Source organism: Lepisma saccharinum, chromosome 3, assembly GCF_977018435.1.
Source record: "Lepisma saccharinum chromosome 3, izLepSacc3.1, whole genome shotgun sequence".
NCBI lineage: Eukaryota > Metazoa > Arthropoda > Insecta > Zygentoma > Lepismatidae > Lepisma > Lepisma saccharinum.
Window position 1 is genome coordinate 109,030,258 of NC_139231.1, and position 127,472 is coordinate 109,157,729.

Below are 127,472 nucleotides of genomic sequence, written 5' to 3' on the forward strand. Positions count from 1 at the left end.
CATAAAATAAACGTTGGTGTTTTATTTTCTGAGTGTATAATGATTGTTTTTAAGGCTACCGGTAAAAGTTCATTGCGGAATGCTTATTCAATGGCGTAATCATTACACTGTTGGGTAACAGGTTTTAGTTTCACAATCCACAGCAGATGTTACCAAAGAACGATTTTATCTGTTGGGAACGAGTTGAGCGAAATGTAAGAAGACATCTCCATGTATAATTACAAGAGGACCAAAAAGGTTCAAGTTCATAGAGCTTTGCGATTTACGTCATGAGTAGTTCAGAGTCTTGGCAATGAACTTCCTTGGTTTTAAACAGATCTTTTGCAGAGAAGAATTCTATCACCTCAGTATATTTACATTGGATCACTCTAACCAATGGAAGGAAAGATGGAAAGGGTGTGGTTTTTAGGAAGCGCTGAAGAACCAACCTGTCTCCATGGAAATCTTGATCCAGGCTAACGGGGCTCTGCGACGGAGCAGTTGCATCCGCAGTTTTTATTCTTGGTCCTGTACCGAGTGGCACTGAAATTAGTTTTAGATGGTTTTCTACAATAATAACAAGATTTCCACCAGTATAGGTGTTATTTGCCACTACATGTGTACCATTATTATTGTTTTTTATTTTTAATACAAATAATCTCCATGCATCAACCAAGCCAAGTGCATTTTACAGAGTTTTGAAAAGCGGTGATGAATTTTCCTCAAATGCAAAACCACATGGGCATTCTATGGTATCTACTGCATCTGCTATGGAGATTGCAGTTCAAAGGGTCCACATTTACGGCAGTTATTATGGCCACAAAATTGATAATTAACTACAATACCCGCTTCTCCTCCTAAAAGTTCTTATTATCAAATTGTTTCTCAAGTAATGCCTTGAAGTTGCTGTGGGTTTATTGGTTGATTGATTGAGTTGGTGTTTTAAGTCCACTTTGTGCACAGTAAGGCTAATCGGGACTGGGCCTACAGTTTAAAGTGGGATCCGAACCACTATGTGCCTCCACCGGGTATCCAACCCGGGACACCTTGATTACAAGGCGACGACGCTACCACTGCGCCGTCGGGGAAGCCCTGCTGTGGGTTTACTTTTTCAATCTCCGAAAATGCAATCTGGACAAAGTTTTGAAAATATAAACAGAATTGTGATCGCTACCAACACAGGAGAAATCCGTATTTCGTCCATTATTTGCAGAATTCTTGGTCAATTTCGCCCAAATTCAATCTTAGACCTATCTTCCAAGGTATCTAGCAGTATTTCAGTTCAAGATCTCTTCATTTGTGGCATTTTCCTAACATTTATGTAACAATCTAGGTATTTCAGGTATCCTGTAATCATGAACTCATGTGCCGACCTTCGTGGCGGAGTGGTTAGCGCAGAACGCTACGGCGTCAGCTGTACCGTGTTCGAATCCCGACCGGAGCATGGTGTTCTTTGAGGATTTACTTTGATCAGTTGCATCATATCACTCCTCATCTTCACGATTATCCAAGCGGGAGAAAGGTGACATAAAATAAACCAAAGCAATTAATCAATCTAGTCATATGCTAGATTCCGGTGTGGGTTCATGTGAGAAATTTGGATCCCACTTTAACCTACGTGCATTTCATTACATTAATAACAAAATTTCGGAACAGTATAACTTGTGTTTCAAGCGTACACAGCAAAAATGCTGTGCAATAGAATTTTTGAGATAAACCTTTTTGATTCAACATGGTGTAATAGTTGTTTTCTGGTCTCTAACGGGATCTCTTTTTTTTAAAAGGGGGAAATTCCCTGTGTGTTTCAAAGAGTGCATCTATTTTCTCATAATTTTTTGTCGTGAGATTGACATAAACATGTTATTTTAACATGTTGTGTTAGTTGTTTGTTATTTTCTGGGGAGAATCTTCTTTCTTCTTTCTTGAAAAAGGAGAAAATTTCCTGTGTGTAAAAGAGTTGATTTATATTATCTCTCACATATTAATTTGTGACATTTATTCCACTTAGGAATTTGGCGTGCAATGTTGATGGGTGAGTTCGAAGTCATTACTTAATTCTTGAAATATTTAATACTTTCCAAGTTTACAGAATCCTGTTAGGAAGCCTGATGGTAAGGGTCAGGCCGATGATAGAAGATGAATGTTGAGATATACTTACTTAATTACATTAAATTAATTAGTTTTCTTCTGTTTTTAGAAGTTATAGAGGCGCTTCCTCTGGATGTTAGGCAGTACCCTTCCCAAGAATATTAGGGATATGTAAACCCGAAAGAGAAGTTATACCTGCATGATTTCATCTCAAATCATACTGGTGCTGTCGACTCACCATCACGAATTTTGTTGAAAAAATTATATGTGAAAGGACCACATGATGCACGTCCAACATTTTTATTTCTGTTGATTTGTTACAGTGTTACAAGCTCGAAAGAAAGGCACTATTTGGTAAAAGAAAATGCTCAAGGAAAATAATGCAATATTCAAACCACTATAAATCAAAAACAAAAAATGATAGATAAGACACTCAAGGCTTCCTTTGTTTGAAAGCTTGTCCAAAATATTTCCAAAACCTTAAGGAATATATTTATAAAACCCCCTCAGCTCTAAAATTAAAAATCAAAATACAATAATTTGAATTTATTTTCAAAGAACTATTTTCTTTTTATAAAGTAAAGAACTACAGGGTATGAGTTTTGCTTGCATAATATAATATGGGAACTGGACTAACTACTGGCAATGCCATTTTTGCACTAACTTTTAACGTTATGTAGAAAATTCTTTGTAAAAAATGAAAAAAACCATATCGACCCTTTTTCAGAAATCATTTTCTCAAAAACACCCATCTCAAAATTTCTGAAAATTGTACAATATAGTCTTTAGATACTGTACTTCATGAGGTGCAATGAGACCTTGCAACATTTTTGTGTGTAACAGGGGAGATTTTTTTAAAAAAAAATGTCCTCCATGTTCCATATTTTTTTGTTTTTACTGTAACACTGGCAACACTGTTTCTGACTGCTGCTTATCAGGAAATCTGTAGAGCATTAAACATATTATTGATAACATTTTGTGCATGCATGCACGCTCGCTCGCGCGCACACGTGTGTGTAGTGTGTGTAGTGGTGAGGAACTACTTAAAATAGGGCCATTCCATAACATACAACCCTTGTAGCCTCATTCATAGCTTTATAACCCTCCATGAAACTGTATAGGTACGCCGCTGCTGAGAATGATGATTATTAACGGAAAGTTAGAATGGCACTGACGTAAGAATATCAAAGCACGGTACACGAGAAAAAGCTTCCGTGTATCTTCCATTAAGAAATCATGAGAGCAAAAGTTGCTCTTGGCAACAATGCCACGAACGGACGAAGACAAACTTGTTAACAGCAGTCTTTTCTGCAGAAGTTTTGCATCCTTCGTTCATTTATTTTGAATGGGTCATGTATTATCTACAAAATCCATTTTCTGCGTATAAAATGAAGACTCAGCTTTGTGCTCTAACGCTGCTTTATCTACGATCCATTCTCCGTAGTACAGGTCGTGTAAAGTGGCGTGCATAAGTATTGCAAAGCAAATTGTATATCACCAAGCTTATTGTCCTTGTTTTGCGTAACGAAGGCTTCAAGAATTGAGATAACACGCCCGATAAAGAGCCTCCTCGACAGCGTAGTGGTAACGTCGTCGCCTTGTAATCAAAGGGTCCTGGTTCGATACCCGGTGAAGGCACAAGTGGTTCGGATCCCACTTTAAAATGTAGGTTCAGTTCCGATTAGCCTTACTGTGCATAAAGTGGACTTATACCAAAACTCAAAACACGCCAGATAAGCTGCTGACGTCCTCTGCACCAGCTACGTTTAAATCTATTTTCAATAGATACAGAGAATGCAAGAGAAAAAATTGAAAATAGTCACTTTAGTCAATAGACAATTTTACGAGCAATACTTTTGTATCCCACTGTACCCAGTAAACGTATACATTTGGTGGTGGAAAGTTTGCATTCACGTATCCGAAGCACTGTGCCCATCGAGGTTGTGCAGTAAACACACCTCCAACGTATTTTAGAAATCAACATACTTTGTATTTTCACTTTTTCGTAGCTTGGTAAATTCTCTAGACAGCTTGTATTCGGCTCTCAGATAATTAATATGTGAACATTAAATCGATGTTGCTTGTCTGCAGTAACAAACAAATCGTCACTCTTCAAGAGCAGGAGGTAAGAATGCAAAATAGGACACCATAGCAATTCATGTCGATTTAGCGATCTGCGTAACTGCACCGAGACAATGAAGATCATCAGTTGAAGGTCTTAGTCAAATGCATGTCGCTGCATGGCCCTTTTGTTCAAGACAAAAGCTGATTGTTTGCAATAATACGCTCTCTCCCTCGTTCTTAAATATAATGTGATTCGGGGTCGCGTTTCGCGTTAAGAGAGAAAGAGAGAGGCATACACATATACATACATACATACATACATACATATATATACACATGCTTACATACATATAAATGTCCTGAAAAAGGTTTTTAGATGTGATCTACGACTGGAAAGTCAAGAGATTTATAATTAGGGCAAGAATGGACGGCGATTGATATGTGCTATTTACATGCTAAATACTTAACTGGAATGGACTTATAATAATGAATATAGATTATTAATACCAAAAGAAAAGAACCTCAATGGTTGATTTTTGAAAACATTTATTCTTCCAAGCTTCATTCATTCAAAAATTAAAAATATGAAACCCTGACTTACCCTAGTTACATAAAATGTCACCGCTAGAAACCTGTGCCATCTTCTGTTAATTCCTTAATGTTCACTTCACGCGTCTCTTTCTTAACTTGATGATTGGGATGCAATATAATCGAAACAATAAAGCATTAATTTTCACGCTTTTGTTTTTTATTCTAGTTTTAATACTGGCAAAGAATATGTATGTTTGCATGTATGTACGAGGGACGGTCGAGAAAAAAGGATACAAAGCCTGTAACTTCCGGTAGGTATTTATTAGACCAATACAAACGGGCTTACGTGAAAGGATACTCCATGTAATATCAAAGTACAAAATATGGGCATAAATATGCTACAATAATTGATAAAATATGTACCTAAATATGTATTATCGAAAGGATATGTAGTTAAATATGTAGTATCAAAGAATATGTAATATTAATAGTTATCTAGTATCCAAGCAATTTCAAGATTTTCAACAAATTGTAAAAAAAATAGTCTACAGAAATTTGTACTTTTTGTACAAGGAAACATATTGTGTAACTCCTTACGTACAGGTAAGTAGCTTTCTTGTCCACCGATGGCAAGTTTCTAGGTGTTTTGCCTAAACCTAAAAGCGAAACGAAATATGTAACCAGAAGGGGCAGGGTGGGGGAGGGGACTCCAGCAACTTTCGATAAATAACGGTTCCAGTATTTTTGGGGGAGGGGGGTTCAGCCTGTTTTTCAACTTGGCAATCAATTTTAGGCGACCGTAAGCACTATGCATCTCATTGATTAGAAAATATGACATCACACGAGATACAAATTTTCTTATTCATGTTTCAGAAATCGAAAATACATAGGAAAGAGGATGAAAATAGGAAAATATTACCCAAATATGTTGTTTTATGTAAAGTAAATTAGCCAGTATGTAAGATATGTAATACGTATCCCGGCAAATATGTAAAACTATGTAACAAAATCATGTCATTTATATAATTCGTTGACATTTTCGTGTTCAAAGTACGTATCTAGAAAGGAATACAATATGTAATTACAATCAAATCCGAGCTGTAATGGCCTTCTTCCCGGATCAGGCATTTATCACAGCGCTTCACGAGGTTCATGATGCCTGTCTCATAGAACTCGGGGTCCTGTTGTCGGAGCCAGGCCCTTACTTTGTGCTCTACATCATCCGAGTGAAATCGGCATCCTCTGAGATGCTTCTTCAAAGGAGCAAAGAGATGGTAATCGCTTTGAGCAAGGTCCGGGATTTATGGTGGATGTTGGAGCACATGCCACCCAAAACCCGCTTGGAAGTCACGAGTATTGTGAGCCGTGTGTGGAGTCGCGTTGTCATGAAGCAGAACGACTCGTGAGAAGTGCGCGTCTCTTTTTTTTTCCGAATCGCTCTTCATAGGCGCAACAATAACACCTGTTTCACTCGGATGATGTTGTCAAGCACGAAGTAATGGTTGGGCTACGACATCAGGGCACAGAGTTCTCTGAACCCCGTGAAGCTCTGGGATAAATGCCTAAACCAGGGAGGAGACTATGTTGAGAAGTAGTGTATGAAGAATCCTTTCACGTGGGTGCGTTTGTATTCGTCTAATAATACCTACTGGAATTTACAGGCTTTGTATTATCTTTCCGATCATCCCTCGTATGTTTCACGAAAATGAAACGTGAAACAAAAATTTCAGCTGAAAAACTCCAAATTTAAGGCTTACCCTGGCTACAAAATTCGCAAACCTCCCTCTCTTCGATACCCGTCCCACTCCCCTCTCAAAATAATGTCCTGAACAAAAATACTTCACTTTTGTTCTCTTTTCGGTGCGTTGTTCAAGCATCGTTTGCTCTTATAGGACTAGGGACGCAGCCTTTATCATTTACCAACACTCACGTGAAGAAATCGTCACTAAGCATATGGTGTTTACGTTGACACGGATGTCTTCGCCACAATGCCTCATGAGGTCACCGAGTGAGAAGGCGACGAATTAGCAAACAATGGCTTTTGATTGTATGCTCTGTAACTTTCTTCTTTTTGTTCGCCAGGACCCTCAATGACTTTGGAGGAAATCGTGAAATTCAAAACGATTTCCCGTTCGATACGTTGCGGAATATCAATGGCTCGAAACGGAGTCCACGAGGTGCTGAAACCGTTAGGTTCACGAACCACCTCATGCTTCTCGGCTGACGGCTTGGTTGGACCTTGCACAAGTGTCTGCAACGGGGGGAAGGGCACCATGTGGGATCTGGCCTCCAAATGACTTACACAAGGATTTTTAGAGTTAAGAATATAGAGAAAGTGACATAAAGATAACATTCTTGTTTGATTTATTTTACTTTGCTATTCTGCCACTTTTGGCTAATCGCGAAGATAAGGATGATTGATGATATGATGAAATTGATGAAGCGACACTCACAAAGAACACTCATGTCCAGACCAGGATTCGAACCCGAGACCCCTTGTGTCGTGGCGCGCTGTGCTAACCACTCCACCACGGAGGTCAGCAGTCTTGACAGAAAGAGATAAATAGATGAAGATAGAGAAAGAAATGAAGAAATAAAGTATTGTGGAAACGGAGAAAGAAAGAAATAAGCTGATGAGGAATAGTATAAGAAAGAAATAGAGAATTAAGATAAACAGAGACAAAAAGAACTGCAGAGAAATAGGAAGAACAAAGGAGGAGAAGAAATAAAGAGAAAATGAAAGAAAAATGGAGAAACAAAGAAAGAATTATTAACCTATGGAGCAAGAAAGGACAAATAAAGAAGGAAACTGAGAAAATAGGAAAGAATTATGAAGCTGTGCAGCAAAATAGGCAAAAGAAAGAAGGAAACGGTGAAAATAGGAAAGAATTATGAAGTTATGAAGCTAAATATGAAAATGAAAGAAGGAAACGAAGAAGATAGGGAAGAATTATGAAACTTTGAAGCAAAATAGGAAAAAGAAAGATGGAAACTGAGAAAATAGGAAATAATTATGAAGCTATGGGGCAACATAGGAAAAAGAAAGAAGGAAACTGAGAAAATAGGAAAGAATTATGAAGGTGGAACAAGATATGAAAAATAATGAAGGAAACTGAAATTATAGGTAAGACTTTTGAAGCTATGAAGAAAAATAGGAAGAGAAAGAAGGAAACGGGGAAAAGAGGAGGAAAGAAGCAGGGAAGGATAGAAAGAAAGAAACAAAGACAAGATGAAAGAAACTGTGATAGGTAAGTGTTAAAAGGTAAAAAACAGTGGAAGAGCGGGAAGGGGAAGAAACGAAAACAGAAAAAAGGAGCCGTGCCCACCGAAGACAGTAGAGCCCTCCTGGAAATATTTCATTCTCTGAGACCACACGAAGGAAATAACTAAAATTCATTATTGATGATAATAGAGAAGCTACCGACACGAGACGAGCACGTTCAGTACTAATGATTCCAGCTTCTAGTTGGATAGGTTTTCTTATTTCAATCTCTTGTAATCATTCATCCTGATAGTTGCCATAAGTAGGAACGTGAAGTTTTCGTTTTAACGATAACACCAAAAAGTTGAGGAAAGCAAAATAAAGTGTTTAAAATGTATTTCGATAGGTTAAGGAGGTAAGTTTTTGGTGTTTCGAAATCGCGAAATGACGCAAATTACGCCATTTTTCAGAATAACGCCGAATTTGCACTTTAACGCGAAAAACGCCGCGAAATATGCAACATAAACTGGGCTTAACACTTCTTCTGTTCAAAAAGAACTACCAGAAGTGCTATGAGATTTGTCCATTTCTAGTCTAGCTAGTGAAAGTTCGATTCAAAAGAGTTTGTCATGCTTTGCGTATTGCAGTTTGGCGCAGAAATGGCTGACAATGCTTTGACCTCGTCCTGAAATAGAATTCGCCGCGGGGATCTTCTCAGAAGGGAAGTTTCGCAGGAACGGGAACATTTTCAGGGAGAAACACCTGTTGTGTGGGGAGGGGCATAGGGGTGTGGGTGTATGTGTGTACACAGAACGGTATTTTGAGCTCTGAGAGGGATTTTTTGCCATTGTTAGGGAAATTTCAGTCAGTCAGAATCACTGAAGCTGCATGGTTTGTGCAGTGTCTTTCATTTCCTTTTCCTTCTGTGGTGTAGGTACTCCGCAGCATCCCAAAGCCAGCAGTGAATGCATTAGTTTGCTTCTGATAGAACTACATTATTTTGTAATCACTGAATTTCGAACTAACATGGGAGCGGAAGGATTCCTTGATTAAGCGCAATGGAAGCGAGAGGCTGTTTCACGTCCACTTTATGCACTAAAAGGCTAATCGTGACTGAACCTACAGTTTGTTGAATCCGAACCACTGTGGTGCCTCCACCGGGTATCGATCCCGGGACCGCTTGATTACAAGCCGGCGACGCTACCACTACGCCGTCGGGGAGGCCCGAGAGCAAAAGTAATGTGAATGTAACAAACCGGCAACTTTCTGTCGTCGAAGGCTTCGAGAAGCTTAAAGGAAGGAAAGAAGACAAGGTGTATACATCACACTTCGAACTGTGGAAGTCTTTGTTAAAGCAATCATTCCATTAGAGTGAATGGAGAAAAAAAACTGGTATCTTTCTATTTAGAAGTTGTTTTTTCTTTGGAAGTGTGGTGAGTGAATACTGTGAACATTTACTACGCACCATCTGTGCGTGGAAAATCATCAATGTTATTGTAAACTGAAAAGTGAATTTAAGGAAACAATTTTTGAAAATTTTATTCTGTGAGAGTGAAATGTTTGAAATATGATTGTGTTCAAACATACTTCAATAAACATTTCATTACCGATGAGATGAAATAGTTTCCTAAATGCAAGAAAATTGGTCATTTCTCACAAAGGTTAGCCTTCGATTTACTTATTTTTGTCATTAAAACTAAAATTTGCCTTAATTTTCCATAACTAAAGCACTGTGAAAATCTTAAGCATAGAAGGAATAATAAAAAGGAATGAATGTAAAAATAACACCAAATTGCAGTAAAAATAACCCGGAAATTTAGGGAAAAATAAAATTATAACTTCACGTCCCTAGCCATAAGTGAAACAATAAAGCCACACAGTAACTCTTTAAAGTCCGTAAGGATGGAAAAGATTGGACTGATCTTGCCCAAGATAGGGACAGATGGAAGGCTTGTGTTGCTGCAGCCACAGCTAGAGAGTTTGTTTGCTAGTTAGTAACTTTTAAAGGGACAAATACCTCGTACTCTGCTAAATATAGACCGTGCAACCAACACAGCAACTTTGTTCTTTTGATTACTTAGAAAATAGGACAATGAAGACAAGGAGATTCTGCCGTTCCTAGGAAGAGCAAAATGTCAGCGGCCAGTCATTTCCACACGATTACGAAGACCTAGTTAATATCCGGGACAGAGGAAATGAAGTCCCCGAGATTCGCTGTTATTTGGGCGTCGGGTGACTTTTCTACGTTTCCAGTGTTTCTGTGACGTCCCCAGCGCCCTCGTATAAATAAGGAACAGAAACATGAACCAAGATCAAGGCTTTTCTCACTGGAGGGGTGTTATTTTATTTTTCTGCCTGTGTTTGTTAATTTTCACAGGCATTCCTTGCTGTTTTCGATGGCTGTGCTAGAGTAGTACGTGCAACGTGAAGTCTGCTTCTAGATTCAAATACTCGTACATATTGTCGCGTTGTGAATCAGTCGTGTCTGCACAGGCTAATGACTAGGGGTCGGAAGTTGAGGAAAAATCCTTTTTTTTTTCCTAGTGTCCGAAAACGAGGCCCGACACAATATATGTTAATTTTGGGTCATTGTAGGCCAGAAAAAGGTGTTTTTCTTGTCCTTTTTTGCCTTTTCGGCTTTTTTTGGCTCATTGGTCCTTTTTTAGTCTTTTTTAGGTCTTAACGGCTTTTTTTTGTCACTTCACCTTCTTTCGACTACGTTTTTACTGCCCATTCTCAATTCAAATCATCATCAGTTCATCACCTCTTAAACATCCTTTCTGTAGTAAAGAAATAAAAAATATATATATTTTTGGACGACTGAAGCAGGTACGGTACAAGGTCCTTTAACCGTAACTTGTCTGGAAGTTCGCGCTGTAAGTGGCAACTTTCTCTTGTTTTGAAGCTTTCAGTTTTTCGCACAGTGTTCCATACCACCAGAATTTTGTATTTTTTTTATTCATTAAATATGTAATTAAAACTGGTTATTAATTAATTTGGATCACATTTATACGTCCTTTTTTCGCTCTTTAGGTCTTTTTTTTATTTTTTTATTTTTAAGGTCTTTTTATAGGTTTTTTTTTTGCTATTTTAAGGTCTTCAACTTCCGAGCTCTACTAATGACTTTTGTTAATATGCACGTGTATTATGCATACTTTGGAACAGAAAACCGCTCTTAGATATATGATGATGATTTTAATCTCAAACACTTCAGTTTACAGATTCCATCCCGGATTCCTCCATGCTATTAACAATCTCGCAAGGGCCTCACAGATAGCGTAGAGGTAGTGTTTACACCTTGTGATAAAGGGGTTCCGGGTTCGATAGTCGGTGGCGTCAGTGGCAATAATAAAATTGAACACGTAGATCTTGAAATATTCGCTTCCGTGCAAGGCATTGTGTGTATTACCTAAATCTACGGATGTGGTAGAAGTTGACATAGAAAATTTGCTATTAAAATCCACTAATCGTCCTAGTTAGACAACACACACAACGTCTTCCAGAGAAGCTAGTATTTCAGAACTTAGGTTTTCCATTTTTATTGCCGGTGATTGTACATTATGGTTCGGTTTCCACATTGAACTGTAGGTTTAGTCATCTGTGCATAAAGTGGACTTAAACCTCCATATCGCCCGAAACTATAATTTTCTTTCGTGATCATGGGCGTCCTCTTGGAACAAGGAAAATTGCCAACTTATTATTTTTCTTGTTTCCTCTTTGTAGTTTTCCTTCCACTACGGTCTTAGTAGCTCTTCGTATTTATTCGTCTCTTCTTGATCAATTCCATATCTACGATCAATGACACATTCAACGAACTTCATGAAACCTGAGACCTCCTGATAGCCCGTCATCGGGCAAAGTTCAAGCAGAAGAGAACAAGGCTGCCTATAGAAGTACTTGCACTTTTAAGTGTAGACAGGGAAAGACTTGAATATAAAACTGTTAATGATGCAAATAGTGATAATTTGGAAGATTTTTCCCCTTTCACTGCATGTTACTGCAATTAGGACTTCTTTCTTGATAATAAAAAATCATACAGGGTGTCCACATGAAACCTCCCTGATTTCAAATTACAATTGTGAGGAAACTATTCGACGTGGAGTCTTGCGGTTTGCGGCATCATGTAAAGCAATCCAAAAAGTTTTTTTTTTTTTTTATTTATTTAGTACATTCTACGTTGGCTTCTTTCGAACCCCTCTAGCCGACACTCGATCTTAACGCATGTGCGCACCAGTATCTCAGGGGGTGATGGAGTTGATGTCATTTCCGATTCTCCTGCGGACGAAGACGCTTATGCAGCACATTGTGAACTGTTGACCGTGCGATGTTCAGGTCTGCGAACTGACATTGACGGGTTTCTCTCGAAGGCCAACCAGATCCCCTCTACGTTTCATCAGATGTGCGTTTTCTGCCTGAACCTGACTGTCGGTAACACTCTCAGTGGCTAGGAACTTGTCATACAAAGGCTTAATTCTTGAAGATTCCACAGAGAGAGGTAAAATAGCGGCAGCGAAAAATCAGGCGACGCTCGGTAGCTCAGTGGTAGAGCATTGGCACGGTTTGCCAGGGACCTCCTGGTCGAGCCAGCATTTTTCGCTGAAATTTCTACAGAAGCCTTCATTGTCTTTACGTCTGGAAGCTCCCGTTCAAACGCACATCTGAAATGTTTTGGACTGAAATTGGTGATTTCGTTTTCCCATACAACACCATACACTGCGCTCTCTCTTGTGCTGTCGTCATCGTTCCTAATTACTCACCATCTAAAAAAAACAAAAAAAAACCTCTTTGAGTTGCTTTACATGATGCCACATACCGCAAGGCTTTGTCGAGTAGTTTCCTCACAATTGTAATTTGAAATCAGGGAGGTTTCATGTGGACACACTGTATATTTGACACGGTAATGTGTGTGTGTTTTTTGGCGGGTTCAGGGGTTTGAGGCATTTTGAACTACTGTGCGTTGGTACCCATGAATGCCACCCCCTCCCTACCTCATCATTGGTGTCAGTAGTTGCAGTTGAGAATATTTCCACTGGGCAAGCGACACAGTATGTTTGGCCTTATCGTGTTTTTATTCGTTTATCATCTTATTATGCTCCTTCAGTCTTATTGTCGTGTTTATTTCCTGAATCGAACTGGATTTTCATGGTCAATTTGTACTACCATATCACTATAATTCCTAATACCTCTTTTGATTTCTGTGTACTACAAGAAACGTTATTATCTGTCGAATGTCGCATTATTTTCTACCGTGACCTTCCATACCTTAGGCTAGTTAACATGACATTGGTGAGATTTCATAGTAATGAAATTTTCACTATTTTCACCCCGTTGAACCCTCGGAACTTGAAATTTTCGGACCACATTTCTTTGTCTCCAATTTCCCTTGTTCCCATTTTTTTTTTTTTTCCTTTTTCCTTCCAACACTCGTCATCTAGTTCCAGTGATATGTTGTATGTACACTCTTACAGCCTTCATTCCCCTCTCTGCATCACTAAAAAAGCACAAGTATCTTTATCCTAGCGGAATTTTTTTTCGGACCGAATTTCTCTATAATTCTCTTCATTATTCCCTCTCTTACACACACTACGTAGAGATTTGTATTCCCAAAATTCCATCCACAAGAAGTTTAAATTATCCGTATATCAATTCGTGAATTTCTCTAATCATTCGTTTGTGTGACCCTAATGGGTCGTTTATCTGGATTGTATTCTGTCAATTTAGATTCGTGTTTTCTATGTTCTGTCTTTTCCACTTGTCCTAACTGTGTGGTCCTCTACACGAAACATCACACTAGCCCCTTTTCGCATGTTGCTTTGCCGACCTCTGTGGAGGAGTGGTTACCACAGCATGCTACAACGCCAAAGGTCCTGGGTTCGAATGCCGACCTGGGTATGGGTGTTCTTTGTGAGTGTCCCTTCAGAAATTTTCATGTGAAATTATTATTTCAAGTTCCAGTAATAGAAGAAGACAAATTAAGCTACCTAGATATATTGATGAAAAGGAAGAAAGGACAAGAAATTGAAACCGCTTGGCATCAGAAAAAGTGTGCAGCAGGGGTTTTCTGCCACAAAAGAATTGATGTAAGTGAGGTGACAAAAATCAATTTTATAAAGAATATGTAGGACAGAATCAAGAAAATATGCACAAACGAATGTGAAAAAGAAGGCAAAATAAATAGCCTATGGAAACAGCTGGAAAAAATGGCTAAGAGAAGGAGGATAGGCTGGACATAAATAGAAGAAAAGTGGCAGGGGAGAATTGGAAGAGATAGAAAAAGAGGAAGAGAAAGAAATAGAGAGGAGGTTTGGAGTAAGGAGTATGGGGAAGACCACAGAAAAGATATGCAAAGTGCTTAGGAAAGTGGGCATTAAAACTTACAGGAAGGGAGGGAGAAGCATCTTAAGAATAGCGAAGAATGCAAACAAGAAAAAGGAAAACAGAGAAGAGGAAGATGAAGGGATTATCTACGAAGTTAAATGTAAAGAATGCCAGAGTGTGTACATAGGAGAAACGAAAAAGAGACTGAAAGATAGGTTGAAACAACATAGTGATGATGTACGACTTAAGAGAGAGAGAAATGCGGTATTTAAACACACGAGAGAAATAGGACATAGAGTGGGATAAGGCTAAGCAGATAGGAAGGGAGAAGAGAGTACTAGTGAGAAAATGGAAGGAGGCCAAGGAAATAGAGAAGAAAGGTGAAGAAGACACAATGAACTGGAATGGGGGGCTGAAGTTAAGCAAAGAATGGAAGAAGGTGTTAGAAAGAGTGGAAAGGACAAGAGAGAAAGAGGAGAGAAGAAGGAAGAAGAATGAAGGAAAAAGAGCATGAGATAAAGAGTCCAATCACATTCTAGATGGAAGTAAATATGTTTAGCCATTTAGGTGAAAGTGCAGTTGACAAGGGAAGGCCACCTGCTAGAATGTTCCTGAACAACTTTCTAATAGTCTGGAGGAGAGTAATGTTTGTGTATATATATCGTCCTGTTTTTGTACCTTGTTACATTTGTACTTGGTACAGAGTCTGAAGAAGACCTTTCTAGGAGGTTGAAACATTACGTTTAGTTTGTTTCATAATAAAATAAATTACTGCCTTGGTCAGCATATTGAGTTTTTCTTATCATGGAAACAAGGCTTAATGGTGTTAGAAGTAAAATAGATCAATCTGTCTGTCACTTTTTTGTGAGTGTACCTTCATCATCAATGTCATATCATAATTCATCATTATAGTCGCGATTAGCCAAAAGTGTCAGAAATGCGAATCTAAATAACAAAAATCAAAATTAAGTCCCTTACGGAGCAAATTTTTTACACATTCTTACCACTTCACAGCATCCACGGAACTGTGGTATCGATTTGACTGCATTTATGGTGGGAGGGAGTCACGTTTGTTGTATATAAAATATCACCTTTATTTGGGGGTAAACATCTGGTTGAATTTACAATCTTTTTGTTGTGTTGGCCCTCTACCCCTCTGGTGAAGTAATCTGTACACCTAATGTTCAGAATGCCCCTTCGGAATCCTTTGGTTAACTCACGCCCATTAAATAGATCAGAACGTTGGTTTCATTTGATTTGTTATATATCGTCGTCGCCTTTCTTCCACTTTTGGATAATTGCAACGATGAAGATGAATGATGAAATTGATGAAGGAACACTCACAAGGAACACCCACGCTCAGTTCGGGATTCGAACCTGGAACCTCTGGTGTCGTAGCACATTGTGATAACCACTCCACCACGGAGGGGGGCTAATAGACCAGGATACAGTTACAAGGTCCTTTATTAGGGAGTTTGTTGAGTCGGCATATGTTAATTAATAGAAATTCATTTTTACAACATGGGCCTTCATAACTTTTTGATATAGATAGATGACTTCCTTAACTTCATGCAAATTACATTTAACTCCCGCTTTTTTTATTAGATTCTTTTTTGCTCGTGTAATCGGAAGAGCCCCAGCCTCCCTCCACTCCCCCCCCCCCTGCATGACCTTGGCCCATTTTGATCTTGCAGGTTATCGTTTATAATCTTGCGGTCAAGGACACATACTTACAAACCATAACGTTGCATCAAGTTCTCAAAACAAGTATGCTAATGTTTAAGAACGCTCTTTCCTTATAATTTCACAGCCAGTGGATTAATATATTATTTCCATTTTTATTTTTATCATCATTTCTACGTAGTGTGCGTGTTTCTTTCGCAGTCTGAACAAAATCTGTGAGAATTTCTCAACCAACTTGCGACGTCGAAAGTTTCTTCTAACATGAACATTGTAAGAGAGAGAGAGAGTATTTATGCAAGGTTTTCTGATTTGGGTATTTCCCAGTACAGTTGATTTCCAGATTGATCCATAGAGATAATTGAACATTAGAAATAGTGCAAGTCAGAGTGAGTTATCTTTTACAGTATGTTAATTTCTGGATAGAAAACGAGGAACGAAGTGTTCTCAGGAATTTAATTCGAATTCCTTATGACTGATACATGTGAAATTACTGTCCATATTAGTGTTATGCAGAGCTCTATGGATTTGCGAAGACATAGTTTCCTTGTGAAAATTGCCTCCCCGATGGCGCAGTGGTAGCATCGTTGCCTTGAAATCAAGGGGTTCGATAACTGGTGGAGGTACACTTTAAACTGTAGGTCCAGTCCCGATTAGCCTTACTGTGGATAAAGTAGACTTAAAACACCAAATCAATGAATCAAACCTTGTGAACATTGAGATGTGTGTTGCGTTTCAGCAAGGGAAATCCCCTTATCAAAAAATGTACGTTGAATTGTAAAAATATGTTAAAATATGCTCAACGAAATAAAACCGTAAGCTTTTTGGAACCTACATTTGAGAAAATAGATTCTAAGTAATATATATATATATATATATATATATATATATATATATATTGTTGGCATATAATCTGGATAAGGGACACTAGAAGACCAGGATTTTGTCAAAAGATGAAGGCAACACATGTCTAAGTACTCATCTAGAATTACATAAAGGGCCTTCCCCATGGCGCAGTGGTAGCGTCATTGTTGGTAGCCTTACTGTGCATAAAGTGGACTTAAAACAGCAATTCGGAATGTGATATTAGTAGCAAAGTGACAAATATTCGTAGTTTTACGTTGTGTTTCTGCAAAGACGCGGATGAATGATGAATAGATAATTTTATTTTTGTTATTCAGCGTCGCTTTTCTTACACTTTCGGCTAATCGCGACGATGAGAATGAGTGATGGATGATATGCTGTCCTTCTCAACGTTTACGTAACTGCAAAATCAGTTTTAGAATAATTAAATGACCATCTAAACACATCTAAACACACATTGGTGTGATTGGTGATCATGAAAGCAACAGCCCTATTCCAAAATTATGACCAGAAAACTAAAATGTCACCGGCTTGCTGTTTTTCTACTAAGTGGTCCTTCAAACTAAACAGATATTGTTTCAGAATTGGCTAATGATTGTAACTACTAAACTAAACCTACGTCATTGATGGTAAATTTCTAAAGAAATATAAATTTGCATAATAATTAATATATTCACCTAGAATCAAAGATATTGAAGAGTTTACAGTATTTTTTTTTAAGTTTCTTTCAGTTTTGGTTACTGTTCTGCTTGCATGTATTGCTATTATTGTAGTTATTAATTCATTATTATTTTGTGAAAACCATTTAATATAAATTTACCAGGAAGGTTCCGTGCATTTAAATATTGCAAGCAATGCTTACAATTAATGTAAGCAGTGCAAATACCGCATAGTTTCCAATCATTTTAAATTACGTAATATTTTCCCGATGAATATTCCAAACTGACCATGGGCGTCCGCAATAAGAGTAAAGGGGTCACTTACCACCCTGCCTTCTCGCCGGAATAAGAAGAAAAGTGTATTCCTTCTTCTTTTCTTTCTTCTATAAGAATCGCTCTTTCTCTCAGTTATTTCTTTTCTTAGATCTTCTTTCTACGTTCCTATCTTTCTCTATCTACGTACCTACCTATCTAGCGCATATATTTCGCTTAATAGTTTCTCTCCCTCTCCATTTCTTTTTCTGTATGGCTTCTTTTCATTCCTTTCTTTATCTTTTTCATTACTTTGTTCTTTTTGTCTTCATTTTCTTCCTTTCTCTTTCTCTAATATGTTATTTCCTTATCTCTCTTTCACTTCTCTTTCTTGCTTTCCTTCTCTCTCGTTTCATTATTCTCCCATTTCTCCCTTTCTCTATATTATTTCTTCTTTATATTTATTCTTTTCTTACATTTTCTTCTGTGTCTCTATCTCTCTTACTTCTTTATTTCTTTTTCACTTTCCTTGCTTCCTTTCCTTTCTGTTTCTTTATTTGTCTTCTCACCTTTGCTTGTTTTAATTCTTTATTCCCTCTACTGTTTCATTATTTCCCCTTCCTCTCTATCTGTTTCGCTTTCTTTACTCTCTCTCTGTCTTGTATATTTTTGTCATTTTCTCCTTAGCTTTGTCCTTTCTTTTTCTCTGTCTTTCTTTCTGTTGTTTCTTTATTTCCCTTCGTCTCTCTCATTTCTTTATTTGTATTTCTCTACCTGGTTTCTTTTCATCCCCCTTCCTCTCCCCCTCTCTGTCTCTGTCTGTGTATGTATGTGTGTGTGTGTGTGACAAATCCTCCCTTCTTTTATATTTCTGTCTTCTTCTGATAACACAAAGGTGACGTCACTCGGGGATTTCGATTTTGACACCCCAATCCCCTTTAGCTTAAGAAAACTTCCTTCACCTTGCCACAGAAAGTGCGTGTTTGGTTTGCGTGTATTAAATTACCATGCTTTATCCCTCCTGCCTCGTTATTTTTCAGGAGGGGCATAAGTTTTGCAATAAGTATGCTACCTGCCCGAAATAGCTTTCCTTCTTCGCTTCAGCATTTCACCTTGGTGCTGAGTTATGCTCCCTGTTGTGATTGGCTCATATGACCTCGCATGGGAATACTTTACTTCCACGCATAAACCAATTGCCGTTTCCTGCAAGCGTTTGTGTGCGCACCAACTTCGACACGGAAACCTGTTCTTGATACAGCGTAATACGCTTGTCATTCTACCTTTTGTCGTCTTTGGAGTCTGTCAGTTTTGTTAGTATTCTCCCAGCTGGCGGGAAAGTCGTACGGAAGAACAAATATTTCTCCCTACTGGCTAAAAGCTTGGCGCGGCCGACACAGCATAACTTCGTCTCGGGGTGGAAAGAGACAGTGATTATTCCTTCGTCCTTCTTCGTTTAGGAATCTTCAATCAGAATGCTGAACCAGATTTTGGACTGTTTAGGAGACATGTCGGTTAACCCGCCAACCGAACAACAGAGGATTGTGTTAGAGAATGGTTGCGATAGCAAGAAGAAGAATAAGTGTTTCAACAATAACAATAACAACAATGAATGTGACAAAGATAATTACGAACCAGGTAAGATATCAGTTATTTTATCGTCTATACGTCACACTCAAGTTGTAATTGATTATTTTGCAGCTGTTGAGATCGGGGCGCTGACTTCCAACGCATTTGAGGGGGGAAAGTTTTGGCATAAAATTTACACTTGTGTTAAATGATAAGTTTTCCAAAATATATCAGCTAAGTTGACTCAACTTCGTGATAAAATCGTCTTTCGCCATCGGGTAACTTTTTTAAAAAGTAAAGTGCTCCCTTGTGCTTGCACCACACCATGAAGGCGTGTAGGGGGTATGGAGTTAAGGTCCCACACTTTCTTGATCACGGCCAAAAGTGGGGTGATGTGATCAGCATCACCCCCCCCCCCGAGTTTCCTCCAGGTGCCCACTTTTTAAAACGCTGGGTGGGCGTCGGAGCCGCTTGAACAGGTGATCCCGCCGGGGATCGAATCCGGGTCTCTCTCATGGTTGTAAAACGCCCTAACGACTTTTTTATTTTATATTTTTTAAGGAATACCACTATGCGGTAGTATTTCCGTCATTTGCCATTTACTCAACTTTCGCACATTTCAATTTTTACTATATTCTCAGTATTTTCTCATACGGACAATCACAAGCATCCATGTCCTAGCCGGGGTTCGAACCCAGGACCAACGACTGAGCTATCGCGGCTGTTAATTCATTTATTCAATCTAATTTAGACAGAGTCTAGTTGGTAAAGCGTCTAACTGCCACGGGGGAGACCCGGTTCGATTTCCGGGTGGGTGATCTAAGGTAGGGATTTTCTTCCGGCCTTGTCCCCGCATAAAGCGGCTCTGGGGCTCACCTAGCCTCAAATCAATGGGTCTCTGGGGTGGGAGGTGAAGGCTGCCGGAGCGTGTTGCTGATCACATCACCTCCAAAATGGCCGGGATCGAGAATGTACCACATTCATGGTACGATGCAATATGCATGGGGAACTTTACTTTTCACCTTTACCTTAAAGTCTAATTTAGACATTCTGAAAGTATGAAGAAATTATCTAAAAACGAATATATGCTTTAGAGAAGAAAAGCTTAACGGCGTTTGCGTTGTATTTATTTATTACGTCTTGTTTCTCATGGCGAAGCCTTTTCCTCCTCTGAACCATGCTTATATACAATTTTTTGTATGAAAATTAGCAAGCAACATTTAAGCCATTATATCAAGGGGAAATATTGAGAAAAAAAACCCAGAGAAATACAACTTTTTAAAAAAATAACATAAAAATACAAGTCTAATCTATACGCATAGGCACATAACAAACGCGCTCGCGATCTCTAGTATTCCTGACAATAATTCTAGGGTGTTCGCGAAAAGGCACATAAGTCACAAACTGCTATTTTCGGTTTCTTTCATCTAAGTCACATTGAATAAAATAAAATATTATAAATATAATTTTACATTGGGCATGTATAATGATTCTAAACACTGATGATTCAATCTTATATAACATGTCTGTAATGTTTGCTAGTACAAGAATGAACACGAATAATTGTCTGCTGTAAAATTGCATTTTTTTTAATTAAGTACTTTTTCTCTAATAGTCCAGAATTTGAAAGTTGGAATGTTATGTTGATTATGGGTTTTCTGAACTTAGATGCATTCAATTTGTCCCCAGCGTAAGCTTGCTCAGTAAGAAATATATTAATAGTGTCTTCAAGACATATACCCTGAGATAAGTTCCGGATTTCAAAGAACAAAGAGTTGCCTAGACGGGAACTGGAGACAGTAAAAGCTTCTGTATAGAAACTTGAGTTGTGAAGGGCAACTAGTAGCTCTCTCGCGCGATTTCGTATCGTCGTTTAGAAATAAAAATGAATAACTGAGAGTGACTTTAAATATTAGTACATGCATAATAGCATTGTTTCTAATTGAAAGTAATTAAATATTTTTCAATATTCTTTTAGACAAAGCGCGCAATTCGGGATAAAACTGTGAAATATGTAATAAACACGAATAACCTTATATCAGTATAGGATTGCATGGATTCATGCAGCTACGGTTAGCCCGGTGGTAGAATAAAGCGACGGAAATTGTTGTAAGAACAAATTTCAGGTGATCGCTAAACATGACATTTATAAAGAATCAATTGCAAACGTTTCTCCAGGATCGGACATGCATGGGCGTCGGGATGGAGGGGTTGAACATGTTCGCCGACCCCTCCCCTCAGGAAATTGGCATCGATAATTTCATGTTACAAAATAAACAACATAGCCCTATTGGTCGATAGCAGATAAAATTCAGTTCGTTAGTATTCGAGCAGAAAAAAAGATAACGTAAAGACTGGGTTAGATCCCGAAATATGAGTGTAAAATACAGGAATCATGTTATTTTTTTCATATTCTCCTATTTCCCCTATATAATCCATAGAAAAAATAATTCCACATTTTCCAAATTCCAAAAAATAAAGTTTCATGCGAGACGTCACGCAACATAAACTTGACAAATATTTCCCCCTAACTTTTAGCTTTTTCTGGAACGAGATGTGTAAATGTTAATAACAAATTTTAATTTTAACTATGTATATTTCACTACACTAACTGTATGTAACATTAAAAAAAGTAACAGTTGTGCTGTATATTCACTCATGTTGTGGATCGAGTAGAAGTTTATAATAATAACAAATTTGGAATAAAAGTAGTATATTTTAATACTTTTAGTAGTTAATATTGTCATTATTATAGCAATCAATCATAACAATTATTATTATTTTTCCTATTCAAGTATTATCAATAGCCTGACATCCCCTACGAAAGTTTCTAGCGACGGTTATGTATGTTTCACAAGAGAACGAATGCGACTTTTGGAACACCCGGTTCAAAAAGAACAACCCAAAGAAAGTAAGGTTCAATAGGTTTACTTGAATTATAATAATAGCAATGTTAATGCTATTATTTAAAAGAAGTTATATCCTCCCCCTCCTCCCCGCACACAAACAATATTGGTCACGCTACGAGGCAACAGTGTAATCCACTTGTATCCATTTGAATGCGTGGGTTAATGTGCGTGTTTGACAAAGCTGCACATGTCCTGTAGTACACAGTATAATTCGTATACAACACATAACAAACCTAGCAATGACGCTTTCGTAAGAAAACAGGATACAACATATATTTTTTTAGTTTGAAAAGTGTGCGGAATTATTATATTCTGCGGGAATATAAGGCCATGTTTTCATGTAAATAATATAACATTACTAGCTTTTTTTCAATTTTACATTCCGGGTTGAGTTGATGTGCACATCGTGTGATGCAACGTTTGGAAAAAGAAACTGACGTTGGCCTTGTAAACAAAAATGATTGCATCCAGTGCGTCAGTGGCGTCCCCGGGGAGTTTCGTTTGGGGAAGGTGGTTAAAGTTGAATTATATATCTTCAGGTAGTCGTTACTTCGGTGGTGAATCCTAATGTTCCCTGTGTCTCTCTCTTATTATTTCTTTCCTTTTCTCTTTTTCTATCCCCCGCCTCCCCGATGGCGTAGTGGTAACGTCGTTGCTCTGAAATCAAAAGATGCCTACTTCAATAGTGGTTGCACTTTCAACTGTAGGTCCAGCCCCGATTAGTCTGTGTTTAGAGCAGGGTTTCGGAGCGGAGTGCGGAGCGTACTAAAGGAGCGCTCCGGAGCGACTTCGAAGCGTCAGTTCTACTCCGCTCCTCGCTCCGGAGCGAAGCGTGGTACGACAGCACTCCGATCCGGAGCGGAGTGGTTCGACTTCTTGAGAAACACGCTCCGCTCCGGAGCGGAGTGGTTCGACGTTTTGAGACGTACGCTCCGATCCGGAGCGGAGCGTGATACAACAGCACTCCGCTCCGGAGCGGAGTGGTTCGTATTTCTGAGACACACACACTCCGATCCGGAGCGGAGCGTGATACAGCAGTACTCCGCTCCGGAGCGTGGTACTTTTGACAGCACGCTCCGATCCGGTTAGGTTTTTTTTTTACACGAATGCTGTAATGCAACTATGAATAATGGGAATGTGCACATTAAAGCCGACTTCCGTGACGGAGTGGTTATAGTAGAACCACATAAAAGAGCCTGCAGTCCTGTTTCCACGTACTCTAGTTGTTTGTCTGTATGATCGCCCCCGCTTGGAGGGGAGGGACAGAGTGGATCATGCTTCTTAATGGCCCTAGTCGAACGGGTGAAGGGGGAGGTGCGCGGGGACTTTTGGCCGAAGCTTTTTTGTTTGTGGTCGCTCGACAGCACAGCACACTATGACGTCAGGGATCCGTGGGGTGGTTCAAATCCCGGCATGGGCTTGTACAGGGTCAACGAAGTTAGTAATAAGTTTGTTGCAAATATGCTGTATAAAGAAACAAACTGCCGGAGTACCAAGTGAGGCGAGTGTACAATCTTTGTGTGTATCGTTCATCAATTTAATCATAACATCCATCATCCCCATCTTTGCAATGAGCCAAAAGCGACAAAGAAGAGAAGTAAAATGAACTAAATCAATCAAACAATCATCCACATTAAACATTGGTAAAACAATACAAGAATGTTGTTTTTGCTCAATAGAGAGAGAGAGAGCTATAGTACGTAAACTGTTCATTTGATGTAAGTTGAAATATGAATTACGTAAATAATATTTCTGTATTCGGATGTACTATTTTGTATTGTGACTCTTAGATATAAGAGTTTGAATGTTATGTGTTGAATGAGTTACGAATAATTTCAAGCAATCAGTTTTTCTGCTTTGCAGATTTGTCCGACCCACCTCCCCCATACAACAGACAGCTTCGTTTTGTACCGTATTCCGTGTTCCTTGCAGGTGACTCAGTGCAATCGGCTGGCGCATTGGGCTTGTGCCCGTTTCAAGAGGGGAGGAGGGTGAAACTGGTACATAGCTGTTTGTGTGTGCTTTCAGGGTTGAGAACTTCGTTCGTTGCGCTGTACGTTGCGTTCGACTTATCCGTACATGGTAGAGATATCGCCTTTGCCAGACAGATCTAGTGTTGCCAGTTGTATTAGAATTATGCTACACCAATTCTGGCTAGATTGTTCTCTTTTAAAAGTATTACTTGCGCGTGTTGTTCTTCTCTTCACTGTCATTAAAAGAAGCCTTTAAAAGCTGTGTTCTCTTGTATCATTACAAGCATATTACAGTATGTGTGCTTGTCAACGGTGGTGTATGGACATTTAATGAAATTTTTGACGCCGCTGATACATGGACGTCGTCAGGATTTTTTTCCAGAAAGGGACAAGCAAGGTATTTTTCCAAGGGAGGGGGGTGGAATGAGGCAGAATTTCCCCAAAATAGTATTACTCCCTTTTAAAAAGATCTACAATTTGAAGTTATCATGTTCCTGCAACGCCCTTGCAATAATTAACATATATTACTGTGACTGAAATGAAATTATATGCGTGAAATATGTACTTCTTCATTGACTTTCATTTCCGGGTGGTATGGCCCCCTCCCTTCCGGACGTCCATGCGAATGGAGAAATTATTCCAACCAGTCTCGGTTAATGGAATTATAAGGTGACTAGATTTGTTAAATAAATATACAAGAACAACAAATAAAAATCCGTAATTGTTAATTGTATGCATCATAAGCCACGAGAATCATGGAAGACTAGATTTGAATAATAATGAATTGAAGGAAACCATGCCGAGTTTTTATTTATAGTCTACCTGTTGAAGTAGGAATGGAAAAGTGCACAAAAGGAATTACAAAAATGTATGTAAAAGAAAACAAAGTATTTCGATCAAGTTATTTATATTATTGTAATCAACAATGACCAATTATCCTTTCAACTAAGTATAAGTTTAAATTGTCTTTTCCGGACTATTACCTTTGCCTTGCCTTTAATCGTATATTTCTCATAATCCGTAATTTTAAACAAATTCTAGATAAGTCGGTAAAAAATAGGACACCGAAACTATGGAAAAGAAATATACTGTGATAGAGAAACAAACACAAAGGAAACACCAATGACATTAACGCGGATCAAACCAACACCATTTGTCGTTGAGAGCTGAACTCACATCCACGAACTCGCAGAAATATTCCCATGGAATTCGTTATTCGTCTGATATTCAATATCCAATGATGATTTCTGTAATGTAATGGACACTTATGAAGTGAATATATTATTAGGACTTTGCCAGATTTCAGAAAACACACACACACACACACACACACACACACACACATACACACACACACACACACACACACATACGTAAAAGATATGAATAAGAGGTTGTTCATTTGGAAATTAATTTCCAAGTTGTATTTTTATGCTCTTGTGAATAGATATAAAGGAAAGTGAAGTCTCTTATTGTTAAATAGAATTAGAAATGTATATTTGCTTAAGGATTAATTTATCACAATATACATTGCAATTATACATTCAACATACGTTGAAGCAATGCCTTTTTTTATGGACGTTTGGTGGATTTAAGACTCAACAATTCACAACCCTGTATTTCATACTATTTAAATTCCCCTGTTCGGCTGTATACAAACAGCATTCCGATTTTCGACTTTATATCTTCATAAAATTAAACCAAATGTGGCAACTCACATTTTTGGTTAAGCCGGTTTTCAACTTTCTAGTGTCAGGATTTTTAAAAAGTTAGATATGAAAACTCTGTATTTCAAATTAAAACGTTCCTAATTGGCCGTGTTTACGGTAACATTAATAAGCATGATTCCGATTGTCAACTTCATACATTCAAAAATCGAAAAGTTAAAATTAGCAACCTGAATTTCCAATTACTTTAAACTTTTCCCTTTCGCTACATTCAAAGTATTATACATAACCAGCGTAAAAGAAAGTTAGATATGGCAATCGTGTACCAGCGAGTGTTTTGCATGAACACCTGTCTGCCTTTTATCTTCCTCCGTACAAGTTGCTTCGCCTTTCCTCTGCGTGCTCCTGGCTTATAGAAGGTCGAATGGATTATCTTAGTTTCGCTAGTGTTACTCAACCAATATTCCGGAATAACTCACTTATCCCGCGCCGTGGACTGTAACGCCGGGCCAATATGCCGAAGTGCTTAGTCCGAACCAGAAGTTGAACCGAAATGAATTTCAGTCGCGATACCTGGTGGCAGGAAATGAGAGAGTGGTTCCATTCTCTCAACTTATAAAACCACAGGTGGCACACCTGCTATTGAAATATATTGTCCCCATAAGTAGTAGTAGAGTAGTAAAAGTGATAATGAAAATGTAATAATAATAATAATATCGCTCTCCACGAAAACAGTCCAGTGAAGATCGAAGCTTCCCCTTGCCTCCTTCACACCCCTGGCCCTCCAGGTTTGCCACACTTCTACGTTTCACAGTTGACACATTGCGCGTTGTACGTATGCTGTTCATTGTGCCTTCCCTGGTGTATGGTGTACTGTGTAAGGATTATTCCTTGCTTATTGGCAACACTGTAGGTGAGTGACGTAATCTTGTCTGGACTGTTTCCGTGGCGTTTTGTAATAATCAGTTTTATAACAACAATAACGGGCGATTTTCAAATGCCGTACAAATTTCACAAACAAAATTACTAATGTACTCGGAACCTTTGATCGTTAGTTTTCTGTATACACTCGTATTATCCAACCTCGGAGCGCTCCGGAGTCGCTCCGGAGAGGAGTGGGCAAGTTCCTTGAATATCGCTCCTCGCTCCGGAGCGGAGCGTCACAAGGTATCGCTCCGCTCCGGAGCGGAGTGAACCGTTCCCTAAAATTTCGCTCCTCGCTCCGGAGCGGAGCGAAAAATTTTCCAACTTCCTCTGCTCCGATCCGGAGCGGAGCGTGTCAAGGTAGCTCTCTGCTCCGATCCGGAGCGGAGCGTGTCAAGGTAGCGCTCCGCTCCGGAGCGGAGTGAACCATTTTCCAAAATTTCGCTCCTCGCTCCGGAGCGGAGTGAGGAATTTTCCGATTCCCGCTGCTCCGCTCCGGAGCGGAGCGGGCTAAGAAAACATTTCGTAGAATCTCGCTTCTCGCTCCGGAGCGTGGGCAACAGCCAGAGCGTTGATCCGCTCCGTCCGAAACCCTGGTTTAGAGTGGATTTGAAACTCTTTTCCTTTATTTGTTCATCTGTTTTCCTTTTCCTTTTTTAGCCTTTCGATCTTTTTATTTCTTTCCTCCTCGCTCTTCCTCTCTCTAACCTTTTATCTCTTTCTAGCTGTCTCTTCCTTCCTTTCTTCCTCACTCTGTTTCTTTTACCGCTTTCCTATCTTTATTTCTCTTCCTCTGTGTTCTCGTATCTCTTTCTTTCTTTTTCAGTCTGTCCCCCTGTTTCAATCTCTCTTTCTTTCTCAGTCTGTCCCCCTGTTTCAATCTTTCTTTATTTCTCAGTCTGGCCACCTGTTTCAATCTTTCTTTCTTTCTTTCTCAGTCTGTCCCCCGATTTCAATCTTTCTTTCTTTCTCAGTCTGTCCCCCTGTTTCCATCTTTCTTTCTTTCTCAGTCTGTCCCCCTGTTTCAATCTTTCCTTCTATCTTTCTCAGTCTGTCCCCCTGTTTCAATCTTTCTTTCTTTCTCAGTCTGTCCCCCTGTTTCAATCTCAGTCTGTCCCACTGTTTCAATCTTTCTTTCTTTCTCAGTCTGTCCCCCTGTTTCAATCTTTCTTTCTTTCTCAGTCTGTCCCCCTGTTTCAATCTGTCTTTCTTTCTCAGTCTGTCCCTCTGTTTCAATCTTTCTTTCTTTCTCAGTCTGCCCCCCTGTTTCAATCTGTCTTTCTTTCTCAGTCTGTCCCCCTGTTTCAATCTTTCTCTGTTTCTCAGTCTGTTCCCCTGTTTCAATCTTTCTTTCTTTCCCAGTCTGTCCCCCTGCTTCAATCTGTCTTTCTTTCTCAGTCTGTCCCCCTGTTTCAATCTTTCTTTCTTTCTCAGTCTGTCCCCCTGTTTCAATCTTTCTTTCTTTCTTTCTCAGTCTGTCCCCCTATTTCAATCTCTCTTTCTTTCTCAGTCTGTCCACCTGTTTCAATCTTTCTTTCTTTCCCAGTCTGCCCTCTCTTTCAATCTTTCTTTCTCTCGCTCTGTCTCTTTCTATCTCTTTATCTTTCTCGCTGTGTATCTCCATGCCTAAGGAGGGTTGGATCCAGTATTCCTTTAAAAAATAATTAATTGACCGCCCTTTAAAAAATATGATGACCCACCCGGTAAACGTAGAAGTGCAGTTGTATAAAATATTATGACATATTAGTATGTTTCATTATGCTTTCATGCTTTTGTGCCTGATACTTCATTGCGACGTGCTGAAGTCCTTCGTTAAATGTCATGATGACGGATGGGGAGTGGATGAGGGATGATAAACACGAGATTAATATCCTGCCAGGCTCGATGTAATTTGTTATGTTTGCCTCGATGCTGTTCTTGATATGTTGTTATCACGATTCTCGTTGAAGGGAACATCACGTTTTGGTGTATTGCAATATTACCTGTATATTACAGGAAGGTCCATCTGCCTAGTTATTCGTGAGGTACTAAATACATACTTGTTTCCTATTAGCTGTATAACTTTTCTCAATATGCTAAACAGAAAAGAAAGAAGGATGGAAACAAGGATAGAGAAATACACAAAGAGTAGAAGACGAGATTTGGAAAGTAAAGAGATGGGAGAATGAAGAGACTTACAAAAGAGAAACAAGTTATTGAGAAAACAGAGAGATGGGAGAAGAGAGAAATGAGAAATAGGAGTGTGTGTGTGTGTGTGTGTGTGTGTGTGTGTGTGTGTGTGTGTGTGTGTGTGTGTGTGTGTGTGTGTGTGTGTGTTAAAGAGATAGAGTTTACAATACGTCCTCTTTTCTCCGTATTTTTAAAATAAAATAAGCGTCCGGTCGCATTTTCTTTCCCGAATAAAAAATGTCCGGGTTTTCTGCGTATACAAATTCTTTAAATAATTAAAACATTAAAAATAAGCATAGCAAGTCACAATGTGATCGATAGATGTCACGCTGGTTCGAGTGCGAATATGATCATCTCTAAGCATACCTTGTGGGGTTTCAAGAGTTCTATTAAAAAATTAGAAATGCCGAAATGAAAATATAAGTTTACAGGTGAATTTAAAAACAAGTGCAGTTGTTTTCAAAACGGACGTTAAATTAAATATTGGTATCTGATATATATGATTGGGGTAAAAACTGAATGATTAGGCGCTGTTTAAAATGCATTTTTTCCCGGGTTAGATACCCGGTGGATGCACATAGTGGTTCGAATCCCACTTGAAACTGTAGGGTCAGTCCCGCTTAGCCTTACTGCGCATAAAGTGAACTTAAAACACGAACTCAATGAATCAAAATACCTTTTTGTGAGAAGTTTTATTCCACTGTGAATAGATAACTGTAAAGATAACCCATTTCAATGCATAAAGCATAACAAACGTGTTGATACAGGGTGTAATATATGTATTGATTCATTTATTTTTTGTTGAAAATTAAATTTAAAAAAATGAGATGTCCTCTATTTTACGTCACAAAATAAAGTAACCCTGAGAAATGGTGCGCAGGAAAATAAAAACGATGGGAAAAGAGAAGCAGGAATATAATATAAATTAAGAGGGAGGGGGAGGAAGAGAAACAGAGACGTGAAATAAACAGAATAAATAGAAAGACAGAAATTAAGGAACAGAAAGTTGCTAAAGTTGAAGTTTACTTTATGATCAGATAGGCTTGTCTGGACTAGAACTACAGTTTAGAGTCTAATCCGAGCTACTGTGCTATGTCTCCATCGGAAACGAACCCGTAATCTTTTGATTTTAAAAGTTTGCAACACTTACAGAGCGAAGCAGGGAAATCGGGTAACTCCCGTCGCCCATTACGCAATCCTGTTTTTCTCACTGTTCATTGGTGGAGCCGCCTCGCGTCACTACTTGCGCAGAGACTTGTTCTCGTTCACCTGGTCTACAGTTAGCTGGTACAGGGTATAGACCGAACAACCCTTTATATCCAATCTATGCTCCACATAATGCTTGGAAATCTGAATCGAAAATTAATGTCATGCAAAGTCAAGTCCTTCCAACCCTTTGCATTGAACCGTGCACAATAGACAAAATACAAGCGTGTTGAAGTCGAGCTTCACACATTCTCGATTTCGATCATGGTGGAGGTGAAGGTTTTCCTTTTCTTGGAAATTCTTTGTTTATGCAGCCCCTTGCGTTGGGTATAAAACTCATAACAAAATTCATAACCATAACGTAGGTTATGTTCTTAGGCGTGTGAACTTTTTGTCCACTTGCACGTGGAGAAGCAGCAGAGTTACGTAAAGGCTACGATTAGAAACTAATGAGGGAATTAGTTGGAAACATTGCAGAAAATATAAAATTCTGTTATCTTGTCATGCTTAAGATCACGTAATTGGAGAAAGAGAATTAATGACCTGAATATATTTTACACATTTTCCTTCAGATTATACGGCTTGTGTACTTTGCGTGCGGGAAAAATAATAATTTGCACGTGAGGTGAGATACCGTGTGAAAGCCATGGTTGCAATCATGCTCTGCTCCTCCTGAACAGTGAATAAGGGGATAATTATGAAATTTTATACTTGTTTCATACAATACATTCTGTGACAATGCAGAAATTTTTGTAGGCGCACAGGCCATTGATATAACTTGAATAGTTGAAATAATAACTTCTAAGTCTTAAGAGATTTAGGCTCTGGTTCGGGATCGAAGCTCAGGCTACGTGAAAGCCTGGGGCTAGAGGTATTAGCAGCGAGAGGTACGCGTAGAGAAACAACGTTAACACGTAGCCAAGTAAAGGGAGGCTTGCCCCTGTGAAATAAGAACAACACTTAAACTTTAAGAGTTTAACACTTCGACGGTTGACTGGTCTGGCAGAGTTAAGAGAATGTAAGAATGGGGATAAAGAAACGTTCGTTGCCTCTGGTTTCCTGTAGCTTGAATATCTCGTTGAATCAGTAGATCATATTACGAATGACGACACGGTCCCTAAATTAAAACTACGCTATCGCACACTGCCCGCGAAAACTCTTTACGTAACAATCGATACTCAGCCCATAATTTGGGGAGACAAGCACTGTTCTCGCGATAGATTTCTAATAACAACCGGGGGGGGGGGAGAGAAATATTCTCTCAAGCTACATGCTATAGGGAATTCGAACTTTCGATCGTTAAAACCGTTGACTCGACCGCGTCAGTAGTCAACGGTGATTTTTGTGGACAATGCTGATTTACTGTATTTCAATTTTTTTTTCCGGCCTAGTGCAATGTCAGCGGAGTCTTCCAACTCCATTGAAGTTCGCTGACGTGATTTGATTTTAGGAAGCTCTTTTCCAGCGCTTTTAGTGCTAAGCAAGGGAACTCATGGACTGAACTGGATTAGATCGTATCTTCTGTAGTTTCCCCATCTCTGATATAATCTCTGCGTTCGCCGCAAAGAATGCGAAGGCTCATTTTTACCTTAATCTCAGACCAGAGGAGTGTCCTTGACTTTTATTCATCCTACTAGATATACTATCTAGAAATGAATTCTAAAAATAATAATGACAGTACCATTGTTCGTCTTGTAAATACGTCACTTACTTACCAAATTGGTATTTTACGTGAGAATATAGACATCATTTTCACACGTGTATCTGCAAAGTTTTCCCTCGCTTTCGTATACACAAAGTAATCAGTTTTTTCCAAGGTTGCTATAAAAGAAAACAAGTTTAACAAATGTTGTTATAATTATTATTATTATTTATTATCTCAGTAGGGTTACAATTAAGCCATACAACATTTCATTTAGAACAATATTAATACAAATAATGACTTGATGTGGTAAAAAATATATACAAAAGCTACATCTAAGAAAAATGAGATGAATTTACATGAGTACGTGCTACAGTAGCAATGAAATAAAGAAAGTTTGAGAGTTATACACATTTAGAAGAAAGGAAAATATAAGGGTGTGTGGGTTTAGGTATGAGTGTGTATGAAATTAATGTTCGAAGTACATGGATGAAAATTTTAAAACGTGGGAATGGTGGCTGAAGCACTGAAAATAATATTACTGGTGTTAGAATTTATAGGCATGTGAACGTAGAAGACGACAGAACTGCGCTTTGCTGGTATTGAGTTTGACCTTCGTCGGGAGTGAATTCCAGGTTACCGCTATGCGAGAGTTTAGTTTCGAACTTTTGACCAGGAAGTGCCGTGGCGTATTCATGCACTGTAAAAAATATGGTGCAAATTAACGCCGAACGTGTTCTTAGAAATATACAAACCTAGGTGTAACAACGAGTGGCACAGGATTACAGGGGTATATTCAATGCTCCAAGTGAAGGGGGATGCGGGGGATGGTATCTCCCGGCTAGCAAAACCACCCCTCCAGCTAACCCCAAGACTTGACCAAACATCCCCCCCCCCAGCTAATATTCACTTCAAGGGCTGGGTATACTAGCTACCACGATAACTTTGCCCTCGGAAAATATGCGAACTCTTACTCTACCCCGGGAATCTCTGGAGCAAGGTCGCGCATACCGGTAAAGAAGGGGAGGAAGAGAGTGGACGAAGCGAAATGATGCACGCTGCTGCAAAGGCTGGTAACTGCAGTCGCTTTTTCCCCTCCACTCAATCCTGTTCCCTCGTACGTGTTTATTGGTCAAGGCGTCTCGAGTTAGTACTTGCGCAGAGACTTGATTTCGTTCGCTTGCTCCAGAGGTTCCCGGGACAGAGAGTAAACATTGGCTTAACATTCAACACTAGCGCCACAGATTAGAGAATACAGTACACCTCAAACCCTTTGATCAGACTTATATCCATGTATCCTTCTCAAATAATTTGAGACTCGTGATGCTTTCTCCCTTCATTGAATCTCATTTTTTGTAGTTAAACGCAAAAAGTTTATTTGTCCACATTTCTCCAAAATAATTTAAATTGCCTTGAACCTATAAAATTGCATTCGTGGTACAGTGGGATCCCTGGGTATTACCGTGCAAATTGTCCATCACCATGTTCATGCACTATATTTGATCCAATAAGAGCTTCAAGAATTAAATGAAAACAAGCTGTTGACAACTTCTGCACCAGCATACATAAAAACCGACAAATGATAAATAAAGGATAACCACGATCGTAGATAAATAATAATCCGTCTTGATTTAATGAATGATGAGGCTGGTCAGAATAAGTATGCTGAAAATGCCGTTAAACAGCACATAGGATGTAAGAGAAAAATTAATGAAAATAGTCATGGACAATTTGCACGGTAATACTCATGGATCCCACTGTACAAGTTGCCTTTCTTGATCTGTGCTTTCGGGAAACCTTATAACAGCTGCTTCCAAAATGAGTACAAAACGATAGAATGAGATCAATAGCTTTCATATCCCGAAATGTGTGTTAAGTTATGTTAAATACTAGCCATAAATAGCCATTTTTAATATTGTGAATAATGCTTCTTGTATTGGCAGCTACTATGTAATGCATATTTCATTTTAAAAACTGAAAGCTGCTTGGCCTGTTCTAAAATGGATTATACACACACATATCCACACTCGAACACACATACAAATGCATATATACAGTGGCGTGCCCAAGGGGGTTGGTGTGCGTCATAACCCTCACTCACCCCCTCCTGTTGGTTCAGTATTCGTAAAAGAAGAACGTCTAAGGCAGGGAAATATGGCAAAATTAGGAATGAATACTAAAATGTATATATATACCCCGCCTTTTTCGAAAATCCTGAGTACGTATTTGCATATACAGGGTGTCTCAAAAGTAATAGCGCAAACTGACAGAGGTGAAAGTACACGATAATAGAAGCAAAAAAGGATAATTAAACATGGGTCTGCAAACGAGCCGTTTTTGAGATAATTGCAAATGTGTGGTTACAAGCCGCCACTGACTTCATTGTTTGTAAACGTCGTCCTAGTTGGTAAGATGCTAATAATGTGTGCGAATGTGTGGGTAGAAGCCGTCACTGATTGCATTTTGTAAACACCGAGTGCTTTACTCCTTGCGCGTTCCGAGGTTTGCTCTTTGTTTACAAAACAGAATATTTCCGAGAGGTGGCGTTGTAATCAAACAGGATGGATACAATCAGTACACAGTCTCATCGTACTGTGGGAGTCACGTCAGTTGGGCTGTACTGCGTAGTGAAAATGGAACCTTACAGCAACGAAGAGTATGCGGATATGCATTTCATGGTTTGGCTAACGGCAATGCACAGGAGGCTGCACGCTTGTACCAAGAAAAATACCCTGCTCCAAGACACCCCGAGAGTCGCACATTTACAAGGGTACATCAGCGCCTCAGAGAACATTATTATTACTGTATTATTAGCATTTTACCAACTAGGACGACGTTTACAAACAATGAATTCAGTGGCGGCTTGTAAGCACACATTCGCGATTATCTCGAAAACGGCTCGTTTGCAGACCCATGTTTAGTGAGACGTTTTTGCTTCTATTATCGTGTACTTTCACCTGTGTCAGTTTGCGCTATTACTTTGAGACACCCTGTATATATGGAGGGATACATTTCTGTCCTACTGGTAACACAATTTTACATTTAATTCTCATTCGCTAGTGGATTTGAGAAAGCAACTTGCACCCTCATCGTCCCCTTTTTATGTAGGTCTTGCTTCAGTAATAGAGCCAGAATTTTTCCCCTATTTGTACCCGTGAAAAGAATTGTTGTCTTTCAATAGAGAACTTCGTTTCTGGATACAGTTATCACTATATTTAATTTTATTGTAACTAAAATTTCCTATTTCGATTCCTATTTCTATTGTTAGTGTTTAACCCTAGCTTACCCGTACCGTACGAGAAACTTAGGTTACCTGAGGAGCGTCTCATAGAGCCACCCTTTTTTGTCACTTATAAGTGCAGTTATCTATTAGTTATAATAATTGAAGATTCAAATTGGTAAACGCTGTAAGTGCCACAAGAATTCAAACACCGTTTTCCACGTTAAACTGTGAAATGTGCCATGTTTTGTAATGTGGTAAACGTGAAAAGTGTCTGGTAGCCCTCTAAGTAGTTCAAAGGGCGTATAAAGAGGTCACTAGTGTGAACGTTCGTACGGGCTGATGTGCGGAACGATGCGATTTCCCAACACTTTTGCTTTTGGCACTTATCAACGTTTACCAATTTTAGTCCTCAATTACAATTTTCACCATTACCAACCAATTACTAGCATTAGTGTCTGGAATAAGATGCATCCAATGGGGGGTGAGAAATACTCCCAGCAAGTTAATTTTGCCTCCTGTGTGCAGCACATATATGTTTGTGAATAAAAGTAATACAGAAATATTGGAAACAATATAATTTTTTTTTTTCAATTTTTTATAAAGTTTTCTACAGTTGAAAAATCTATAAACTAGAGGTGGTGGGCCTGACAGCCTCCCCCGACCCCTTCCGCCCCTCGGATAAGATAGTGTTAACCATGAGGGCATATAGGAGGTGTGGAGGCAAGACCTCACACATTCATGACTCGGACAGCTGTGAAGCCATCAGCAACACGCTCCGGACTACTTTAAACCCCAGGCAGTAGCGTATGCTGGTTTTAAAACCTTGGCTATCTCTTCTTATCATAATGTTCAAATGGGAGGCTCTTTTTCGTTCAATGTCTTGGATTTTAAGGTGATGTGACATTGCGATTAAAATACATACATTACAATTTACTAATAATTATAAAAATATCACTGTTTCATTAATATAAAAACAATAAGGAAAACATTTCAAATATTTCATGGTATTTATAAAATATAGAGGCCCATATTGTGAAATATTTATGTAGGCCTACGTGCGAGAATAAAATATACGCGTATAATAAACTCTTTACCTTGAATATTTAATTTAGACAGGAACTCCATTCTTCTCTTGGCAACCTCTATGGTAAAATGGTTATTAGCACAGCGCACTACCACGCCAGGGGACTCGGGTTCAAATCCAGGCATGGACATGGATATTCTTTGTGAATGTCCCTTCATGAATTTAATCGTCACTCATCCTCATCGTCGAGATTAGCTAAGTGGCAGAAAAGCAACGCAAATAACAAATCAAATCCATTCTTCTCTTCTTTGCGATGCCAGAGGCCTTCGCGATTTGAAGTTTATCCTCGTGCAAAAGCCGAGTAAATTGTTTCGTCAATTGTTCGTTAATTATGTCACTCATTTTCGTTCACTACACGACGCAGCACAGATCATTCAAAACATACGACGTAATTAAATCACTCAATACACTTAAGAAATCCACGCTGTAAGAAACCTAATTTTCTTAAACTTCCTTCAACGCGATTTCCACTCGCAAAATGCCCTTGTCATCTCCGGCCAGTCAGACTACCCCAGCCAGTCAAAAAACAAAGCAGCAGAGGGGTTGAAAACATCGTAAAGCGTTGTTGATTGAAGGTCAGCGGCCTGTGAGTTCTGCATGTGTTCGATGGGACAGCGTTGTTTTGGCCTAGAGGACAAATTCCCTATCGCATGCCAGCCACCCTTTTCCGTTCCTGTAATAGTAGTTTAGTTTCAAAATTTCCCTTACCTGGGAAAATCCCATGCTGGTTAGCGCATTGGCATCGCTGTAAGATTTTACCGCCGTTGTAAAACGAAGAGTTCCCTGTCTAAGAAGCCACTACAAATACGTCACCGACCTCCTCCAGGCGCTGGTAGGGGAAGAATTTAACCGCTGAAGTCTGGTGGTAGTTTTAAAGGAAAGGAGTCCATCCCCATGTATAGAGCGAGCACTAGGAAAACAAACCTTGGACAAAAAATCCCCTCGCAGATTTTTCTTCCGATCAGCTCGGGCCATAAGGAAGCATGGTCCACTCTCCTCCTCCTCTCCTCGCGGGAGTACATACGGTGCACAGGAGTCGCGGGTTTTATACTATCATTTTTTCCCCCGCGGTCGTTGTTTTAGAGTGAAGCATCAGTCACATTTGATAGTCGATTATTTTCTGTATTTAATCTGGGCTTCGGCGATAGCCTAGGTAGCCTAGAATATACGGGCCTGACTCCAGGGTTACCTCCAGGTACCTACTTTGAGACTTGGTGAACACGCAGGAATAATGACGGACAAGACACGTCACGAGACAAGGACGTGTAGTTAGCGAAACTCTACTCGTTTCTGTCCACCCTGTCTAGTGAATTGTTTTTAGATATCTCAATTAGAAACAAAATCGTGGCATTTGCTGCTGTCCGTCAAACAGTCAAACTGGTTTCCTTAGAACTTGTAGATAATAGTAACACGTGCACAAATGTTTATTTATTTACGAACACTCTGCGTACAGGACTTTTTCTAAAGTAAGACTACTTTGGGCAAGCAACTATGTTCAATTTATTATGTTACCTGTATTTACATCCTACAAATTTTGAAGTGAGGAAACAAAAATAACTCATAAAAGAAATAATATAGGTTAAAAGTAAACTTCTCCCCTGTGTTTTGCACCACGTGTAGGGGATGTGAAGTTAGGGCTGATTACGGCTGAAGGTGGGGTTGATGTGATCAGCACAACGCACCTGTTACCTTTACCCCCCAGACGCTGGGTAGGCGCCAGAGCCGCTTGAAGAGGTGGAAAAAATCCCGGGTCCCTCTCATGGTAGTCAGACAATAATATAGGTTAAAGGTTCTGATGATTTTTTAAAAGAAAGTTTAACATATTTAAGAATAGGACTTAGTGTCTGAAAACATCTTTAAAAACTAGGAAACGTAAAAAGAAATCCAGCAGTGCGCTACTAGAATATATCTCTGCCAAGTGTAAATTTCTCCGTCGCATATTCTGACTTTGATCTCTTTGAATGTGCGCCCTAAGCTTCGGCACTCCTTGCCTACCTATCCCTTGCTACGGGCCTGCAAGCCGTTAATAGGTAGTTGGTTTTAGCAGCAACTATGGCAAAACAAAATATTTCCTGCGTGGCTTCAATGAAGTCACAAACATATAGACTATGGCTATTTGAACAACAATGATGAGGTTCGTTTTCAATATAAGGTATATTACTCAATACACATAGGGCGAATTGATGCATCTCAGTTTTTCTCGCTGAACGCTCTTGCCCTCTATAACATGTATTAAATTGCCTCTGTCCGCTGGGCTAATCCACTACATGCAAGTATGAAGTATACATAGAGTCGAGTCCATAACAATATTGTCTACTGTAGGATACCGGAGGTCGAGTTGAATTTATCCGTGGGAAAATACGTCATTACATTCAAAGTTGAGATAATTTCGATCCCAGCAAAAAATGAAAACAAAACCAAGGTCAATAATGAATTTCGTTATGGTGGGCTAAGCAAAGCGAGCTTCAAACAGGAAATTACTATGATAATAATGCTCCTTTCTGCTGTAACGGTAATACCCATCCTGCTCCTTAATCTTTCACATGTTATGTAACGAAGAGATGCATCTTTGGAATGCAACTCCATTGCTAATGTAAATATTGAATCTTTCGAATAAAATCCACACTCTTAATAGTGTGGATCAAAGCAACACCAACATCTTTCTCTCAGATTTTGTGTAACAGAACTCTTCCTTTGGTGTTATTGCGAAACTGGCGTCGTTCAACGCCATCTTTGGTGCCTTGCTGCACTATTGGCTGTCAAACAACATCCAAGTATAGAGGCCTTTAACACTCGGTTAGGTGTTACATATGGGTGGGCACGCATAAATCGGTAGCATAATTTTAAAGAATGTGGGAAGCCCAGAATTGTATGGCACGAACATTTGCTAACAATAAATTAGCAATTAAATTGGACTTCTGAAAGACACAATTTTCATGATATAAACTGTTTCATTCGTCGCTAAATATATATTTATAATCTGTGGAATTATATTAATGAAGGAGATCGATTTTCTTTTCTTTTAATTCTGAGCTTCTTTTTAATACAATGTGGGCACATAGTAGCTTTCCCCATATTTGATTCAAAACCTATTCAAAATAACCTCTCGCGGATTTTGCAAAAAACAACGTCAAACAAACGAAAAGAAACAAAATAAAATATTTGAGTGAATGAAGATGTGGAGTTTCATTTTGTACTACTTTTACCTCCCGCGAAGAGAGGCGTTGATCCATTGTTCAATCATGATAGCGAACAGGTTTGTGGAACTGCTGAAGATTAATACTGACTGACACATGTCCTCCAAGGAAGCCACTGATATTTACCAGCCCCTATAATGTGTGCGATATCAATATTCTAACCGGCTACAGAACCAGCTTGTTTCGGAGCCACAAGGGGAAAATAGGTTATTGTAGCAATCTACGATTTTTCAACAGCAAACATACATTAACAATAAAAATGAAACTTTATCAGTTTATTCGTTCTTGATTTTTGTAACGCTGCCATGGTTACAAATAGGAGTATGAGAACTTGCAGACTGTTTAAATAACATTTTCTTTTAATGTCCGTTTCACGTTCTTTTTCCGTTAAGTTCAGTGCAGGAGTATAGGTGTAGTGGTGCATTAACTTCTGCTTTTTCTGGCAAATCGCAACCACGAGGACGATATATTCAGAGACATGTTTGTCCAGGCCAGAGTTCGTACCCCGAATCTTTGGTAGCGAGATCGTGTGTCGATCATTAATTGTACTCGGTCACCAAGGCGGTTCACTCAGTGAGGTTTGTGTTGTCTTGTGTTTTGTAATTGGGTATTCCGAGTGTCCTATACAGCTCAGCCCTTGACATAAGTATGGAATATTTAGCTTTAATTCTTAATATGGAGTTGATCCCTGTATTAGTTTTAATGTGTGACTTAATGTTTAAACGCCTTTTTAAAAATATATATATATATATATATATATATATATATATATATATATATATATATATATTATTGCAAGACTCCAGTAGTCTTCAGTTTGCCCTCGTATTATGTGACGGACTCGATTAGCAATTGCACTAACACATCTAGGTATAATTTACAAATAAATAGGTACAACATTAAGTCTTCATGTTCCAAACGAGGCGACGAACATATGCTTGCATTTGTCCGTTCGTCGATTTCATCATCTGTCGCACGTGTCTCTTGCGTTTGATATTTACATGACACACTAAATATGATGGAGACATTTTAGAATGAACAACATTAATTTCGCTCCACGTATATTGGAAATTCATTGTCTTAGTCAGTTTGTAAATAGGCCTACTGTAAATACTTCTTACAACATCGCAAGTATCATTATTCTTCTCGCTCAGGTAAGACTCCCAAGTTGTTTTTAAATCATCTCCCTTAAACAGAAACACTAGTGGCAACTCTGCCACGCTTCCCTGAAGCTACGTCAGAGCTATCGTTTGCTGTGTTGGTTTGTATACACAGAGGTTAGATTTCCAAAGTTTACAGCGCAGAAACTAAGCGCTTTCGGGGTAATGTTTATAAGGAAGTTCCTTGTTTGTATGATACCTTATACTAACGCCCAACCGTTGTTGTTGAAGTTGTTTTTCGACACCATTCACCAAGCCTTCCGCAAATGAACTTGCAGCCTAAAATTTCGCAGTCTGAAAATACGATTCTCGCAGCCTCATGTGCAGATAATTAATTTAAAAACAAATTTAAGGGATTTTTTTTTTAGATTACATACAAGAAACCTTCCTCTTGTCCTCTTGAGAGTGCATGGAAAACTTGTACATTGAATCTATTTAAAATAACAAGAATGTTGTGTAGCTAGCTAAAATGGTTAGAGGCGTAGCTGAAAGTTCCATCTGCGTAAATCAAGAGAAAAGTTAAAAATGTTGCAGACATGTCCACTGCATAGTGTGAAATAGCGAAGTTATATGCTACCGAAATGAAATGTGTGCGAGTCATCTCATCTCAGTAGTTTCGTAACGATTTTGTCGGTTATTTTCGTTTTTATTAGTCAATTTTGCCACCTTTGTCTGCATTTAAGGAAAACTTCTCTTAAGGAAAACTGAGCAAAAGGAATTTCCATTGGAGAACTCCCGTTCCTCTGGGAACGCTACTGGTGGCACGGCGTGACGTCCTCGCAACCGCAAGCAATCCTAGTCATTTACCAGCATCTGCTCAGCAACTTCAACTAACGTAACCAGTTAAAAAGTAATGGATTTCACAAAAGCCTACATTAGAGATGGAATTAACTATATTTACGTGATAATAGAGCATTCCAGTGCATGGAAATGTGAAAGGGGTGAAGGCATCCAAAGGTCAACTTCACTTCCACTCAGTACACACCGGTAACTGCAATGTTGTAGGCCCAACGAGGTTCTTGCTTCTGGATCTACAGTCAGTAAAATCCTCTGTAGGGCTAGGACTTGTGTTGTGTCGTCCATATACACTGGCGTATGCAGAGGGGGGCTGATGAGGCTACAGTCCCTCCGAAAGTGTGAGAAAATCAACATTTTCAAATAAAAACAGCGAAGAACTCGGGAAAAGCCAGAGTGGTAAGTGCAAACGCCCCTTAAAATGGCTCGTGGTTGCCATATTTGAGAGTGAAAAGTTCTAAAAATACGAAATATCTTATTGTGTATGCTGCTTCTCTAGAAAAGAGCTATGTACTCTCCATCTTTACAATTCCAGCGCTTTCCGATAAATAAATCCTTCGTACGCCAATGTCCATATATATTTCGTAATTGTCCGTTCATCCATTTCATCTTATCATCTTTCATCCCCATCTTCGCCATTAGCCAACGTGACAGAAAAACGACGCAAAATCACATAAGTAAATCCGTCCAGTGCATGGACTGCGCGTACATGAGTTTTAATTCTGATTAATATTAATAAACAATACATTAATGTGAGAAAACATAATAAAGAATAACTAGATATTTATAGCTGTATACTAGTTATATGTTAAACGTATCTGAAAGATGGTTGTTAAATGTTTGGACAATTTCAGAGCTTGCGCTGGGAGCAATTTTTCTTCTCTGGACTTGCGTGTCGTTTGGAATTTCAATTTAAGAAGGGATTGGTATTTTGTAATAAGCTAGTCCTCGTCGGGTGTTATCTAGGTTAACTCTGTTGCCATGGTACTCTAGCGTTTGCTGATTTATTCGCTGCAGCTTGAAAGAAGCGACGAATCGCGGGAGCCATTCTTGGGGTTTTTGATGCTTACGTTGAAACATGTCTCTTGCAGGGAAACAGTGGCGCAGGAAATGTTTACAAGGGGGTTACGGCAACACCCTCCCATCCCCGCAATGCATCAATCTAAATTGTACTCTTTGCGCAGTATTTGGAAAGTTACTTTATATTTTTTCCAATTTTCGAAAGATTGGTAACCAACCCTAATTCACACTCCCACTCAACAAGACAAAAGGATTTGATCTCATTGGCATTACACAGAACAGCGCTGTAATCTATCAATTCGCGTATCGAATTCGAAAGAAACATCAAACAATAGTTGTCAGAACAGCAGCGGGATGAAAACTCCTCACAGGACCACTTGGGATATTTATTATTTATTTTCTCATTATTTTTGTTGTTATATGCTACTTATTAATTCATATTATACGTACTTTCTCCCTACCGTATTTTTTTCTGTGTTTGTATTATTCTCACTTTTTATTAATCCTGTATTATTTGTCCTCGTTTATTCTTATTAGTGCTATTACTTCTCTCTCACACTCTTATTGACATGCGTTAGTGTAAGAGCAGCCCAAGAAGCCGAAACACGCCTGCATTACTATTGTTATTATTATTGTTCCCTTTGAAAAGTAACTCGCGTACTGTTGCCATTAATTTAAAAAGTTAATACGAGTATATTCTAGATTATTTACAACTTGTAGAACGTCTTACATGTATGAACAACTGGCTGTTCTCTCTTTTTACTTGACCATCTAACGTTATCTTTAATTTTCATTAAATCTTATGGCCTTGTCGATGTTGTAATGATGTTGCCTTGTAATCAAGGTGTTCCGTCTTCGATCCCCGATTGAGATCTTCACAGTGGTACCAATCCAACTTTAAACTGTAGGTCCAATCCCGAATAGTCTATCTGAGATAAAATTGATTCAAACAAAACAAACTTTCCATTACATTTCCTGCAAACTAAACCCTTATATGTTAATAATGAAATTGAAAACATTTGTTCGTTCGAATTGTAAGTTCACTTTATGCACGTGTAGGCTAATCTGGACTGAACATACAGTTTGAAGTAGGATCCACTATGTATCTCCACCGCGTATCGAACCCGGGATCCCTTGATCACAAGACGACGACGCTACCACTACGCCTTCGGGTAGGTCCATTTGTTCATAACAAATGTGTATGTATGAAAATTAATATTTTGTTTCTATTTCTTGTTTTTTTCTTTCTTTAGTAAACCGTAATCCTCTCCATTTGTGTTGAAACTTACAGAAAAATAACTGTTTAATTTCGTTACTTGTTACCTGAAAAAGAAACTGAGTTACTTTACTCATTTTAAAAAGTAAACATTTAACGTTACTTGAAAAGAGTTCTGAGAGATAGTCACAGAGGGGGTGGAGATTGAGAGAGAGAGAGAGAGAGAGAGAGGGGGTGAGAGAAATGTGAGTAATGCAGATATTTTTCTGACCATCTACGTATTTCATCAATTCAATATTCATTCTCATCTTCGCTATTGAAATAGTAATACTGCATACAAGAGCCAAACTACGAGTAAATAATATTAGCAATACTTAGAAAAACCAATAAATTGTCAATAACGTGTCCTTTTACTCAATAGGCAATCACAAGATATGTATTTATTATAAGATGGTGACAGCATTATGGTTTTCTCAGGCTACTTGACGGATACATTGTAAATGTAATAAACAATTTCCACGATATTTAACTAGTTTTCAATGTAATATAATGAGTAAAATATACGTTAAAAAATATGCCTATTGTTACATTTACCGCAATCTGTGTTAAGGGATTGATCTTTTGGCAATCTCATTTCCGCGCAGTACAACTGCAATTTTGCAGACCAATGAGTCTTTGTCGCCTGGAAACACAGTCAGTATAATTCTCTCCGGGAATTTTGTGTTGTGCCGTCCATATTTCATCTTATTACCATTCACCCCATCGTCGCGATTCAAGAAAATAAAAGAAATACGATGTTATATAAATTAAATTAATTGCGTAAGAGGCTACATGTTCCGTGCCCTCAACGTCACTTCCTAACCTGTAGCTGTGTAACAGAGTGTTACAGACAGGCTACATGTTTCCATACTCACATTATCGTTCGTATTTGAACGCCATTTGTAATTCAGAACTGGAATGATTAACAAGGCTGTGTTTTAATCTTCTTATCTGCCACGAGGGAACACTTTTCAAGGTTAGGGAATGACGAATCGTGGATATTAACAATGAATTGAGTTCACACGCATGAGCAAGGTCTTGTTTAACGAGGAGGAAAGATGAGATTCTTGAGACACCCTCCCCTGCCTCCTCATTTCGTATGCTGCAAGAAGTGTGTGTAAGATCACGGGGCTACATCACGATATAGTTAAGAACAGACAAAGCAACTCTTGAACAGTACTTGGTAATTTGAATAACTAGAGTCAGGCAGGGAATTTCTTGAAATCCTGGGATTGTTTTCTAATTCTGCATGAATTTAAGCTACAAATCGATGAAATTTTTTGAAGAGAGCCAAATAAAGTAGACACTGCTTCGCTGAATAGATAAAAGGCATGGCAGACCGCCCCCCCCCCCCCCCCGCCTCTGTTATGGTGCTAAAGGATGCAAACGATGCCCACTCTTTTCATAAGAACAGTCTTATTCATACGGTTATCTCTAACACACGTATATTTCTGGATGCCCCTTCTCTCCATTAATTCTCTCTTGATTGAAAAATGAAATTCCACTTTAAAAAAACTACCTGCCAGAGACAGCTTTATCAACTTGCAGATCTCAAGTCAAGATTGGACCTCACCTACTCACGTTTGGCAAGAATAAGCATGTGAGTAGGTGAGTCAGGTTAGGTTTGGTGCTCTTAGAGTAACGTGCACAGAAGACGATAAATACTTGTCGGAACAATTTATCCTGACATGATGGCTGCAATTTGATAAAGCTGTCTCTAGCCGAGGTGTTAGGGCTGGCCTTATGAAAATGCACCAAAATGCCACATAGTACATCGCGGACTGCATTTGCAGACTAGCAAGGCTCTGGTGTCTTGACTCACAGCCAGTATAATACTCTGTGTGTCTTGTGTTGTATTCTGTTAATGTGTGTTTGTAATTGATTGATTGATTTAGTTTTATTTTACTTCGCCTTTCTACCACTTTTGGCTAATCGTGGAAGTGATATTGACATTTAGGTGCTCATGGGAAGGCCACCCCATACACCCCGTGTGGTTTTAATTGTCCCTTTATTCGGTCCCGGACTCGAGACCCGTTGCATGCACATAGTGGTTCGGATCCCACTTTAAACTGTAGGCCCAGTCCCGATGCACCTACCTGTGCATAAAGTTGATTTAAAAACTCAATTGTCCCTTTATCCGTATCACCGTATCGTCATCATTCATCCTCATCGTCGCGATTTGCCAAAATGTAACGTAAAATAACCTATCGCAATCAAAAAACTGTAAATAGCTACTCATCGTTAAAAATTCTAGACTTGCATTTTTCGTTCATATGGCAGGACAAGGTCATGAATCCTTTTTGACAGCATTCTAGAAAAATGCCGTATTTTATGTTTACAGCAGTAAAAAATTGCTATTCAAAGTGGCAGTTACTGTACATTACAAGTTGTTTTGCAGTATTATTTTCCAACAACAAGTTTCCTTTACAGTTTTTGCTTTTATCGAAGGATAGCCCGAACTGAAAAGAATTCTGGCTACCTACGCCCCTGATGTTGTACCTAAATCTGAGAAGAAAACGCGTGTTTAATATGATAATAATAATTCACGGTTTAATTTCAATTATTCTGAATGAATATCTCGATGAATTCGTATGGAAAGTTATGAGGTGATCAAATTTCCGGTAAAATAGTTAGTCGGCTATTGAAATTTGTCGAGCAAGTGGGGCGGGGGGCTAATAAATACCAGACTTAGCCTTCTTGTAGTATGGCGAGGTATTATTCAAGGCGTCGTACTAATGAATTCGACCACGCTATTAGAGTTTCCAGTTAGGCCCTGATCAAGGAGGGTTGAATGAGGGGTTCAAAGCTCCTCCAAAGCTTATGTATATTTATAGCCCTTTGTGTATGTGTAGTAGCAGGGAAAAAAATTATTTATATAGTGTAAAATATTAATTACATTATCCATTGTCCTAAATACATTGGAATGGAAAATGTCAGATTAATTAGCAAGTTAACAGTTTCCATAATTAATAATTGCAATCTGTTCCTATACAATTCCGATCTTCATCAGTGTACAAAAATACATCGGTTATTGAATTGCACCAAAAATATAATTTGAAAGTAAAGTTAAAAATCTGTTATGGGTATAATTTAATCTCTGTCCCTCTTCTCTTATTTCGATTTTCTCTTTTTTTCCGTGTTTCTGTCATTTTTCAAGCTCTGTATTACCTTTCTTTCTCTCTTAGTTTTCTCATCTTCTTTCCTGTTCATCTCTTTCTATCGCTTTCTCACAATTTCTGTCGTTTCTTCTCTCCCTGTGGAGTGTGGGTCTACTACAAAATAATGCTGAAAATGTATTATGTTCCACTCATGAACGAGGGTGCCGTAATGCCGTTGCGATATCTCGTATTTCTTCAAGTACTTCCCGACCTGCCTTAACATTTTCTGTTGGCTTAGTCACCCCCCAGACTGGATTCCAACTGCCGAACACTTCCGTACAGAACAGTAAAAATTACATTCCCTCGCTTTTGATTCTACCGCCGTAGGAGATGATGCTGCAGTATTTGCTCTTGAAATAAAGAAGGGGGAAGTGGGGCGACCATGCACAGGAAATGTTTTGCTATGAATACAATCGGATGCGAGGTCTCGGGTTCATGAACACGGCCTGTTTTCCGAACGCACGGACACAATGATTATCACGTGGCTGTAGGCATCATTGAAGGAAATGACTCTCCTACTTGCAGCCTCGTTTGCATCCGGAACACAATCGTTTCTTTTCTTTCTGCCGTCTGAATATACTGGCATTGGCAGGGAACGGATTTATGTGTCATTTCATAGTCTACCTTAATGTGACGCTAAAATCAATGTTATTTTGTATTATATTTGCGAATTTTGGTATGTAAGCTCGAAAAACGCAATTTTTATTTTCCACATTTTTATATATATTAGCTTTGAACACGTGTTTTACATATTTTAGTTACTTTACATACAATTTCCATATTTTTAAACATTTTTCTACATGCATTTCATATTTATATCTTGTGTTAAATACCAACTGTTTTCCGTTCATCTGTATTCTGTTCGTTTTGTACACTCTTCTTACTTTAAATCTTGTCAATAGACAATGCATCTGTTATTCTAACATTCTTGTTAACAGTAGATAATAAAATAAATTCATTGCATATTTTTAATATACGCATGCAATATTGAAAGCAGTTGCAGCCAGTATAAATCTGCCTTTAGGTTTTACGTTCGATTATATTTTTCAGTCGTTCAGATCACAAATCCAGTCCCTGTTATCCTATATGTGCATAAATTGGCTTTAAATATGGTCAAATCGTTCGAGAGATGAACTACAAACTGGTGTGTTTATGAAAAAAAAAAAGTCTGGTTAGATTCCTTGTGGGAGCAGTGCACGAATTGGTCACGAATAGAAATATTGCGTAAAGTATCTCCCCAGCTGTGCCATTGGGATCGTGTAGGCGTCGGTCAAAACATATTAGCACCCTCTAGCTTGCCCCAAGACGCAGCAAAAGCAAACAACCCCCTCACCTAACAGACTTAATTTCAGTGACAAGTGTAAGTCCAGCACTGAATATCCTACAAATTAAACTCCTAAAGCTCATTTGCCAAAGTCTGCTAATGAAACGTTTAAATTGCCTTACAATAAATCTATCTAATTTCGCTTAAATATACGTCCGTATCATCAACCGAAAGTTACGATTCAAGGTTGAAATTCTAAACTTAAACATCTTTACACCTCCTCCTTAGAAACGACCTTAACCCCCTTCCCCCCTCTCTCTCTCCATGTGGAATATTGTGGATAAACTCCTGGGAGGAAGTCTGTTTACAAAGAACGCTCCTTTTCCTCTTTCCTCAAAATAAATTTAAGCATAATCATAACGAACTTGGAAATTTGCAAACCTTTGCGAACGTATCCTGTAGTCTGTGAACAAGCGTTGTGCCTTTACATAAGGTTTTTTATTCTTTTTCACACGCGATGAGACTGGATAAATGTGCCAGTGTTATATGGTGCCACGTGCTTTGTGGATTACGAATCTTGATAAGATTCATTATCTCTCTTTTGCGAGGGAAAGCTCGTAGTCCGTGACCATCAGGAATAAAACAGAAAGAAGTTTTCCCATACCGTGAGAATATTTATTGCTAGCGCATGGCTGAAAAGCATGTTCCATGAGGTCAAGGACGTTGTTGTGATGTGCAGTCATTGTTACAAGGGAACATGGCGATGTGTGTTTTACCCAGTTTACGGAAAGTTTCTTTCTACGTACTTTTACAGTTACTTTCTGCTGCAAATTTTCTTGCAAACAAATTACACACAGTCGAGAATCATTCATTGAATAAAACGATATTTGAAGACTTCATGTGTTTTGAATAAATGGTTGAATGAAATCAAGGGCGCCGACTTTCCAAAATTTCTGTGGGTGCATATCAATGGCGGTTAGATCTGTAATTATCAAGTATTGTATACTTTAAACAACTTACATGCACAATGATTGCAAGAGGCAATGATATTATCAACACGTTACTAAAAGAAAATACCATATTCATAAAAATTAAAATGAAAAAAATCTTCATAAATGCAAATAATTGTAATTGTATTGCAGAAAGAACTTTGCAAGGATTTTGTTGTGAACAGAAACTACAAAATGACTAACTTTATGTACCAAATAATAATAATAATAATAATCATGACATGTTAACTTTTAATATAAAACACATTCCTTCTTACGTCATTTGCACTTATGAATTTTTTTTCAATTTTGGTAATGTCAATATGTTTAGTCATTTCTTTATGAACATGCAAAATTTCCAAATCATTCAATCTTTTTTGGGCCATTGTACCGCTCAGAGGTACAACAAGTAACAGGTATAGTTAAAATCACCCGTACAAACTTCACAAATTCTGTGAACATTTCACGCATGGGACCACTGTTTTCTCTACTTAAAATATTTGTAATGTCTGACAAGTTGGCCACTTTTTCTTTGTTCGTTCTGCACACGTCTAGAAACATGTCCCTGTGCAATTTTAGCTTGTCTTTATCAAAGTTTGTCCCATATAACTGCAGAATTCGATCAGCACCAATTTGACCGATATCAAAAGCTTCAAGTTGTGAAATAAGTTCCAAAAGCTTTGCTTGAAATCTACGATTTAGCGAATCCACAGCCACATCAATTATTTCAAAAAATATTTGTCTGTATATTTCCTCCGGCGTTTGATACGTATGAGGATCAGTACCTTCGTCGTAGCGTTTTGGCATCTTCCTTTTTCTAGGCAAAACTGGTTCATCATTGTTCAGTTCCTCAGCTTTCCTCATGGTTTCATTCCACAACTCAAAAAATATATCCCTTTGTGAAGCTAAACTTGCAGAAAAAGTTTCCACCAAAGTTTTGATTTCTTGGTATGACAATGATTTCTTCTGAAAAGAAGAATGAAGTTGTTCAATCCTGCCGAAAACTGAAACAAACACATTTGAAACAATTTTGTTTTAAAGGTTACAAATTTCAACTTCCATCTCAATGTTTAATTGCTTATTATTTTTTTGATAATGGCAAGTGAGGAATATTTATTTTATTTTGTTTTTATCAAACTAAAAATCTTGTGGGTGCGGCGCACCCACAAGATTATTTATGTGGGTGCTCGAGCCCCGGAGCACCCACGTAGTCGGCGCGCATGAATGAAATACATATTTTTGTGCTTCAGCACTTTGGTTACTTGCACGTTATCGTAACTAAAATCAACACACGTTGTAAAGGGGCACTCAGCACATATGTGGAGTCCACATTGTGGACAAATACAGGACAACACACTTACATGTCTTTTATTTATGTTTCTGTTACATAATATAAGTCTTCATATATTTATATTATGGACCTTCATTGTTGAAGCGCTGTGCGCCTAGCCATTTCTTCATTTGTGGAAAAAGGTGATAATCACTAGGGGTCAAATCTGGGCTGTAAGGAGGGTGGTCAAACAATTCCCACTGAAAATGTTGGAGAAGGTCCTTGGTTCGAGCAGCAGTATGCTGGCGAGCGTTCATGCACAAGAACAATGCCAGAACTCAAAACATGCCACGTCGCTCGTTTTGAATTGCTCGTCGCAATTTCTTCAAGGTTTCACAATACACTTGGGCGCTGATTGCTTTGCCTCGTCCAGGAACTACACCAACAGTGTCCCTTTTCTGTCCCAAAACACAGTTGCTCAAGGACAGTGTTACTGCATGGCTGAATGCACAGGCGACAGATGTCTTTGACATGGGTATTGTAAAACGTGTTCGCCGATATAATAAGTGTATCAACAGAAACGGTGCTTATGTAGAAAAATAGCTTAGAGTTGTCTCTTTCAGTTGTATATAATAAAAACTCTCACAATGTCCTGGAGTTTCTTTTATACCCAAACGGAAGTTACTTTCCGAATGACCCTCGTATACAATGCACCATTCACACAGAGACATACAGACACACACATGTGTGTGTCTTCCTGTCCGCTAGAGGGGATGCGGAGGTTACCTCAACAATTTAAAATAGGGTCGAAGCACACTTCCATTTTACGAGTCACTTAACTTCAAAAAAGCTTTGTACCAAACATTTTTTTAAAATATAGCTCATAATTTATTAAAAGTGGACGAAAAATTGCCGATTTAAATTTGTATCTTGACAAAAGAGAAGTTCAAGCTCACTTTACGATCAGAACTGCTACAGTGACTGGGCCTTCAGTTTAAAGTGAGATTTGGCACCCCCACAAGAAATCTAGTTCCAGACAAATTTTGAATACAAGGCGATAGCGCAGGGGGTCGCGAGGGGTGCTTGTGCGCCCCTTAATTTTCTTCCGCACCCCCTTCAGTAACCCCTACATTCAACTGAAAACACTAACATTAATATATAATATAAAGATCAGCGGCCGTTTTTTTTCTTTTGTCAGCATTGTTGTAATTCTTTTTTTTTCTTCAAGTGGTCTGTTCGTGGTTTTTGATAATTGCCTATAGCTTAATTTGAGTTGTTTTATTCTTTTTTGCATTGTTGATAAACTGTTTATTTTCCGCCTACTTGTTCTTCCTTACACTGGAGCAAAAATTTAAGCTGCTTATAAGGTATCACGAGCAGTGGCGCAACCACAGGGGAGGCAGGTGTCATTGCCCCCCAACCTTCGACGGAAGTCAATTCTATGGTAGGCAAGGGTGGGCATAAATTGACGGCCAAGTGTACCTGCAGGGGGCAATTACCGGCCACAACTTCAAATTTTATGAAAATAAAAACATTAATCGTAAGATTTTCTTGCTCGCTTCGCTCGGAATGCCTTGTTTTTCTGGTCTTATCAAGTTCAGGACCGTAGTTAGGGGGCGGCAGGAGTCGGCTCTGGACGCCGAACGATCTAAATGAAAATAAGTTGTAAAATTGATTGATTGATTTGTGGTTTTAAGTCCACTTTACCGAAAGAAAGGCTAATCGGGACTAGACCTACAGTTTAAAGTGGGATACGAACCACTGTGCCATGTGCCTCCACCGGGTATCGAACCTGTGACCCCTTGATCACAAGGCGACAATGTTACCACTACACCATCGAGGAAGCACAAAAGTTGTAAAAGAGAGAATGCATTCGGGTCCCGTGAAATTATTTGCGCCCTATTAAATCAATATTGATTTCAGCCTGGATAAAAATTCGATCCAAAAATTTTCTTACTTGCTTCGCTCGCATTATATCATTGTTCTTTGTAATGCATTGTAAATTCCCAGACAGAGAAATAAGACTTGTTTTAATTAATTTTTGTCTTAAATGCATAAACAATTGTTTTGAGGAAAGGGAGCGTGCACATTTGAGAGACAATTTACGTAATTTTTGCTGTTGGTTTATTGTGAGATGGATGAATTGGTTGTGTAATGTATTCAAATAATATATGTTGTATATAATAGCTATGTATTAAAGAAACTTGGAATATGTACACAATTTAGTGTCCACGTGGCTCCCTGTTGCATATATGTGAGACATATATCGTGCATGAAAGTTATACATGTTACTGTAAAAATAATTATATTTGGAATGCATTTATCAAGCATTTTCTGTCTTTCAAAAATAGTTTGTGTGCTTGTTTTCCATTATTAATGTGAAATTGAACGTGTTGAAGAAATAATTCCAATAGTTTGTTCGAACACAAATGCTTTAGTACCAACTTTTACCCGCTTTTTGCATAATTTACATGGGTAATAACGTCTTTGATACTACTACTACTACTAATAATAATAATAATGTTGCTCCCTGGTTCGAATCACGGCTTGGGCATGGCTGTTTGTGAGTATCCATTCATCAATTTCATCATATCACTCATTCCCATCATCACAAATTAGCCAAAAGTGGCACAAAAGCGAAGTAAAATAAAGCAAATTTATAACAATAACAATGTTATAATAATAATAATAATAATAATAATATTAACATTATTAATATGAGCATTATTAATATTAAAATTATTATTATTATTATCGGTACGTTTATCCTGGTACTCCCCCAAACAAAAATTCGTCGTTGCACCTCTGATCGTGCTCGGGAAATTGTTTAATGCGAGTTGAAGGGTAATTTTCTTCATAAGTTCTATGTATATGTTCCACGTAACATATCTAGTAAACGTACCATTTCAAGCTTTTTCAAAAACTGTACGGAAGAAGCCCAATGCTCACGAAGAAATTTTACAGTTCGTTGTTGGGGATAGTGCGGCAGAAGGGATTTTAAAGATGACCCAGTTGCTGTGCTCTTCGCGTTTTGTCTTGTGGCAGATGGAAAGTATAATGTACTATGTATTTTGTGCGTCCATTGGTTACATTGAAAAGGTTCAAAAATTGTGTTTTTAAGGGCAGGGTGATTTTATTTTTTATTTCACTACATAGTTCAATAAGACTGCAACGTGTATCTGAATGTTTTCACTGTATGACCACTTTCTTGGAGTAGAAGACTTGATACATGTCATCATGGACGTCCAGGGGGAGAGCAGGGGGGCAGCATAATTTATGTTAATCAGTGGCGGCGATTAGGGATGCAGTTGCCCCCCCTTTAAGTTTTGGCACCTTGCTCCCCCAGTTTTGAAAGGTTGCATGCGTGTTTCATGTTTTCCTTATTTTCAGAATCGCACCCCCTAAATTTCTTTCCGCACCCCCTCAGCAATCCTCGATGAATAATCCTGGCGCCGCCACTGCGATAGCGATATCCACTACGATAATTACGAGGTTCATCTTTGTGTACGTAATTTCATAATTAATTATTGTTTTTGAACTGGCAAGGAATTCAATATTGATTCATCTGATTTTAGTCATGATTTTTGTTCGCTAACGCTACCAATTTGACAATGCATGCTACAACCGAAAAATATTTCTAACAAACAATACCACCTTCCAACTCGCCTCACGTGATGTTGAAAGATTATGTATGTGCTTCAAAAACATTATCTACTTACTAAGTTACAGTCTCTCACTGTATATGCAATATAGTTTGTGCTCGCGTGTGTGTATGTGAGAAAGAGAGGGGGGAGAGAGCACTCATAGAATGCATTGATATTGAGAAGACTCCCTCACTATACAATACGTTTTAGAGAACTTACACATTATGAAAATATATTCTCACAAAGGGGATTTTGCCTTGGTCAGCAACTTTAGTGTTCTTAATTATGTGTTATCAATGAATGTGACAGTGACATTTTAAACTTACTTCTTCAGTTCTCCCTGAAACAATTACGTAAACAAGCGAGAATGATGGCTAGGGTCTTCCTAATTCGTTCGTTTTCCACTTGAGTGTTGTAATTCACTGTTGTGTTAATAACAATTTGATGTGTATTATTATTATTATTATTATTATTATTGTTGTTGTTGTATCCAAAGAAAATATATAAACACTAGATCTGTCACGTCTGTAATTTAGGAAATTGGTTTCTCATTTACATTTTAAACGAATAGGACTTACCAAAATCTATTTGATAAGTTCGAGTGAAGGACATAATAATGTAGGTTAATACGAGGGCTGCTGAAAAAGTTTCTGGAAACTACCACCAACAGTGGCGCTAGTGTTCCGCTATTATAAAAATCGGAAGAATAGACCTTTTCTATGCTTAAATTATCTTTGATTGTTTGTTTAAGCCTATTCGTTTATTTTTCACAGCAGTTTGAAGAAGTATATAGTTTCCTGTGATAAATGGAAATTTCTCCTGAACACTTTCGGGCAATAATCTTTTATGATTTCAAATGTAGTTTAACACCGAAACAATGTATCGAGCGACTTCATTTGGCTTTTGGGGATGAAGCAGCATCCAATAGGACTGTGTACAATTGGTTTCCGAATTCCAGGGTGGTCGCACATTTCTCAGTGATGAATTTCGTGAAGGTCGTCCATCCACGTCTGTTGTTGCCAGTAATGTTGATGCTGTGGGTGAAATGATTGAGAGAGTTCGGCATGTGACATACCGTTTGTGAGGTATCAGCTTCAGAGTGGAAAAAAATGCTTTCAAAATTGGTTTGAGCGTATGCAAAAGTGTATCGATCTTAAGGGTGAATACTTTGAAAAACAATAAAGCCATTTCCAGAATTTCACATGTCTTTTTTCATATTGATTGCAGAAACTTTTCCAGCAGCCCTCGTACTAAGTTGCACAAGATAAAAACCAGACGGTGAACAAACAACATATTTAATTGAAACTGGACTTTTGTCCGAAATATTCAAGTACATTGAATCACGCTACAGAAAGATCAAACACAGAATACATCTGCTTACGGTTTATCTTCTTCTAGCCGTGAAGGCCAAACCTTGTAGCCATACGCTTAATAGCTAGACCGTATCACTATTATTTTTTTAAAATTTCCAGAAATATTGAATAATCGTAAATAAGTTAATTCTAACCGGAAATATTTTACTTCCATTATCAGAAATTGAGATAATTAAATCACGTAGAAACTTTTACATTATTTCCCATTCTTCTGTGCACTTACTCGCTATCGTGTTCTTCAGTTTCGTTTACAGTACGCGCCTCCCCCATGGTGCAGTGGTAGCGTCGTAGCCTTGTAATTAAGGGGTCCCGGGTTCGATTCCCGGTGGAGGCACACAGTGGTTCGGATTCCACTTTTAACTGTAGGTCTAGTCCCGATGAGCCTTACTGTGCATAAAGTGGACTTCAAACACCAAATCAATCAATCAATCGTTTACAGTACCAGTACAGTCAAGTTCTTTCATATTAACACTAAAATACTATGTCCTTCTTTGGAGGTATGTGCATATCACCTTGGGCACTGAGGACTTCACAACTAAAGATGAGACATAGGACAAACATGTCACCATGAAATGCCTGGCACCTGGTGCCTGCTAACCGCCCACTGATAGGACAAATTTAGTACAAGAACTTCCTCTTTTTCTATTGTTTGCAAGAATTAATGTAGCAAAGGATGGACTTTTGTATATCGCATGAAATAAATAAAATGGTTGTCCACTGTCGCAGCAGAAACAGTTCGGGCTCACTTTAAGCTCGAAATCGCCAATAATTTGCAACACTTACATAGCAATTTAAGTGTCGTAAAGTAACTTAAAAGTAACTGTTGAAATGTTACTTCTGCTGGAGAAAAGTAACTCTGTTACAGTTACAGCTACTTGATTCTAAAAGTAAACATTTACAGTTACATGTCTTCAAAAAAAAGTAACTGTTACTTTTATACAACGCATTAAATTCCTGTTGTACAGTTTGGTTTTGCTGACAATTTCATATTAGTTTGCATAATCATCATCTTAGTTTCCGGTAGCAAGTAACAATGTAAGTAGTTCAGCGGATATTTCTTGAAAAGGAAAGGGGGGGGGGGCATATCGTCACAGCTTGAAAGCATGAAGTCAAAATGAGTGCAACAATGACTTTTTAATTTTTTTTCTAATTGTACGATATATTGACTTCTTGTTGGTTTAGCAATATTGTTAATACTCTCTTTATGATAGATATGGTAGATTGGGAGAAAACAGATTACCATTACTAAATCAAATTCACCCTTCTTTTTTTACATAAGTTTGTTTGTTTGTTGTGTTTGTTTTCAAGTCCACTTTATGCACAGTGGTTGTTGAGTTTGTTTTCAAGTCCGCTTTATGCACAGAAAGGCTAATCGGGACTGGACCTGCAGTTTAAACAGGGATCCGAATCACTATGTGACTCCACCGGGTATCGAACTCGGGACCCCTGCCCCCCTGGCTAGCACATCGCTCTACGACACCAGGGGTTCCGGGTTCGAATCCCGGTCTGGGCATGGGTGTTTGTAAGTGTCCATTCGTCGATTTCATCATATTCCCACCTTCGCAAATTAGCCAAAAGTGACACAAGAAGCGAAGTAAAATAAGGCAAACCAATCGATCGATCAAAAACCAGGAACCCCTTGATAAATTATATCAAAAGAAGACTTAGATGAGCAGGCCATGTGGCACGAATGGCAGAGGAAAGAAGAGTTTATAGGATTCTTGCTGGGAAACCTGATGGTAAGAGACCTATAGGAAGGCCAAGACGAAGATGGGGGAATAACGTTGAGGTGGCCGTAAAGTAAATGGGTAGGGATTGAAAAGATTGGATTGATCTTGCCCAGGATAGGGTCAGATGGAAGGCTTGTGTTGCTGCAACCATAAACCTTCGGGTTTAAGAAGGCTAGAGAGTTAGTAGTTAGTTAGTTGGACTAGCAGAACAAAGAAAACATGACAACCGTTGTTATCAGTCAATAGGATCAAAACAGGGTACGTACGTACACCCAATAGAGTTTCAGGACACAGGTTGCGTCCACGGAACTTTTGTAAGAGGATTCTTGTCAGGGGCGGCCGCTCATAAGGACGATACGGACGCCGCACTGCCGTGTGTAATCACAAGTGAACAAACATACTTTAACATTTATATATTATCTTTAACATTGTCTGAATTACAAATATTCCGTTGCTTATAGATCGTTGGTTAGTCGGTTCTGTATTCATTCTTCCGCGACAATTGCGAAGTCTGCACGCCACCGTGCGGGGGAATACGGAACTTCGAGAGAAATCTGGCGGGGCGCCGTCCTCCCACCTTACGAGACGTAGAGCATTTTCAGGCGCGGCCGCGAGGGGTAAGAGGCGAAGGAACTGGCGGAATAACACGCGCGGGATCTGTGGCTGGGAATGGGCTGGGAGGACGGAGGGTTTGTCGTCCGAAACCAACCCCCTAGGCGAAACTGGCACTCTCTCCGGAGAACGGTAAACAATGAAGAGTTGCCAGAAGCAATGAAGTTAACACAAGAAGGAAAATTACCAACCGTCGAAAGAAATCATTCTGTATTCCATAGAGCAATAAATAATGCAATTTCCAATGAGGAAAGAAAATATCGGTAACTGAAAAAGTACAGACAGGTGCTTGATATTTGTTGTTTACCGTCGCTTTCTGCTACTTTTCGGTAATCACGACGATGAGAATAAGTGATAATTAAATGATGGAAGGGCACTCACAAAGAACACCCATGTCCAGGCCGGGATTCGAACCCATGATCCATGGCTTTGCAATGCTGTATGCTAGCCACGGAAGTCGGCTGCAGCTTCGTGTTACTCACAAAATTAGATTTAATTACATGTTTTGATTAGCACGTTTTGAAAAAAAAACCTGATAGTGTGACAAAGTTTCACAATTTCTTTTCAAGCCGGCTGTGAAATAAATTAGAAACTAGTCATCTAAACTCACCAACAGCCGCTACAGGAACCTGTGTACTACGAATTTCTGAAAATTTGGCAAAATTGTCTGGCAACCCAGAGGCAATAAAATGACTGCATGGGAAGACGATAGCATAGAATAAATAGTTTTCTATGACGATAGCATTGACACTTGTTGCAAAGAGAATACTCGAATCTCTTTGCTTGTTGTTTCTTCGTTTTCCATGGAAAAGTGAAGCTTTTTCGGTAGTGTGCTGTAGTTGTGCGTTTGTTGCGATGAGCTATGTGGAGAACTTGTTGGTGCGAAGTTTTTCTACCAGAAGTCTGGATGAATAAAATAAACATAAAAAACCTAGGCCGGCCTAGACCGAATTTGAATCTAGAACAAGCATGTCTGAAGAAGATTTCTGGTAAGTTTGAAGTTTTACTGTAGAGCTTGAGCTTCTGGTAACGCAGTATATCACCTTTCCAGTGAGATATTTACTTTGCTGCCCTATTTCATATATCAATTAGTCATGTTGGACAGGAAACTAGTAATTTTCACGTTCAATGCACGTAAATATTCGTCATTGTGCTTATCAATTTTCCCCTCTGTTAAGTTAGAAAACAAACAACTAAATCTGTTAGAACTCTATTTCTTCTTCCATCTTTCGTAATCTTCGCATTACTGTTAAATAATTATTAATTTATCATAATATGTGCAAACGTGCAAAACATGATATTCTGTAAAGACGAATATATCAATTTCTTATCATGTTGGCTGTTATATACGAAATTAATCAATTAAACTCACATTACAAGTAGAGCAAATTTGTGACCTGTCGACCCTCCACTTTGGTTCACCACGAGCCGCCACTGATTCTTGTACTGAAAATTTTACTGAATAACTCAGCGACTTGAATAGTGGATAAAGTATTATTTTAAGGGGATAATATCCAACTTTTGCATATCGATCGTACATAGTCGTGAATTGCCTAGGGTATTCCAAAGGGGATTAGGAGAGGGACATCCAACTTTAGGATATCGAGATTTTTTCGTCAATGTTCTCGTGCTGGAAAGACGTCTTTCCTAACCAGTGCAATCAGGTCCTAATAATTCTTTAACTGCATCTTAGTGAAGTGGAAATACGAGGAAATGCAGTAATCATTACAATTCACGTAAATTATTATCTGGGTTAACTGCCAAGAAATGAACCATTCCCTTTTGCTCCAGATTCTAATTCGTATGTTTTTGTATGAACCTATTTCTAATCTCATTGAATTTTTATTTTGAAATTGCTTTAACCCGAGGAAAATCCGCATGATGTTGATAACTGACATTCTATGAATTTGTGTTTTTGTTCGGAAAATCTCTCTCTATATCCATCAATAAAAAATTTCAACAACAAACTATAATTGATATAATTAGTCGGAGGAAGAGGAGATGTTAACACTTGTAAAATAGTACATTCCAAAATTTTTAGTTTTCAGATTTTGCAATGGTTACAATACAATAGGGATAGGTGTCACTGTCTTAAAGGAACCCTATTATTTGAAAGAAACTGTAATAAAGAAAAATACATTTAACTGGCAAATAGTAAGGTTGGTAGGCATTTTTTTCATATTTTGATTGTTCAGTCCTACGTTTTGTGCGAGAGTACGGTATTTACACAATCAACAGTGCTTTTCAATATTTTTCAAAGATTGTGTTGTGGCATTACCATTCCAGAACAGCTCGTAGCTTTTCTCACCCACGAGGGCCATTTCTTACTGGTAAACTCAAAGTTAGGGTTAGCAATATGCGTCTACACAAAACTGTCATATTAGTACATCTCCGAGCGTGAATCTATTTTTTGCTGTTGCTGCGCAGTACAATAAGTCAAGGTCCTCGACCGCTATTTCCCCCCGCAATTCTGGTAACATGGCTCTTCAGCAACGGTAGAAATTTCAACTGGGCGGAGGAGGAAAATATGAGCTTGCAATAGATGCGGCATCATGGGCAAACTTCGATTCTCTGTTGTTTAGTTCCGCGACTAACATTCGGCACCTTAGGCCCGAAAATGAACGCTGCCACCCTAACATAAGTGAACCGATCGCTTATTTAGCTTTCCAGTTGGAAAGGTGGTCAGTTTAAGGAGCAGTTAAAAAGAAAAACTCTCTTATCAGTTGTGTCTATCTGCTTGTCTGTCCATTGTTTTAATTGACGAGAATAATATCCGTTACTGGAGAAAAATTAAAACAGATTTTCCAAGTAAAGTTGCGGAAGGTATGAGGTGTGTGATATGTAAACAACATTGTAGAGTCATACTCTGAGGAAAATAGGGATTTCAGGGTTCAGAAAAGACTTGGAAGTCGTAAACGTAACAAATTATACTTCTTCAAGACTGATTCGTAGTTAACTAAATGCTGTGTGAAAACTTTCTGAGAATGTTATAGTAGGTTATTGTTTCTTCATCTGAAGGTTATTTTTTAGCTTCACGACGAAATATTAATTTAATAGGTAATTAGCAGTAAACTCTCTAGCTCAACAACCTTTTGAAGGTCGCTTCCTACAAAGTGTTTTTCATTGGATGATGAGGAGTTCTAACTCATGGCAGCCCCTGTGAACAGGCGTCAGTGAGCAGTTTCTGATGAAAGTCTGTTCAAGTCGGGCCAACAAATATCAAAACCCGAATAGTTTCTTTAAATCATTTCATTGCTGCTCAGATAATGCAAACTTTCACAGATCCCATGGCGAGGGTAAGCAGTGACGGCACCAGAAAAAATTAAAGGGTAGTCGCATATAGTGTACACCTACAAAATGCATATTTGGGCTAAAAGAGCATTTATTTATCTATATTTTCCTGTTATCTTCGAGAGGGGGGTTGCTTATTCGACATGGAGCGACAGGGGTTGATCCAGAGGGGTGTAAGTTCGTATTTAGGTGTAGTGTAAGGGTACCGGTAAATTTACAGGCAAAAAAATCGTCGTGTCTTTGTGAAAAATTTTAGGGGGTGGTGAGAAAATCTGAGGGAACAGTGTCAGCTGGGTGTTGAAGGTGTGTGTGTATAATTCAATTACCCTACCCTCGCTGTGTTTCTAAGAGGTCATTCAGCATTTTAGACCTAATGCTTTCATATTTGAGAGTCTTCGTGCGTGAAAATAGCCTGTGAAGTCTCGTTCTGCTGAAGGTAAAGAGAAAATAAATTTTAAAAAGAGAACTGACTTTGAGTCACCGCTTTGAGCATATAATAGAAAAATTTTCATCAGTGAAGAAGCCAAGGAATGTGTCAGTTGTAATTTTCATGTACATGAACCCAGTTTGCGAATTAAGCTTTTTGCTTTGGTACTCAGTGCCGTATTTTTTATTTCCATTCCGGGGGGGAGGGGGTAGTTTTTTGTATGTAAATTTGTATATGTTACCAGTTAGTAAACTCTACTATTGCCTCCTAGTTCTAAGTGTATACGTGGGGCATTAAATCGTGTGATAACACTTAGGCGTAGTTTAAAAACAGTATATTTACATTCTAAGAAACCCATACACAAAAAGAGCTATCGAACTAGTAATACCGGGAAAACTTGGCCAATTATCTATTGGCGTTCTATTCCATGACGGCGTGACGAAATCAGCTCTTCTTGCCATGGCGGCAGGCTTTCGTATTTTATTTGACAATGGGCACAGCAACGGCGTTACTCTTTCGTAAAACCCCTGCACCCGACGGCAATAAAGAGCTATTTAAAAATAGAACTTCAGGCGCGAAGTAGGATGCAATTGTTTCAAAGGTTAATTAACTGTTTTCCCAAATGATTTTTCAATATTGCTCACGCCTACGATTCGGTCCACATTCCCATATTATACCAAATACTCAATACTCTTCACATTCATCCGGGGGTAGCCCAATTAATATGGCACTTATATCACGAACGAATATTGGTTTTTTGGTTCTCCCATAACGTTACGGGACCACGAATAATTCGGAGTGGTGTCCCCCAAGGCTCCCCACTCAGCCCAATTCTTTTTAATATATACACACTAGGGTGCCAAGGAAATGCATGGTAAAAAATAAATATATATTTTTTGTGAGTCTTACCCCCTAATTTTTTTCCTTTTGACCTAAAAATAAGATAAATGCCTTTTTCTTCAAAATTTTTTAATATTTACAGGTCCCTCAAAAGCATTGAACTTTATAATTATTACCAGAAAAAGTGCTGTAAATGAAATTTGACGAAAAGAGGGAACTGCTTGTGATTTTTTAAATATAGTTCAAAAGTTTCTATATGATACAGTTCAATAATTAAAATATCCAATTTTATGTTTTTAATAAATTATCAAAGTTTCTCTTCTCTGAAATGGCAGCACAGTGCTTTCAAAATGGCTACCGTCCACAATCACGTTTTTGTTTTAGGTTTTATTTCCAATGATTTGATAATTTTAGAAGATAAAGCACCAAGACATTTTAGAAGATAAACATTTTAAAAGATAAAGAGTATGAAGACTTTTTTGAAGATGAGGACATTTTAGAAGATAAAGAGTATAAAGACTTTTTAGAAGATAAGGACATTTTAGAAGGTAAAGACAATAGAAATGAACAAATCTTACACAATTTTTTGTTTTATTTAAACAATATTTGTAAAGGATATTGATAAAGTTACCTTTGTTTTATGTTCGATCATAACTAATTAACTACGCAATATGTATATTTGGATAAGTTACTTTTGAAATGAATTATGAAAGAAAACTAACCCTAAAAAAATATCACTTATTTAGTGAATGAGAGAATATTTAAAATTTTTGAACACGTTTTGAATTTATAATCAGGATCTATATTTTTAACATATTTATACGCTGTTACAAATTATAAATGCAATAATTAGGTGCGTTTTTGCTTTCAGGTAGATAGCTGCCATGACTTCACAAATTGGAAAAGACCGTGGAATTTGGTTGATTGGTGGCACTATAGATTTAATTACAGGATGCAAATTGCCATCAAATAGACAAATTTTAGCAAGATTCTTTCATTCTCACACAAATGAAAAGCAGACCATTCAAGAAAGTGCTAGGAGGACAACGATGGAGCTTCTAGAATTGTGGGAAAAGGCGAGAATACCTACTCGTCAAGAATACAATATCATTGTGAAAATTAAAAATTTATATGGACAATGGCAAACATTACAGAAAAATGCCAGTCGAAAAAGTGATACACAGAAACATAAAGAAGAAGCATTTACAGAAGCTTTGGATGATTTGTTTGATGTTGCCCATGCTGATGCCATGAGTCTCATAAAGATCAAGGAAGACAAAATGTTCTTGGAAGCACAGCGAGAAAAAGGAAGGAGGGGAAGTATGGGGCCGGTTGACATAAAGTTAGCCAGACAGGAAGAACGGCGTCATAAGCAAGAATCTTTACAAGATTTAAGAAAGCGCAAAGAAGAGCAGAGAAAGAAGGAGTTGGTGACAACTGATGTTGAAGTGCTTAGTGGCAGCAGTGAGACTGAAAACGATAGTTCATCAGATGATATGGTACCAGTTTTTAGTGCTTCAGCTGAAGATGTCTCACATTCTAAAAAGCAACGCGTGACTAATTTCTTTACTCCAGAGCTGGGCGCTGCTCTGGATCGTACAAAGGTAAGCGACAGAAATGCTACCTATATTTTGGCTGCTGCTGCAAAATCTCTAGGTCACAATCCTGCTGAACTAACTTTAAATAAAGAATCCTGTAGACAGTTTCGAAGACGAAACAGAGAGAACATTGCTACTCAAATCAAAAAGACTTTCTCACCAGACACACTATTGACTGTTCACTGGGATACCAAGCTATTACCCTCTTTGGAAATTCCTCAGTGTGGGGGTTCTGCTAAATCTGTAGACAGAATTGCAGTGCTTGTCTCTGGATGTGGTTTAATGAAATTGCTAGCTGTCCCATCATTACAAAATGGTACTGGTGAAGCGCAGGCATTCGCAGTGTATAACGCACTAAGAGATTGGAACTTGACTGATTCTGTTTGTAGTATGTCATTCGATACTACTGCAAGTAATACAGGGAGCAAAAGTGGCGCATGTGTATTGCTTGAGCAGAAGATGAATAAAAAATTGTTATCTTTGGCATGCAGACATCATATTCATGAACTTATCATTGCAAGAGTATTTGAAACATTATTTGAGACCGGTGGAGGTCCGCAAATAAAACTGTTTCAGAGATTTTCATCGGTGTGGAACATTATCAATGTAGAGGCCTATGAAAGCAGTATTAGTGATATAGAGCTAACTGTAAAATTGAATCCGATTAAAGATGACATTTTGACTTTTTTGAAAAACCAGTTGCACATACATCAACCCAGAGACGATTACAAAGAATTGTTGAATTTAGCAATTCTTTTCCTAGGCGACCTATCTAGTGCTGCTAATATTAATGCGCCAGGTGCCTACCATCGTGCAAGATGGATGGCAAAACTCATTTATTGTTTTAAGATCTACCTGTTTCGCTCACAATTTCACCTTACAACCCGTGAACTTTCCCAACTTCGGCAGTTTAATCTGTTCGTTGTGTCCATATATTTGAAGGTGTGGTTTACTTGTCCTTGTGCAGCTTCTGCTCCACAACAAGATCTGGAACTGTTGCAAAAATTAGTTGAATACCGGATTACAAATAAAGCTGTAGCTAATGCAGCACTGAAAAGTTTCCTGCATCAACTTTGGTATTTAAGCGAACACCTAGTAGGTTTGGCATTCTTTGATGATAATGTGTCAGTGGAGAACAAAATTCTGATGGTCAGTGCTCTTTCACGAGATGAAAAAAACGAACCTGCTAAGAGAATCAACCTTGACATTGACAATTGTGACATTTCTTCAAAGCGATTATCTGATTTCGTTACTGTGAACACAAGACATATTTTTGTTGCACTTGATATATCGCAGGACTTTCTTCGAGAGCATCCATCCAAGTGGACATCACTTAATAGCTATTTGGTTGCTCAAGTCAGAGTTAAATCACTTAAGGTGGTGAATGACGCTGCAGAGCGTGGAATTTCACTAATTCAGGAATTCAATCCTATACTAACAAATCAGGAGGAACAGAAACAATTTCTACTGCAGGTTGTGGAAAAGCACCGGCGTGAATTTCCCGAACCTAAGAAGTCGAAACTCGTAGAAAGTGTAACTGCAACAAGTTCCATTGAACATTGAGTTGATGGCTACAAAAAGTTTTGTAATTCACTTACTGACTCTTTACAGTACTTTTTGCTTCAGAAATACTACATTTATGGCTATTAATAACTAGTTTTCACACGTTTTTGTCATGTAAATAAATTTCCCTAAAATTAGTTAATGTAATAAATTTCAAATGCTTTGAGGAAGTGGTAAATATAATTTTTATGTCCTAATATTTTTGGTAGATAATTACTATGCCAAAAGGAACATTTTTGAGGGGTAAGACTTTAAAATTTTTAAACTTCGTTTTTCCTTGGCACCCTAATACACACAATACTTGCATCAAACACTAAATTCTAATCATCATATACTGCAATATGCTGACGATTTTTGTTTTTACAATAGCACATCAGATGCCACTCGAGGCATCTTAGACCTACGCAAATTTATCATTCAATTACGTGATCAACTAGCGCTCCGCGGCTTATCATTTTCCCCGGAGAAATCACAGATCATTATTTTCAATCCGTATACGCTTACCCGCTATCCCAATACGTTAACTCATTTGCATCAAATTCCGGTGGTCCAAACCTGTAAATACTTAGGTATCCATTTCGACCGTAAATTAACTTGGCAACCGCATCTTACATATTTGCACACAAGAGGGAAAAAATTGATCAACATTTTGAGAGGGCTTGCCACTACCAAATGGGGGGCCACCCCTCCATTATGTTATTATTTTATAAGAATTGCTTCCGCTCACTTTTCGACTATTCGGCGCCCGTACTGGGAGGGATGTCTGATCGCTGGCTCCAAAAAATGGATATCTTACAGCGACAGGCACTCCGACTTTGCCTCGGACTAATGGCATCTAGCCCCAATGTGAGCGTTTATGGAGAAAGTACTGAACTGCCTCTCTCCTTCCGATACCAATATTCTACCACGAAATACATCTTGAAAACATGGGAACGACACCCTCACCCCTTCAATACCGTATTCGCTATTCAACGCCAACTGAATGCAACTCTAAACCTCGATCGCTCTCGCCCTCGGCTTTTCTTTTTATCTTGTTATAATATTGATAGCGACGCCTACCATCTCAGCTTTACCTTTACATCCCCTTTGATATACACTCTCCCAATACTCATCACCCCTCTCCCTCATATTAACTTTACTGATTTCGGTCGACATGAATATTACAAAGAACTCTGGCCCGACCATATTTTTATCTACACAGACGGGTCCAAAAATGCCGACCGAGTTGGATGTGCCTTTTATGTCCCCCAATACAATGTTGTACGCCAATTTTCCCTATCGTCAGAAGCATCTATCTATTCGGCAGAGTGCTATGCCATTTATCAGGCCTTGATACACGCTCGTGAAGCACAATACACGCAAACTTTAATTCTCACAGATGCCCTCAGCGTATTATTCACGATCGCTCGTTGCGGTAAGGATGCTTATCGGTTGCAACTCTTTCCCATCTTAATCTTACAAGAGTACTTTCACCTCCAAAACAAAGCCCAACGCGTACAGTTTACCTATGTCAAAGCGCATAGCAATCTTAATCCTCACCAAGACCTTGTGGATCATTATGCCAAAACAGCTGTGGACGTTCCTTTCCCCTCTCCAATCCGACTCGCCTATACTGATCTTCTCCCACGGGTCAAAAAAAAAAAATCACTCTCAGTGGGAAAATTGGGTTCATGACGCAGTGGCAAAAACCACTACTTACAAATGGTTTTATGATAAACTCCCTATTCGACCTTGGTTTCATCATTTAAAAATGCCCCGTGAAGTGATCACCTGTATCCTACGCCTTAGAACGGGACATGTGACCACAAACGAGCATCTGGCACGCATTCACCAAACTCCCTCTCCCAATTGTACCTGCGGAGAACATAAACAAACCCCCACCCACTTATTTTTCCAATGCCCGCTATGGAACACACAACGCCAGGCACTTTTCCACAGACTCCTTCGACAAAAGGTTGCTTTTCCCTTCTCCTTGCCCACTCTCCTTTCATCTCCTTCCCCCTCTACTATGTGGATTCTCTATGGATTTGCCCGACAGTGCGAACTTCGCTTTTGATTCCCGCCCTCATCATTACTGTATTATAGTGACAGTGAAGTGAAGTGTAAAACAATATTGTGCTGTTCATCTTAGTGCGCGAACTCCTAGCCCTCAATGTTCTCAGACCGTTGCCCAAGACTGCTATCATTTAAGCGGTGAGGGGCATGAAGAAGAAGAAGAAGAAGATTTTTCAATGCTGTTTGTTCCATAGTTAAAATATCGTTTAATATGCTTTCAATTCAATTTTCCTGGGCGGGGATAAAAACATCCCTGGCAGGGATTAATTTTTTTCTTCTGCTGGGGATAAAAAAATATGTGTGGGGGAGATCCCCGGCACGCCCCCCCCCCCCCCCCGCTAATTCACACACTGCATGAGCCCAATATGGCCTACTTAAAGTTTGCGATTGTTTATAATGGTGTACAAAGTCAAGGCAGGTAAAACTAGTGGCAAAATTTAAAAGATGGTCATTTCTCTACATATATTGAAAATTGGTGCCAGTTCCATATAATAACATGGGTACAGTAAAGATTTTGTTAAAAAGTAATGTTTAGGCCGTATTGGGTACAATTATATATGGTCTACCCAAAATGGCCTAGTGATATATTTTGTTCATTCTCACCAAAAAATGAACATTAATTGTATAGAAAGTAGCACAATAGGTAGGTAAGTATGTGGACCATGACCATACAGTTTAAGGCGTTGGGCTTTGGGTTCGGGCTATGGGATGCATGCTGGTCCTGGGGAAAAGCGTAACAACTTTTTTCTTGAGATTTCAGCCAGGGTATGAGACCGTTGTTACACACCACCATGAGGAAATTAGGGAGCTACGAATGAGTATCATAAACCTGGTCATGGAAACCTACAACAACAACTGGAGGTTCGTCTTGCTGACCACATGTCACCCCGTTACTGGTTGGATAATCGCCTACCTCTGTTGAGGCATGTGGGAGTGAGGCTAATAGTTGGTAGATGGGTTCTGGCCCTCAAGGGTTGTTTCACCATGGGTTATTGTTATTAAGGATATTGACACACTTACAGAATGACATTTGATATTTACACAAAGAAATAACATCGTTTACAAAACCAAAAAACAAGCAAGTGATATGTCACAATTTGTTACCACAAGACCATGGATTGCACATCACAGTCTAGTGAGTCTCACAACTCACACTGCATTAAATAGCTACCCTTGAGCACTGAAAGGGAAATAGTTTTCTTCCTCTTTTATCAAGAATTCAATCTCTGTTCATTATTTGCTGGGGTGTGCAGATAAATTGTTGATAACAGTTGTGAAAAAGTAATCTGCTACAAGGAGAACTGCAGAAACATTGATTTATGGTTCATGTGCAATTACTGAAAAGTTTTGTAAAATGTGTTATGCCTCTGGATCCAAATAAATAATGGTAAATTTGTGTGTGTGTGTGTGTGTGTGTGTGTGTTCATTTAATATTTTTTCCTTTGTGTGTAAAATAATCATCATCTCTTCCAGAAGTTATCCTGAACAACAACCCATTCTTCAGTCGCAAATACGAAGAAGCATACAGAAGATCCTTGAAGGACCCTGAGGAATTCTGGGGAGAAGTTGGACAAGAGTTATCATGGACAAAACAGTGGACGAAAATATTGGATGACTCGAATAGTCCCTTTACAAAATGGTGAGCACATACTTTAGACAAAAATGAAAAGATGCACTACATATATTAATGTAATGATACATAAGTGGATGTAGAATATATAAGGTATATAGTGTTTCAGATCCCACCTTAAACTGTAGGTCTGGTCCCGATTAGCTTATCTGTGCATAAAGTGGATGGACTTTAGAACTCCTACACGTAATTCTTGAAACTTTCCTGGTGGTGAATGATTTCCTATATACATATTCGCATCAGTAAAATTACAGGCAGTGGCGGCGATTGAGTTCCAAAACTGGGGGACAAGGTGCCAAAACTAGGGGCAGGGGGGGGGACAAAGATAGTATATTTCCCTTTGTAGATAAGGTTTAGCATAGTGCGGGGCAAAAGTGATGAAAAGTGAGGGGCAACTGCCAACCTCGCCCCCCTAATCTCCGCCACTGATTACAGGTTTGTTTTAGGTTCAGTTTGTGGTCAGATAACCAATCAGGGCTGGATGTTCCAAGTCTTATTCGATCCACTGTAGTACAACAATATACCTCCACCAGGAAACAAACCAATGGATCCTAATTAATTACAAATTGAAGTAGGACAAAGCTGTAAAAACAAAGGTCAGCACTAGAAAATACTATTATTGAATTATGCATTGCAAATTAACAATAATCAGCTTAATGTAGTGTGAGTTACCTTATCGGCCCATGCAAAAATGAGAAAATACGAGAAAGATGTAACAGATATTTTACTGTAACAATTTACTTCTATTTGTGAATATAAAGGTGAGCAGTGTTTGTAACTGCTTTGCCAATTAGCATTGTATTTATCTTCATTCATTGTTTGCTGTGAGATAATTAATTACTTTTCTTTGATTTCAGGTTTGTTGGCGGAGAATTGAATGCATGCTACAATGCCGTGGACAGACATGTTGAAGCAGGTTGTGGCGACAAAGTAGCTCTTATTCATGACTCTCCTGTTACAAATACAGTGAAGAAGGTCACATACAAAGAACTACAGGACAAGGTAAGAATTCTCTAGAGACAGAAGCTGGCTGGAAATGTACGATAAGAAAGAAGGTTGAGTTTCATTTCCTCTTGTACTCGTATCTAAGATCATTGTTGCTTAAATGTGAAAGAAGAGTGCCACTACTTCCACATGCAACATCAAATTTGCATGGCTTTAGGCAGAAAGAAGTTTGGCAGAAGTTCAACTATAATTAGTCCCATACTTAACAGTATTACATACAGCCACTACGCACTATACAAGCATGTGTTTTATGGAACCGAATATAGATTATAAATCTATATTCTATGCCAAAGGAAACATGAGTCTAACACGTTATGAAACCAGAGGTCCCAGGTTTGAACTCTTCTCAAGGGAGATTAAAACCATATCCAAAAACACAGGGAATTTAAAGGTTGCACAGGGAAATTTAGAGCAATCGTAAGCAAAATTTACAGACTGCACTAGGGACAACACTGGAATTTAAAAATGAGTTGCTAATTTTGGTTTCTGAATTTGCATTAATCCAACATGCAAGAAATTTTGAGGGCTTTGGGCCCCATACAAATGTGGAAAGTAATAGTAATGTAAGATTAATGTACTCTTTCAGGGAAAGGAACCCTCAATTTATATCTCGGGTGGCACCTACAATGGTGGGTCCAAATCAGTGCTAAAAGTGGGGAGAACACAGTTAAGTTAAGTTAAGAAAATGTTTACAATGCATCCCCACCTACTGGATTGCCTCCATGTTGATCCATTCAAGTACTTCCCCACTTATCCCCAAAATTCAACCAAGGAACAGCAGTGAACACAGTGGCTGCTTTCCCACCCCCAAGAAGGCAAAATCTATTCTATCAGTTGGGAAAGTGATGGTGAAAATGTTCTTGTAGTTCTGGTTGACAGTCTCCCAAATGGACAAAGCATCACCATGCAGTATTATGCTGACTGTTGAGAAAATTACGAGAAAGTTTGAACATCAAGCACTGAGGGATGTACTCTAGAGAGGTGATTTTTCCTCAAGACATTGCCTCTGTCTACACGTGCCTCGTTGCCATGGCTACCACCATGAATGCAGCTTGGAATTACTGGAACACCTGCCATATTTACTCGAGCTTGCACTATCGGATTACCATATCTTTCTCAACCTAAGAAAGTGTTGGCTGGGGAGAGTTTTGTCTGTGATGTGATGTGATGTTATCAATATTGTGCTTGACTACTTTGACAGCCTTCAGAAAAGAGTCTATGAGATTGGGATCAGAACACTCCAGAAGCATTGGTAAAAGTGTGTAGATCTGAAAGAAGACTATGTTAAAACATAGGTTGGGCATTTGGTCTTACAGGGTTTTCTTTCTGAATGATGCTCTGGACTCATGGGAGGAGGCCCCAGACTTTTTTTTTGGGAGGGGGAGGGGGCAGCAGTGCTCGAAGTGGGGAGAATGTGAGGTGATGCTATCCTCCCAGTTAGGAAAATTCTCATGAAACATCCCATCAACAAGATAATTTGTACACACTGCATTTTTTTTGCTCCATCATGTTGCAAGCATCCCCACTTTTACACAAACTGAGCAAAGGCATCCGCCATCCCAGGCTAGGAATTTTCACTTCAAGCACTGGGGGCAGACACATGAAAACTCATAATTTGTCTTATGTTATTATTATGTTTTATAAATCAAGTTGAGACTCGAGTGCACTATTTAAATTAAAACTGGATTCACCTTGCTTCCTTTCCATAAACATCCAATTTCATATATTGATGAATAGTTGTCTTTTTTTGTACTTCTGTGAACGATGCACAGATATCAGAGACCACACAATCCGCTCTCTTTCATCCACGTTCTCACCCTACAATTTCATAATTCGAATTATGTGATTTTTTTCCAGATAACTCGGAGGGGAGCACTTGCCCCCCCTTACCCCCCTCTGCAGGCACCCTTGGGGATGATCCTTGCATTATCTCCCACAATAAAACCAGGACACACGGACAAATATGTGTGTGAAGTTGAAAACTATTGGCATGACAATTTCCATGACTAAATTGCGAAACACGCTGATGTGGAATGGGTCATGTACTCTCCAGATCATAATCCCTGTGATTTCTTTTTCTATGGTATGCTAAAGCAGGTGTATTCAGTGAAAATCAATGATGTCAGTCATCTAAAGTAACATATCACTAATTAATGGGCTAGGGTGGATGGCATGCATTATCATGTTCAAGCCAAAGTTGCAAAGTGCACAGAAATGTCCATCAAAATGGTGTTGAAAATCTCGTTATTTAAAAATGTGTTCAGACTTTATGCGCATTCTGTATTATATGGATATTTATTTAATGGATTGACCATTGAACTGTTTGTATAGTGTGTATGTAGCCACAGTCATAGCAAAATAATTTCAAACTGTTCTTCATTTCAGTTTATAGCTCTTGAGAAATGTGTACGTGAAGTGCATTAAAATGCTGAGCAAGTGAATAACAATGTATTTTAAACTTCCAATTGGAACTTACAACATATTCAGAAAAAAAAATGTCCCAACAAAAAGAAAGAAAAGTAAGAAATGGTCTGTAAGTTCTCTGTTTATTTCTTGTTTTATTTTTACAGGTGTCTCGACTGGCAGGGGTACTGGCTAATCTAGGGGTGAAGAAAGGAGACAGGGTCCTCATATACATGCCAATGATCCCAGAAGCAATAATGGCCATGTTGGCGACAGCAAGGCTTGGAGCCATTCATTCTGTTGTATTCGGTGGTAAGGGAATCAGGTGAACTGTTCAAGTGAATTTTGTTCAAATAAGAATTCAGAATTCGTTCCTGACTTTAAGAGAACTTGGAAGTTATTTTGCCCAAAGTGCTAGTGGAAAATATGTAAAGTATTTAAGTTGTTTATTCATGGATTAATAAGTAAGAAGAGGAATGTAATGAAAAGTCTCTTTCTCCTAAGTTTTCTCCCCTTCTGCATTTTTCTATATTTCAATGTCATTTCTTTAAAATTACAATTAGTATTATATTATTATTATTGCTATTATTGACAATTATTGGCTATTATAAGTTTATGTAAAATTCTATGTTTTTGCACTTTTATTTTCATTGTTTTTCTTGTATTCGTACCTACTTACAGTATTTAAGTGTGTTCTTACCTATGTATAGGGTTACCAGACGTCCGGTTTTTCCCAGACATGTTCTACTTTTTAATCTTATGTCCGGCGTCCGGGAGGAATTTGAAAAATATCATAAATGTCCTACATTTTGAGCGTCACATAAGATGAATTAAGAATATACGTGTTTCAGTTGAACAAGGAAAATCATGCAACTTAGAATACAAGTTTATGGACTGCACTTCTAAACTCAATAGTGAAATTTATTTTGATTCAGTCATTGTCCTGCTATAACAAAAAACAAAAACGGAAGAAATTTATAATTGATAATGTCACTGTTCTGTGCATGAGCGAAATTTCTTGCCTTGAAGCTTATACTGATGGAATAAGGTGTTTCGCATTGTTATTCAATATTTTGATTGTAAAGCAGGGGCTATAGAGAACAAAGTTATTGAACTAAAAACTACGCCAGATGGAACTGTTGGAATCATTTCATTGCTGAGTCACGATGCAAATGTTAAGAGAGTATTTTCATTACCATCAGCACAACTGACTCATGAGAAATATTTTTTTCAAGAAGTCTGTAAAACATTTGGTACTGGTTCAATATATTTTCTAAGAGTTTTACTGTTCCTCAGTCTCTCAGAAATATATTTTGACTAAACCTGAAATTTTGAGAAAAATTGGTTCCTCTAAGAAGTACCAGTTAAAACATAGTAAGAAGTGTATTGTTTAGTTTTGATTACAAGTTTGGGAATTTTGCATTTAAAAATTCATTAAGAAATCATACATATATTTTTAAAATTACTGAAAAGTGCCAATTTTAAATTACTTTCTAACTTGTTCTAGAAATATGTATTATTTGTTGCAAGTGTTTTGCATCCTACATTTTGACTTCAAGTCCTACATTTTGGAACATTTTGTCCTACATTTCCCTTACAGTGATCTGGTAACCCTACCTATGTAGGGCTAGGTGGTAGAAGCTATGGCTGAACCTCATTTGCTAAGTAAATGATTATTATTATTATCATTATTATTTTGTGATAATTTTCACTATCTTGTTTTGCCACTCTAAACCAACTAGTAAATAATGCAACTACCATATTTACACATGTATAATGCATGTGCATGTAGAATGTGCACCCAGGTTTTTGATGAGGAAAAGCAGCAAATAATTATATCTCGTGTATAAGGTACAGTACAATTCGGGTTCAAGAAAAGGTTTTCTTAGTTGTGGGTTGTAAAGCTGTTGCTATGCCGATCAATACCAAGTGACATCATACCTATTTAAAGAGTCACCTAAATTGAATGAATTGTTGTTTTAAGTCCACTTTATGCAAAGAAAGACTAATCGGGACTGGACCTATAGTTTAAAGTGGAATCCAAACCACTATGTGCCTCCACCGGGTATCAAACCCAGGAACCCTTGATTACAAGGCGACGATGCTACCACTGAGCCATCGGGAGGCATTAAAGAATCACCTGTTGTTATGTGGATGAAGAGGAGAATATCATCAGGTCACCAACAAATGCCACCCCTACCCTTCCTGCACTGTGTTTAGCATCCCAAAACTTTCCCTTCTGTAACCACCTTGTTTTTTCTGTATTCTGCATTAGAATAAAGCATGTTCAAAATTATGTTATGGATTTGCAGTGCTCAGGAAGTTATTTTCTATTACTTCTTGCGCGACAAATACCACTGATACACATGATGTGATGGGAAGTGCATGCTCGAATTCTGCCAGAACGGCTGCTTTTCTCGGTGTCACAAAATGTTCTGTTACAAAGTGAAAAATCATGGGAAATGGCAATTTTACTTTTATCGTGGTTTTTTTTTTTATGTATTATTACAAAAGAAATCCAACCTGGTAATTTGTATTTTCACCTGTTGATATATATGTGTCATGCGGAGTGACATAGTGAAAACATGCGTGGTTTCATGTTGACTTCTGAAATATTTCATGCACAATATGCACCATAGTTTTGGGGTCAAAAATTTTGGAAAAAGTGCACATTATACATGAGTAAATACTGTAATACTGACATTTGAAGTAATTTAGTTCCATTTAGTTTCCCTATTTCTTTAATTTAGGCTTTGCTGCGAGGGAGCTTTGTGCCAGAATTGACCATGCTGAACCAAAAGTTATCATTGCTGCAAGCTGTGGAGTGGAACCTAATAAAATAGTCAAGTAAGTTAATAAAACAGTACTTTCTTCCTCACCAGTGTTGCCTTTACAAGAACGTAAATGCCTGAAACTTGTATTCAGAAGGTTCTTGGTTCAATCCTGAGAATTGGCAGCTTGGCTGTGAGTTTTTTATCCAAGTAAAGTATCGGTATGATATAATATTATATATATATATATATATATATATATATATATATGTTTGTGTGTGTGTGTGTGTTTCATGTCTGTTAGTAAATCTTTACCTTTACCCTTTAATCAGTATGTTAGTTTTAGCTTCTTTTCCATCTCTTGGCAAGGATAACAGGTTGAATTATCAAGTAAAATGAAACAGCATATTATAAATTAGGTCTTGTTTTATATCAGCAAATGTCAATTGTACTCCCTACTGCTTTGTTGCACATTTCTGAACCTGAAAGAAACACTTTTTGAGGATAAAGCAGAATTAAATTATGTTTAATTTTAAATTCCAGGTACAAGCTTATATTGAATGAAGCCATTAGTAAATCCCATGCGAAACCACACAAGTGCATCATCTTCCAGCGAAAGAATGTGGATGTAGCTGACTTGGATCCTCAGTACGACTTGGATTGGGAAGAAGCCATTTCTACCACACTACCTCATCCCTGTGTTCCAGTTGAAGCTAACGAACCACTTTACATACTCTACACATCAGGAACAACAGGTATTGATGTTGGTTTCATTATCTTGTCTGGGAAGTAGTTCTTGCTAATTTTAATCCAAAAACCATTTGAATTGAGTATTGTTTTAAGTCCATTTTATGCATAGATAAGCTAATTGGGACTGTGCCTACAGTTTAAAGTGTGATCCAAACCACTGTGTGCCTCCACAGAGAATTGAACCCAGATCCTCTTGATTGCAAAGAGAAGATATTACCACTTCACCATCGGAGAGACATTGTAGCACCTTGAAATTATCCCACCTTGTGTATATTCTAAAACACTGAATTACAATGTACAGCTTTCCAAGAATCCTGAAAAAGGTAAACATACAGAAGTAAAGTGATACATACACATGGAACATCTTTTTCACTTCTTGAAAAATGAAAAGGTTGCTAAAATGTATCAAATCACATGTGTTAAATTTTTGCAACAAAATTTAGCCAAATACTTTCTAGCCAATCACAAACCTTTATAATTTATTAATGAATTGCCCTTTTTTATCTTGTAGGTGACCCCAAAGGAATTGTACGCCCTGTGGGTGGACACATTGCTGTTGTATCATGGACAATGAAGGCTATTTATGGAATGAATAAAGATGATGTGTGGTGGGCTGCCTCTGATATGGGATGGGTAGTTGGGCACACGTATATATGTTATGGACCTTTAGTATATGGAATGACGTCCGTCATGTATGAAGGAAAACCTGACAGGACACCAGATGCTGGACAGTATTTTAGGTATGTGCATTACTTGATTTTTATTTCTCTTATCTTAATTAGTTGCAGGCAAAAAATGCATTGTTACCAGTTTGCCACTTTATGATAACATTTCAGCAAACCTCCTAGTTCAGCAGTTACCGTAGTTCAGTATAATCCATGGTGGTTCTCCCATTTAATACCTCAGTTTATCATTTGTCATCATTATGCTGATGCTAGTTGGTATGGTACGTACATCCCTGGTCTATATCATTAGTGTTACTTATGAAGCTTTTATCATGTTAAATAATGAGGCTTTGTGAGCAAAGGCATTGTGTCTTGGTGTAACCTGACAAAAGGTTCATGAGTAAAGCTTATAGGTTGCTACTTATAATGTTATCTGCTTGTTTGATACATATCTTAAAAATTATTGATTCTGACAATCAATGTAGATGGATAGATAAAATAAAGTACATAACACACAATCATGTTTCATGAGAACTCTGGTTTGTAAAGACATACCAAACCTTAGTTATGTCTTTCTCCCATTCAAGCTGACCTCATTCGCAGTATGATCAATGTAATACACTATGAAGTCAGAGATCTCAGGTTTGAACCCTGCACAAGGCATTTTGTTTCTCCCTGTTGCGGACTGGCAACTATGCTCACATTACGCGGGATTGAATAGTCTGTGTGTCGGTAGTATGGCGGTCTCGGGGTGAAGACAATATAGAAATTGTACAATTTTGTATCTTACCGTTTGGCAGTAATAAATAGTTGTTATTGTTAATTTATGCGTCGTCGTATCTGTAAGATCCTAGAAACGGAACTACACTCCCATCATCTATTTTGTCAGTTCATCATCCATCCTCATTGTCACAATTAACTCAGAAGGTGAAAAAGAGACATAATATAACATAAATAGAAATAAAGAAAGAGATATTCTTTTCAAAGGCCAACGTTGATAAACAAATTAGTGCTGTAGGATAGAAACTACGACTGTTGCCCATCAAGACAGCCCACAACAATATGAGAGCCGGACCCTGTGGCCGAGTGGTTAGCACATCGCACTGCGACGCTAAGGGTCCCGGGTTTGAATCCCACTCGGGCTTGGTTGTTTGTGAATGTTCATTCATCAATTTCATCATTTCATTATTCATCCCCATCTTCGCAAATTAGCCAAGAGGCACAAAACGCGAAGTAAAATAAACTAAATCAATCAATGAACAATATGAGGTGTGTCCATGAGAAACAACCAAGTCAGCAAAACAATCACCACCACCCTGTTGATATTGTCAGTGGCATCTGCATGTTATAGCTTTTTGTCCTGTTGATGTACAAATATCTACACAACAGCAAATGTATTCCACAAGAAGAATCTCTTGAGTGGTCTAGGAGAAATTTAAGACAGGTTGCATTTTTCAGAAGTTCTTTCAATATGTAATTTCAAAAGAGACATTTGAGAGAGAGGTTTCAGCATTCAGTAATATCATAACTCATTAGACTGGAATAATAAATTGATATTGAAGAAGCTAGTATACAGTATATCAACAAGATTATCAATAGAACAGATCACAGTGACAAAAATAATTCCTAGCTCTACATGTTCAGCAAGAAATGCCGAATTCAACTTTGCATGACATAAAGCTTTCTTTCACATCACCATATTTAAGAACTTTGTAAACCAGGTAACTAGGCATAAAGGACTTACATCTAATCATAAAAAGAGTTCTGTGGTGGAGTGGTTATCACAGCATGCTACAACAGCAGAGGTCTAAGGTTCGAATCCCAGCCTGGACAAAGATGTTCTTTGAAATTCACCAATTTCATTGTATCATCACTCATCCGATCATCATCATGATTTGCCAGAAGTGGCAGAAAGAGATACTATCATCATCATCATCCTTCGCCGTTTCCTGCCTCTGGCTGGGTCAGCATAGAAGTCAAGCCTCTCCATTCTTTCCTGGTCTTCCACCACTCCTCTCTTTCTATGGTGTTCCAATCTTGTCCTCTTCTCCTAACACTCTCTGCTATCTGCTCTTTCCACCGACATCTTGATGTCCCCCTTGGCCTTATTCCCACTTCTTGTGCATGGTAAGCTCTTACTGGTAGTCTTTCTGCATCCATACTCTTCTTGCATCTCAACCACCTCGTCTGTACCTGATCTATCCTGTCCTGAAGCTTCACCATGCCCACTGTCTGTCGGATCTTCTCATTCCTTATTCTATCCCTTCTAGTCTTCCCCAATATACTCCTTAAAAATTTCATTTCCACTGCCTGCATCTTTCATTTGTCTCTCTCTGTCATTGTCCAAGTCTCTGCTCCATACATAATTATTGGCACATACTATGTCTTATATATTACCTTCTTACATTTCATAGGTACATCCCTGTTCCATATTAATCTTCGAACGCTTTGATATAGTCCACCAACCATTTGTCCTCTTCTGTTTACCTCCTCATCTATTCTTCCATTTCTCTCAATTATGCTTCCTAGATATTTGAAGCTCTCCACTACCCTCAACTCTTCCATGTCCATGTTTATTCTTGGTTCATTCTGGCTCTGTTTCTTGTTGTTATTAGCACCTCACTCTTTTCTGCACTGAATTTCATTCCTGCTCTTCTGATTTCCTCATTCCAACTATCAAGCTGTCTCTGTACTTCTTCTTCCCTGTTCCCCCATATTACTAAGTCATCAGCAAACAACAGGGCCTTCATCTAAAATAACAAAAATGAAATCAAATCATGAAAAGAGAACAGATATAAACAAGTTGTACTCTAACCAAGCATTTTTTGAATCTTAGTATTTCTCAAAGAAAAGTTGCCAACAATTCTCTCACTAATGTGACTGTCAATATCCAGAATTCTTGTCTCTACTTGAAAGATTTGTTGTATTAGGTAAATTTGCATATAATTATCATGTATTCTGAAATGAAAATAAACTAATTTCTCACATTTACCCACAGAGTTATCCAAGATCATAAGGTGAAAGGTATGTTCACAGCACCTACTGCCTTGAGAGTAATAAGAAGAGTTGATCCTGATGTTACAGTAGGAAAGAAGTATTCCACTAAGTCGTAAGTATCTTTCAGAGAAGAAAATTCCCTAAATATGCATATCTCAATATTCATTTGAAATTAGCAGTACGTAAGTAAGATTCAGAGAGACCTCGACTTCAATAAGTAGGCTGTTCAGCAACTTCTTATTTAAATAAAAATGTATGTAATATTCCCTCTCCTTTACCAGGTTCAAATAATTAACATGCATGAAACACACAAGACTGGATACCTACCTTATCTGGCTGCACCAGAGTGTATGTAATGAAGATAATAGTACATAAGCACTATCCATAACTAGTGTGTGTAATATAATTAAGCCTTGTTTCCATATTAAAAACACTTGATACAGGGTTGAAACGTTACCTGTTATTTTTTTTATATTAATAAACTGCCTTGGTCAACAGCTTAGTGTTTTTAGTGTGTGTGTTTTATGGAAGTAAGATTCCATATACGAGGGTCACTATTTATATTTTGAGCCTAACAATGAAAAAACAGGAATTTCGCATTGAAAACTGCTTTATTGTTTTTTGAAGTATTCTCCTTTATGGTCAATACACTTTTGCATTCGTTCGAACCATTTGTCAAAGCAGTTTTTCCAATCTTCTTGAGACACCTCCATAATACGGTTTTTGAACGCATCAACGGCGTCTTCCGCCAACGAAAATCGTTGTCCACGCAATTTATTCTTGACATTCGGGAACAAGAAGAAGTCATTGGGTGCCAAATCAGGACTGTATGGTGGATGACCCATCAATTCGATTTTTTGACTGTTCATAAAGTCGGTTGTTAGACGAGATGTGTGACAGCTGGCATTGTCTTGATGAAGAATGATCCGACGGCGTTTGTTTGTTTTCCGTATTTGAACGAAGACCTCTGGCAAACAAATTGTTGTGTACCATTCAGAGTTGACCGTTCTACGTTCCTCTAAAGGCACAGTTGCCACATGACCAGTTTTCCCGAAAAAACAGGCGACCATTTGTTTCGATGTGCTTCGAGCGCGAACAACTTTTGTTGGATTGAGTTCATCTTGAAACACCCATACAGTCGACTGCTGTTTACGTTCCGGCTCATATGCATATATCCATGATTCGTCACCTGTTACAATCTTATATACGTCTTTTGAAGCACCACGATTGTATTTATTGAGCATTTGTTTGCACCAATTGACGCGAGCATCTTTTTGAGTTTTTGTCAAATTGTGTGGGATCCAACGAGAACATACCTTTCTCACAGCTAAATGATCATGTAATATTTTATAAATGCTGGTGGAACTAATGCCTATGGTTGCCTCAATCTCGCAGTATGTCACATGACGATCTTGCAGTATTAGGTTTTGCACAGCATCAATGTTTTCTTGAACAACAACTGATTTTGGATGACCTTCGCGAATCTCGTCGGTGAGCGAATGGCGGCCACAATTAAATTCGTTATAACAGCGTTTCACAGTGGCAAAGGATGGGGCTTCATCGTCAAATGTGGAAGTAAGTTGATCGATGCACTCTTGTCTTGATAATCCACGTCGAAAATTGTAAAAAATCATCGCACGAAAATGTTCACGAGTTAATTCCATTTTATTGCTGTCGCGCAATCTCCAAGGCAACATAAACAACACAAGTGAAGCTATTGACAAAACATTTGAAGTATGTTATGGTCAATAATGCCAGACGATTCCGTGCAAACGTCAAATCGTGCCTAACTTCAATCAGTGTTGCCTAAATAGTGACCCTCGTATCTTAAGGTCTGCCTGTAGTTCTGTGTTGAATACAGTTCACAATTAGTTGTAGGTGACAATACTATATTTTAAAGAAATATTAAAATAGGTAGTAAGTAAAACAGGAGCTGCAGCCAGCATTGCTTCATTAATTGTATGTTGCTGCATCATGAAGTGATCATATTTTTTTTAATATTACTTCATAAATATCAAGATGCATGTTACCAAACTCTGTATTTTCTTGTGTTTTTTACTATTAATTATTTCTTTAGTGATAAATAATAATTTGTGGGTTCTTTAACTGAGAAAATAACTGTACAACAAATCTATAAGTTTTTATAATCATTAGAAAACATTTTAAATGAGTGATGTCTTAATTTTTTTCAACAGACAGTTCGCTTTGACAATAATGGAAGGATTTTTTTTTTCCTTCTCCTCCTCTCTTACATAGGTGTGCACAGGCCCTCTGATTTGGGGGCACAAAACCTGGATGAAGTTCAATTAGAGAAAGAAAAAACATTTCATATCACTGTGCATTGATGGGTACGAAAGAGGGGCATATATATAGTGTCGAGACCTGCCGAACATCACTGTATTAGAAGAATTCAAACTTCCGTAGCACCAATGTCCTCCCACCCTTCCTTTATTTCCCCTCTATGTGCTTGCGAGATTAATTTACATGTAAATATGGTCTCCTACAACAGATTGAAAGTGACCACACATAAATTATTCATTTCCAGCAGTGACAGCTATTATGGGGCATGAAGATGTGGTTCCCCCTCACTTTCTGTTCACACATGTTGGCCTCTTAATGCTAAGCTTTGTCTACCAAGAAAAATTAAACTGTCCTTGAACCCCCCAGTTTTGGCACCCAATCACCGCTACTGATTTCCAATGTATGGACAATTTATTCCGCAGCCACATGAGGTAACAACTAACGAATAAAGTGTGTGGGAGCGTTAATAACAATACATTTGCTAGAGAATGAAGTTGGATAGGTCAATTGCATAGGAAATAATACACCCCTTCCGAAGTTGCTTGAACTTTCATCGGCTTGAAAATACTATTTCTTTAAGAGCATAATATTGTTTAATAATGGTGATAAGATTCCTCTACACTAAATTTCTAAATGAGAGTCTTAGGGGACGGGGGGGCATGTGCATTCCTACTTAGTATCATGAGTATCACATTTTTCTGTAAATCAGGTTCATCTATTTAATAGTTACTTATTTGTTGTTCTTATTTTGTAGATTGAAGTATTTGTTTGTAGCTGGGGAGCATTGTGATCATGAGACCAAAGCTTGGGCAGAAAAAGTTTTCCAGGTATATAATTTGTATTGTTCTATTGCTAATTCTATATGTGATATCAAGTGACAAGCTGCGATTTTTAAAAAATACATGGATTTCATCATTCTGAATATTTAAATAAATTAAACATGAATTATGTATATTTAAAACTACTTTACAATCTATGATATTCCAAATTACAAAAAATTACATCTGTTTGGAATTTCTTCCAAAGCATCCAAGCAAATCTATATGTTGTTTACTTCACTATTATAGAAAATAGGCTTATGCTGCCATGTGTTGATTTTACTTAGGTACTTTGTCATATACTTGGCTAAAAAAAAATATAGTTTATGTGTATTCTTATGCAATTAATGACTTTTTGCTGGTAATGCATAATTCTCATATATTTAGTGGAAAAATGTAACAAGATTATCACATTTTGATTTATAGTAAAAGTTTTCCCAGTTTAAAAAGAACATTTAATTATTTTTATGGATGTTTCTACCATCATTATAAATTGCATTTTATAGTATATTTAGTCAATCACTTATTTGGACTTGTTGTTGAAGGTACCTGTATTGAATCATTGGTGGCAGACTGAGACAGGACATTCTATAACAGCCTCTTGTGTTGGACTAGGTCATAGTCTAACTCCTCCAAAATACAACACTGGCATGCCGTTTGCAGGTTTTGATGGTAAGCATACTGTTAACACATATATTTCAATAAGCATATCATATTTATGCCTCGGTCTGATTTTTATAGAACAGGATTGATCCAGTATATAATAAAGTAAAATAATGCATCTAGCTCTGTTTAATATTAATGCAACAGTTGTCTCAGAATTGACTCTTAACTAGGAAAAACTAATGTTGGTATCATGTGCCTGAAGGCCATAGATTGTAATGGTTGTTGGGCCTGTGCCCAAGCACTACCGTTAGGGGTTATGTAACTCAAACGTCTGGGCTTCGAGCTGAAAGAAAATGCAATATTATCTAGGTAGAGTCTTAATCCTAAAGAGGAGAACCTGTAAGGTAGAGACATAATTAGGTGCATAATAAGGATTAACAATAACAAGGTTTATTATGGAGAATAGGTGTTTCTGATATTTGAAGAATATCTCAACCTATATGTTAGGGAAAGGGAGCTGCTAGGAAAGACGGGTTGATTAGCGATACTTAGTAAAGTTGAAGTGAAGATCCTTGTCCATCTTTTAAGTACCTGAAGACAGCCTGGACTTGGCTGGGTGGATAGTCATCTTGGGTCCGAGACTGGACACTGCCTCCGGCCATACTTCAGATCTGCTAGCCGACCGACTACCACACCTCTAGTCTTGTGACTAGGGCTTATATACTTCGGGTGTGGCCAAAGCAACCTTAGGCAGGGTTATTTCTGTTGCCTGATGTCATTGTCAGGAAGTGTAGAAAGTCAGGCAGGCATGGTCAGAGGACTGATTGTATCTAGTGTCCTTGCATCGTGTCATCGGGTGGTTCGCATGTGGTGTCCTCACATGTGGAGCTCTCCACACATGGAGTAGCTGATCGTATCTGGTTCCTAGAAACCATCGCAGTAACCGCAGCTTTCTTTTGTTGCTGATCTTACTTCACTTAAGGGTAGAGAGTGCATGTGGACTGAAGACAGGCGAAGATAAGATCCACAGTGCCTTGAGTGCGTCCTGTTGCGAACCGCACCCATTTCCAAGTTTACAGAAAGTCATGAACGTACTGAAAATTGCACATTACAAGATTGAATAATAGCTAAGATCTGAGGGTTTCACAGCCTTCCAATGTCCACTCATCATAAATTTTCATTGTGATTTACAAGATATGTAAAAACAAATGACATAAAATGTATATATGTATACATAAAGAAATAAACCTATTTCAAAAGAAAGCTCCTGTTAGCTTAGACCACTGACCTTTGGTTGGAGCAGTCCTGGATCTGATCCTGGTATGAGCTCCAAATGAGGACAATTGGGGATCTACCTGATGCCAATAGCATCAGACTCTGTTCACAAATTCCAGAAAATAACGGTGATTGGATTTGGTGCGCTGACTACGCATCACCCAAAGAAAGCCACTTGACAGGCTCTGGCCCTAAAAGGGCTGTTATGCCACAAAGTTAAGTTTTACTTAAAAGGAGAGCATGCTATTTATCTGCACACATAACATTCTGAATGCATTTAGTTCCTTATTTAAGGTCAACTTTAAGTTTATCATTATTACACTGTTCTGCAATGTTATTGTGCATTTCTGGTCATCATTATACTGGATTCATCTCTTATTCTGTAATAGTACGAGTGCTGAAGGAAGACAGATCACCAGCAGAGACCGGAGAGCTTGGGAGGATAGTGTGCAAGCTTCCCCTTCCACCTGGTACCATGTCTTCCTTGTACAAAGCTCCAGAAAGATTCAAAGAAATCTACTTCTCGAAATATCCTGTAAGTAAACTCATTTAACACCTTAATATTTCATGCATGTGAATTCTATATGTCTACGAGGAGGAATATACAAGAATATAACATACAGGTTAACTAGCATATTGTCCATCTGATATTATTTGCCTTGTACAATTCAGGAGAAAAGTATTGATTCAAAGCTGGTGTCAACCAAGAATTCTGTTGTTCACCTGCACAATGTTCATTAAGTTCAAAGTTTCTAAAATAAGGTCTCAATAAAAGAAGTAGTGTATACTTGTGAAAAATAATTTAATTTTATGTATACTTTATGTACGGATGCTAATGAAGACTAAATCTACTGTAACAGCACTGCATGCTAAGTTTTCAGGGAGATAGTTGTCCTTGCCCTCATAACATAAAATGAAACATATATGTCAAGAACAGAACTTCATAATAAAATATATATTAACTCTTTAACTAACCTGATTGATTGATTGATTGAGTTGGTATTTAAAGTCCACTTTATGCACAGTAAGGCTAATTGGGACTGGACCTGCAGTTTTAAAGTAGGATCCAAACCACTGTGTGCCTCCACAGAGTATCGTACCCCGGGATCCCTTGATTGCAAGACAACAATGCTACCACTGCGCCATTGGGGAGGCTTAAATAACTTGAATATATATGTACGTACTTCTCATATAAACAATATACATAAACAAGGTTCATCTCTCAATAACTGGTTGCTGTGTACAGAATACTGCACCTGGCTATATACAATAGTTGTCAATTGATTGATTCATTTTACTTTGCTTTTTTGCCACTTTTAGCTAACTGTGAAGGATGAGTGATGATACAATGAAATGAAGGGACACTCACAATGAACACCCATGCTCAGGCCAGGATTCAAACCCAAAACCTGTGTCATTGTAGCACACTGTGCTAACCACTCTGCCATGGAGTATACAGTTATCACTTACCCATGCATAGGTATACAATATTTTGAAATATCACCTTATGATACATAATAGATACCACATAGAAAGTAAGTGCTGACTAGATATTGCTCAATATATTTTGTTGAATACATACTGATTCTGTACAGCAGTATCACATTTATATGCCACTCTTTTTTGTCCCACTTGAAGGGTTTCTATGATACAATGGATGCAGGATATGTTGACCGGTTTGGGTATGTACAAGTGACCTCAAGGGATGATGATGTTATTAACGTAGCTGGCCATCGTCTGTCAACGGCTGCTTTGGAAGATGTGATCCTCAGCCACCCAGATATTGCAGATGCTGCTGTGATAGGTGTTCCAGATGTAACAAAGGGAGAAGTTCCTCTTGGCTTGTATATTACGCGGGCAGGTAGGTGTTGAATACGAAGAGTTCGTGTTGCATTATGATGGTGATGAGACGAGTTGAGTGATAAAGTTTGTCTGTGTTATTGCACTTGTCATGAAGAATCAATGATGAAATGTTGATGTACTTAAACATTTTACTTGCTATGCTGCAGCAGACACGTTTTCTTTCCATTTATTTGTCATACAACATATGTTAAGAAATATATTTACAATTCAATTAGGTCTGAGCCGATTATATGCCAAGGTATTGGTATCGGTTAGATTTTATATACCAATACTCACGAATTTTCAACACTTTCACGGAGTCTAATTATCTTGGATATTATGCAAAATTCAATTCTGTACAAATATTATGTTCACACAAACTATATTGAGATTACATAACAGGTATTTTAATAATATTCTGATGTAATTTATGAATGTTTTAAAAACAAAACTTTGTAAATTGATGCTTATAATTGTAGTGAAATATTCCGTATTCTTAATAATTTTCAATTGTTACAATTTTCAAGCATCAGTATCAGTATCTCTGGGAATCAGTAAGGGTATCAGTATTACTAAAGTGGTATCGACAAAGACCTAGTTAAAATACAAATAAAAAACTAAAGGTAAGAGTTAGAATATCATATTCTCTTTTCTTATTTTAAGTTCTGAAAATTTGCACCTGTTTTGAATTCCTCCCAATTTAATTTTTTTAATAGTTTCATGGCAGCATAAGCCTATTTTCTATAATAGTGAAGTAAACAACACATAGATTTTCTTGGATGCTTTGAAGAAATTCCAAACAGATGTATTTTTTTGTAATTTGGAATATCATATAGCGATTTGTCAAAATGACAGAAATTTTCAAAAAAGGCTTTGTTGAAACTGATCAAAGGTTCAACATCACCTACCTTAACATTCAATTCTTTCATACAGTAAAACTATTGTGTACTGTGTACAAAATAATTACATGCTACAACTGCAAATAAAAGGAAGCATTGAATTTATATATATATATATATATATTACATTGTCAAAAATATTTATCCTATTAAAATTTATAACATTGGTAATGAACACTATTTTTTCCCAATTCTTGAAGCATGTAAGAAATCTGAGGAATCTCTTAACAAAGATGTTATCCGCATGGTGAGAGAACTCATAGGTCCAGTGGCAGCCTTTAAGCTAGTGGGAGCAGTTAGAGGACTTCCTCGTACAAGATCCGGCAAAACATCACGAAAATCCATAGCTGAATTGGCAAGGAATAAATTTGTCAAGGTACATGGAATCATTTTCTTAATTCTTGTGTTTAAAATTTTTGTTTTCAATAACCAACTTAAACTTGCTTTGTTCCTGTGTTTCCAATATTTATAATATTAAATGTCCAACTATTATGTTTGCTGCTAGTTGCACAGATATAGTTATAGGTCGAATTAAATTTCTAATTATTTCAAGTTTCTTCTGTTGATTCATGATCTCTTATATATTTGTAAGTTATGAAAATTACAGAATTCTTACTTAAGGTACCTGTTCATAATCTATTGCACTTTATAGTGGTAATGTTGTCACCTTGCAATCAAGGGGTCCTGGGTTCGATACCTGGAGGAGACACATTGTTCAGATGCCACTTTAAACTGTATTTCCAATCCTGATTAGCCTTTTTGTGCATAAAGTGACTTAAAATAACAAATTCCATCAAACAAACAATATATTGCATTTGAATACAACTGTAATGCTGCAAAACTTAGATTTTTCTTGCTTCATTTGTGAGCCACGATGGTCTAGTTGGTAGGGTGTCTGACTGCCATGCAGGAGGCCTGGGAGCCCTTTCCTAAAATTTTGGGAAAATCTAAATTTTCAAATGAAAGCAGTAAAGAACGTAGGAAAAACCAAAATGGTAACTGAATCCCACCCCCTTAAAATGACACCCGCTTACCATTTGTGTCCTTGAACAACTTTGAAAACAAAAGTTAAAGATGGTAACTTTGGAATATTTTATTGTGTGTTCCACCCCCCCCCCTCCCCCTTGCAGAATGCAGCTATGTAATATCAGATTTTACAATTCCAGCCCCTCCGAAATAAAATCCTGCGTACGTCAGTGATTGTAATGGACACTAAGTTCAAGGATTTTCTTGAGGAATTTTAAGCAATTGGTTCACCGGAAGGATGTCTTTATAAAATCTTTGGTCCTGTTTGTAATTAAATATGTTACATTGTGAAAATGTTCTGAGAGACTTTTTTCTAGCTTCTCATTCTTTATATGTTTCTTTCTCTGTAGATAAATGATACCCAATGCGCACCCACATTACCTAAATTCAGTGTCTGTCTAAAGTACAAGGGAACACAATGAGATTCACATCACTGGTAAATTTATCACTCAATTAAACGTTACCTGCCAGACTTAAACCTACATTAAAGTTGTCTCATTGGTTATCACAGCACATTTTTTTTTTATGAAAATTGTTCATTTAGTTCCATTTTTCTTGTGCAGTTGCCTGGAACAATTGAAGATCCTACAGTGTACAAGGAAATCAAGCAGGTTTTGCAAAAGCTAGGTTATGCTAAAACAGCACCTGATCCACAGTGAGGATTCAAATAAAAGAGGTAGGTGTGTGATAACAGGAATAACGATAATTTTTGGGAGGCAAATTTTAGTCAGAAATATATGGAAAATGTTGGATATACAGTAAGTTAGTTTATGTCATAGAACTGTAAAGATAAAGATTAGCCATTGTACACTCCTGTTCAGATAGTGGCACATTCTTCAACTGTACAGCCCTATAAAGTGTGTCACGTTATGTAAACAGGAGTGTACATTTTTTTTTTACAGACCACAAAATAGAAAACCCACAATAAAAAAAATTCTGCTTGCTGTGAATATCTATATAATAGATGAACAACTAATCAGGCAGATTTTTCATGAGCATTCCAGTATATTTCAGTGATTTTACAACAGTGCAGTAAATTAATAGATACCAATACAAAATACTCTTTGATCTGGACTTCCACATAGTACATCCTGGACTGCATTTTGCAGACTAGGGAGGCTCTAGCGTCTGGACTCTCATCCTAATATTCTGTGGGGTTCATGTTGTGTTGTCCCTACATGTTTGTGATTGTCCCTTCATTCATCTCACCTTATCACCATTCATCCTCATCTTCTGCCATCTCCATTCATTTTTTACAGCACCATCAATGAAAAATTTATAAAATGTGAGACAGTAATTGTACACAACATTTACACTGAATGTTAAGAAGCAAGGGCGCCTGCAGGGAGGGACCAGGGGCATGCTTGAACCCCCTGAGATTTCTGGAAAAGTTAATGTAATTCGAATCGTGAAATTGTAGCTATATTTCATAACAAAAAAATATTGTCTTTTATGAGTTACAGACCGTAAGTTACAGCAACTGTTATTATTATTATTATTGTTGTTTTTAAGTAGGGTTACATTTAAGCTTACAGTCTATTTTACATTGATTATCTGTATATAGATATACAGAAACTGGAAATTGCAATTGTATGTAATTTTACACTAGTAGTAGTAACATAAATAATAGAAATAATAGACCCTAATAATAATAGCAATAATAATAATAATAGTAATAATAATAAAAATTGTATGACGCTGCCCCCATCCCCTGAGAAAAATCCTGTGAGGGCCCTTGTTAAGAAAAGTCAATGCTTTAAATCAAAAATTCTACAGAGTTATGTTTCTTGTTTTCCAGAACTATGAAGAAAAAGATGGGACAATCAACAATTGCTTGATTGAATATGAAACCTGGATTATAGGTGTGCAATTTAGGAGTGCCGAGCACTTAAGCTTTCTGCCCATCAGCAAATCAGGGAATATTTTATAGTCTTCCTTTAGATCGTTAACATTATATATCAGTTTATATTAAAGATAGTTTCCATAAATATATATATGAAATATTCATGTGTACTGACTGAATTTTCTAAGACATTTTAAATCGTTTGAGGTTAGTTCTTTGTATGTTAAGATTTAGTATCATTGATTTTATTTGAAACCTGCAAACATGTATATCCCTCCCCAAAATGTAATAATAGAATAGACCTGGTCTGTATCCAAAATGTAATGTTTTTAAATATACTTCTTGAGCTGTATCAAATATTATTGGTACTCCTCAGCACATTATTCATATTTTAAAATAGTATTGTAAGGTGGTTTTCTTCTGTTCTTGAAGAAATATTTTTTGCATGTTTTACATTGATTGTCACTTATGGTCATGAAGATGGTATTATACTACAGAATGTAATTGAATTTTGTTTGATAAAGTATATTCAGCTCATACATTGTTGTGTTGTGTGAATGATAGCAAACAAATACTGTTTTCTAATATAATTTTCTTTCCGCTTGCAGTATTTCTTTCTTCTTGTGTATATCATTTTACGCTCAAGACCCTCTGTGTATTTGTTTTGAGAGGGTTTTCTTTTTTGTATTATCTACATTGGTAAATATTACATCGAAATCTGAAATTAGGACTAAGATGGTGTTGGTGAGTGTTATGTAATTAAAGAGCTATGTATACATGTAGAACTCGAGCACATTTTAAAAACTAAGTAATGATAATTAATGAAAATACAGCATTGTAAATATACTATCACCAAATCTAATGAAAGTTAATTTTTAAATCGTCAAAATTTATATTTGTTATTATATTTACTGTTATTTATTGTGTACTTAGTGTTAAAATGTATTTGCTCTAGATACTGTCTCGCTGTAGTTGTTTTGTCAGGATGAAGGTGTCTTTTATTCATTACAACTGAATGTAAATGAAGGTTAGGTAAGCAATAATATTTCTTCCACTTTTCCACTATTGTAGTAATTTATGTATTATTTGACAGTAAATATATATTTTATGTTAATAAAGGTACATTGTTTTACTTGAGAAAGTTAAAAAGTATTGAAAAAATTCATGAAACCTTGGTAAATTGCATAGAATATATTGATTGATAATTAATTTTTTGTAGTTTATTTGTATATTATTTCATATTCTGATGTGTGGTCAGCAGGATGAACCCCCAGTCATTCTAGGTTTCCGTGATCAGGTTACACTACTCATTCGTAGATCCCCAATTTACTAATGATGGTGGGTGGCCACCAGTCCCACACACAGGTCGAAATCTCAGGAGAAAAGTTGTTACGTTTTCTGTCACAAAGAGACCTGCACATGAGTTATTTTGGGGATTATGTGAACTTCATTTCTTGTTCTCCTTGAAGTTTTGTGGACATTTCTCTTAACCAGTTTTTCTGTTTGTCTCAGAGCCAATGTTGGAAAACATTGATTGGGTGGGTAGGAGCCATATGTTGATAAAATAGCTGGGCAGGTATAAACTGTGTGTTTCTCTCTACTTCACTCCCTTGCATTTTATTCATATTTCTTTCTCATTTTCACTTCCCTCACTGTCTTTCCTCCTTGCCTATTCTACGTCTTCCAATTTATCTTTTTCTACCGTTTCGTATGCTTCTGTTACCCCCTCCCTCCTTCTCTCAATCTCTCTCTCTCTCTCTCTCACACACACACACACTGACATGTGCCAATAGGAGTATGCTTATTCTATATGTCAAATCTCCTAACATTTTTTTAAATTTGTATTCTCTACTCATACCAATTGTAGAAAACAGCAGTGATGGTACTTCATGAGCTGATCATGTATGTGTCACCTATTGGAAAGGCGATTTGTACACAGAGCTATTACGTCTCAGAATTTAGTTTTATTCTATCTTCCCTGTGTCTATCTTGACTTCCTCATTTCTCTCTTATCTAAGTTTCCTTTTCCTTCATTCTATCTCCCTGTCTTTCAATCACCCTGTACCTTGGATATGTTTTTCACATCCTTTTAAATTAAGAAGTCCAGCACCATGGCCATGCAGTCTAAGACGTCATGTTTTGGCCTCCGGCTTTAGGATGCGTGCAGGTTCAAGTAACAGATTTTTACAGTGACGTGCACTGAGGAGTAGCTAGTCTAGCAGAGATAGATCAATCAATCTCAAGTCTCTAATTATTTTCAAATCACAATATTTGAAGCCTCAGTTCATATGCAACTTTTCTTTCCACGTGCTTCTCGTCCCTCGATGTGATCAGCTGGCAAGACTGAATACCCTAGCTGGCTCTTCTTCCGCCTTACCAGATCCAGGTATAGACAACCGCCCGAAGCGAAAGGGAAGATTTCTGCCTGTACCTCCCTTGTCCCCTCACCCCCCTCTCCCATGGTTGAAAGTCCGTGGTTTCAGGTCCTCCAGTCTATCTCCTATAGAACAGATAGGGGATAGGTTTCACTTCGATTCCTTTGTAAATCCTCTAAAGGACTCAGGGGAAAATTTTCTGCAGTACTTATGTTCTCTGTATTTACACAACCTTTTAAACATTGTACAATATGTATGTATAATATGGGATGTAGTTTTATTTGTATATAAATGGGAACGTACTTGTATTATGTGCAGAAAAAATGTTATGATTTCTTTTATGTTTTTTCAAATATGGAATATATAATGATTAAATAACAAATATTTGCTCACGCTCTCTCTCGCTCTCGTTTTAGTAGTGTTTTATTTAAATATACTAATAATTTGGCCTCCAATAGAAAAAATGGGTAAGCTAAACAGTCATAAATACGGATGTATTAATTTGGGCAAGAAAACGTGCGTTCTAATTGTTGTTGTTTGTTTGGTTTATTTTACTTCACCTTCCTGCCACATTTGGTTATCGCGAAAGTGAGGATGAGTGATGATATAATGAAATTGATGAAGGGACCTCACAAAGAACAATTCAGGCCGGGATTCGAACCCGTGACGAGCGCGCATTCTTGTTCCTATGTGTTATACTCTGCAGTGAATAATGAAATAATTTGGAATGTAAAATGTATTCCAGAACTAAATAAGTCAAATGAATATTGTTGAAGAAACTACAAAAAGTGTGTTTTGTTACCTGTTCATCCCCTCTAATATATTTAATTTTTGCCACCTTCCAGCGATAAGTAGCTAATGAGCTTATGGAAGTCACGAGGGACAATAATAAACAGAGAACTCTGGACTCCTGATTTCACAGTGCCCTGCAGATGCACTGGGAGGAAATTATTTGTATTTTCTTTTTCCTTTCTTTAGCGTTGCTTTTCCATCACTTCACCTAACTTCTTCCATGACGATGAACGTTGATTAAATTAAACGGATGAAAAGTTGTTACAAAGGAACACTCATGCACAGGCCAGGGCTCGAGCCCGGATCCTTCAGTAACGAGATCGTGAGATGAAGAAATTAGGGAAATCAAGCAATGCAAATTTTTTGGAAAAACGTTAATCATATGCAAATACGGTGTTTCAAAAATCCAATTGAAATTTACGTACCACTGAGTAAATACGCAGTTTGCTTTACCGATACCCAAGCATCCGAATAGTTAGAGCTTTCAACTCATCTTTGTTGTCGGCCGACCTCCGTGGGGGAGTGCAAGTGGCCCCGGATCGGTACCAGGTGGAAGCACATAGTGGTTTGGATCAAACTTTAAACTGTGGGTCCAGTCCCGATTAGCTTTTATGTACATAAAGTGGACTTAAACACCAAATCAACCAACCGCGGGGTAGTGGTTATCACTGCACGCTATGAGACCAGGAGTTCCGGGTTCGAACCCCGACCTCGGCATTGGTGTTTTTTGTGTTTGTGTTTTCATTAATTGTATTGTACCATCTTCGCGATTAACCAAATATGACAGCGGCGCTAAGTAGCATAAATCAAATCATTGATTGATTGTTTCATTTGGTTTGTTTTACTTTGCTTTTCCTACACTTTTGGCTAATCGTCAAGATGGTACGATAAAATTGATGAAGGGACAAACACAAATAACACCCATGCCCAGGTCGGGGTTCGAACCCGGGATCTCTAGCTTAATAGTCGAATCAACATGTTTTGGATTTTCGAAAGTGGGTGGGATTAACGTGTGCTTCTTTTCAGTAGTCCTTCCTCATTTTGCAATCCTTTCCTTTCTTTGACGTTCTATTTTTAGGAATACTGGGCCCTAAAGGGGGAGGGGGATTATGACCCACACCAACCTCCCTTGGGCACGCCACTGATTGCTAAATGATATTCCGTTCATTACAAATGCGTTTCCTTACGCCTTCACTCTTTCTTTTGGGCATCAATTATTCAATACGGAAATATCCACCTATTCAAAGCTTTTTCTAAAAGGGGACTTGGGACAGAAACAGGGGTTGGCTTACACCAAATGCTACATTATTATATCCAGTCTAGCCACCATAAGTGGACTAAACTTGAGGAGACGTTCCTCGCGTTTACTCCCGGCACGGGACCCGCCTTTCTGACAGTGACCCTCTGTTGCCACGTTTACCTATGAAGGAACTCGCGGTCAAACAGCCAATTAGACCTAAAGCTGCCCCCTCTCTTCGGATAACAAGCGGCATCCTTGAAAACACTCCTCCCTGAAGCAGCCATCAGGGAAACAGGATTTTGTCAAGATAACCGTTCTGTTCTGAGCTGTGATTGCACACCGGTTCCTAGCGTGGCGGCACTGTAATATTAGTATTACATTTAGTAACTTTCCCCTAACATTTTCAATGAAGCCCCAAGTCTTTTCGTATTCAAAGAAGAACTGAGATAAATTTACCACATTTTCGATTTTTAGCTATACTGTGACAAGGGAGTTCTTTTTACTTTTAATTTTTAAACATTTCGATTGATTGATTGATTTAGTTTATTTTACTTCACGTTTCGTGCTTCTTGGCTAATTTGCGAAGATGGGGTTGAGTGATGAAATTGATTAATGGACATTCACAAACAACCAAGCCCGAGCGGGATTCGAACCCGGGACCCTTGGCGTCACAGCGCGATGTGCTAACCACTGGCCACAGGGTCCGGCTAAACATTTCGAAGGAGCCCATAAAGGCATAGAAGGTGAGGCACAAAGGGAAATTATCCTCTTGCCCTAAGGACCAGTAGCCTACCCGCCTCATCTGTCGGGCTCACGCAGGGTATTCAGTGTATAAGTTAAATGTGGCCGTTATTTTTAGGAAATTGTGAAATTTTCTTGCAGCTTCTGTCCAACCAGTTCATTTTTCCAAGCAGGGACGTCGGAACTCATTTTGGAGTGGGGGGCAGGTTTTTAAATCCAGTTTTTACAATATACATATATATATATATATATATATATATATATATATATATATATATATATATATATATTATTAAATAGCTCATTTTAATTTATTGTTATATATATATTACATAAATAATAAAAAATATACTTATTGAATATATTAATATACACAGTGGCGAAGCCTCGTAAGAGAAGGCCCAGAGACCTCTATTACGGAATATTTTATTACTTATAATTCCATTAAACGGCGTTTAATACATGAAAACTGAAATTTTAGGTCTTACGATAATTACCACAAATTTCTACCACTGCCTGGTACTCGATCTTCGCATGGAGTGAAGCATGATTGTATTGAGGCATTCATTTAATGATTAGTAACATAACTGAAAACGCACTACTTTTAAAAGGGTGCGAAGTACACGTGGAAACGTATTGAGAAAATCCATGTTTCTGAAGCTTTCTGGTCGATATGTGTTAAAAGAAAGTTGCCCGTGGCCGTGTTCTCATTTATCATTTTATAAATCTTAGCATAATTTTAACAAAAACATCGCATACTAAAGAAGAATTACATGAATGAAAGAGTTAAAAGGAAATAATTTAATGACAGATTTAGTTTATTTTACTTCACGTTCTACCATTTTTGACTGATTGCGAAGGCAGTCGATGAGATTGGATCAATATGGTAGCTTTTATTTGGTAAGCGCTATATTTTTCATATTTCAACATATAAAACATTTCTGATTCTAAAATGACGTAACAAACCGATTCTCCCTCCTTTTACTGATATTTTCAAATCCCCGACTGCTATTCAGAGAAGATTAAGAAATGAAACTATCAGTAATTTTAGAGTATTTCTAGGCTAAAGTTTTGCAACGAAGGTTTTCAAATATAGTGCATGGTTGGAGAGGGCCGAGGTGTCAAATATGGGGCACGCTACGGCAACAGCTTTAAAATTAGTTATTTTGATCTGTAATTATCATAGCAGCTAGGTACTTGGTATTGCGTTTGAATGAGATCAGTCTGAGCTTTACATGCCTTTTCAGATCAAATGGCTCCTCTTAGATGTTTCAGATTTGAGAGATGAACCTAAGACTGAACCCCCCACTAACCCCCGAACCCGAGAAGTTTAAAATATCGATCATGCCTCGACCTTGCCACCTAAAACTAACCTCCTAACGTAATAATAAATCACCCGTGAACATAAGAATGAACGGCGTTACCTCTCTCTGAGGTCTAAAACTAAGCCATCAGCCCTAAAAATGACGTTTAAAATAAAACAGTAAACTTTTAATAAATCTAAATGGCCAACAAATAAAAGTTCCTCCCTTCCCACGAGAGGAGGTGGTCCATACACTCCAAAGTTTGCAGCGTTAAAGCCCAAAAGGGCAGAGAACTGATGGTGTATCGGAACGATACTTGTCTGTCTCTAGTCTCGTCTTTTTATGTCCTTTCACACAGAAAATATAAATTAGTAAAGATAACGTAAGGAGAGATGTAAAACTTACCAATCTTTTGATTCTATATCAGGCGACTAATTGCAGTGCACTGATGTGCGATCTTGCAGTCTGTCTACTTTCTGCAAATGGGTTAAATGTGTATAAACTATATACAGAGGTTGTTCGCTTTATATCCGACCATTTTCGATTCGGTGCTGCCACCTGGCGTATCATGCTGGAACTATGGGTCTGCTGGCGGGAGCAGTGTTGTGTCTGACCTTGTAGGTGCGTGAGTGTTGGTAGTGAATGTTATCAAATGGCGCCGAAAATCAACCGGTATTGAGAGGGTTACGTGATGGCCCTTTTCCATGCTAAGTTTTCATACGTACGCATTGTGAAACAGTGTTGGGAGAATGGGTTAACACTCGGGGTGACTACTGCGAAAGCTATTGTGGTACGTTATACACAACAGGCTCTCCTTGCGAAACATTCAGCCACGAAAACCACCAGGACAAGGGCTGCACGCAAAGTGTCACCCGTAGTGCGAAGGGCGATCCGTCGAATGGCGTGCCAAGAAAATCCCCCGACTCAACGTGATATGGCCCACAGATTTCACCTCGCACCGTCAACTGTGAACAAAACAATTCGCAAGCGCTTCAGGTTGAAGTGTGTGCGGAAGGCCCGTGTACTCCACCTTCTACCGCGTCACATTGCCGAACGTAAGACGAACTGCAGAAAACTGTATGAAAAGTTCCTGGTGGGTTCCAAATGGAAGAAAGTTGACACAATGGATGAATCATATGTCCATCTCATTGCTGGTGGTCACATTCGGGCGATCACATACCGTGACATTGACGGCAAGGGGCGCAGCAACTTTGTTCGTCAGTGCAGGGAAAGTTTCCCTCGTGGCTTTATGGTTGTGACGGGATTCGGATATGAGGGTAAGTTGATGATACGCAAGGTGGACAAAATCGTGAAGGTGAATGCCAGATACTTCCAAGACTCCATTCTGACACCTATCTATCGGAGAGACATCCCACAATTGTATGGAATGGACGCGAACCAACCAGGTGATGATCCATATGGACAAGGCTTCGAGTCATACCGCCAGAACATCACTACGTTTTTATCAGGATTGATTGATTGATTGATTTAGTTTATTTTACTTCGCGTTTTGTGCCCCTTGGCTAATTTGCGAAGATGGGGATGAGTGATGAAATGATGAAATTGATGAATGGACATTCACAAACAACCAAGCCCGACCGGGATTCGAACCCAGGACCCTTGGCGTCGCAGCGCGATGTGCTAACCACTCGGCCACAGGGTCGGGCGTTTTTATCAGGAAATGGCAGAGGAATTAAGAATTCATGTCATTCCGTTTGAAGACATTCCTGTGAAAAGCCCAGATGCCAGTCCAATGGATTTTTGCGCATTTGGACTGTTGAAACGACGTCTTCAACATCGCCGCCCGCGCACCTTGGATGGTCTATGGAAAGCTTGCAGGGAGGAGTGGGACAGAATTCCCACTTGCTGCAATGGAAACTGCGATGCCGGGCGATAGTCCACAATGTTGGGGGTCCAATAGAACATGATCGGGGGTTGCGGTGCGGTATCTCTTAAGGTGAGTACCCGTCAAAAATGGTCGGATATAAAGCGAACAACCTTACTGTATGCACAGTTATATCGCTTGGTGTGGAAGGAAATCCAAACTCATCACTACAATTTGCAGAGTAAATACCGAAACACGCCTTCTGCAGGCAATACTGAAAGCGCTTGTGGGTAGAGGCCGAACTGCGCCACTGACATGTTAAATTGCTTTTGTGAAATTTTGTTGCAAGTGTCTTGCGTCCTACGTTTTGGGACATTATGTCTTACGTTCTCTTATAGTACAGTGCCTTGAATAATGTAGTGTGGAAAACTGACGGTTTTGGCCCCTCTGGCAGGTTCCACTCAGAAAGGATACCGCTAGAGGCGCTGGTGTTGATCCCGGTGCTTGGTATTCGTCTCCTTATAATGGGAGTAAATGGAGTAGGGAGTAGGGTGCACAGGAGTCGTGGGTCTGCGCAAGTTGCTTTGCTTGTGGTTCCACTAGTAGGTACGTACGTTTTTTATTAAAGATGTTGTTCAGACACAACTGAAATATTTGTTTAACTTTTTTTTAAAATCAGGAATGTAAACTACGAACATTTAAATGTAACCTATTATATTATTTTAATGAGTTTTCCTTGTTTCCTCATTTCAAAAAGTTATATAAAGAAGAAAATATCGAAGAACGCACATAAAATGTCGGTGCTTGGTAGTGCGGGAAGGCGTCAAACCAAAATCCTGCCTAGGGCGCCAAAATATCTAAATACGCAAAGAAAACACTAAGTTGCTGACCAAGGCAGTTTATTAAGATATAAAAACACTTAACATGTAACGTTTCAACCCTGTATCAGGGTCTTCTTCAGACGAAGAACTAAACTAATTTTTTTTGTTAGTTTAGTTCTTCGTCTGAGGAAGACCCTGATACAGGGTTGAAACAGTGGCGACTCGCGGCTTTTTTGGAGTGTAGGAAGAAATTATGGTAAACCGAGGAAAGTTTGAAAAATTCGTTCAATTACAGTCAAACCAGGGACTCGCGTTTGCAGATTATGCTAGTTTTTACCATTATACCAAAAGCAGAATGCTAGATGCGAACGAAGATCAAACTGTGCAAGATTTAGTACCATTTTGATGGGATTTAGTACCATTTTGATGGGGTTGGCACCACAGATTGTAGGAATCTCTCGATGGTTCCTCGCTGGATGCTTTAAAACCGCAACTTTCCCCCTGCCCCTTTTCCACTCCTCACCCATCTGTTTGTAGTGATACCAGCGAGGTTCCTCAGGCGGGGCAGCAAAGCGTGTGTGTCCATCGTCTTTGGCGCTGCGGCTGGAGCGAGTGACAGCAGTCAACGCTTGACAGTAGCGAACCTAGTCAATTGTACATACATTGCGCCAGTGGCGTGCGGTGATGAATCAGGCAGGGGAACAGGTCACCTGCACTTGCTCCCCATCGCATGGGTGTCTTCATATAATACAATAGATCAAGTAAAATTCAACCCTTATTGAAATGTCAGAAGTGACACATGAGGCACGTTAAAATTATATGACAATAATAATTTTAAAGCAAATGTGATATAATATAAAGAAAACATTAAAAATAAAATTGTTGATGCGCAACAAAGAAAAAATTGATAATATAGATTTATGAGTCATCAGAGAAAGAAAATAATATTTTGTCGTGACCTGTTTCATCTCTTTATTCGTAGATTAAGTTGACGTTTTTTTATAGAGTTGAGTATTCTTGTAATTCAAACTTTCTCAATCCAATAATGGCACACAGATGGTTGAGTTTTTCATGACGTTCGCTAGATTAGTCAGGGTGGCTACTGTAGGACCATAATAAAATTCAAGTATAATTCCCGGTTTTCAAAGCGAACTTTACAAAAATTCAAGCAGATGTTTTCTCTATTTCAAACTAAGGTTTTACAGTCTCTCACCACCCACATACATACACACAAACAAATACTTCTCTGTAGCTAATCAGTGGTGATTTATTCATCATGGAGTTTTGGACTATTAACCACTGTTAATTTTTACAAAAAAAAAAAAAAAAAAAAAAAAAAAACAATTTTTTTACCTACGTTTCGGAGGCTGAATCTGCCTCCGTCTTCAGGGTACCGTGTAGTCTGTTATTTTACATAAATGGTTGCCTAGGAGGAATTGTTCAAAGTGACCTAGGCTCCACCGCGTCTTCAGTTACAATGACCTCTATATACGAAAAAGTGCCAAGTGGATTATGAGTGGCCCAGGCTCCACTATGTCAAATGACCACGTCGAGGTCACGACTGACCACGTGAAGGTCACGACCAAGGCTTCGTGTGGCACCGTTAGGTTCCCACCTTGATCTCCGGGGACTGGATCGCCCCGGATTGCATGATGACGTGAAGCATGGCATGGCATGGCATGGCATAAATCTGACGTTTTGAAGTTGAGTGTCGAGCTGTTTTGGCCCTTGACTCTATGAAAAGTGTATAAATGAAGTGTGTGTGGGATTAATGAAAAGTGCCTGTGGCTATACGTGGATCTTGTGTGTGCAACTGTCGCAACACAAGGAATGCTTCATATGGAAATTATGTTTCATGGCCGTGGCATTGCATATGTGTGTCTGAAGGGATATGCTGTTCCCATATGTTCTATTTCCGGATTTGTATGTCTCGGCAGGGTTTGCCAGAATTTTTGGTGAGCGTCTCGAAGCTGCTGGATCACTGGAGTTAATTCCAGATCCTCCAAAACTTGGGTGCTGCGTGTATAGATGTCGTGGCCTGAGATTATCCGAGCTGCTTTGCTTTGCACCCGTTCCAATCGTTTAAGATGTGAATAGGCGGCATGCTGCCAGGCTGGGCCCGCGTAGGTCAAAGTTGGAATGATGTACATCTGGAGTAGATGTAGCCTCGTCTGTAGTGTGAGTTCCGGACATGTGAACATAACGAAAAGTGCAAATACTTTTCGTAGTCCTCTGTTGGCCACATCTTGGATGTGAGAGGCAAACGTGAGTCCTCGATCTAGGGTGACCCCTAGATATTTGACTTTGTCTTCATGTGGCACTGCTTGTCCGTAATATGAAAGTTGTCTGAGTTCATACTTTCTTCTTTTTGTGTGGATGACACATACACTCTTCCCGGTGTTCACCTTCAGACGCCATTTGCGAGCCCACGCTTGGAACTCATCGAGTTGTTGTTGAAGGTAGCGGTAGCATAAGGCTATTCGACGACTGGCTGCAAAGAATGCGGTGTCGTCAGCATATGTGGCTTGGAAACATCTCTCTGAAGTTGGGACATCTGCTGTATATAGCATGTACAATAGTGGAGAGAGTACTGCTCCTTGAGGTACACCTGCTAATATGAGCCGGGTTTGGGACGTTGCACCTGAGAAGGAGACAAAGAAACTGCGTTTGCTCAGGTAAGATTGGAGCAGTCGGACATAGCAATCCGGGAAACCTTGCCGTAATAGTTTATATATGAGACCAGAGTGCCAGACTCGGTCAAAGGCCTTGCTTATATCTAGGTAAACCCCTATTGCGAACTGTTTTCTATTGAATGCCGTTGTGATGTAGTCTACCACACGGACCAGTTGAGAGGTGGTACTGTGGTAGGCTCTAAAACCAAATTGGTGGTGTGGTAGGAGCGAGGAGGTTTCTACGTGTGTCATGAGTCTTGAGAGAAATACTCTTTCGAAGAGTTTCCAAGGTGTGAAAGGAGACTTATTGGCCTATAATTCTCCGGTTTGAGAGTACTCTTTCCAGGTTTGGGCAATGTTATTACCTTTGCCTTCTTCCATGCAGTGGGAAAGTAGCCTAGTTGTAGGATGGCATTGAATATGTATGTAATGTATACAAGTAATTTGCGAGTGGGATGTCGCAGCAGTTCGGGTCGTATACCATCTGGCCCGGAAGCCTTGTTTTTAGGCAGTCTTCGGATTTGGCGTTCTACCTCTCGAGGTGACGTCAGCTTTGGCATGTGCTCCATTTCTCTGGTGGTAAAGGTGTGTATCGCCCTGTTTACATGTGCGATTGTATGTTCATCTGATGGATCTTCATTTGGGGTGAATTGTTCTTCGAGAGCATTTGCAAAGACTTCAACCTGATCTTGTGGTTCATGTAACAGTCCGGTTGATCCTTCTATGACTCTGGTGTGTGATGAGTCCTTGGGACGAAGAAATGCCCTGGTATATTTCCATATACGCTGATCATTCACTGAAAGGCCGCTAAGTGTGTCATTCCAGTGATGTGCAGTTTCTTTTTGAATGAGGGTTTTCACCTTGGAGCAGAGAGAGTTCCAAAGAGTTTTATATGTGGGACTCCTAGTGTGTTGCCACCTTCGTCTCGCCCACCGTTTTAACTGAATGTACATTTGGAGACGAAGACTGCCTGTCATTTGTGACGATCGGTGTAGCTGTGTTACTTCTGTGCTTTCTGCCTCAGCTTTGAGCAGAGAGTGGGTGAGATGTGATACTGACTGATCAATTTGCTGGGGTGTCTGAGGCCTATCATGAAGATCGAGAAGTGAGTTCACATTCCCTCTGAATTTGTCCCAATTTGTCTCGCTTCTTAGAAGGGGTGGTACTCCTTGAGTAAGAGTACGGTGGGAGACTTGGAACATGACAGGATCGTGGTCTGAATCCAAAGCAGAGATTACGTACGGGTCTGTGAGGAGTGGCACCCCTTTACTCATGACTACGTCTAGCACGTCAGGCCTGCCACCCATCTTCGGATAGTGAGTGGGTTCCCGGGGTGCTTGTATAGTGAAGGTGGATCGAAGTATGTAGTCGTGCAGTAGGTCACCTGCATTATTGGGATACCGTGAATGCCAAGATGTATGCTTGGCATTGAGATCTCCGGCAAGAACCACTTTATTTCCTAGTTTACTTATGTTGTCATAATCATCTGGTACAAGTCCCGCAGCAGGAGATCTGTATCCAGCCACGAGAATGAGTGAATCTCCGGGAGTTAGAATGCGCACAGCTAGCGCTTCCAGACCGTACAAAGGTGGTACATGTACTTGCTGAGATGGAAAGTCCCTTTTTACTACTACTAATAATCCGCCTCTCGGCCTCCCAATTCTATCCAGTCGGTATATGAGATAGTTGGGCAATTTCCAGCCTTTGACTGTGTGGGAGAAGTGTGTTTCACTGATCAGTGCTACGTCTACTTTGTTTTGTTGAAGAAAGTGAATGAGGGTATGTCTCTGCCCTCTTAACCCATCGGCGTTCCACGCCATGATGGTAAGTGAGTGGTGAATTTTCGACAGACTAGAAACAGCCATCGTCAATCATTTCGGCAATGGTATCGATATATGCGGCTGCTTTTGTGGCTGTGTCCGTAGCAGAGGTAAGACGAGCAATACCTCTTTTAACATGTGGTATTATTTTGCTTAGATTCATTCCTTTGAAGAATTCAAAAATGAGTTTAATATCTGAAGCTGATGTGTCATCTCGAGTCGATTCTGATATATTTGTTGTGGAGGGGGCCTCTTTGGTGATGGTTTTGGTTGGGGTGTGTCTGGACGGAGAGGCTGCGCCTGCGTATGTTGTCGAGGTTTGTTGTGAAGAAATGGTTTCTGCAGAAGTTGCAGGTGTTTGTTGAGAAGTGATGATTGGGGGAGATTTTTGGGTCTTCTTGTTGGTGGAAGTTTGAGCGTCCGTGTATGCTTTGAACACTGGACATCCTCTGAAATTTGCGGGGTGATCGCCCTGGCAGTTGGCACATTTGGCTGGGGTAGTGGTGTCTGTTTTGAGACAAGCCCTTGTCAAGTGTCCCTGTCCGCATTTGAGGCAGCGGGGAGTGCTTTACATTGGGTTTGACCATGTCCCATTCGCTGACAGCGGTAACACTGCAGTGTGGTGGGTGGTTTGTATACCTGTACTTTAATTCTGTAGTCAAGAAGGTATTCTTCTTTGTATATTTCGTGAGTAGTGGAGTTTCTTGAAAGCGACACCAGAAAGAGTGGCATCAACACTCGTTCATTTGAGTCCTTCTTTCTGCGAGACATTTGGTGAACTGATATAGGTGTATAGTTCTTGTCTTTCAGGTTCTGCTCCAGGTCGCCCAGACAGGTATCGATGGGTAGTTTTCGTATTACCACCTTCACAGGCCGTTCACTGCGAACGATGCCGGTGGCATATTCTCGTTTGGTCTGGTCGCAAAATGCAATTATTTTATCATAATCTGCCCTGGTTGATACTTGGAAGGTGACCTTCTCTCTATTGTGCTGTATGTGAGGAGGTTGACTAAGCGTCTTGCTTATAGTGGAGGTGAAGGCGTAAGTTTCCTTAATTCCGAACACGGAAATAGGTGGAGGCCTTGGGACTTTCTTAGGTTGAGTTGTTGGAGGTGGTTGCGTTTCCTCTTCTTTGGGGATCTCCATGTCACCTGAGGAATCTTGTGCCAGGGGCGCAAATGTATTTGAAGTTGGGACGTCAGTTGATAACGGCATGGTTTTTTGTAGTTTTGTTGGATGTCTCCCTTCATATAGTTGGGCGAGACTGTCCAAGTCCGTAAGTGACCTTTGGCGGCGATGCCGGCCAACAAGTGTAAATTCTGCTGAAGGTTGGTTGGAAGATTCCCCGAATGTGAGGGCTGCCTTATCTGTGGTGGGTGTAGGTTGCGATAATGAAACGCCTTGTTTTCCCAAGGGAATCAGAAAATTCTCTGGTCGGTAATTGATACGCGTAGACTGCGTCATTTTGCCTGCTGAACTGGCTTTGAGGTGCTCCATCCCTCTAAAGGGAAGGTTCTTGTGTCTGGCTGACATTGCAGTAGTTCGTAGACGTTATAAAAGAGGTCTAGGAACCTGCGTTTCTATGTCACCACTCCGAGGGGTGGGACAAGCAAGAACATTCAATGCCCTCCTATCTCTTATAGAGACCAGTTCGTATGAGTGTCACTGCAGAGCAAAAGCGTAGCCTTGGAAGATTATTTTAGGCGGTGACAAGACTTCACCGCACTCGTAGTAAGGGTCGATTTGAACTATCAAACCAAAAAAAATGGAAATGGTAGTCAAATATATCTACAGCGTCGCACAATCAAGGCTTCAGTTGGCACCGTTAGGTTTCCACCTTGTTTCCCGGGGACTGGGCCTCCCCGGATTCCATTCTTACGTGAAGCTTTTTTTTTTTTTTTTTTTTTTTTTTTTTTTTTTTTTTTTTCCTTGCTAGCCAAGCTAGCTACCTGTTAGAGGGTTACGCCCTCTGTAAGGGAAGTGATATTGAGCCATTTTGTGATTGAAAATACGATTGTTGGTCTATGTGTATTTTGAATAAAAGTGGTTGAGTGAAAAAATAAATAAAACTGTGCATCGTAAGTTAACGTGTAATTTTATATATTTGAGGCAGAAAAAAAAATATTAAGCCTGTCATGATTGATGTCAGGGTCGTATGGAATATTAGGCGAGTGTGGGGTATATATGCGGAAGAGGTTCATCAACATTATATATCTCGAAGCGGTCTCTATCAGGATGATTTGGAGGTAAGGTATTAAGATAAAGCGTGAGGAGCAGTGATAACGGAGTATGGTAATAACGGGGTGGAGTGTCATGAAGAGCATCATAATAGGCTGTATTCTGCAGTAGTGGATGTTCCTGTGCGACCCGTGAGGTTATGTAGCGGATGCGAAGTGTTTCTAGATGGAAGAGGATGTGTGGAAAAGTCATCCTGGCATACAATAATCTGGTGGGGCTGGGTAAGGATATCCTATAGGCAGTGCGAAGAGCATGTCTTTCTAGTATTTGAAGTTTCTCGTAGAAGGATGGTGCTGCAGATATCCAGGCTGTAAAACCATAGGTAAGAATTGGACGGAGCATAGCTTTGTATGTCATGATAACCAGTTCAGCCTTCAAGCCCCAGGTTGTCCCACACACTCGTTTCATTAGGTTTAGTCTTATTTTTGCTTTACTGGTTAAAATATCAAGGTGAGCTTTCCAAGTGAGGTGTTGATCGAAAACGACACCGAGGTACGTCAAAGTTTTGGAAGATTTTATTAGGGAGTTTTGTACCTTGATAGCTAGCAAATCTGGATTTCTATGGACCCGTGAACGACAACCCTTCGGCAGGAATACTATTGCTTTTGTCTTTGTACAATTTATTAGGAGTCTCCAACGGCGGCACCAGGAAACAAAGACATCGACTGTTCTTTGTAGGTGCTGATTCAGTTGATGGATTGTTCGCCCTAACGCCAGAAAGCCCGTATCGTCAGCATATTGGAATGTATGAACATCAGGTGGGGGACAAGGTAAATCTGCCACATACAGTAAATATAACAACGGTGAGAGTACGGAACCTTGTGGGACTCCCGAGTGGAGAAATATTGGGTGTGATAGGCTATTGTAGATAGATACATAGGATATTCGATTTGATATGAAGTTATAAATCAAACGAATATAACAGGAAGGTAACTGAAATTTGGTTAGTTTATAGATGAGACCTGGATGCCACACCTTATCAAATGCCTTTTCTAGGTCGAATAACAATAAACAGGATGGTTTTAAGGCATTGTATTGATTGGTAATCATAGTAGTGAGCCGAAGGAGTTGATCATTAATACAAAAGGAAGGTCTAAATCCTGCTTGTTGGAGAGGAAGTAAGTTTTTTGTAGTCAAGTGGGCATGCAGTCTCTTTACCAGAATCTTTTCGAGAATTTTACTGAACACAGATGTAAGTTGTATTGGTCGATAGGAGTTTATCGATTGTGGAGATTTGTTGGGTTTGAGAAACATCAAGGTTTTTGATGCTTTCCATGCTATAGGAAAAAACCCAGTGCGAAGGATGAATGTGTATATCCCTGCCAAGATGGTAAGGAGAGCAATGGGACATTCTTTAATAAGTCGGTAAGAAAGAGAATCGAATCCAGGGGCAGTATTTCGTCTGTGTTGTAGCGTCAGTTGTATATCTCCGGCGCTGATGGGGTTGGTTAATATATTATCGTCAGGTAGTGTGTGAGTATTTGCAGGTTTTAAATCATCATCATTGAAATTAAAGGAATCCACCGGATGACGGCGTATTGGTGGTTCTGGAGAAATCGGAGTGAATATGTCTTGCAGATTGCCAGCGAATGCGTCAGCTTTTTCTTCATCAGTTTGCAGAGGTGTTTCTTGAAGAAATACAGGGTATGAGGTGGATGATTTTTGCCCAGTTAGACCTTTGAGTCTATACCAGAATTGGGTTGTATTTGAAGATCTATTCAGCTGGTTGCAAGCATGAGTCCAGTTTAACCTTTTGTAAGCAACGATGTAATTGTGCACAGTGCGCTGTAATTGACGATGATGTCGCAGGGAATCAAGGTTACCGGTTCGAATATAGTCCCTGTACAGCTGACGGGAACGAGTTATCATGGTTAGATATCGAGAAGGAAGATTTGGTTTGTTGGGGAGAACTTTAGTTCGTGGCACATGTAGAGAAGTTGCGGTTTGAATTTCTTGAGTAATTCGATCGACCACATTGGTAAGGTCTTCTTCTGTGGTAGGAATTATTAAATCCGATGTCGCTTCTTGGATATGATCTCTGTAGGCTGGCCAATTCGCTTTATCGTAATGGAGAACATATCGAGAGCGTGATGGACCAGTGGTTCCATTGTTTCTGCAGCGAAGTGTAAGTTTTATTGGCAGGTGGTCACTACCTAGTGTACCAAGAACTTTAATAGTGCATTTCTGTGCGAGATTTGCAGAAGTGATAACAACATCTGGAGTTGACTGAGAGATGGGTCTTGTATGCTCTGGGATATGATGTTTTATTCCAGTGGTTTGAGTGGTAATGAACTGAGAGAATTGCGTTCGTTCTAGGAGAGGTCGACTATGTATATTGATGTCGGCCATTATAATATAATTCCGAAAGTTTAGTGATACATGCTGCATAAAGTCGTAAGGAATTGGATGTTTTGGTCGCACGTAAATTGTGACCAAGGTAATACTCATACTTTTTAGATATAATGTAGTTACATTATGCTCTGGTATATTCATAAGTGGAATCTGGTGATGTCGAAAGGGGATTTTTGGGGAGAAACCTATTGCAGTACCTCCACTTGCCCTCAGTCCTGGTTGTGGATTGTCACATCGATGTAGCGTATAATATGGTATACGACAGGGTGTCCATGGTGTGAGGAAGGTTTCATTCAAAAGAAACGCTGTTATCCCTTCCTCTACTAATAGTTGTTCAAATAGAATTTTATGGAATGGAAGTGAACGGATATTCAAAAATAAAACCTTCAAATCCATTATCAATGTATTATAAACAGCTTCAAACTGTAGTTTCATGTTGGTTCGAGTAAAAGTGTACATACGGACCAGAATAGGTAGCATGAAATTGAACATTAAATATGCTCTTAGCGGCATAGGTGATTTGCTGTAATATATGGGGTCTTATAAATGGGTGGATATTTTGAAGAGTCACCGTCACAAAGTTGAGCATTTTGCCTAGTGTAACTGGTGTGTTGAGAAGGTCTTCCGTGTTTGATTCTGGAATTCGAATTGGAACCGTCAGCTCTGGGTGATCTTCTTCAGGTTTCGGTCTGGATTTGCAGCGGTAGCTGTACGTTGGGTGCTGGTCGTTACACGTAGCGCATTTTGGTGGTTGTTGTAAGTTTCTGCATTCTTTGGTGCTATGGTCATCTGCACAGTAACCGCACTTAGGTTTTTTGTGACATTGGTTGGTGTGGTGAGTATTATATTCTTGACAGTTTTCGCAGCGGATTGGAAGTGGTGCTTGTGATTTGGATGGTTCCACTCGATATTTTCCTTTATATATGTAAGCTCCACTTTGAAGAAGATTATCTATGGTGTGTTGATCCGGTGTTAAAACCCGGATCATATATGTAGGACCGTGGTTACTGTGGATTCGCAGGCAGCGAGCTATGGTGTGTCCTTCAAGTTTTAGTTCTTCAGTTACTTCTTCATCGGTAAGGGATGGATCGACTCCTCGAATGACTACCGACAGCATTGGTGTCCGTTTTGGTGGAGGAGCTTGTTTTTGAGTAGCCTGCTTGAGTTGAGAAAAGGTGGCCTTAGGGCCGAATATTTCGTAGCTGACCTTGTTCCTTATGGTGGTCATTAGGGTTGCATCAGGGGATTTAATGATAATCCCATTCCTGCTGAACACTATCTGTTCAATCATGGCTCGTGGAAGATACTTTAAGAGCTGGTTTAGGACTTGTTTTGGATTTGAAAATTTAGGATCGTAATTGGTGAGTAAAAAGTTGTGAATGGGATTGACTTGGTTTTCATGGTATTGAGAGGCAGTCTTCTGATGGCTGGGTTGTTTGGTTTCTGTTGCGACTATCTTAGTTGGGGACCTGGATCGGGATCTATCTGTTACAAGTGATCGTTGAGAGTCTCTTCTCCTACGATCTTTTTCATGGGAACGCTTCTCTTGGGCGCCACTTCCAGAAGGTGGTCGGGGGGGTGGTTCTGGCATGATGGCAGGTAGTCCTTTATGGTACCCGTAAGGTTCCATATATGTTGAGCCGTAGGGCTCAGAGCGGAATTATTAGCAACTAGATCCCAGGAATCTTTGAATTTCTTCTAAACAAGACAGAATTCACACAAGTGCTGCAAACGGGAATTGCGTGCACAGTTTGCTCCAGATATAACTGGGTGGCAAACACAGGTTGCTCCTGTACAAGCACGTGTTGCAAGCGTGGGTTGCAGTACAGTTCGCTACAAAGTGCTGTAAACGTGGATTGCAGCACAGTTCGCGATGCACAATCAAGGCTTCAGTTGTCACCGTTAGGTTTTCACCTTGATTCTCGGGGATTGGGCCTCCCCGGATGCCATGATCGACGTGAAGCTTTTTTTTTTTTTTTTTTTTTTTTTTTTTTTTTTCCCTTGCTAGCCAAGCTAGCTACCTGTTAGAGGGTTACGCCCTCTGTAAGGGAAGTGATATTTAGCGATTTTGTGATTGAAAATACGATTGTTGGTCTATGTGTATTTTGAATAAAAGTGGTTGAGTGAAAAAAAAAAAAATAAAACTGTGCATCGTAAGTTAACGTGTAATTTTATATATTTGAGGCAGAAAAATAATATTAAGCCTGTCATGATTGATGTCAGGGTCGTATGGAATATTAGGCGAGTGTGGGGTATATATGCGGAAGAGGTTCATCAACATTATATATCTCGAAGCGGTCTCTATCAGGATGATTTGGAGGTAAGGTATTAAGATAAAGCGTGAGGAGCAGTGATAACGGAGTATGGTAATAACGGGGTGGAGTGTCATGAAGAGCATCATAATAGGCTGTATTCTGCAGTAGTGGATGTTCCTGTGCGACCCGTGAGGTTATGTAGCGGATGCGAAGTGTTTCTAGATGGAACAGGATGTGTGGAAAAGTCATCCTGGCATACAATAATCTGGTGGGGCTGGGTAAGGATATCCTATAGGCAGTACGAAGAGCATGTCTTTCTAGTATTTGAAGTTTCTCGTAGAAGGATGGTGCTGCAGATATCCAGGCTGTAAAACCATAGGTAAGAATTGGACGGAGCATAGCTTTGTATGTCATGATAACCAGTTCAGCCTTCAAGCCCCAGGTTGTCCCACACACTCGTTTCATTAGGTTTAGTCTTATTTTTGCTTTACTGGTTAAAATATCAAGGTGAGCTTTCCAAGTGAGGTGTTGATCGAAAACGACACCGAGGTACGTCAAAGTTTTGGAAGATTTTATTAGGGAGTTTTGTACCTTGATAGCTAGCAAATCTGGATTTCTATGGACCCGTGAACGACAACCCTTCGGCAGGAATACTATTGCTTTTGTCTTTGTACAATTTATTAGGAGTCTCCAACGGCGGCACCAGGAAACAAAGACATCGACTGTTCTTTGTAGGTGCTGATTCAGTTGATGGATTGTTCGCCCTAACGCCAGAAAGCCCGTATCGTCAGCATATTGGAATGTATGAACATCAGGTGGGGGACAAGGTAAATCTGCCACATACAGTAAATATAACAACGGTGAGAGTACGGAACCTTGTGGGACTCCCGAGTGGAGAAATATTGGGTGTGATAGGCTATTGTAGATAGATACATAGGATATTCGATTTGATATGAAGTTATAAATCAAACGAATATAACAGGAAGGTAACTGAAATTTGGTTAGTTTATAGATGAGACCTGGATGCCACACCTTATCAAATGCCTTTTCTAGGTCGAATAACAATAAACAGGATGGTTTTAAGGCATTGTATTGATTGGTAATCATAGTAGTGAGCCGAAGGAGTTGATCATTAATACAAAAGGAAGGTCTAAATCCTGCTTGTTGGAGAGGAAGTAAGTTTTTTGTAGTCAAGTGGGCATGCAGTCTCTTTACCAGAATCTTTTCGAGAATTTTACTGAACACAGATGTAAGTTGTATTGGTCGATAGGAGTTTATCGATTGTGGAGATTTGTTGGGTTTGAGAAACATCAAGGTTTTTGATGCTTTCCATGCTATAGGAAAAAACCCAGTGCGAAGGATGAATGTGTATATCCCTGCCAAGATGGTAAGGAGAGCAATGGGACATTCTTTAATAAGTCGGTAAGAAAGAGAATCGAATCCAGGGGCAGTATTTCGTCTGTGTTGTAGCGTCAGTTGTATATCTCCGGCGCTGATGGGGTTGGTTAATATATTATCGTCAGGTAGTGTGTGAGTATTTGCAGGTTTTAAATCATCATCATTGAAATTAAAGGAATCCACCGGATGACGGCGTATTGGTGGTTCTGGAGAAATCGGAGTGAATATGTCTTGCAGATTGCCAGCGAATGCGTCAGCTTTTTCTTCATCAGTTTGCAGAGGTGTTTCTTGAAGAAATACAGGGTATGAGGTGGATGATTTTTGCCCAGTTAGACCTTTGAGTCTATACCAGAATTGGGTTGTATTTGAAGATCTATTCAGCTGGTTGCAAGCATGAGTCCAGTTTAACCTTTTGTAAGCAACGATGTAATTGTGCACAGTGCGCTGTAATTGACGATGATGTCGCAGGGAATCAAGGTTACCGGTTCGAATATAGTCCCTGTACAGCTGACGGGAACGAGTTATCATGGTTAGATATCGAGGAGGAAGATTTGGTTTGTTGGGGAGAACTTTAGTTCGTGGCACATGTAGAGAAGTTGCGGTTTGAATTTCTTGAGTAATTCGATCGACCACATTGGTAAGGTCTTCTTCTGTGGTAGGAATTATTAAATCCGATGTCGCTTCTTGGATATGATCTCTGTAGGCTGGCCAATTCGCTTTATCGTAATGGAGAACATATCGAGAGCGTGATGGGCCAGTGGTTCCATTGTTTCTGCAGCGAAGTGTAAGTTTTATTGGCAGGTGGTCACTACCTAGTGTACCAAGAACTTTAATAGTGCATTTCTGTGCGAGATTTGCAGAAGTGATAACAACATCTGGAGTTGACTGAGAGATGGGTCTTGTATGCTCTGGGATATGATGTTTTATTCCAGTGGTTTGAGTGGTGATGAACTGAGAGAATTGCGTTCGTTCTAGGAGAGGTCGACTATGTATATTGATGTCGGCCATTATGATATAATTCCGAAAGTTTAGTGATACATGCTGCATAAAGTCGTAAGGAATTGGATGTTTTGGTCGCACGTAAATTGTGACCAAGGTAATACTCATACTTTTTAGATACAATGTAGTTACATTATGCTCTGGTATATTCATAAGTGGAATCTGGTGATGTCGAAAGGGGATTTTTGGGGAGAAACCTATTGCAGTACCTCCACTTGCCCTCAGTCCTGGTTGTGGATTGTCACATCGATGTAGCGTATAATATGGTATACGACAGGGTGTCCATGGTGTGAGGAAGGTTTCATTCAAAAGAAACGCTGTTATCCCTTCCTCTACTAATAGTTGTTCAAATAGAATTTTATGGAATGGAAGTGAACGGATATTCAAAAATAAAACCTTCAAATCCATTATCAATGTATTATAAACAGCTTCAAACTGGAGTTTCATGTTGGTTCGAGTAAAAGTGTACATACGGACCAGAATAGGTAGCATGAAATTGAACATTAAATATGCTCTTAGCGGCATAGGTGATTTGCTGTAATATATGGGGTCTTATAAATGGGTGGATATTTTGAAGAGTCACCGTCACAAAGTTGAGCATTTTGCCTAGTGTAACTGGTGTGTTGAGAAGGTCTTCCGTGTTTGATTCTGGAATTCGAATTGGAACCGTCAGCTCTGGGTGATCTTCTTCAGGTTTCGGTCTGGATTTGCAGCGGTAGCTGTACGTTGGGTGCTGGTCGTTACACGTAGAGCATTTTGGTGGTTGTTGTAAGTTTCTGCATTCTTTGGTGCTATGGTCATCTGCACAGTAACCGCACTTAGGTTTTTTGTGACATTGGTTGGTGTGGTGAGTATTATATTCTTGACAGTTTTCGCAGCGGATTGGAAGTGGGGCTTGTGATTTGGATGGTTCCACTCGATATTTTCCTTTATATATGTAAGCTCCACTTTGAAGAAGATTATCTATGGTGTGTTGATCCGGTGTTAAAACCCGGATCATATATGTAGGACCGTGGTTACTGTGGATTCGCAGGCAGCGAGCTATGGTGTGTCCTTCAAGTTTTAGTTCTTCAGTTACTTCTTCATCGGTAAGGGATGGATCGACTCCTCGAATGACTACCGACAGCATTGGTGTCCGTTTTGGTGGAGGAGCTTGTTTTTGAGTAGCCTGCTTGAGTTGAGAAAAGGTGGCCTTAGGGCCGAATATTTCGTAGCTGACCTTGTTCCTTATGGTGGTCATTAGGGTTGCATCAGGGGATTTAATGATAATCCCATTCCTGCTGAACACTATCTGTTCAATCATGGCTCGTGGAAGATACTTTAAGAGCTGGTTTAGGACTTGTTTTGGATTTGAAAATTTAGGATCGTAATTGGTGAGTAAAAAGTTGTGAATGGGATTGACTTGGTTTTCATGGTATTGAGAGGCAGTCTTCTGATGGCTGGGTTGTTTGGTTTCTGTTGCGACTATCTTAGTTGGGGACCTGGATCGGGATCTATCTGTTACAAGTGATCGTTGAGAGTCTCTTCTCCTACGATCTTTTTCATGGGAACGCTTCTCTTGGGCGCCACTTCCAGAAGGTGGTCGGGGGGGTGGTTCTGGCATGATGGCAGGTAGTCCTTTATGGTACCCGTAAGGTTCCATATATGTTGAGCCGTAGGGCTCAGAGCGGAATTATTAGCAACTAGATCCCAGGAATCTTTGAATTTCTTCTAAACAAGACAGAATTCACACAAGTGCTGCAAACGGGAATTGCGTGCACAGTTTGCTCCAGATATACTGGGTGGCAAACACAGGTTGCTCCTGTACAAGCACGTGTTGCAAACGTGGATTGCAGCACAGTTCGCGATGCACAATCAAGGCTTCAGTTGTCACCGTTAGGTTTCCACCTTGATTCTCGGGGATTGGGCCTCCCCGGATGCCATGATGGACGTGAAGCGGGGTAGGTGTGCAATATGTATGAATAGTCTATAGAGAGTATACGTGAGATCTTATGTGTGTGGAGAGATAGTGTCAGAATTGTGAACTCAGGCCCCGTTGTTGTTAGTGATTTTTGCAGTTTGTGTTTTTGTACAATTAGTTCACTGTTTCTTTAGTGTTTCTGCTGTGTTCTGTGGGTAAATGTATGACATGTGGATGCGTTGGTGTAGTGCTGCCATCTATTGTTTTTTTGAAAAAGTTTCTGACTAATGGTGTCCATATTGGTCTGATCTCTAGGCTGGGTTGGCTGATCGGTTCTGTTCTTGTTGTCATATGCGATGCTTCCTTGAATTTTCTGGTGTAGCCATTTTCTTCCCTGTTTATTATCTGTGTTTTATCCCATTGTATTCTATGACTGTTTTCCCAGGCGTGGGTCGCTAGTTTGGATCTTTCAAAGTATCCCAGCCTAAGGTTTGTTTTGTGTTCCCCCACCCTCGCTTCAAGTGTTCTGCATGTTTCGCCAATGTATTCCCTCCCGCATTCACATGGGATGCTGTAGATTACGTTTTTCATTTTTATATCGGGTGTGTGGGGTCTTGTGTGGACCAGGTTGGATCGGAGTGTGTTCTTGGAGTGGAATGTAGTTCTGATGTTATATTTCTTGGTTATTTTTTGGATTCTTTCTGATATTCCTTTTATGTATGGTGTATGGATCGTGGCCAGTGGTTTATCTTTTGGAAGTGGTTTTGTTGTTTCTTCTGTCCATATTATGGGGTTTATTATTTTGTGTGGATAGTTATTGGTTCTGAGATCTTTGTAGAGTGATTTCTTTTCATTGGTAAGATCCTGTTCGGTCTTACATATGGATCTTACCAATGAAAAGAAATCACTCTACAAAGATCTCAGAACCAATAACTATCCACACAAAATAATAAACCCCATAATATGGACAGAAGAAACAACAAAACCACTTCCAAAAGATAAACCACTGGCCACGATCCATACACCATACATAAAAGGAATATCAGAAAGAATCCAAAAAATAACCAAGAAATATAACATCAGAACTACATTCCACTCCAAGAACACACTCCGATCCAACCTGGTCCACACAAGACCCCACACACCCGATATAAAAATGAAAAACGTAATCTACAGCATCCCATGTGAATGCGGGAGGGAATACATTGGCGAAACATGCAGAACACTTGAAGCGAGGGTGGGGGAACACAAAACAAACCTTAGGCTGGGATACTTTGAAAGATCCAAACTAGCGACCCACGCCTGGGAAAACAGTCATAGAATACAATGGGATAAAACACAGATAATAAACAGGGAAGAAAATGGCTACACCAGAAAATTCAAGGAAGCATCGCATATGACAACAAGAACAGAACCGATCAGCCAACCCAGCCTAGAGATCAGACCAATATGGACACCATTAGTCAGAAACTTTTTCAAAAAAACAATAGATGGCAGCACTACACCAACGCATCCACATGTCATACATTTACCCACAGAACACAGCAGAAACACTAAAGAAACAGTGAACTAATTGTACAAAAACACAAACTGCAAAAATCACTAACAACAACGGGGCCTGAGTTCACAATTCTGACACTATCTCTCCACACACATAAGATCTCACGTATACTCTCTATAGACTATTCATACATATTGCACACCTACCCCGCTTCACGTCGATCATGGCATCCGGGGAGGCCCAATCCCCGAGAATCAAGGTGAAAACCTAACGGTGACAACTGAAGCCTTGATTGTGCAACGCTGTAGGTATATTTGACTACCATTTCCATTTTTTTTGGTTTGATAGTTCAAATCGACCCTTACTACGAGTGCGGTGAAGTCTTGTCACCGCCTAAAATAATCTTCCAAGGCTACGCTTTTGCTCTGCAGTGACACTCATACGAACTGGTCTCTTTAAGAGATAGGAGGGCATTGAATGTTCTTGCTTGTCCCACCCCTCGGAGTGGTGACATAGAAACGCAGGTTCCTAGACCTCTTTTATAACGTCTACGAACTACTGCAATGTCAGCCAGACACAAGAACCTTCCCTTTAGAGGGATGGAGCACCTCAAAGCCAGTTCAGCAGGCAAAATGACGCAGTCTACGCGTATCAATTACCGACCAGAGAATTTTCTGATTCCCTTGGGAAAACAAGGCGTTTCATTATCGCAACCTACACCCACCACAGATAAGGCAGCCCTCACATTCGGGGAATCTTCCAACCAACCTTCAGCAGAATTTACACTTGTTGGTCGGCATCGCCGCCAAAGGTCACTTACGGACTTGGACAGTCTCGCCCAACTATATGAAGGGAGACATCCAACAAAACTACAAAAAACCATGCCGTTATCAACTGACGTCCCAACTTCAAATACATTTGCGCCCCTGGCACAAGATTCCTCAGGTGACATGGAGATCCCCAAAGAAGAGGAAACGCAACCACCTCCAACAACTCAACCTAAGAAAGTCCCAAGGCCTCCACCTATTTCCGTGTTCGGAATTAAGGAAACTTACGCCTTCACCTCCACTATAAGCAAGACGCTTAGTCAACCTCCTCACATACAGCACAATAGAGAGAAGGTCACCTTCCAAGTATCAACCAGGGCAGATTATGATAAAATAATTGCATTTTGCGACCAGACCAAACGAGAATATGCCACCGGCATCGTTCGCAGTGAACGGCCTGTGAAGGTGGTAATACGAAAACTACCCATCGATACCTGTCTGGGCGACCTGGAGCAGAACCTGAAAGACAAGAACTATACACCTATATCAGTTCACCAAATGTCTCGCAGAAAGAAGGACTCAAATGAACGAGTGTTGATGCCACTCTTTCTGGTGTCGCTTTCAAGAAACTCCACTACTCACGAAATATACAAAGAAGAATATCTTCTTGACTACAGAATTAAAGTACAGGTATACAAACCACCCACCACACTGCAATGTTACCGCTGTCAGCGAATGGGACATGGTCAAACCCAATGTAAAGCACTGCCCCGCTGCCTCAAATGCGGACAGGGACACTTGACAAGGGCTTGTCTCAAAACAGACACCACTACCCCAGCCAAATGTGCCAACTGCCAGGGCGATCACCCCGCAAATTTCAGAGGATGTCCAGTGTTCAAAGCATACACGGACGCTCAAACTTCCACCAACAAGAAGACCCAAAAATCTCCCCCAATCATCACTTCTCAACAAACACCTGCAACTTCTGCAGAAACCATTTCTTCACAACAAACCTCGACAACATACGCAGGCGCAGCCTCTCCGTCCAGACACACCCCAACCAAAACCATCACCAAAGAGGCCCCCTCCACAACAAATATATCAGAATCGACTCGGGATGACACATCAGCTTCAGATATTAAACTCATTTTTGAATTCTTCAAAGGAATGAATCTAAGCAAAATAATACCACATGTTAAAAGAGGTATTGCTCGTCTTACCTCTGCTACGGACACAGCCACAAAAGCAGCCGCATATATCGATACCATTGCCGAAATGATTGACGATGGCTGTTTCTAGTCTGTCGAAAATTCACCACTCACTTACCATCATGGCGTGGAACGCCGATGGGTTAAGAGGGCAGAGACATACCCTCATTCACTTTCTTCAACAAAACAAAGTAGACGTAGCACTGATCAGTGAAACACACTTCTCCCACACAGTCAAAGGCTGGAAATTGCCCAACTATCTCATATACCGACTGGATAGAATTGGGAGGCCGAGAGGCGGATTATTAGTAGTAGTAAAAAGGGACTTTCCATCTCAGCAAGTACATGTACCACCTTTGTACGGTCTAGAAGCGCTAGCTGTGCGCATTCTAACTCCCGGAGATTCACTCATTCTCGTGGCTGGATACAGATCTCCTGCTGCGGGACTTGTACCAGATGATTATGACAACATAAGTAAACTAGGCAATAAAGTGGTTCTTGCCGGAGATCTCAATGCCAAGCATACATCTTGGCATTCACGGTATCCCAATAATGCAGGTGACCTACTGCAGGACTACATACTTCGATCCACCTTCACTATACAAGCACCCCGGGAACCCACTCACTATCCGAAGATGGGTGGCAGGCCTGACGTGCTAGACGTAGTCATGAGTAAAGGGGTGCCACTCCTCACAGACCCGTACGTAATCTCTGCTTTGGATTCAGACCACGATCCTGTCATGTTCCAAGTCTCCCACCGTACTCTTACTCAAGGAGTACCACCCCTTCTAAGAAGCGAGACAAATTGGGACAAATTCAGAGGGAATGTGAACTCACTTCTCGATCTTCATGATAGGCCTCAGACACCCCAGCAAATTGATCAGTCAGTATCGCATCTCACCCACTCTCTGCTCAAAGCTGAGGCAGAAAGCACAGAAGTAACACAGCTACACCGATCGTCACAAATGACAGGCAGTCTTCGTCTCCAAATGTACATTCAGTTAAAACGGTGGGCGAGACGAAGGTGGCAACACACTAGGAGTCCCACATATAAAACTCTTTGGAACTCTCTCTGCTCCAAGGTGAAAACCCTCATTCAAAAAGAAACTGCACATCACTGGAATGACACACTTAGCGGCCTTTCAGTGAATGATCAGCGTATATGGAAATATACCAGGGCATTTCTTCGTCCCAAGGACTCATCACACACCAGAGTCATAGAAGGATCAACCGGACTGTTACATGAACCACAAGATCAGGTTGAAGTCTTTGCAAATGCTCTCGAAGAACAATTCACCCCAAATGAAGATCCATCAGATGAACATACAATCGCACATGTAAACAGGGCGATACACACCTTTACCACCAGAGAAATGGAGCACATGCCAAAGCTGACGTCACCTCGAGAGGTAGAACGCCAAATCCGAAGACTGCCTAAAAACAAGGCTTCCGGGCCAGATGGTATACGACCCGAACTGCTGCGACATCCCACTCGCAAATTACTTGTATACATTACATACATATTCAATGCCATCCTACAACTAGGCTACTTTCCCACTGCATGGAAGAAGGCAAAGGTAATAACATTGCCCAAACCTGGAAAGAGTACTCTCAAACCGGAGAATTATAGGCCAATAAGTCTCCTTTCACACCTTGGAAAACTCTTCGAAAGAGTATTTCTCTCAAGACTCATGACACACGTAGAAACCTCCTCGCTCCTACCACACCACCAATTTGGTTTTAGAGCCTACCACAGTACCACCTCTCAACTGGTCCGTGTGGTAGACTACATCACAACGGCATTCAATAGAAAACAGTTCGCAATAGGGGTTTACCTAGATATAAGCAAGGCCTTTGACCGAGTCTGGCACTCTGGTCTCATATATAAACTATTACGGCAAGGTTTCCCGGATTGCTATGTCCGACTGCTCCAATCTTACCTGAGCAAACGCAGTTTCTTTGTCTCCTTCTCAGGTGCAACGTCCCAAACCCGGCTCATATTAGCAGGTGTACCTCAAGGAGCAGTACTCTCTCCACTATTGTACACGCTATATACAGCAGATGTCCCAACTTCAGAGAGATGTTTCCAAGCCACATATGCTGACGACACCGCGTTCTTTGCAGCCAGTCGTCGAATAGCCTTATGCTACCGCTACCTTCAACAACAACTCGATGAGTTCCAAGCGTGGGCTCGCAAATGGCGTCTGAAGGTGAACACCGGGAAAAGTGTATGTGTCATCCACACAAAAAGAAGAAAGTATGAACTCAGACAACTTTCATATTACGGACAAGCAGTGCCACATGAAGACAAAGTCAAATATCTAGGGGTCACCCTAGATCGAGGACTCACGTTTGCCTCTCACATCCAAGATGTGGCCAACAGAGGACTACGAAAAGTATTTGCACTTTTCGTTATGTTCACATGTCCGGAACTCACACTACAGACGAGGCTACATCTACTCCAGATGTACATCATTCCAACTTTGACCTACGCGGGCCCAGCCTGGCAGCATGCCGCCTATTCACATCTTAAACGATTGGAACGGGTGCAAAGCAAAGCAGCTCGGATAATCTCAGGCCACGACATCTATACACGCAGCACCCAAGTTTTGGAGGATCTGGAATTAACTCCAGTGATCCAGCAGCTTCGAGACGCTCACCAAAAATTCTGGCAAACCCTGCCGAGACATACAAATCCGGAAATAGAACATATGGGAACAGCAAATCCCTTCAGACACACATATGCAATGCCACGGCCATGAAACATAATTTCCATCTGAAGCATTCCTTGTGTTGCGACAGTTGCACACACAAGATCCACGTATAGCCACAGGCACTTTTCATTAATCCCACACACACTTCATTTATACACTTTTCATGGAGTCAAGGGCCAAAACAGCTCGACACTCAACTTCAAAACGTCAGATTTATGCCATGCCATGCCATGCCATGCTTCACGTCGATCATGGCATCCGGGGAGGCCCAATCCCCGAGAATCAAGGTGAAAACCTAACGGTGACAACTGAAGCCTTGATTGTGCAACGCTGTAGGTATATTTGACTACCATTTCCATTTTTTTTGGGTTGATAGTTCAAATCGACCCTTACTACGAGTGCGGTGAAGTCTTGTCACCGCCTAAAATAATCTTCCAAGGCTACGCTTTTGCTCTGCAGTGACACTCATACGAACTGGTCTCTTTAAGAGATAGGAGGGCATTGAATGTTCTTGCTTGTCCCACCCCTCGGAGTGGTGACATAGAAACGCAGGTTCCTAGACCTCTTTTATAACGTCTACGAACTACTGCAATGTCAGCCAGACACAAGAACCTTCCCTTTAGAGGGATGGAGCACCTCAAAGCCAGTTCAGCAGGCAAAATGACGCAGTCTACGCGTATCAATTACCGACCAGAGAATTTTCTGATTCCCTTGGGAAAACAAGGCGTTTCATTATCGCAACCTACACCCACCACAGATAAGGCAGCCCTCACATTCGGGGAATCTTCCAACCAACCTTCAGCAGAATTTACACTTGTTGGTCGGCATCGCCGCCAAAGGTCACTTACGGACTTGGACAGTCTCGCCCAACTATATGAAGGGAGACATCCAACAAAACTACAAAAAACCATGCCGTTATCAACTGACGTCCCAACTTCAAATACATTTGCGCCCCTGGCACAAGATTCCTCAGGTGACATGGAGATCCCCAAAGAAGAGGAAACGCAACCACCTCCAACAACTCAACCTAAGAAAGTCCCAAGGCCTCCACCTATTTCCGTGTTCGGAATTAAGGAAACTTACGCCTTCACCTCCACTATAAGCAAGACGCTTAGTCAACCTCCTCACATACAGCACAATAGAGAGAAGGTCACCTTCCAAGTATCAACCAGGGCAGATTATGATAAAATAATTGCATTTTGCGACCAGACCAAACGAGAATATGCCACCGGCATCGTTCGCAGTGAACGGCCTGTGAAGGTGGTAATACGAAAACTACCCATCGATACCTGTCTGGGCGACCTGGAGCAGAACCTGAAAGACAAGAACTATACACCTATATCAGTTCACCAAATGTCTCGCAGAAAGAAGGACTCAAATGAACGAGTGTTGATGCCACTCTTTCTGGTGTCGCTTTCAAGAAACTCCACTACTCACGAAATATACAAAGAAGAATATCTTCTTGACTACAGAATTAAAGTACAGGTATACAAACCACCCACCACACTGCAATGTTACCGCTGTCAGCGAATGGGACATGGTCAAACCCAATGTAAAGCACTGCCCCGCTGCCTCAAATGCGGACAGGGACACTTGACAAGGGCTTGTCTCAAAACAGACACCACTACCCCAGCCAAATGTGCCAACTGCCAGGGCGATCACCCCGCAAATTTCAGAGGATGTCCAGTGTTCAAAGCATACACGGACGCTCAAACTTCCACCAACAAGAAGACCCAAAAATCTCCCCCAATCATCACTTCTCAACAAACACCTGCAACTTCTGCAGAAACCACTTCTTCACAACAAACCTCGACAACATACGCAGGCGCAGCCTCTCCGTCCAGACACACCCCAACCAAAACCATCACCAAAGAGGCCCCCTCCACAACAAATATATCAGAATCGACTCGGGATGACACATCAGCTTCAGATATTAAACTCATTTTTGAATTCTTCAAAGGAATGAATCTAAGCAAAATAATACCACATGTTAAAAGAGGTATTGCTCGTCTTACCTCTGCTACGGACACAGCCACAAAAGCAGCCGCATATATCGATACCATTGCCGAAATGATTGACGATGGCTGTTTCTAGTCTGTCGAAAATTCACCACTCACTTACCATCATGGCGTGGAACGCCGATGGGTTAAGAGGGCAGAGACATACCCTCATTCACTTTCTTCAACAAAACAAAGTAGACGTAGCACTGATCAGTGAAACACACTTCTCCCACACAGTCAAAGGCTGGAAATTGTCCAACTATCTCATATACCGACTGGATAGAATTGGAAGGCCGAGAGGCGGATTATTAGTAGTAGTAAAAAGGGACTTTCCATCTCAGCAAGTACATGTACCACCTTTGTACGGTCTAGAAGCGCTAGCTGTGCGCATTCTAACTCCCGGAGATTCACTCATTCTCGTGGCTGGATACAGATCTCCTGCTGCGGGACTTGTACCAGACGATTATGACAACATAAGTAAACTAGGCAATAAAGTGGTTCTTGCCGGAGATCTCAATGCCAAGCATACATCTTGGCATTCACGGTATCCCAATAATGCAGGTGACCTACTGCAGGACTACATACTTCGATCCACCTTCACTATACAAGCACCCCGGGAACCCACTCACTATCCGAAGATGGGTGGCAGACCTGACGTGCTAGACGTAGTCATGAGTAAAGGGGTGCCACTCCTCACAGACCCGTACGTAATCGCTGCTTTGGATTCAGACCACGATCCTGTCATGTTCCAAGTCTCCCACCGTACTCTTACTCAAGGAGTACCACCCCTTTTAAGAAGCGAGACAAATTGGGACAAATTCAGAGGGAATGTGAACTCACTTCTCGATCTTCATGATAAGCCTCAGACACCCCAACAAATCGATCAGTCAGTATCACATCTCACCCACTCTCTGCTCAAAGCTGAAGCAGAAAGCACAGAAGTAACACAGCTACACCGATCGTCACAAATGACAGGCAGTCTTCGTCTCCAAATGTACATTCAGTTAAAACGGTGGGCGAGACGAAGGTGGCAACACACTAGGAGTCCCACATATAAAACTCTTTGGAACTCTCTCTGCTCCAAGGTGAAAACCCTCATTCAAAAAGAAACTGCACATCACTGGAATGACACACTTAGCGGCCTTTCAGTGAATGATCAGCGTATATGGAAATATACCAGGGCATTTCTTCGTCCCAAGGACTCATCACACACCAGAGTCATAGAAGGATCAACCGGACTGTTACATGAACCACAAGATCAGGTTGAAGTCTTTGCAAATGCTCTCGAAGAACAATTCACCCCAAATGAAGATCCATCAGATGAACATACAATCGCACATGTAAACAGGGCGATACACACCTTTACCACCAGAGAAATGGAGCACATGCCAAAGCTGACGTCACCTCGAGAGGTAGAACGCCAAATCCGAAGACTGCCTAAAAACAAGGCTTCCGGGCCAGATGGTATACGACCCGAACTGCTGCGACATCCCACTCGCAAATTACTTGTATACATTACATACATATTCAATGCCATCCTACAACTAGGCTACTTTCCCACTGCATGGAAGAAGGCAAAGGTAATAACATTGCCCAAACCTGGAAAGAGTACTCTCAAACCGGAGAATTATAGGCCAATAAGTCTCCTTTCACACCTTGGAAAACTCTTCGAAAGAGTATTTCTCTCAAGACTCATGACACACGTAGAAACCTCCTCGCTCATACCACACCACCAATTTGGTTTTAGAGCCTACCACAGTACCACCTCTCAACTGGTCCGTGTGGTAGACTACATCACAACGGCATTCAATAGAAAACAGTTCGCAATAGGGGTTTACCTAGATATAAGCAAGGCCTTTGACCGAGTCTGGCACTCTGGTCTCATATATAAACTATTACGGCAAGGTTTCCCGGATTGCTATGTCCGACTGCTCCAATCTTACCTGAGCAAACGCAGTTTCTTTGTCTCCTTCTCAGGTGCAACGTCCCAAACCCGGCTCATATTAGCAGGTGTACCTCAAGGAGCAGTACTCTCTCCACTATTGTACACGCTATATACAGCAGATGTCCCAACTTCAGAGAGATGTTTCCAAGCCACATATGCTGACGACACCGCGTTCTTTGCAGCCAGTCGTCGAATAGCCTTATGCTACCGCTACCTTCAACAACAACTCGATGAGTTCCAAGCGTGGGCTCGCAAATGGCGTCTGAAGGTGAACACCGGGAAAAGTGTATGTGTCATCCACACAAAAAGAAGAAAGTATGAACTCAGACAACTTTCATATTACGGACAAGCAGTGCCACATGAAGACAAAGTCAAATATCTAGGGGTCACCCTAGATCGAGGACTCACGTTTGCCTCTCACATCCAAGATGTGGCCAACAGAGGACTACGTAAAGTATTTGCACTTTTCGTTATGTTCACATGTCCGGAACTCACACTACAGACGAGGCTACATCTACTCCAGATGTACATCATTCCAACTTTGACCTACGCGGGCCCAGCCTGGCAGCATGCCGCCTATTCACATCTTAAACGATTGGAACGGGTGCAAAGCAAAGCAGCTCGGATAATCTCAGGCCACGACATCTATACACGCAGCACCCAAGTTTTGGAGGATCTGGAATTAACTCCAGTGATCCAGAAGCTTCGAGACGCTCACCAAAAATTCTGGCAAACCCTGCCGAGACATACAAATCCGGAAATAGAACATATGGGAACAGCAAATCCCTTCAGACACACATATGCAATGCCTCGGCCATGAAACATAATTTCCATATGAAGCATTCCTTGTGTTGCGACAGTTGCACACACAAGATCCACGTATAGCCACAGGCACTTTTCATTAATCCCACACGCACTTCATTTATACACTTTTCATGGAGTCAAGGGCCAAAACAGCTCGACACTCAACTTCAAAACGTCAGATTTATGCCATGCCATGCCATGCCATGCTTCACGTCATCATGCAATCCGGGGCGATCCAGTCCCCGGAGATCAAGGTGGAAACCTAACGGTGCCACACGAAGCCTTGGTCGTGACCTTCACGTGGTCAGTCGTGACCTCGACGTGGTCATTTGACATAGTGGAGCCTGGGCCACTCATAATCCACTTGGCACTTTTTTCGTATATAGAGGTCATTGTAACTGAAGACGCGGTGGAGCCTAGGTCACTTTGAACAATTCCTCCTAGGCAACCATTTATGTAAAATAACAGACTACACGGTACCCTGAAGACGGAGGCAGATTCAGCCTCCGAAACGTAGGTAAAAAAATTGTTTTTTTTTTTTTTTTTTTTTTTTTTTATTAACAGTGGTTAATAGTCCAAAACTCCATGATAAACAAATACTTATATTAACAATATATGGTTTGTGCGATTCCAATGAATCCAATAATTCTAATTCACTTGGACGGTACATATATATAATTTAAGGTGCGGAGTTTACATTTGTCATTTCACACAGCTACTCGGCAGTGGCGTGCCCAAGGGGGGGTTGGTAGGGGTTATACCCCCCCTTTGGCCCAATATTCCTAAAAAAAGAACGTCAATGGTAAGAAAATATGACAAAATGAGGGCGGACTACCGAGAAAAAGTATAGGTAACCCCTCCCTTACAAAACTCCTGGGCACGCCACTGCTACTCGGGACTATAAATACATCTACAAACACAAGTCACATATGTTACGGGAAATAGTAATCTACGAAAAATTGTTAATTCTATAAGAATTTTAAATTTACCTAATCAACTTCAAGATATTTTATCTTGCAATAATCTTCAGTCTATCAGATGGATTGTTCTTCAAAGAACACTAACAAAGCAAATTGATTGAGAGAATTCTGTTTTATTTTCCACGCAGCTTTATTTACCTTCCTCAATAAAAATAAAACCTAAACTGTGAAAAACTTGTTTCAGGTCATTAATAAATATGTATAAATTCAATGGAATTGGGATTTTAAAAAGTTGCAATTTTTCATGTCTACAGAGAAAATTTCAAGCAGAATTCACGCACAATTCCCGGAGCCAATAATTCACGCCTAATTCCCGGAATTCAAGAAATTCCCGGTGAGTAGCCACCCTGTTAGTAGAAGTTGTTAATGTGACAAAACCCGACCTGTTCCAGACTCTCTTCTCAGGATTAAACAAGGACAACAATATAATTTGCCACTGGAAGAATATTCAGTTAATAATTTACAGAGTTGTAGTAACTCGTTTGAAAATGCTCTGTGTATGATTTCGTTTTAGTTTTTAATTCAGTTAGAATATGTGTTGGTTTGTTGTATTTTCTGCAAAGTTGAATGAACTAAAGGCTTTCGTCCTCAGCCGGTCGATCATACAACACTCGCAACATTCGCTTCTTGTCCTGCCACTGCATGCCTTGAAACTTTGGTCTTGGGGTTGGTGGAACAGGTGGATGTGAGCTGTTCCCTCGGAAGCTATTTCCCAGCGTTTAGCCAAGGCATTTAGCAGACGCTTAGAC

At 39.4% G+C, this 127,472-nt stretch overlaps 1 protein-coding gene across 1 annotated transcript; it reads left to right on the forward strand.

The window, feature by feature from the left end:
* Positions 1-18,867: 18,867 nt before the first annotated feature.
* Positions 18,868-91,187, forward strand: LOC145985296 (acyl-CoA synthetase short-chain family member 3, mitochondrial). Its single transcript, XM_083119139.1, has 15 exons — positions 18,868-19,272; positions 68,715-68,880; positions 69,729-69,873; positions 72,447-72,591; positions 75,030-75,126; positions 75,594-75,805; positions 76,312-76,540; positions 79,464-79,574; positions 82,518-82,590; positions 83,127-83,253; positions 84,852-84,997; positions 86,101-86,323; positions 87,404-87,579; positions 88,793-88,905; positions 90,028-91,187. The coding sequence occupies exons 1-14, from the start codon at positions 19,110-19,112 to the stop codon at positions 88,886-88,888; spliced, it is 2,109 nt and encodes a 702-aa protein (XP_082975265.1). The 5' UTR covers positions 18,868-19,109; the 3' UTR covers positions 88,889-88,905; positions 90,028-91,187.
* Positions 91,188-127,472: the final 36,285 nt, after the last annotated feature.

Coding starts and splice junctions, on each gene's coding strand:
- LOC145985296 (XM_083119139.1), top strand. CDS start 19,110: ATGCTGAACCAGATTTTGGACTGTTTAGGAGACATGTCGGTTAACCCG. Junction 75,127..75,593: donor GAACCTAATAAAATAGTCAA/GTAAGTTAATAA, acceptor TTTAAATTCCAG/GTACAAGCTTATATTGAATG. Junction 83,254..84,851: donor GCCGTTTGCAGGTTTTGATG/GTAAGCATACTG, acceptor ATTCTGTAATAG/TACGAGTGCTGAAGGAAGAC.